Source organism: Nyctibius grandis, chromosome 8 (assembly GCF_013368605.1).
Source record: "Nyctibius grandis isolate bNycGra1 chromosome 8, bNycGra1.pri, whole genome shotgun sequence".
Lineage (NCBI taxonomy): Eukaryota > Metazoa > Chordata > Aves > Nyctibiiformes > Nyctibiidae > Nyctibius > Nyctibius grandis.
This window is the reverse complement of record NC_090665.1, coordinates 33,238,433-33,375,220: the sequence shown is the minus strand read 5'-3', so window position 1 is coordinate 33,375,220 and position 136,788 is coordinate 33,238,433. Positions and strand designations below refer to the sequence as shown.

At 38.0% G+C, this 136,788-nt stretch overlaps 2 protein-coding genes across 2 annotated transcripts; one reads left to right on the top strand and one right to left on the bottom strand.

Moving 5' to 3' along the window:
* Positions 1 to 20,145: 20,145 nt before the first annotated feature.
* SELENOF (selenoprotein F) lies at positions 20,146 to 47,559 on the bottom strand. The gene is made up of 5 exons (XM_068406301.1): positions 47,291 to 47,559; positions 44,852 to 45,019; positions 33,075 to 33,138; positions 23,597 to 23,646; positions 20,146 to 21,150 (listed from the first exon to the last, which is right to left on the bottom strand). Exons 1-5 carry the CDS (start codon positions 47,357 to 47,359, stop codon positions 21,019 to 21,021), a joined length of 483 nt encoding a protein of 160 aa, XP_068262402.1. The 5' UTR covers positions 47,360 to 47,559; the 3' UTR covers positions 20,146 to 21,018.
* A 627-nt stretch (positions 47,560 to 48,186) lies between these two features.
* On the top strand, positions 48,187 to 129,999 carry HS2ST1 (heparan sulfate 2-O-sulfotransferase 1). The gene is made up of 7 exons (XM_068406993.1): positions 48,187 to 48,443; positions 109,163 to 109,401; positions 115,761 to 115,846; positions 119,122 to 119,260; positions 122,810 to 122,907; positions 124,143 to 124,300; positions 125,380 to 129,999. Exons 1-7 carry the CDS (start codon positions 48,320 to 48,322, stop codon positions 125,604 to 125,606), a joined length of 1,071 nt encoding a protein of 356 aa, XP_068263094.1. The 5' UTR covers positions 48,187 to 48,319; the 3' UTR covers positions 125,607 to 129,999.
* The last annotated feature ends 6,789 nt before the right edge of the window (positions 130,000 to 136,788 follow it).

The window sequence follows — 136,788 nt, the reverse complement described above, 5'->3', positions numbered from 1 at the left end:
CCTTAGTCTAACAAAACTGCAAATCCATATTCTCAATTCTCCCTGTTTCTGTTTAATTTCAAACCAAAAGTAATTTTTCTCTTAAGTAAAGAAAGTTGTTACTGTTTTCTTAAAGTCATCTATCTTGAGGTTCTCTGTTGTATCGTTGAGAAGGGAAGCTAGTAGAAAAGTGCTCATTTAACACTAGTATTAAATTGAATAGAACTTTATTGCAGGTAGTCCCAAAACTCAACCTCTTTAAATGTCATTTTGTGGGGAACTTCAAACAAATGTTGACTGGACTTCTTCGGTTTTGCTTTCCGACTCAGTAAGTTTTGCAACAAATATGAAAGTAACTCAAGTTGGCTTTGGGTCTGTCATTTCTTCAGTTAATTCCCTGTTTCCTTAGAACAAACTTTATTGGTTGAAAGAAAGGAAAAAAGGTAAACCAGCCAGAAAAACCCTATAGGAAAGTTCCAGAGACTTGGGAAATCAGATTTCAAACATGGAAAAAAGCGCAGAATGTGCATTACCTTATAGTTAATAACTGGTTTGGCATGGTGAGTGCATTCTGAATTGATACCTAAGGATCTGTGTATGGAGGGGATAAATACTTCCATTGCTGTTCAGTGCATACCTTTTTTTCTATATTTACTAGCATTTTTCTTAATTTTTCTAATGAATGCTAAGATTTTGGACAATTTCAACCAGAATAGCCATCCCATGCATACTCCGTAACAAACCTGAGTGAGTTTTCATCAAAGGTTATGAGCTTTTGTGGCAGATGGGATAATATACGGCATCATTAGTGTAAGTAAATGAATGCTTTTAGAAAACTAAATACTAGCTTTAAATAGTTTCTACCATAATTGCTGTTTTTAATGCTTTCTTAGGCTAAGCTTGAAAAGTAACTCCTACTGATTTTTAACAGAAATCCTGTTTTGCACTTTTTGCAAACCATGAGACTTTTATAATTGGTATATTGCTTCTGTTTCTTCCTAGAGTAGTGTTGTATCTTGGAGCAGAATTCTCTACCATATGGAAATTTTGGCTACAGGTAAAACCATCAGTGTATAGTGTCTTAATTCAAGCAAATGTGTGTGGGAAGGTGGAGGAAGGAAGAGAATTACATCCGTGAAGTACATCACTGTGCAAAGATACCAAACTTAGCATAGGGCTCTGCCCAAAGTAATTAGTCTTCTGAAATGCGACCATAATTAGCCCGCAAACAGCACTGTGTTATTACAGCTCTACTGCCTCTGGGATTGGAGCTAGCATCTCTGGATCTCACATACTGTATGTGAATTAGTATGCGGCCATATTAATTTTTACGGTATCACTAGCTCGGGTACCTTTATAATGTGCAATTTATTGAACATTATGGAAATTGCAAGAAAGGATAGAGTTAAGCCTGTATATTCTATTTCTCAGGATATCCCATACTTTTAAGGAACACTGTAAGGAGCACATCTTTCTTGTTACAATGCAGACACTGTAGCAGTAGACTAAAGCAGTAATATGAAGATTTGAAAAATATGAAGTTTTATAACTGTAGGTGCTCTGCTAAAACAGAACTTGAGGGAATTACTTATAAGCTGCTTAGGCAATGACCATCAAGTCCATATCCCAACAGAAGCTTCCAAAAGATGGTGGTGATGTACTGGGGGAAGAGAAGCAAAATGGGAAATGCCCAAATGTGAAACCTAAAGATATTTTGACAAAACCACGCAAGTAATTGGAGTTTGTGTATATGCTTAGCATATGGCTTACAGTAACTGCTGAAAAAGTATAGATGTATTCTGGAACAAAACATTGCTAGAATACATGATAAGAGTAATTCAGATTAAATACTTACATATGGTAGTTGTAGCTTTAGTTTTTTGGATGTAGGTAGCTGTACGATTGGACCCTAAGTTTGGCCACAGGATGCGGCTTCATAATTGCAATTTGCTGTATTGTTCTCGGTAGCAGAGACATCCATGACAGTTCCACTTTTAAATCCGGCCCAGGGAAAAGGTAGCATTAAAACTGGTTTTGTTCTTCTATCAATAATATATTTAGAGTTTAATCTGGGAACTAATAATAAGGCATCAATAGATTAAATGAGATTAAATAGAAATCAATTCATTCCTGAGTGTTTGATTATCAACATTGAATAATTGCATCTTAGATCTCAACTTGGTGCTTTTTGGAAGGTTGTGCAAAAGTGACCTGAGGTGTATTCTGGGAGTCTAGGTGTGATAATATATGGAAATTTAGTTAATTTGCCTCTATAGCACTTACAAATAATTAGCAACAGAAAAACTTGATGTACTATATGCAACTTCAATGCATCTGTGTAGACTGTGGCTTTTCATATATTACATCTGGCCTTTCCAGTCTCTTCTTAAAAGAATGCTTTCTACCAAGCAGCTTTATTAAAGTTCATTCTGTTTGACAAATGTTTTCTGTCCATTCTTAATAGTTGCACTGATGCATCCATAGAGCCACTTTTAACACAAATTGTCATTTTAATATCCCATGACAATGCTTTTTACTGTTGTCTCAATCAGTCATGACAGAAAATAAGCATCAGAAGTACAATGTTTGTAGCTGCTTTTGCCGGAAGATTATGGTTATGATTGCTTGCATCCAGCGACAAGTTTCTGCTGTCAGGAGTCTGTCCATCCAGCTTTTAGACCTGGCAACAACACGGACATTATAATGCTGTTCTCTTTAAAGTACAGGCATTTAAGAATATATGCTGACTCCAACAAGTACCAGTAATTACACAGTACTATTAAATACAAGGTACTACACAGGGTACCCTAGCAGAATCCACTGAGGATATGAGTTGCTTCATAATGGTTCTGCTTTTTCTTCAGAAGTCATTATACCTTTAAATATTAAGATGTCCGTGTTAAAATTTAAGATTTAGTATGACAAGAAGTCTCCTTTGTGTAGAACTTTTGTAGCGTAATGCCAGTGATCACCGGAAAATATGTTTAAGACATAATATATTGAATAGAACCAAATTAGTGGTGTATTTTTAGATTAGTGTGCTCAAGGTCTGGGTTTCTAGGAATGCGTCTGGCCACACCATCTCCTCTGTCTTAGAATAATTCTCCTGTTTTTCTGTATATCTGGTGGTACTGAATATAGAGATGCCTTGAATTTATATTTTGCTTTGTCCTCCTTCCGTAGCTTACTACCAGGTCTGACTCTTGCTATGAAACTGGCCATCAAGGCTTTCAGAAGACTCCTCCCCCAAAACAAACTCAAGTATTTAGAAACAAATAAGCATCTCAAGAAGGCAGGAATTGCTAATTCCTAAAAACTGCAGTATTGCAAGAAAGCCTGAGTACAGACTTGTGGATTTTTTTACAGAGCAGTGAAGGAGGGGGGCACATATGCACCAGTCAGCAAGATATGTGAATGATAAATTTCTTCCTTAACAGTGTATAGTACAAAAAGTTCCTCTAGTGCAGGATATAGTCTCCTATATCCATACAGACCTGTAGGTTAAACCTAGAGGAAAACTATATTTAGGACTTACTTTGCTGTACATTAAAGGACTCCTATGAGCTTTGGTGAGGGCTGAACTGGTCTGATAGCTTACTGATAGTCTAACTGTGGTAGGCCTGATCTTTACGCATGCATGTAGCATCATAGCCACGGATTTATATATGATGGCTTAGGAATGCAAATTGGGCACGATTAGTCTCATCTGTATTTTGTACAGTGAAGATGTGGGTACTTCAGAATTTACAAGGAGCTGGCATGGGCTTCCTGAATGATAGAACATACCAAGGATATATTGCAATTTGGAAAACATAAGAACAAATATAAAACTTGTTAGGACTTAGGCTGGCTATGTCTGTACTGTTCAAATACCTTGTCTGGGATTTCAGAATCAAAACTATTATTCGCTGTAAAGAATTCTGGTACTGGTGTCCACATAATATCATCAGAATCAATTGGAACAGCTGCACTGTGCTTCATCCTACCTTGAAAGCTGGGAAGACTTAAAAACTGACATTGTGAAATAGATCATTGGTCTAGGGTTTAAGACAGGTACTGCAGTACTGTGGAATTGTATGGGAACAGCAACAGACTGCTGCTTCCTTTGTTTTCATTTTAAAAGCCACAGGAATTTGCCATTTCAGTGTTTTACACAGAAAGGCACTCATGACAACCCACAAAAACGAAAGGCTTATGAAACAAAGTTCTCCATTCAAAAGACATATTACTTAGTTGATGCAAATTTCTGGTGGGAGTCCCATTAGTAATTTTTATGCTGCCACCTGAAGGGAACAGGCAAAAATATTCCCATTTGTATTCAGCACAAAATACTTGAACATAAAGGGTAGCAAAGTTTCAGTTCCCCAAAAATGAAGACTGAAATTGTCAGTGGAAGGTAGTGAAGCCCTGTGAAATTCTGCAGTGCAACCTGGTATCTTTTAATCCATCTTTCAGCATTTGTGGAATGTCTCCACCTAGCCATGCAACTACACATTAAACTTAGAGCAAAAAGATTTAATGTTTAAATGTCTAATCAGTAGTTGATGATAATGTTCGTGGCTTGCCTTATCCCAATTCAAAGCTAGTCTTTTAAAAGGTCAGGTAGTCATCTAGTCTGAAGTAAATAGTTCTGGGAAAGGGAATAGGGTTATCAAAGCCCCATCAGCCATAAATAAACTAAATCTGGGAATCTTGTTTAACAAAAACTTCTGTGAGAGTTAGTAGATGATGTCTGTATGCAAGGTGATGGAAAGTTCGTCATTGCTTTCTGGCAGTATGGTTACAACTGCCAACTAAACAAGGACTGCAGAATTAGGCTGTCTTATTTTCCATGGACTGCCAAATATATGTATTTATTTAGGGTCAAGGTCTACTGGGTCCTGTGAGACTAGAGTTGAATCCCCATATCTCAGACCTATTTGAAACCAATTTAGTTTTTTTGCTCCATTTCATTCACCTTAAGAATTCACAAATTGCTGAAAACCCTTGCTAAACTTGGCCTGCAGCCCAATCCTGATCCTTTTCCTTTAAGTAGAATTCCTAATGGGGTATGTTCTAAAATAACGGGCTGTAACCAATTAATCACACAGCTATTAATGGAAGTACAAGGCAGTACATTGCAAGCTTGTTAGCTTCTCTTAGCCATGTGAATTTGTGTTTGGTGAAAATGCAAAGACATCAGTCAAGCTGGCAGACACAATCTCAGTCGTCTTCTCTGCTACTGCCCTTACCATTGTTCAGTGACATGGAGCATTGAGCGTGGCATCTGGCAGTGAGAAACCCCTCCAAACAAACCAGGTAGCCTGATGAACTCTCTACCTTAGCTGAGGGAATGGCAAGAAAATTGTCTTTGTTTAGCCTGCACCCGGGGCTAAACAATAAGCAGTTGTTCTACCACCCAATGTCCCTTCCCTGACCGAGAAAGGGAATTGGGAAAAGGAGGGAGACTCGTGGGTTAAAATTTAAACAGATTTAATAAAATAAGGAAACCAATATCAATGCTAATACAAAACACACAAAATTATACTTAGCCCCACAGAGTGGTGGCAAGTTGCTCCAGGGATAGCAATCGTTGAGAGGAAGGAGAAAGAGGGAGGAAAGAAGAAATCAGAGCAAAGAAGCCCCACCCCATCCCCAGCAGCTTTCCTGTTTATACAAGCTGATGTTAATGTTACAGAATATACCTGTGGGCCAGCCTGGGGCAGCTGCCCTGGATTTAACTGCTAATGGCCTCGATCACCACACCACAGCTGGCCACAAACTGAAACAAAATGTAACAGAAACTTGATTCTATAAATTTTATCCCCGTGAAACCAGGACAAAAATGTACCACGAATGCAAACACTGAATTACTGTATGAAATGTTCTGCATTTTATAAATAGTTTCCTGCCAGAAGTGAACGACAGGAAATGCGTTAGCATGGGGAGCTTGCATGCAGTTAATAACCTGAATGCTAAGAATTTTTTTCCTCCTGACAGCACAGAATTGTTTTATATATTTTTTTTAAAATGTGAAATAGGTGTTTGACATGAGTGATTAAGGGAAGCTATTTAGAATTGCAAAATGAATTAAAGCTTTAACATGTCTTTACGCAGTTATAGGCAGAAGCAAAAGTACTGGAATTGGAATAATGAGCTAGGAAATTGCTTCTTTGAAAGGAGAAACATTTGAAACAAGAAATAATCTTCCATTTTTATTTCTCTGACTTAAATTGCTTTTAATTCTAGATACTCAACACTGATGTTGATATACATCAGGAGTCTCACAAATAGGAGTTTTCTTCTATGTTAGAAGTTTTTGAAATGTTGAAATCCTCTTTTTGGAGATTTTAGGAGGTTATATTTTATGCATCTTTGGAAAAGGGAAAGGTCAATGGTACTGAGGCTTAATTTCACATTTCTGACATCAACCTTTACGCGCCATCCAGTGGAAGTAGCATTGGTGTTTCTCCATTGAGAATATTAAGCATCTGGGAGAGTTTCTAGGTTTCTAATCCTGTTCCCCCTGCAGAGAAACTATTAATTATTTTCAGTGTAATGCCTCCATATTGCTGATCATAAACATCCTTTGCAAAGGTGAGTGCCATTGTTTCTGTTTACCTGGGAGAAATTGCAGCACAGAAATGGGAGATGATTCATCCATGTTGTCCTAGTGATGTGATGACTGAGCCTAATGTTTCCTGATGCCTTGTGCATTAGTCATACCTTCCTGTAAAGGCTGGCTCAGAGATGACCTCTCAAGGGCTGTGCTCACATTTTGTATTAATAGCAAGAGGGGAAAAAAACCTTCAGATTGAATTCATTCTCACTCGTTGTCCTGCAAAGGGGGACTTTGACACTATTTTATAATTTTCCCAAACTTTCATTTTGCTCTGTTGCTTTGGTTCTTGGACAGCCTGTTTAAAAAAAAAAAAAAAAAAAAAAGAAAAAAAAATTGTTCAGCACTAGTTATGAGAAGGTCTGGCAGCCACTTGAGGAACATGGAAGTAGACAGGGTCCTACCTGGATCAGAATGGACATATTTAACCTGTACTAATAGAATAACTGCTAATGTCAACTGAATAGGGATTTTTTTTTTTCCCTGTCAATTCAAAGCTTTCTAGCTTTTTCAGATCTGTAGATTTTAATATTAAGATACTTCTAGAGACAAGAGTATTCCTCTCAAAAGCAGTATACAGTGACTCTAGTGCATCAGGTGAATATCTACAAGTTACCATGGCTACCCTAAGGCTTTTCCAAGTCACACTTGACTGAGTTCACACAGCTGGTAGCACTTGAGTTTGTGGCTGTGAATGACAGGAACCAAAAGGTGGGCTGGGTTCTGCCTCCACCAGACCTGCTCTGTTGCTGTACCACCAGAGTCTGAAGTTCCTTTGCACCATTTGTGCTGCAGGAGATGGCTTGTTGGAAGTGCAGATTCTTCCTCCCTCCAGCTTCCCAGACAGGCTCAAACCCTGCTGTTATTGGTGAGCAAGAATGTAAGAGGTTGTAGGGCTACAGATGGTGAGAAATGAATGATTAGAAAACCAAAACCCAAACCCCACCTGTCAGTGTCCAGTGGAAACCCTGTGGCTCCAGTTGCAATCCTAGTTGGGGTCATTAGGTAGCATGTGTTTGCTAATATGCTGAGAGGCTTAGAGAAAGCTGTGGTAACAAGGGAGGAACATAAAGGTTTTTTGGTAATTGTGTTAACCCTGTAAAAAAGTCTGTAGATCACACACTTCTTAAATTATTTTTTTAAAATTTAAGACATGCTTAAGCATAAATAGTGTTTAGCTAAATTTGGCATGGAATGGCTAACATAATAAATAAGGAAACTGGTTAAGATTAGAAATTCGTCTGGTTGAATGTGAGTTCATGGGTAGGGTGTGATGGACTAGAGTGGTAGCTTAATGTCTTTAAAGCATTATAGAATTTGACTGGAGAGGTATTTAAGCTCTGGCGCCAGATGAATATTGAGCAGGTGTGCAGGTAGTTCCATTTAATTCTCCTTGGAGACTTCAATCACTATGTATATGAGACTTGTATAGATGGTACCTCTTCCTAGACTGGACATTTCCAGATACTTTCTGTCCCAACAACCCCTGTAGGCTACTGCTTCTCTGACCACAGAGGACCAGAGCCAGTGGCATTAGATTGTCTTCCACTGAACTGCTCTCAGCTTATGCAAAATCCTGCGTATTTTGAATTTAACCTTTATTTGCTCTAGTTTAAAAAAATGCTGATGTGTGTGTTCTTTGCACTTGCAAGGTATAGCATACTTAGGATTCTGAGTCCAGCAAACCTTTTAAATGTGCCTGTATGAGTAGGATGCTTTGTACATTCAGATTATGTATATTTGTAAGGTCTTTTCTGTATGGAATCAAATATTAGCCGCTTTGCAGCGGTAACCATTTGGAAAAAAAAAAAAAGTGGAGAACAGTGTGTTATTTTAGCCCACTCTGTGGCACTCCTGCCAAACGCCGATTCTGTCTCAGTGGTCATTACTGTAGTTTTTTGTCATCCTGTCAGTTCTGCAGCAAAAATCAGTGTAACAAATATGCTAAATATAGTTTTTAAAACCACACTGTGGGATCACAAACAATGGTGACAAGGGTACAAGGTACACATCCCTAAATGTATATCTGCAGGGATCAGGTGCTGTTCTTTGTCGAATGGCTGTGCTCAGAGGAAGGGAGACAGTTTGATTGTCTGCATTAGTGTTTTGGTTCACAATGGGAGTGTGCTTTTGATGTGAACCTCCCAGTTGTCTTTGCTTGGTGTGCTTTGGTTCACATCATTGTGGTCTGGATTCCTTTAATGTGAAATGAAAGCAGGAGATGTTTCCTAGGAGCACACCTGGAATGTGCTATCATGTAGATGTTGGATTCTCAGCACCAGCTCTTTTGCTCTGTAATCCTCTCCTTCTGTGCCACGCTAACGTACTCAGAGGTGGTGAGTGGCACCGAAGATCAGTGAAAACTCACTTTTCTCCATCCCTGGTTGACACTGTTAATGCTTTCAACTTGGGGTGAGCTGATGATGAAGTGATGCTGTCCCTCTGATTTTGTAACCAAAGATGCAAAATTAAACTGAGGTAAAATTTCTCACCGAATACAGATTCACAGTGTGTAAAGCAATGTTCCTTGTGAGTACATTATAAAGTAATAATTACCTGCTAAAAGGGAAGAGGAATATGATTATGTGTATCTTAACTTAAAGCCAAGGAAACTCAGGCTCATGAAACCCATAAGGGGGAGAGCAGTCGCAGAGCCATGGCACTGTCTGCGCGTACAGAGCGGCAGGTAGCAGCCCGCGTTTTGCCAAGAGTAGGGTCGGTCCTTGTCACCATGCTCCCATCCCGAGCAGGACGCAGCTGGGGCCAGTCCCAGAAGAGGTGAGAAATGGGGGAACAAATGCTCCTAGTAGTATTAAATTTTGTGCCTTTCCAGTGCTTGTACATGCATGAATGGTGAAGAGCAGCAATGCTTATGTTAGGCTAAGGGTTGAGTTTCACAGAAATAATTTATGGCAATCTCCAGCTGTTACAATGATAAATGATGATAAATGTAATAGTTTTACGGTGAAGAATCTGTCAGTAAACTAGGAAAAGGGTGAGCCAGGGAGGCTGCATCTGGCTAGAGCTGAAGCTGTGCACAGCTCTGAAGCTTAGGACAAGCAAACTGCATGTCCCTTTAGACTTACTTTATTTCTTTTAAACAAAAAAAGGTGAGAAAAGCCTACTCTTACACCTGCTTGCTTACATGATTCTGGCTCCCAGATCACTTTAGGAAAAGGTGTCAGCATCAGCCTGACATTAATCACTGTCCTCAGTTGCTGTGGAGACCAGTCCCCGTTGTGGTGGCCAGCACTGCTGGCGGGAGGGAGGGGCAGCCAAGATGGCGCCAGGCGGCCTGCAGCGGGGCGAAAAAGAGCGCAGATAAAAGTCGCTCTCTCCCTTTATATATACACACACTGCATCGTGTGGGTGTCAAATGTCCTCTAATATTTGTTTCATGGCAATATGTGCTTTGCCTGATGGCAGGATCTGCCTTTTGTTCCAGTGATGCAGAAATGATCCGTAAGTCTTATTTCTTGGCCTGGCAAATCTGTTTGAGGACCAGTGACAGCTGCCATGCTTTTCTTTGGGAAATCCCAAATCTTTGCAGCCAGGATTAAGTAAAAGCTCTGCTTTGATTTAGTTTCTCTGTATTTGCCGTTCTGATGGGCCGTGGCCTCTGGTGTGACAGGAACGGGGTGTCAGTGCGGGCTCCAGAGGTTGCTGCTGCGGACAGCAACGGTCCAGACTGAGTCAGGAGGTCACGGGGAGGCTGTCCCACAGCCTCTGCCTGTTCCACACTACGGGGAAAATCACATTATGGATCTTCTTTGTCATAGACCCTTCAGTGACCTTTCGGCAAGACACAGGTGACACTTGGCCCTTCCCCCTGGGGACTGGCTGCATGTGGTGACCCTCCGTAGCAAAGCCAAGCGTCCCACGTGGGGAAAGCCTGGCTGGGCTCCCAGGGACACGTGTGGCATGGGGGGCGGTGGAGTTCAGAAGTGACAAGTCATAAAACTAGATACTCTGTGACTGATGCAGATAAGCTAATAAAAGCATTAGCGAGACTCCCCTCTGGAGACATGGCTGCTTAGTTTGGGGGATGCATGGCTGACTGACGCTGGAGTGTGAATGCGGACGTTTCCTTACTGCTGGAAGTGGAGGGAAGCTGCGGTTTGTCACCTTATTACAGCTCTGCTCTGTCAGACCCAGGAGGGGCAAAACCAAGCTGGCAGCATGAACAGTCATACAGTTTGACTGGAAACTCTGCAAGTTGGAGCCTGGCTGCACTGAGTAAGTAGAGAGGCTTTGCAGCGTTTCACCATGAGCCACCTAAACCTGCTAGTTAGATATGTCTGTCTGTTCTCAAGACCTCTCCTTATCAAAGATCAGTGCTTTCCAGAAACTGGTTCAGGTAGGCTAAAACGTAGGGTAACATTGGAGAAACCAACTCATTGATGGCAGAGGGAAAAGGCAGGGTAAAAAATTATGTTAACTATCCTGTTCCCTGCTTATCCTCCTGCACCAAAAATCTGTGTTTGGCCATGAAATTTACAGCCTAGTCATGAACTGCAGCCTAGAGACAGGTTTGACAGACATCCTGCCTTAAAATTACGTACATCCTACAACAGAGAACAGTGGAAATTTTTCGCTGCCGATATTTAAGGCGAGGAATGCTTTAGGGCATGGTTTGAGCCATTGTTCCACTGAAATGACTACATGAAGATAATACTGGGTTAAAAAGAATTAAACTATACCAAAACATGAATTGCCGTCCTAACCATAGCTTGGCCCCAAGTATGCAGACGCAAATACTAAATGATGTGCTTTCCTACCAGTCTTGCTTTAAACTTAGTGGGTGGGTCAGAAAGGCTCCTAGTTAACCAAATTAAATCCAACCTCAGATCATCATCAAGAGTCCAGTGTCTTTTCAGGATAGAAAACTTACAAATAATGGCATTGGGGGGATGGGGTTGTAGCTGGGCTTGCACCACTGGGGCAACGCTCTAGTACTGATGAAGACCAGGAGGCCTCCCATCCCCCTAGGGTGAAATCGGTGTGCTCAGCTCGCTCCCTGAAATGCCTGTACACCAATGCACGCAGCATGGGGAATAAGCAGGAGGAGTTAGAAATCCGTGTTCGGTCAGGGGGTTATGATCTAGTGGCAGTTACAGAGACTTGGTGGGACAACTCGCATGACTGGAATGTGGTCATGGATGGCTATGTCCTGTTCAGGAAAGACAGGCCAGTAAGGAGAGGTGGTGGAGTTGCTCTTTATGTGAGTGAGCAGCTAGAATGTATTGAGTTCAGGAGCGAGTTGAGAGTTTGCGGGTATGAATTAAGGGGCAGGCTGGCAGGGGTGATACTGTTGTGGGTGTCTATTACAGGCCACCGGATCAGGATGAGGACGGTGATGAGGCCTTCTACAGGCAGCTGAGAGCGGTCTCACAATTACAGGCCCTGGTTGTCGTGGGGGATTTCAACTACCCTGATATTTGCTGGGAGGCCTACTCAGCCAGCCATCCTCGGTCCAGGAGGTTCCTCCAGTGCATTGATGATAACTTTCTGATGCAAATGCTGGATGAGCCAACTAGGAGAGGAGCGCTGCTGGATCTTATTCTCACTAACAAGGAGGGTCTGGTTGAAGCGGTGAAGGTTGAGGGCAGCCTTGGTTGTAGCAACCATGAGATGGTGGAGTTCAGGATCTCATGTGGCAGGAACAGAGTATCTAGCAGAATCACAACCCTGGACTTCAGGAGGGCCAACTTTGGCCTTTTCAAGCAATTGCTAGGGGAAATCCCATGGGACAGGGTACTAGAAGGTAAGGGGGCTCAAGATAGTTGGTTAGCATTCAAGGACTGCTTCTTCTGAGCTCAAGATCAGAGCATCCCAACAGGTAGGAAGTCAAGAAAGGGTACCAGGAGACCTGCATGGTTAAACAGGGAACTGCTGGGCAAACTCAAGTGGAAGAAGAGGGTGTACAGATCATGGAAGGAGGGGCTGGCCACTTGGGAGGAATATAAGTCTGTTGTCAGAGGATGTAGGGAGGCAACTAGGAAAGCTAAGGCCTCCTTGGAATTAAACCTTGCAAGAGAGGTCAAGGACAACAGAAAGGGCTTCTTCAAATACATTGCAGGTAAAACCAACACTAGAGGCAATGTAGGCCCACTGATGAATGAGGTGGGGGCCCTGGAGACAGAGGATAAAAAGAAGGCAGAGTTACTGAATGCCTTCTTTGCCTCTGTCTATACTGCTGGAGGCTGTCCTGAGGAGCCCCGGACCCCTGAGGCCCCAGAGGAAGTCAGGATAGAGGAGGAATCTGTCTTGGTTGATGAGGGCTGGGTCAGGGACCAATTAAGCAATCTGGACATCCATAAATCCATGGACCCTGATGGGATGCACCCGTGGGTGCTGAGGGAGCTGGCGGAAATCATTGCTGGGCCACTCTCCATCATCTTTGCTAAGTCGTGGGGAACAGGAGAGGTGCCTGAGGACTGGAGGAAAGCGAATGTCACTCCAGTCTTCAAAAAGGGCAAGAAGGAGGACCCGGGTAACTATAGACCGGTCAGCCTCACCTCCATCCCCGGAAAGGTGATGGAACAACTTGTCCTTGGTGCTGTCTCTAGGCATATCAAGGATAAGACGATCATTAGGGGCAGTCAATATGGCTTCACCAAGGGGAAGTCATGCTTAACCAACTTGATAGCCTTTTATGAGGACATAACCCGGTGGATAGATGATGGTAAAGCTGTGGATGTGGTCTATCTCGATTTCAGTAAAGCGTTTGACACAGTCTCCCACAGCATCCTCGCAGCTAAACTGAGGAAGTGTGGTCTGGATGATCGGGTAGTGAGGTGGATTGTGAACTGGCTGAAGGAAAGAAGCCAGAGAGTGGTGGTCAATGGGACAGAGTCCAGTTGGAGGCCTGTGTCTAGCGGAGTCCCTCAAGGGTCGGTACTGGGACCAGTACTATTCAATATATTCATTAATGACTTGGATGAGGCAACAGAGTGCGCTGTCAGCAAGTTCGCTGATGACAGTAAACTGGGAGGAGTGGCTGACACACCGGAAGGCTGCGCAGCCATTCAGAGGGACCTAGACAGGCTGGAGAGTTGGGCGGGGAGAAATTTAATGAAATATAACAAGGGCAAGTGTAGAGTCCTGCATCTGGGCAAGAACAACCCCAGGTATGAGTACAAGTTGGGGACAGACCTGTTGGAGAGCAGCGTAGGGGAAAGGGACCTGGGGGTCCTAGTGGACAGCAGGATGACCATGAGCCAGCAGTGTGCCCTTGTGGCCAAGAAGGCCAATGGCATCCTGGGGTGTATTAGAAGGGGTGTGGTTAGTAGATCAAGAGAGGTTCTCCTCCCCCTCTACTTTGCCCTGTTGAGGCCGCATCTGGAATATTGTGTCCAGTTCTGGGCCCCTCAGTTCAAGAAGGACGGGGAACTGCTAGAGAGAGTCCAGCGCAGAGCCACGAAGATGATTAAGGGGGTGGAACATCTCCCTTATGAGGAGAGGCTGAGGGAGCTGGGTCTCTTTAGCCTGGAGAAGAGGAGACTGAGGGGTGACCTCATTAATGTTTATAAATATGTAAAGGGCAAGTGTCATGAGGATGGAGCCAGGCTCTTCTCAGTGACATCCATTGACAGAACAAGGGGCAATGGGTGCAAGCTGGAACACAGGAGGTTCCACATGAATATGAGGAAAAACTTCTTTACAGTGAGGGTAACTGAACACTGGAACAGGCTGCCCAGAGAGGTTGTGGAGTCTCCTTCTCTGGAGTCATTCAAAACCCGCCTGGACGCGTTCCTGTGTGATATGGTCTAGGTAATCCTGCCCCGGCAGGGGGATTGGACTAGATGATCTTTCGAGGTCCCTTCCAATCCCTAACATTCTGTGATTCTGTGATTAAAATTACTGAGGGATGCACCTCTAAGTACTTTTAAGGAAAAATTTGGAGCTGACCTTGAAGTTTATATCCCAGAAAACAAAAGCCAGAGGTCCCCTTACTTTTAGGTACCACTGAGATTCTCTTCTGATAAGGTTTTATCCGTCCATCGTCCTGATTTTGTGTTTCTTGGAGGCTGATTGAAGTTACCTGGCAGAGTCTGTTATGCTGCTCTAAGCCACAAAGCTGTGCAGTCCCAATGTCTTCCTGCTCCCTCCTTGTTTAGTGGGATTCACAAACAGTGGCTGCACCCTGGCATGCAGGTTCTGCTGCTGTCACCCATCTTGTAGAACATTTTTTCTACAGTTACTGAGACATACCATGAAGATTACCTTCCCACATACAGCTTCCTAAAAGAAATGATTTAGTATTCTTTTTGCCCTTCCTAACCAGGCATCTGCTTGGGCCCCATCCACCTGGTAGGTAGAACAGTGCTGTGGAATGTCTCCTTCCCCTGTTCAGCTGTGGCCTTTGCTGGCAACTTCAGAAATGGTTTCTTTTGTGCTTGATGCACTCAGCCCCCAGGGGATGTACTCCCAGCTTCAGGATATGTACTGTACTGCAGTGCCAGATGCTGGCTGAGAAGGTCAAGGTATAGAACTGCTCTAGTGAATAATTTTGGAAATGTTGACTTCTACATTGTAAATCCATTATCCAGTTATTCCTACATATCAAATACCAACAGCCACCTCTGAGGATTTCCATTATACAGAAACTAGGAAATATACTCTTAGACGAATTTGTGGTTTTACAGTATGACTAATTTACTCCTTCCCACTCCATCCAGCATGACTTATAGTGGGATTTCACCACAGTAAAATCTTGGGAAGAATACTGAGAACTTAAAAACTCTCATACTGTGCTGTACAATGTTGACTCACTAGAGTGTGTGCTTTCTGATGAGTAAATCAGGCACTTAAAACTAAGACAAAGAAGTATCCTAGTCTCTGGAGTCTGATTCTGCTAGTTTGATTGTTAACCCTTATTTTTTTGTGATATATTTTATATAGCACATGAATATACAACTACTTTTCTTTAAAAGAATTAACTTGTTGAAAGCCTATGTAATTAATATAGCAGTAAATTAAGCATGGCTTTTGAAATGGGAAATTAAGGTGCTCTATTATTTTGTGTACAAATCTTTGCTGTTTTATTGAGATCAAAACCCTGAGTTACTTATGGGAAAATACTATGTAGTTTCATAGCTTTGTAGTATTCATTGATTTTTACTAACCAGCTTAATTCTTACTCAAATTACTGCTCAGTTGTTACTGTCCTGCTTCCTTCAGTTTGTGCTCTTGTTCTTACTAAATATAAAACAGTTAAGGGTTCCTATGAAAATATGAAATTGTTTTCCCCTCCATTCCATTTCTAATATGTTCTTTTATTTGCTGTCACTTTTGGGAGATGTTCAGAGCAGAGTATCTTTGTATTCCAGAAATGGATAAGGACATAACTTTATGTCTAGACAAGTGACCTGATGTTAATCTCAGTCTGAAAGCAGTGAACAGGTAACCCTCAGGGAGACAAAGCAGCAGCACTGAAGGCACAACTACAGCACGCTGTAGCAAAGATGTGGTTTAAACGTCCATTATGTGTGCTTGGCAACTCTGGTACATACTCTAAGATCTCCTCACAGGATTTATAGCTTGTAAGGACACTCATACCAGTGTGTCTTCTTGTTTTATGTTTTTGAAGCTAGTCAGACTATAACTTTCCAAGGCACAACAACATGTGCTTTTACCTATCTTTGATGTGGTACAGACCTGCCCAAACTTATCACAAGCACCCGGCAGATATCTGCAACTCTCACTGAACTATGCACTAGGATCATTTCCCTTTCTACAAAATGTTTAAACTATATTAGGTATCATATATGGTCTCTGAAGGGTGTCAGGATAAAATACTAATATTGCTAGAAACTTCCAAAAGATAGGCAATTATCATTAATACAGCTTTGTACTGGGCCCCTGTAGAATATATTTATGGTGTGTATTTTAAAGGAAAACAATTACTGGTAGGAATATCCGTATGAGGGTATTATGTGTGGCACCACTGTCTACTTGAAGCTTACGCTTTAGGCTGTTGAGGTCAGCTGGGACCATTGTGTTGCTGTAAGTGCTTTGAAACAAATATGCTTGACAACACAGCCTGAGAGCAGATGAGATGAACTATGATTCAAAAGAAGTGCTTCCTCGATGCAAGGGTAAGTCATGGTCAGCTCTTTTGATCGTGGCTGCCTTAGCAGTGGGAAGTGTTGAGAGACATATTTAATTTCTCAGTGTTTAGAAGCTTTCTTTAGCTTGTATGTCAGTGGACACAAGTGCTGCTGTATGTATGTAAGGCTTTCAGTGTACAAAGGTGAAGCTGAAACCCATAGTTGGATACTTTGCTTCTCAGACAGCAACAAAGCTGACAGGCCTTGTCCCGCATCAGGAATCCATTTCACAACAACAGATAATCAGGTACTCTTTGAGACAGTCTGTGTTCACTGGTGCCATGGTTCCCATTTAAATCGATAAATGCAAGAATACTCTGACTGCTTCTGTAGTTTGTCTCCTGTCTGAGCTCACTAGGTGAGTAATTTCATAATGTGTTTCCTTCTGTCCATCCTTTATGACAAGTGATAAGGAAAAAAAAATACTGAAAATATTCTCCAGCTAGCCTCTGCTTAGACTTTTTATGAAAGTGCGTGTGGGAGGGAAGCTGGTGTTCTGAACCACAGGTGTTCAATAACATAACATGTCAGTGGGCTGTCTGTTCTTTGTCTCCTTGGCTATCTTGTCCCTTGGTCTCTTCCTCTTAGACATGACAGCAAATTTGTTTCAAAGTAATTGGATTGGACCTTAACAGTTAACAACTTAAGGAAACACAAAGTCAGAAGATAGTGGGGGTTTTAGCTGCTTTTGCTACAGCTGCTCTGTGTTTTAGCATTTGATGGACCCTTCTCAGGCATGCTTGACAAATTGCAAAGTCCATTTACTTTAAGTGGTCAAAGCATCCCCAGCAAATAAAATCTTGTGCTTTGTCTAACTTTCCTTACACACTGCACAAACCAGCAACTAATGTTGTTCCTTGCAATGCACTCTTGAAACTATCTCAAGTTAAATTTGAGCCTGTTTGCCTTTATGGGTAGAATGTAGAGAAGTTCTAGTGCAGCTCTAAAAATCCAGCTTTCATACTAATGAAGTAGAATGACAATAAAGCATTTTTTGGCTTTTTATCTTTTTTTTGGATTTTGGGAGGGGAAGGGTGTCTAATCTTCCTGGCTGAAGAGGAACAGCAGCAGATTTACTTTGCTTCTGAAACCTCAGGTTCAAAAAAAAGTGACATTCTCAACAGGAGCCGAGGTTTCTGAACACACATACTTTTTTTGTGTACATTCTTCATTAAGTGGGCCATCTCTTCTTCTTCTATTTATGTGATAAAACAATAAAACAAAGACTGGGTTGAATACTTATTTTCTTTCCATGACTTTAATGTCTGCTGGAAGGTTTCCCTTAGCTTTGAAACAGTTTTTTGCCTGCTACAATAATTTTGTTCTGGTTCACATTACAGGAATGTATGACTAAGCAGGTACCCAGGAAACCCTTCCACGTAGCTTGTACACTATGGTTCAAATTCATCTACATATCATATCTATGTACAAAATGGAATGTACAACACTTTTTTTTTTTTTAAGCACTGATACTCTCTCCTGCAAGATGAGTTGCCTGTTTTTCCTTCTAAAAAGATAGAGGGGATAGATGGATGCTTTGTGTTTCAACCCAGTCATGCATGCTTGCTGCTTTTATTCTTCCTTTCATTAACTCTCTCAAGATTTGGCACAACAAGAGCATTATATAAGACTAAACAATTCTTACATAAATCTGAGTGCCTTTCATGAAGTACTGGGTGCTTATCATGGCTATAAGTAAAAATGAATCACTTCCTTTTTAAGCAGGAGCTTTAAACCTTGTATTTTGTGTAGTTAATTACCACAAGCCAAAATAACCTTTTGAGCTCTATGAATTTTCACAGCTGCAAACCAGAGGAAAAAAAACCCCCAGTGATAAACAGAAACTTAAGAATTCCCAAAAGAAATTATTCCCCCCCTCCAACTGCCTCTTTTAGCAAAGCCCAGCTCATTTTTGCCAGAATGTTAAATGTTCCTAGCACGTGTCTGGAGAGCCAAGAACCTGCATATTATCTAAAGGACAGAATGAGAAAGAATAAAGCAAAGACAGTATAAATTTTATATTTCCAGAACAGCATGGAGAACAATCAACAGGTCAAGAAGCACAGGTAATTAAGCTTTTGCTGGAGGCTAAAGATCTAATAGGTTCAGGGCTCAGCAGCAATCATGAAGACTCTTGATGTGTTCCTATAGATAGGGAAACACAGGGATGTACCTTGTGCATGCTTTTAATAAATATCTGTATTACAAGGCAAGATTAGTATGTGGAATAGGAATTAGCAAATCAGGAACCTAAGAAGAAAACATCATTTCCAGTCTCCTTGATGAAAATAAGTGAGAATAAGTACTGGGAAAGGTCAGAGGCTGCAGAAGCAGTATTGAGACTGCAGTCATAAAACCCAGTTATGCTGGAGGAGAAATTCTTTGGCCTGTCATCCTCCTCCACTATGGGATGGTTATCTCCTGGTACAAGAAGGAGTTCCTTGCTTCAGTGAAAGCTAAGCAAGAGCAGGAGTGAAGGGCCTGCCCTTGGAAGAAGTTTGTATATGGCAGTAGTGGGCTGGCAGGAGGAAGGCATGGAAAGAAAAAGGAGGCTGAAGGTTAGAAACCCACTGGCCATCATGTTGAGGAAGAGGAGGAAGGAAATACTGAGAGAGAAGCAGAGAGAAATATTTGGTAAATATCAAATGAAGCAAACAATCTCTCCATTGAGTGGTAAAGAGGACCTAAAGCTGGGCAGAAGGACAAGGTTGAAATATTCTGCTAAAACAGCACAATAAATCACCAACACAGAAACTGAAATCCATTGCTGGCAAACAAAGGAATGAGAAGTATGGCATATAGTCAGTATACTAAAAGACCAGTGGATGGCAGCATATTTTTACTACCAAAATACTGGGTTGTCATGCCCCATGTTTTGCTTGTAGCTCATCTGCTGACTAATACATCACATGTCCCAAGAACAAATCCATGTTTGGTAAGTTAGCACAAGCTGCAAAGATTTGTGCTTTTTGTGTATAGTTCATATTTCTCTAAGACAGTGGTGACCACTATGGTAGCTGGGAGATGAGCAGCATGTTTTACAAGGATGCTTTCACAAGAAGTGAAAGGCATAGAACAAGAGTGAAAGAGAGAATGAAGATCACACCATGTGATCTAGCTGTATGCATCTTCTAAGAGTATAAGAATATTTCAGGAATAAAAACTCAGAAGGCTATGCCTCAAGAATCACCTTAGTGTATTACTTCTGATAATTCAGTGTGGTCTCAGTCCCAAGTTTATTGTTCTGCTATGAAGCTGATGATTTTTTCTCCAGAGTTGCGAATAAAATCAGTAAGTTGTAGAGAAATTTCTTGATATATAAAATTATATGTGAAGAGAAAAACTGAGTACCAATGCAGGCCATAGTATAACATCCATCCAACCAAAAACTATTGTGCATGAAGTAGTTAAAAGGAAGACTTATTTGCTAATTAGACTTCAGAAAAAAAACCCACATTATTCTTGCGTACCATATTTATTCACTCTTAAGTGGAAAAAAACTGAGAAGTCATAATGGATTTGACTAATTACCATACATACTGTCTATATTCCCTGTTGCAATAATTTCATCTGAGAAAGAAAAATGTACATTTTAAAAGAACAGTTTATAAATTCATTTTATAAACAGAATTCCAATAAACTTGTGAAAGTTAGAAGGAAAGGTTTTTCAAGACTTATCTCGTGTTTTCTGAAGTAAAACACTTAACGTAAAGCACACCTGACATCTGACTTCCATATACCTCAGAGGTTTTCTATGTAGTCTTCACTAAAGTGTACTTACTAAATGTTTCACAGCACCAGAGCATGAGTTCCTCCATCAGCTTGAAAACCTGTGAACTAGATACTCACTGTAAACAAAAGTGTCCTTCATAAAAAGGACAGTTCAAATACAGAAAAGAAGAGGGCATTAGCAGTCAAGTTTCTTTGGGAGATAGTACATTGCATTTGGTTCTGACTTTCTTATAAACAGCAGCAGATGCAAAGCATGGTAATCATTTCAATTATTTGAAGCTCTTCAGTTTTAAGAGCATTTGCAAAAATAGGTTGAATTATAACAAACTGATATTTGCATAATTAATTTTGAAACAAAGCATTTTGTTAGTGATATGCATTAAGAGCTGAAATATATTAAGACAAGCTATTCTGTTTGTCAGCTTGTCAGATATGTGTGCTGAAGCTTCCCCTTCTAATTACAAGATGTTTAGTACACCACGACAGATATTTTAAAATTAATACAGAAGCTGGAATGTTTCTTCAGTTGTAGCACACTACATCTGAGAAGATTACCATGACAAAACATGAAAAGGAAAGAGGACTGAACGCAATGATTTATAGACGTTCTAATTTTTCACTTAGAAATTCTTCCACACTATCTGTATTCCACTTGAGGATGCTCAGTTCTTCTGCAATGTTCCCACTGTCGTCCAGCAGCTTTAGTACAGGGTCAGAACCACGCACATACTGCAGGGGGGGAAAAAAAAAAAAAAGTCAGTTACCTTGGGCTGGGAAATGCATTCTCCATATTAACACTCCTCCTCCTCCAATTGATTTAAATCAGTTAAAAGATGTCAAAGCAAAAATAGTAAAAAGTCAAAAAAAGTGACACCATGAAGTATGAACACTTAAGAACAGAGCACTAAATTAAATCAGATTATTCTGGGCAAACTTTGGCAATACAATTTGTGCTAAGAAAGTCAGCCTAAGCTTTGACTTTTTAAAGCTTAGAATTCTTGAAAAACAGACAAGCTTAGTTGTTCCTGACAATGCTCAATGCTATAAATATTCCAGTGCCATGTATTTTGTTCTGATTTTATGAATTTCATTACTAGAGTGTTTAACAACAATGTATTCTACTTTTCTTGAAGAAAACAGATCTATAAAAGTCAAATTAAGCGTATGAGATCAGTCTTTCAGCTTGTTCTCCCCTATGATGCTACCCCTCTCCTCCAGTATTTTTTCACCTACTGTCCAGATTCAGAGGAGAAGTAGATGTTCCAGGCTAGAGTTTGTGTGCAGGTATGTATGCAAAGGAAGAACTGCTAAGAGGGGAGACACCGTATTGAAGCTTTAAAGACAGAGAGATACTGTAGGTTGCACACTCCACCAGCAGCAGTTGGCCAGTGTTTGTAGCTCTGGATTAGATGCTTTCCTGCCTAGTCCTAAGGAATGACGGTGGGAGGAAAGAAGGAAGCATAAGGGACAAAGAGGCCTCATTTCACAGGATATTTAAACACATTAAGAGCAGTAAATGTTTATCTTGAGATCCAGAACAGAGTTACTTGCCTTAAGTAAAACAAGTAGGAAACAGCTTCAGTTCAGACTTCTGACTTGCATTTAATGTCAAAGAGAGGAAAGGGGAGGAACAAGTCAAATGAAGGAGGTGTGTGTGTGAGAAACATCTATTGTTCTCCATGGCCCACTACACAAGCTAACGCATGTGCAGGGGAGCACTGCCATAAGCCTAGCTTTGAAAGATGGTATTCTTCAACTGTTTTAAGTTACCAAAGCTGGATTTTTAAATCAAACAGCTGAATGATTTTTCTCATATAATCAATAGCTGTTTTAACATGTTAGAAATTTCTGGTCACTTTAACAGCTCAAAGTTCTACTACCAATGTCTAACGTAATCACATTCTTTCCTCCTGTGTTGTATCTGTGCCTACTAGGCTTTGCTGGTAACGTAATACTTTAATGCTTCTGAGGACTCACTAAGTCACAAAATATGTAATGCAAATAAAAGCTTTTAACAGTATTAGAAGGCTCTAACTATTTAAGTTTACAGAAAGATTTCCCCAGCAGTATTTTACTTTACCCTACTGAGCTAACCTAGTTGGTTTCACTTAATGAAGCTAGTGGCATCTCTAATCCATTTTCCAAAAGTCTTGTAAAATAAATACCAGATCCATTTGCACTAATTTTTTTCTGGTAGTGCTCTGTACCAATTGTAGTCTAGACTGCTTTGATGTTCAATACAGCTACAAAGTTTAAAATAAAAATGAAACAGTCAGACATGCAGAAGGAGATAAAGCTTTTGAAAGAAATTGGAGCACACAGAGACACGAATGCACGAGACGGAGGAAATCTGTTTTAGATGGAATCTGCTGCTCAGAAGACAAATCACTTATTGCAGCCATGCATAGCTATGAAGTGATTCCAGATGGTGCCGTTTGGTGAATAGAAATGGGAGCACAAGATGTGAGAATCAAGATGTATATCTGTGAATTACACTGGAAGTTCACACAGGATTTTAAGAGAAGGTGAAGTCTTACACTAGATCTTGAAGCCAAATAATTGTTTGATGTTAAGGCAGTGCAGCTTATGCAGCTTTGCATATATACAAGTCGTAAGAAACACCATTCAGTATATACATTTCCATAAAGCTGGATGTTTGAAGACTATATAGAAAAACAGAATCATAGAACATAGCAAGGAAATTCTTAGAGGGAGGAGAAAAATCTGAGAATCACTGGATGTTTGGAAAGGGCAGCTCCATCAGAAAATGAGGGGAGAACAGAACAGAAGAAAAGGAAACTATGGCAGAATAAGCCTGAGTAAATCCAAGGTATCCACAGAGTAAGGACTGAATGCAAGCATTCCTCATATTCTTTTGCCATCTGCTATTACTTATGGGTTCCAATACATTTTTTTCTTGTCTTAAAAAGAAACAACAAGAAAACTTCCCAAAACCCCAACAACAACAAAGACCTGGTACCAAACAGTTACTGCGCAATAACCCAATTAATATTAGCAGCAGGAACTTGTAAAGATTTATACAGGCAATGCAAATATGTGTCCTCCGCTAAAGGATTACTTGATCAGCAAATAAGGAACAATCAACAGTAGGACTATCTCCACCAAGTTTAATTCTTCCTAACATACCAAATAAAAAAGTCAGGTTACTACTCACCTTGATTTGCAGTCCTCTGAAGAGTTTTGGCTTATCGCTCCTGACAAAAGCTACGGTTTGGAGAAAAGAAAGAAAGAAAATCAAACTCTTCTCCACTTGCATAAAGGACATTTACATTCAAGCTAGCATTCCCTGAACTATTTCTTTTGGAATGATGCTTTAGAAGGTATTTTAATGTTAGAATTCTTAATATCCTCACAAAATTAATAACACTAAACCTATTATGCCTAAGGAACACCTTATTTTTGCTAGTATTCCAAACAAGCTTCATATCTGCTTTGATTTTCTTCAAACACTAGTGCAACTGTCTAAGTCAGTTTATCTGCATGTACAACTGACAGTCTTCAGTAGACTGGCCCATATGCTGCTGCGATACGCAAATGTGAGGAAAAGCGTTAGAGTGATCAAAATCTGGCTGAAAATATGCTTTGTGAGGGAGGCTAAATACAAGACGCATCCCATCAGCATGCTCCACACAAGCTGCAGCAGTGCGGCTGAAAGAGCACAGAGGAAACTGTGGGTAGAGGTGTTATTCTTGCAAACCAGACAGACAATCTTGTCTTGCAGAGGTATCTGAGATTGCATGTCAAAAAACAGCACAAAAATAAGAACAGAAAACAAGAAGAGAAGCTGGTATCTCCTCTTCCCTTGACACTCCTGAAGGCAGTCAGCTTTAAGATGGACTCTATGGTGGTCTGTCATGTAGCTACACGGAGAGAAGTTCAGGTCTGAGGTGGGCTGCTGCTGAACAATTCTTCACTTGAAGCGCTAGTCAGCAAACAGCAAGCATTAACAGCACCATAGTCCCCGTAACCCTACAGCACAACCCAGGCCTTGTGTTAACATTAACTTTAAAAAGAAAAGACGACATGAACTATTTCAGGACAAAGTGTGAGCGTAATCCCCTACTTCCAAATACTTCAGCCTCCTGAATGCCTGAGTTCTAAAAGTATGTAAAATTTATTTAGAAAATAGCATAGTCTTCATTCCTCCTTCTTACATTCAGGTTATGCTAAAGGCTGAATTTAGTATCTGTACTGCCATTAAGTGGATTCAGGACACTCCTGTAGTATGTCAGTAGAGTCTCCCCAAGGATGAGCCCTGTCAGTATGGACCGACTCTTACAGAGATACTAGCTGCATGTTAAAGCTGCTTTTTCAAGGTTAGACAACAATAAATCTCTCACAAATTGCAGTGCATCCAGCTGCTGCATGGAGATGAGTGCAACCTGAGGACTAATGTTTCATACTGCCTCACAAAGTGTAGTGCTTTCCTCAGTAATTGTAAAGATGTCCCCTGGCATCTTTACACCTATCTTCATATTACCATAGATAGTCACCTTAACACTTTCTCAGTATGTATATACAGAGTGGCATTTATTTTCTTCCCTCTTCCACTGTGCTCCCGGTACAGAGCAAAATCATACACTCTGCCTGCTGCACCAACCACTGCACAGTATAAACAAGTTGAAAAGATACCAATGGCCCATGAGCTGCCAGACACACTAGACCCTGAAGAAAATAAGGCTTGTTTTCATTCTTTCTACAGAACTATACACTAATGTTGTATTGTAAGCTGTACTTGTATAACAATTTCAAATAGCACTGAATAACCAGTACTTGCCCACATACTGCAATTCAATTCTGATTTAAACTCAGACAATTTTCAACATCAGTGTTTCCCATGTCCTTGTGACCTGTTAATTGTCATGGCTGTCATCAACAGTAACATGCAAAAAAGTGGCAAAGATGTTTCTCGTTCTTTAAGTCCACAGCACGTTGAACTATTTCATGGGGAATTTTCTCCACATTTTTCCCAATTTAAATCTAAAGCTGAAATCAGTCTCTGGAGCTTTGTATGAAAAGGAGGCTGTAAGAAGCAGTCAGTACAGTGAGTAACTTTAATCGCAAAACTTAAAGAAAAACGGTAAAAGAGCATAGTAAAATGGATAAAGTTTCAGAAGCAAATCTGAACTGTGGAACTCCATTGTATTAAAGAATAGCCTTTGGGGGTTAACTCAGGTTACAGCACTTTAAGCTTGTAACAGGTGGAGAATTTGTTACTTGAGTGACAGATGAAAGCTCATTTGGACATGAGTGGCTGTTCTCTGGCTGCAGAGAACAAACCTGGACTGAACAAGCTTGCATAAAATGGGAATAAGGTGGAAGAAGAAAGTATTCTATAGGCAGTATTACATTTTGTCCCTTCAAAAGTAGCTATTACACACTTCTATCAATGTCAAATGTCTAAATCCTCTGCAAGCTGAAGCACTACAGAACATTTTTCCTGATATTTTAGACAGCTGGAACAAAATTGGTTTCTGTTAATGGCATATTTATTTCTAATGCTGATCACAGGGACCTTCTGTATTAGTCACTTGAATTTGCAATGCAACAAAAAAACATTCACTGTACAAATAACTTAATTTGTATGTTCTCAATTTTGGGAGCTAAAGTGAGAAACTAATACACTGACATGCATTAAAAATACAGATTAGCCCATCAAACACTTTTTTCTTTTCACAAAATCATGCCCTAAGTTGAATAAACAGTCTTTGAATGGAATTGATGGTGTTAGGCAGTCAGATGCAGCTACAGTGCACATTTTGGGACAAGTGGCTGTGGTGCACATGCTCCACCTTCAACACTGCCCCAACTGTTTCTCCTTTATACCCTGACATCAACATTGTTGCTTCCTATGATCTTATGTCTGAAGGCTACTTGCACACCTTTACATCACTATTTAATAGTTTGAGGTTGAATAGTGGTAGTCAGCGACAGGACGAGGGGCAACAGGCACAAACTGAAACATGGGAAGTTCCATCTAAATATGCGAAAAAACTTCTTTGAGGGTGGCAGAGCACTGGAACAGGCTGCCCAGGGAGGCTGTGGAGTCTCCTTCTCTGGAGATATTCAAAACCCACCCGGACACAACCCTGTGCAACATGCTCTAGGTGAACGTGCTTTGGCAGGGGGTTGGACTAGATGATCTCCAGAGGTCCCTTCCAACCTTAACCATTCTGTGATTCTGTGAATACTAAAATCCTACCTCTCTCCCCATTTTCCTTTCCCTGTAGCAGCTTTAGAAATTACACACTGCAGAGAAACAAGCATTTTTATAATCCAACATGGGTGAGCGAGGAAGGCATTTTCCACTTTGACTTCCATAAGATGAACTCTGAGCCTGGTGCCATGACACTATGTTTCAGTGAATTAAACACCAGACCAGAAGTCAGAGCTGTTCTACTGCCAGCTTTGCAACTGTCCTTTCATATAACGTTAAGAAAATCACTTCACCTTAATGCTCTTATAAAACATGTGCAATACCAAAGCATACGCTTTCCCTTTGAAGGCAACCCTGAGGTGAGCCTACTGAGCAGGCTTGATTGCCATGCAATCAACTACAACTAAAAGGTCAGAGAAAAGGATCAGGTGTGTATGGGCATTTTAAAGCCTGCCCAGTGCCAAACTGTTTTGTGAAGAGAGGTAATACTGAATGGTGCTTTTAAAGACCTAAGAGCAGCCTCTGCCTATGAACGCAGTAGACAGAGAAACTCACTGCTATCCTGGTAATGTCACTTTGTTTTGATATATAACACCTCTTTGTTTTGAGAAAGGCCGTGAAAACCAGTCTGTTGGAATTAAAGACTAGAGTCCTAACCAGAGATTACTAAGGAATTGAAGAATCACTCATGCCCAAACAGCAAGTCTATGTATATGTATGCACACACCTGTGCTATTCTCTGAGGTACAGTGGAATATACCATGAGAAAACTTCCTGACCCAAAATGGACATGACGCCACATCTCTCCATGTAGAGTTGCAGATCTATATGCTAGCCATAACTCCTGTGTAAGCATTAAGGGCATGATCCAGACTACCAAGGCTATCGACATTCAGGAATATTCACATGATTTAGATTCCTGCTTTAGGAGCAAAGATGTTCTGCTTGATCTGTAACTGAAAAAATACAAAATGATGTTGAGAAAAAATTAAACTTATCTCTTAATACTTCAATGAAAGCCAGTATACAATGGCAGTAAAATATCACACTAGTTTTAAAACTACTATGCACACAGACAAGCATTTTTAACCTTGTCTGTCTCTACACACATCAGAAGGATTATAATGGCCTCAAATCAAAGGCCTGGAGGAGATTAAAAAACCTTACTGTCTCTATTATTTCAGATTTTAATGGCAGAAAAGCACAAGTCAGAACTAGTCAAATCTTCAGCACAAGGTTGGCAGTAAGTTTTTACTGCACAATTTTTCCTCCTGGTGAGCTACAGCATGTCTTCTAGCACAAATCTGATGTGATTAAGTATCTGCCAGTAATGGGAAGTCCACTTGTTCAAACTTCTAATCCTTTTGTTATTTAAAAAGCTGTGCTTTTAGTTTAGATTTATTCCATTGCTTACTGTTGTAACACTTATGAGGACTATGTATGCCTATGGGGATTCACCCAGTTTTTTAAACTGGACATACCCTTCTCAGTTTATGCTATTTTTGTAGTAAAGAGAGCCCTTTAGCTTCTTCTAAACTCTTGATGCTGTGTACAGATACACAGCTTCATATTACAGATAAGTCTCATCAAAAATGCTGATTGTGCACTGAAAAGCAACAGCATACTTTTTTGATGAAGGTGACTATCCCTCCTGTCCCTCAGTATTACACTAAAAGAGCCCATGATCAGGGCAAAGAACTGTTAGTGCTCTGAGGGCAACATCAGAAAGGAATGCTTCCATCATCATTCATGAGTAAGGAGGAATGTTTCAAAATGAATATAAAGGATGATCTATTTTTAGAGAAATATTTAAAGTCTTTTTGTGATGCATTTAAATGTTTCATACATTGAATTAGCAATAGGAAGTACATGAGTTATTACTATCTTTCAAAAGACATTTTATCAGATAGTAGCATGGTACTTCATGCAACTCAATGCAGCATATATAACTGATTTTTAAAACTCAAAAGTAAGAAAGACTAAAGGTATACAAAATATGTTATAGGACATAACTGAAGTGATTTAGTACTAACACACAAGAGGATGATTAAAGTACATCTAAGATTATCTATAAATAGTTGTTCTGAGTTAATTTCAATATACAGAAAGTAAATGTAATATTACTCGGCATAAACCAATGAAATACGGGGTGGCTTGCTTAACTTGGCCCCAAATTATTACACACAAGCAGTTTGAAAGTAAAAAAAAAATTTACTAGAAACACAAGTTTGTCCAGAATGTCACAGATTTGTACATAAAAAAAAAAAGGCAAAAAGGACTTGACCGTTTTGTACCCAAAATGAACTCGAATGCAACTATGGTTTTATTGAGGCATTGATAATTATCAAGTGTTAAACCTTGATATTTTATGAAGACAGGAAAACCCAACATTTAATTGTGTCACAAATATCTAAACATTGCTAAGACAACTGGCAATATTTGCTAAAAATATGAATGTGTACATTACTGTGAATACAGGCAAACCAAAAGCATTAATTTCTTTTTTCCTCAGACTCTTAAGAATTTGCTTTGGGGACAAATACATGCTCTGCAGTTCTGAAGATCACATGAGCCTGCTTCAAAAAGATACCATGAGAGCCTAGCAAAACAGAACTATAGCAGACATCAAGCGCTCATTTACATTTTAATGGCTATAGCTCTTTACCTTTTGGGGACCTCAGTTTGAGATAAGAATTTAGATTTAAGAATTCATATGGCACATTAATAACTACTATTTGTAGTCTATCAATCAAGTTACAATGCAGTTGTTCATGATTATATACAAAGCACTTACATGCTTTCAAAAGCAAATCCAAGACAGAGCTCTGATTGAGCCTGAAGAAAAAACTTCACAAAGAACCAGACAGGGTACTTTGTAGCAGCAGTAGGGCAAGAGACATTTCTAAATCTGAAAAGAAGTATTGTTTTAGTTTGTGTATCATCTGTTTCCAAAAGATTATGATAAAACGACACGTCTCCCATTACAATATCCTACATTTTGAAGATCATATCAAAGAAGGTAGATTTAGATTAGATATTATGAAGAAACTCCTTACTGTGAGGGTGGTGAGGCACTGGAACAGGTTGCCCAGAGAAGCTGTGGATGCCCCCTCCCTGGAAGTGTTCAAGGCCAGGTTGGATGCAGTTTTGAGCAACCTGGTCTAGTGGAAGGTGTCCCTGCCCATGGCAGGGGGGTTGGAACTACATAATATTTAACATCCCTTCCAACCCAAACCTCTACGATTTCTTAACAAGAGTTTTACTAACATTTCTACCAATGCAAGATTTAAGGTTAATATAACTTCCTAACTTTCTTTAACCAGTATTTAAGAGTTACAGATTAAAATAACCAGGAAATAAGTGATCTTACCTAAAAACAGAATCCCATAACAAATTACATTTTAGCAGCTAAAAGAATTCCCCCTCACACTTGCACAACTTGGGCAATAGAGTCCTTACTGACTCTGAAGTCAGAGGATCTAATGTAGTTGTATACTGTGTGAGTTCAAGGATTAAGGACCTTGTTTCTGTAACAGATCTACTGGGAGCACATCCATTTCTTAACTAAGAAAGTCACACAGGGAGAGGTGAGATTTATTCTATGAATGAACAAAAAGAATACAGAGAAATATGAAAGAAATGTTCAATGAAAAACGCCAGCCTAATTCAGTTTTTGTTAAACTAACTGGAAAGAATGTAGGAGTCTAGACACTGTGATCTCCTATCTCATCAAGAACAGAACACGTCTGCCACTGAAAAGTCAACTTAAAACAAATATGCTAGATTAATCACTGACCCAGCTAATTTATTATTCTATTTCAGAGCCTTAGTTTTATGGATGTCAGCCAAAAACTGCCACATTTTCTGTGTTATATGGTATCATAAGATATCGCTTCATCTGTGAATCTTGTCACTTACGTTTTCAATGTTCTACTTTGGAGTGCTTTTAAATTATAAATATTTAAGAACAGTTTTCTACAGAACAATTTCAAAATATATGTAATATAGAAATTAATTTTACAGTACAGCATTTATAGTGGAGCAATTTATTTTTAAGGGCAACTTAACAAGAAAAATATTTCAGTACTGAACTTGCTAAAGAGACTTACGGAAATGTGGTCTGTTACCTGACTTATTAAAAGAAGCTGTATTTGAAAAACATAATAGACATCCTTGGCCATATTCACAAAAGCATTTAGTAGTTATGATATTACAAAGAGTAACATTCAGTTTAAGATTGAGATAATCTTGCTGACGACTAGATTTTTTTCATCACTTGTCACTTCTTTGCTTTACCAGTATCTATAAATATATTCCGTATGTAACGAGTCTTACATTTCAGGCACACAGGTGTATTCAGCAACTATTTGTAGCCAAAAATTATATAACCAGTAATTTTGATAGAAATTTTGATACAGGACCATAGAATATTGCATTTGGTAACCACAAGCAACACAAAGCTTTTTCCAACTGTGTAAGCTCCTTACTATGTAACTTTTACAAACCTTTATTAATTCAACAGATTTTAATCCTTAACTATTTTAAGATGTGAATCTCATTATAAAAAAAACACTGTTCATCCTTTGGCCAAATAAAATATAATCCAGAAGTAGTCCATGACAAATTAAGTCTGTGGGAGTAAGCCAAGTGACAGAACAATTTACACAGGTACTTAAAGGTGAAGACTTCACGGTCAGATACAGAAGTAACATATACTAATCCAAGTAATTCTAGCACATACACAGTCCTGCAATTAGAGGTGCTATTTTACGTATATTCTGAAAAAAAAAAAAAAACAAACCCAAACAAAATCCTAGCAGAAGTTATGGGAAAGGAATCAGAGTTATTTGCAATGAAACATTGCCAATGACAGGCTACACAGTTCAATGAAGCCTACAAAGACAATGCTTCAAAAGCAGCAGCATGACCTTCAGGCAACCTAACTTCCATAGAGAACATCCAAGTGAAAAGTTGAAATAAAAACACTTCTTGAATGTTAATGTCTTAAGATGGAGACATTAAATAGTGTTTCTGGTAGAAGTTAAAATCAAGGGGAAAATCTAAGTAAAAGTATTCTGAGATTAGTACTAATGTGAGGACAAATACCAGCTAATATGCTCTTAAAATTTATCCCATCTTCCAACCTGTTCTAATACCCTAGCAGTAAATTTGGTCAAGTTAAATTTAGATTCTGTAACTGCAGAAATTGATGATGAAAAGGCAAAAAGAGATTTTTAAGTGCACTAGTCAGTCCTTTTTTTCTTCTTACTGTACTCAAAAAAAGTGGTAGTCAAAACAGAGAACCTACTGAAAAACCACTGAAATTTATTCAGTCATTTTAAAAAGCAAGCTATATGATTAATGCAATATAAATCCGTGAGCAGGGTTAGATAACCAAGGATTGAAAGGAAAAAAAATTTTATAATTTTCAAGTTTTTCCTTTTGTATTGTAAGCTTTTGAAACATGTTTCATGGTGTGCACACAGCTGAAATTGAGGGCCATTCCCTTTTAGGACCTACACATGAAGATAACTGAGGAAATAAGGCAAGCTGGAGTTAGGCTAATAGGTTGACCTTTTCCTTCAAACCTATAGCTCACAAAAGCACTTAACTGCTACAGATTCACAACCGTAAAGAAGCTGAGTGAATGGGCAACAACAGTTGGGCATGTTTTTATGTCTGCTAAATTTGAGTGGTCATGGAAATAATATGGACTCCTGTGCTAACAAAGTTAATCTCCTCACGCCCCTGTAGTAGGACAAGTCATTTAAACAATTCTTGTTTTGGCATTTTAAACAGTGGAAAAGAGAAAATAGCTTTGCTCTGGTCTTGCAGTCAGTCAAGTAACTTAACTTTGTGTGCGCAGAGGTGGCAGGAGAGGGTCTAAAGCAGCAGAACTTATGTTAATTGTAACCTGTATTGAAATCCTTTTTTTCACTTGTCAGTCAGCCTTCAAACAGGGAGGTATTAATGCTGGCCATGGCAGATGGAGACATGCTGTTTGTGCAATTTTATGTCTAAAGCTAGATTAGTCTTTCTTCTCTAAGTCCAAAGTACAATATTAGGATCTTCATTACAGAAAAAAAAAAAAGTACTGCTATCACCTAAATTCTTCCTCCATTTTTGAGAAAATTCCAGTTTGAAATTTCTCACAGATGTTTTTCCTGCAGCTTCCTCCCACCACGCACTGATGGCACTGATTTTCCTTTTACACTACTCTATTCCATTCACTTCGGTTGACTGTCATTATCCACTGACAAAACAATTACACTGCAGGATCTGTGAAGAGAAAGTAGTTCCATAAGCACACAATATAATGTCATCTATCAGTTACTGAAGACCAGTACCATGAGTCTCAGGTTAATGCAACTTTCCTGATATAATATACAAAATTTATGACTACTTGTAGCAGTACTTTTGTCATTCAGCTGTGACAGTATTTCGTATTTGAAAGAACAATAGTGGCTTTACTCACCCTGGACTTGAGGGAACCTTCCCAATTTTCATCCACATACCTCTAGGACAGCTCCTGCATAAAGCTGTAATAATAAACAGAAGCTGTTAATGGTGTCAAAAATCTAAATTACTAGTTTATTTATGGTGTGTTATCTGTTGAACTATTTTTCTTTGAGGCAATAATAAGCTATTGTGTTGATGGTAACTACAGACAAATAAGATCCTAAATAGAATCGCAATTCCAGATCTGTCTCTGATTTATGCAACAACTGACTGTTCACTCAAGGCACATGATGATTTCCATTCATTTTATTAAAAATATAAAAACAGGAAAAAGAAGATCATTTGAGATATGCTGTTTGTAGAAGCAAAGCTTCATTTTAAAAAAACCCCGCAACTGGACACGTTACAATAGGAATTATGGACTAGGAATAGGAAAACTTATTTCTTCCGCCCCAAAGATGCTAAGAAAAGTCTCATTAAGTGAAGTTTTAGTTTCCATTTGAAACCTAGCTTGGACTTTGGACTTCGCATTTGGGCTAACTATTAGTAGTTTATCGTAATTAATTGTGATTGAAGAAGGAGGACAGATCACAATAACAGGACTTAGCTGAAGTAAAATATACAGGCTGGGCTAACTTTGGTGCTTGCACTTAGATGTCAATCACTTCTGTCAGCTATGCAAGATACTCAGATTCAATGTTCTTAAAATAAAAGTTCATTTCAATTTTATGTAGTATCTAAATAAAAAACCTATTGATCTTGTATACTGTCACATGTTTTTAAACTTTTTTTTGGTTTTTTTTTTAGCAACATGCAAATGATTCTATAGTTTGCTGAATCTTAAATAAAAATTAAAAACAGATTTTTCCAGCTACTAAAATAGAACTTCATACTGTAAAGTTAGGCATTTTAATCTTACACAGTTGTCAATCCTGTATACCAAATCACATCCTTCTCACCCTGAAACCCCACCATTTACAGAGAAGCTGACAAAATGAGCTTCAGTTAAAAATTTTTAATTCAATTCATTACCTTCCATAAACAATTAAGACCTTTGCTGTCATTTTCTTTTATAGACAGTGTTTTCATAACAAATGTGCAAGTCAGGACATGGAAAAATACCACCTTACTAAAATAAAGTAAATTCACACTTCACTTAAAATATGAACTGTGAATACATGTAATTAAAAATAATTCTTCACTACGAAATTTAATGAGTATAACCCCTCTGAAAAAGGAGTGACAAGTCATAAAAGCAAACCACACAAGATACAATAGAAATGTCAAAGACAACTTTATTAACACTTCATCACCTATCTATGTAGGCATTATGGACAGCCAGGAATACATCTTCATTTCAGAATATGAATCTTCTAAATTCAGATCCAACTCAATATTTGCCTAAATATTATGAATGAGAACATAAGAAATACTCTAATCATTTGCAGGGAAGTTACAACTGCTTTCCTGACATGAACTAATCAGTAATCATTACTTCCACAGGAAACAGAACTAAAAATGTTACATTGCATTATCTATTCAGAACAGCATCTCAGAAATTTGCTTAACTACATTTGCATTTTCAACTAGACATTAGATTTAAGATAAAAACTAAGATTTGACTGTTAAAACCCAGAACTGCTATGGAACAGTAATCGAGAGATCAAAAATACCACATTTTTTCGAAGCTTTTTTTCACTGTCCAAATAAAGATTTTAATTCAAAAAAGGCACTGATAAACAGCTCAGATACTAGCTTGCATAAGTAAAGTTCCTCTGGACTTAAAACATGAAGTAATTACAAAGATGGAGGAAATATGGAATAGTGAGATTATAAACTTCACTTATGTTGTCTCCATTCCTTAGTCTTTAAAAACATTCAACAACAATTATATCAGCAAACCTAGATTTAGATATTAGTGTATTAGTGAGTGTGCAAACTAAACATTTATACTGGTTCTCTGATACTGACAGTTATCTGCATTTTTCTATTAAGAAGTTAGTATAAAGAAGCAGCCAAAGGAATAAATAGCCGTTTTCTATCTAGCTAACCGATTATTTGATGTATGCATATAAAGAACTAAGTACACACAAATTTAAGACAACAGTACAATGAGAAATTTTCAATTCTCATTACTGCAAATAATTCTTACAGTTTATTTCTCCCTTTCAAACAAGGATTTGAACATTCCAACGATATGGAACAAGATCGCTGTAGGAATCTAAAATATGTAAGACATCTTGTAATTACAAACTACTCTCAAATTCTAACTCCTAGCCAATATCTGATAGAAGTAAAGTTTAACAAAGAAAACAGCTCAATCGTTAATGTCTATATTTTGAGCTTATAACTCTGCCATAACTGAAGCCCAACTGTGCTGGTACAAAAAAGTTCAGATTCATGCTGGGACAAACAGCTGCTCTCTAGATGGCTAGACAAGAAAAAAAAGAAAAATCTATTGGCTTCATTTATAACTCTAAACAAAGGTGTCTTTTGCAAGAAACACAGGTTTATTTGCATAATTTAGCCCATAACAAAAGCATACTTGTTAATATCTACTGCTACTACCATCCCATCATGTCCAGAGCAGATGTCCTCCAAACTTCCTTGTGAAGGCATTTACTGTGTTCAAATATTACTAAGAATGACATGTATCACTCAGCATGAAGGCACACAAACATGACAAGTCAGTTCATTACACAATGCTTAACTCATAAGTTAGTTAATTTTAAAATAATGCTTCTCTTGTTTTAGTGCTCACGAAAGTAACTTTAGTACAAGCAATGAAATACTCTCTAAACTATTACTAGTGTCCATTTTAACATCCACAACAAGTGCTGTTACGATTTCCAGGCTGATTCATGTCTGCATCTATAAAAATAACTTAGCTTTTTTTTAAAAACATTCTAATAGTATGCGTTCTAAGGGTACTGTGACAAAATCTGAACTTTTCCCTTATCTTTTACAAAGCATCAACTTGAGTTAAATTTCATTCAAATGCTTTTTGTAAGCACCCGAATGTCTTGTAATAGTTCACACTGATGTAATGAAGATGGCTCTTCACAACCGAGAGGAGGAAAACCACACTATCAGTCACATCTGCTTTAATGATGAAGGAAAGTGGTAATTAGAATACACCACCAATTACATAAGAATAGTGTTAGATAAAACAGATTTTGGTGCAAGTTTCTTAGGCTTTTTCCTAAATTCTTACAACTTCCAATTCATTTGTTACTTTTGCTGGAAAATTAGATTAGTTAAAATAAAAGAATATACACTGAGATATGAAGTATAAAATATTTTCTCTTCTATGGGGGCGGAGAATGCAGGGTATTTGTATGGACAAAAGTTTTCAAGATCACTCTTGTCTTCCCCTTTCCTGGAGACAGAAAATGGGCAAGAATCTGTGGGTTAACAGACAGCAGTCAGAAAGCCTCACTGCCAGGAACATTATGAATTACTGTTCTGTAATGCAGAAAGCCAATAAAGTCATTGCTACACACACACATCATTCAGAACTGATGTCATCAGTAAATTTAGCAACAAAGAAACTGCTCCCATTCAAACTCATTATCCTGTGAAGGGAGATGCCTCACTCTTAAGAGTTTGGAAACAAAGAGTCAGTCAAATAAGAGTTATTGCAATTAGTGCTGTTCCTGTGATTAGCGCTATGTATTACAGGGAAACTCCTCTGAACAAAGCTGAAGCAGAATCTAAGCTCCTATTTATTTGCAGGGAAGGAAATTCCAACTGAATATAAGGGTGGCAAAAAAAGTCACAATGAGGGTGTTTAAGCACTGAAATAATTCACTACAAAAGGTTGTAGAATCTGTATCTTTGGAAATCTTCAGAACTTTGAGTAGGAGATCAAACTTTTTTATTCTGTATGTACGTAACATAGTTGTGCATTACTATTACAATCTTCAGTATATAGAAAATATGTCATCCATCTAAGTGTATTATTTTTGGTGTTAAACAATCTCCTCCTTGCAGTATTATGTAAACATTTTTGCTCTTTAAATCCAACAACCACCAAAAAGCTCCAAAACAACTTCAGCTCCTGGCAGACTATTTTTTAACTTTGTTCTCTGAAATGGTTTGGTGCAAGGTCATGTGAGCAAGAGATCTGGCCCAAGGGAGAGAGGGAAAATGCAGAAGCTGAGCAGCTATCAACTTTAGACCTCTGGAGCTGTAGCACGGATTAGGTGGTGTGAATGCCCAATTTATTTGGGTGGGGGTAGGGGACAAAGTGGAATAGACGAGAATGGTGGCAGAAAAAGGGCTCCTATGTACAGGCTCTCACTTGAACCTAGTGAGCAGAATTATGTAAGCTAAAAAGTAGAGACAAAGTTAACAGTTTAAGCTCCAATTCTGGAATCTACTGTCCAATTAACTTCTCTAACCCTCTACTCAACTCTAGAAGTAGAATCCCTGAACATCTCTTACTCTCCAGAATCTGTGCTTTTATTAAAAAAGAAAGCATCTTACAACAGTTGCAAAGAAAACATCGAGAATGGAACTCATCAACTATTTATTTGACTTGTTGCATTTAAGTAACTTGGAGACTTTGTACTTTTTGAAGTTGCTTCAACAAATGTAGAGTCAAATGCCAGTATTTTATCTAGATGTCTATTGAGATGAAGGAGGTCAGACTTAATTAGCTCAACCTATTCCCTTCACCTGCACAGATGCACATCAATAACATTTAGCAAATTCACATTTATAATTTCCCTAACCTTTTATTTTTCACTGATAAGACTAGAAAGAGGTCTTCCATAAGTAAGGCTTGCCCTACTACAGACAGATAATGTATTTTATCTGACAGAGATGAGCCTTTGGTGAATCTGATCCAAACAAAAGATGGTAAATTTCTGTCTCAGGCATTGACTAGCTAGCTACATCTTCCTTATCTAGGACTACTGTTTGTCAACATTAATTTTCATTGCTGATAACATCATGTACAGAAGGAAGGGAAAGAGGGTACATGGCAAAGTTCTTGAGAAAGACATCCACTTCAGTACATTTTTAGTACAAGGATGGCTGTGCATAATATCTGAAGCAACAGTACTCTGATAAGAGACTTTCTCAATTAGAGAGAACACAATCATCTCAATTCCCCAACTTCCCTATCAATATTCCCCATAAAATTATTCCTCTGTGAACTGTATGGGACACTTTTTAGTTAAAAGCAACCTTTGAAGGGTGATAATTTGACATATTAGCCTTAATTACAGAGTTCTGATTATTTACTTGAGTGTTAAATAAAATATGCTGTCATTGAATTATGCTATTTTTAAAAGGTACACTTGGTAAAAACAATAAACATGAACCATTTTTATGTAGCATGTTAGAATTAAGAAGTACAGCTATGTAAAAGCACAATTTGATTTTTACAAAGCAGACAAAGGACTTCATAGAACACATCAAAAGACAGAAAAAGCTGGGGTTTTTGAGAAACAACTACAAGTAAACTAAAATTCTAATTAATTTATACAAGTATTGATATGACTTAGACTTACATTACACCATTGAGATGTCAATGAATTCTAAGTAGTTCTATTTTTACCCAAGTTAAAAGCCAAGAGATGAGACTGCTTCATTGGAACTATTCATATTAAGAGCCTCTGGCAGAACAAGCAGGCAGCCAACAGTAATTTTTGAGTGTAGCACTTTAATTAGTGAAATGAAAAGAAAAAACCCTGAAAAATGAAACTAAATTGGGTCACACAAAAGTAGCCTAAAGCATTAAAAGCATTTCAAGTTATTCTAGTTTCAGTAATTATTGTGAATTTTGTAAACCATTTTGAGTTTTAAAAAGTAAGTCTGAACAAGAATGTCACATTATTCCTCCTTGTAATTCATAACAGCACATTTATAAGGTCTGTACATGTAAAGAGGTGGCGTTTTAAGAGAGCTTTATATTTGATTTTTTATTAAAAGTAGCAGTCATAATTACAGTGGACATGTTTACTACTAATATAACACTAAATATTTATTTCATTTCCAGGAGGAGTCTAACACTAACTCCACCCAAAGAACTGGTTTTAAGTTACAGTCAAACTACATTATAAGGAGAATATAAGCATTATCCATTAAGATGAAAACAACCCGTTCTGAGGAACGGTTTCTGCATACATGCTCATCTCCTACCCTGTAATGTTTAAAGGCCTGAGTGACAATTTTGTTGTGAGTGACAGATAAGGTAGACTACAGAAAACTTAATTTGTATAGGCATATTTTTTACCTTTCAGTGAAAGTAAGAGTCATCTTTTCTTCAAAACAGACCAAGCTGAACACTAGCAGCTACTTGTTACATGGGCTAAATAGGCATAATTCACTCTTCTTTTGCATATCATCCCTCACCTTTGTATTTTTCAGCCACAAAAGTGTCTCATAAATTGTGAGATCCTATGCAGAAACAGGTGGCTGACGTGGAAGGAGTCGTCACAGCCCAGGCTTCACTTTCAACAGACTAGAAATTCTGTGGTTTCGCAGTGTTGAAACACGCTGAATCATTCATGTCTTAAAATGACTTCCCACAATTTTAAGTACTTGCAAGGAAAAGAATCTCAGCTTGATGCAGCAAAAACATGGTATGATCTTTCTGCAGAAATGCCAAAGAACCTGGTTAAGTACAGCACCAGGTACAAGGCAGCAACTAGAGAACAGGTCTGCAACATGCCTAGCTGCCACATGTTTTGATGAATCCAACTGCAATGAAGACATGCTTATCTGACTGGCTGGTGGAAATCTGTAACAGAACTCTAGGAAAGGTTCCTTTGCTGTGCTTTGACTTTTCTCCCCATTTTCCAGACTGTTTTAGTACGCATTCTTAGGATTTTCTCCCCAGTTGGTTCTCTGTTTTCAGCATTTTTCAAAATGTTGAGAAAACACAATACTTAAAGGTCACTAAATACCATTATTTTCTAAGTCTCATCCATTCTGTTTGACTGCAGCTAATGAGGTTATGTCCGTAGACTTGCGTTAACTTTCATCCAGCAGTCATAAATACCGAAAATAATTTTAGGTTCAGGTAGGACGTAGAATGGGAGTCTGAATGTAAAGCAACCTTAAGATGGGCTTTAAGATATTTTGGTAAAAGTAATAGCCAAAGTATAAGCTGCCCACATTTATTTCAGGTTAATATTTCACAATCCTTTCATGTCAAAATGAAAGGAAACATATTTACTCGTGTGGGAAGAACATCAAGTTGGAAACCTCCTCTCTTACAGCACAATAATCCATTTCAAGTTTCTGAAATATTTTAGTTATTTAGATTGTTACATCTAGTATATGTTTGGTGAAAAATAATTCTAGATTTCTCATTATCTTAGCAATGCAGTGGCCAGGTATTCCAATACATTATTAAACCATTCTTTGACAGCTTATCATTTTGACAACCATGAATATATGCACAAGGAAGTTGCTAAAAATCTCAGAATTTTAGATGTTTTTGCTTAAATTTGTAGAGCAGAGCAGTTATTACCCATCTCTGTGTAACTTTAAAAGTATGCATATAGACTTCTGTATTGTTTATGTTTGCCTTGTTTTACAGTAGAATCAAACTATTTAGAAATAGTGTATGATAGACACATGTGATGTTACCCATGACAACTTGCCATCTAAACCATCCATTTTCATGTCTCAAATTTCCTGGCCAAATTGTGCTTTCACATTATCTAATTCACCAAACACCATAACAACACAACATGACAAATACTTGACAACAGAAATTTAAAATACTGAAGTTCAACACATCTTAGTGAGCAAAATACACTTCAAAGCTCCATTTAGAAATATTGATGACTTTTAAGGGTTGTAGCAATACTGCACAGTGCAACTGTGAAATTTAATGTATTGCAAATCTCATCACAGAGTTGATTCTTAAAATCAATTTGGATTTTGACACGTATATATTGTTGAGATACATCTAAGATTATAATAGATAATTAATGGAATATGCTTATAGCTATGTCTGAAATGATCACACAGCATACGTGAAGCTGCAGATGGAGTACGGCTATTTTCAGCTACTGCAAAATATGGACAATCTCTCCTGCTACTACAATTTCACGCACAGTTAGCTTCACCTCCATTTCATCCTTCTATGTTTTACACACCAGCAGTACTCTGCATCTGACAGACTGAGGCTTAAAACTCACAGCTGTCTAAAGCAATACTGTTTAAGCTAGCTTCTGAATTAGTCTGAAAGTGAATACAAAGTCTCTAGAAGAGACAATAACCAAAATAATTTCTTCATTTTACCCACAGTACAATTATGAGGTAATTAAAGTATTTCACTGGACAGGTGTCAGCACCTACAAGAGCAAGAGTAAAGACTGGGTAACAAGAGTACCTCACAGCTATTTTCTGCAATGTCAATTCACAGAATACTGGACCAATAACAAGACCAGGATTAATAAATATCTTTCAAGGACATGAAACAGTTGAAATCTGTAAACATCTCATTTGAGGTTGCACTGATGCTATGCAGCACAAACTATTTTTAAAACTGGGCATATTTCACAGATCATTTGTGAAAAGTAGCAACGATACACAAAAATTCTCAGATACACATGCTATCACCTTACCTTTAATATTAAATTCTCATTTAAAACTCAGGCACAAGTCATGCAATAAACTGACTCTTGCTTTATCTATTTCTAACACTTGCCACAAGGAGAATTAACTTAAAATCCTGAAGTCTGTCCTGGAATTCTAATAGTTCGCAAGTCTGTCTGTAGCACAGACTACCAACATGCTGTGTCACATGATGGGAACAAGTATCTGCTCACATAATGAACAAGCCAGGTCATGTACTGGAATCATGGTTCAGAAAAATAAAAGATTCATGTACTTTGAGGATGGTCAAGCATGTAGTCAAAGCATTAGCAAAACCCAGAGCACCACTGCTCTGGAACTCAGCAACATATAAGGCTGCTGATCAGCAAGTCGGACATCTTGCATCCAGATGCAGGTTTTAAAAGCAAGATTAAAAAATTCTTCAAGCAAGAGAGTAAGGAAAAAACTTTTAAGACTTTCAACATCCATTCACTCTCAACTAGCAAATTTTCATTAGAAAGAAGGTTTCTATGGTAACCTGAAAAAAAAAAACCAACAGGAAAAGGGAAAAAAATATAGCAAAAGGTAGCATTCAGTTTTTCTATTCTGCATTCATATCATGAAAATAGTACTTTAGCAACAAGCTACTATAAATTAGATTGTTAAATTTTATGTAAGGGTAAAATCTTAAGCTCAATTACAGACACCTGTTACAACCAGCACTATGTGAAAACACAAGTCAATCCAAAATGCGATGATTCTGAATACAATCTGTTAAGATAATATTTGGTCATTTCTCCCAACACTAGCTTTCCACTGTCTAGTCTTCAAGTGAAGTTAGTCAGTACAAGCTTAAAAAAAAACAAAAATCAGCAAATCCAAAATACACATTTCCAAGCAGTGGTAACAGTATAAAAAAATTCCACCTTCTGAAACAGCATTCAAAAGAATATTAGAAACGATTCTATAATTTAGCACTCAACCGTATAACCATAATGTTAGAACAATCCAATATTTCTATACACACACACACAGTATGGTAAGTCTGCATTCAGACTGGATGTGAAAATGCTATCATAATCACTCCTATAATTCAAGTCAATACTTAACATGCTAGCTCCAAACCTTCAGTATCATTTGTATTAAATTTCTTCAAAAATGTCACAGAAGTAAGAAAAAAGAAAATAATAATCAAAATGTACATTGAATTGTGCCATAGCAGCAAATTGTTCATATTTACTGCAAAGCACAAGCAGAAAATGAAACTGGGTAAGCCAACACAAAGACTAAAAACCCAAGAATTTATAATCTACAATCTCCTGATTCCTATGAATATACAACAAATTCTGGTTCACTGTGAAGGGATTTGTCAAACAACCTTGAGTCCCTGTCCAGCCCTATGCTATTTGTTCTACTACATTCAACCTGACTAAAATAGAAAAAGTTTTGAGACTAAAAATATTTACAATGTAAAACCCTGACTACAAAATGGCATTTGATTAGTCTTACACAAGAAGTGTGATTATCCACATGGTAAAATCTAGGTCTGATTCGGGATAATCAGAAAAATATCTATTGATTTAAATGCTGCTGTTTGATCCAGTTTTTATTAATGCAGTGTTTACAATACAAACTAAGTTATGTCCTTGAGTAAGTTACTGATAAATTGATCAAGACAGGTTTTTTTCCCCCTCAGAAGTCACATTGACAGAAATGTTACATAACTCTAGTTTATTTTCCCAACAAATGACAACAGAAATTATCCTGCTCCACAAGTTCTTGTGCTACATCTTATGCACACTGAGGCAAAACTAAGAATATTACCTCAACAAATAAAAGCATCCACTCCTTACGTGAGGACAGGAAGCCTTGCTGGTGCCACCACAACTGTTAGTGGGTGTGGTACACAACAGCAGCACTGCTGGAGACCCTTTCCTATTTTTCCATTCCCTTTTAGTATATTTTATTAGATTTTATTCTGAAACTTTTCAGCTTTTGTGTGTGTGTGTATGTATATGTATAGATATGTGTGTGTGTGTGTGTGTGTATATATACATATATATATATATATATATGAAGTGGAGCATTTTCCAGAGACAAACTTTCCTTTATAAGATTCATATATCTAGCAAAAAAAAGTCTTAGATATCAAGTCGCATAAGGATTGTACTGAAATATTACTGCAAGCATTCTTTTGTCAGTATATGAAACAACACAGTGTACAGTCTTACCTCTTACCTTAATAATCTCTCAGTATTAAGGAACTACTCTTATTAATTCTCTGCAAATCTCAAACACTTGCTTCTTGATATTTAACATATTGTACCTAACAATAATCAGTGATTTTGTTAAAAATTATAGGCCGACTTTTTTTTTAATATTATGCTGAATTTAGTTGACAGGAGAAAACTACTAGATTTTGTCATTAATAACATATTGTCAGTTATTTAGCCATCTCCGAGCCATTAAAAGTAATTTCAGCATCTCTTCTTCTCCTTGAAATCTCTACTTTCCTGATAATTGATTGGTCTTCAATGTATTCTAGAATACTCATAAGCTACAACATATTTGAAAGCATGTATTCTTTTCAAGAATCTAAAAAATTCTTCCTGGCTGATGTACCTTAAGCAAGACAGATACTTACTACAGATAAAGGAAAGGTTTTGCCTTAGCCTAACTGATTGAAGCACAACATGGGCTCTGAGCAGGGTTATTCCCAATATTTCTAGCTTTTAGAACCTAGCTGTTCTCACCGCTGCAGAAGGGAGTTGAGCAGTCCCGCTTCTGTCAGGTTCGTGCTGCTTCAGAAGTAGACCTGACGGCTGCACCAGCCTTCTGTCCCTAGAGACTGAACTGAACTATCCTGTCCATTCCACCATGGGTCATGACCAAGCAACAGATGCGATCAAGAACACCAGTCTCTTTTTGCCTTCTTCAAATCCCATACTTCTTTCAATTTAAAGAAGCTGGACATAGCTCCCATTAATCACTTCACACTAGAGAAAGGCTGTCATAGAACCAAAGGTTCCTCCGCTCACACAGGGACATTATTTTAAAGCAGTATTGCAGGTCTGCAAATCTAGACCCTGTATATATTGGACTATCAAGAAATGTTGCATTTTCCTCTTGAAGATTATAATCCAGATTCTCACGTATTTTTAGAATGAAAAGTTTCATAAATATAACATAATGTGTTAAATTATTCCACAAAGGATTTGGCCCAAAACCCACCTTTCTGGTTTCCAATTGAGCTTCTTCTTGGCAGCACTGTCTGCAGAATGGATCCAACTGATTCAGATTGAACTGCCCAAGAAGGTTGCAAGAACTGCAAAGCAAGTTACTGGAGAAGCCCAGCTCTCTGCAAGCTTCTGATGACAACTGTGCTCCATATACACTTATCTGAAAAGCAATACAATGTTATGCTTTAATCTTAAATTAGTTGTTTAAAAAAGGAAGGCTTTAAATGCTTTAATGATCATGAAGAACAACTAAGTCTCTTGTGACCGTTTTACAGTAACACCTAACAGTCTGCCCATAAGTGCAAAACACCGCCTTATTTTGAGGAATGGTCTTAAATTAATAGCGAATTCTAGACACTCATAATATGGATATTTCATGGTAGGAGACCTGTCAAAATTAATTTATATACACTTCTGACAACTCTACTCTTTTCCTATTGCTAGCTCCAAATTAAGGAAAAAAACCAAACAAACGTAATGAACCAGCTGAAATGCACAAGGCAACAACTCTCTAAAGCCTGCTCTTACAAAACAATTTCAGTAAATTTCGTATCACCAAGAACACACTTGGAAAATAAGTATAACAGCTAAGCTTAGGAAAAGCACAACCAGGGAGTGATGTAACGGACCAAACTGCTCAAGAAGGCATACAAGTAGGATTTTAATTTCATGTCTGCATTAATGTTACAGGAAAAACGCATACTAAAAGTGGAAGTGTAGATAAAAACCTGCAATTCTGATTTACTAGTAATACATTAAAATAGGCAACTCAATTACATGGCTTCTGTGTTAACAGCAGTTCTGTTTTTAATGAGCAGTCAAAACAACCTTATTATCTATCCCAGCACTTAAATGATATTTGGTTTTTGTTTTCACATTCCCACTTCCCTACACAGGGATTTCTCACATCCTAGCTTAAAACCTTTCCTTCCAGCTGTGTGCTGGGCAGGGAAAAGCAAGAAAGGAAATTAAGAAAGGAGAGAAAGGAGAAAGTTTTCCCAGATGCTTCTCAGCCTGGGTGAAAGACCTCGGGCAAACTCCACCACATCTAAAACACCAACAAAACAATCAGCAAGCAGCTCTGTGTTCAGGGAAGAGTAAGAAGATACCAGCAAACTGGACCGGATAATAGCAGACCAAGATTCAGAAGAATTATGCTGGGCCAAACAGGCAAATAAAGTAGAAAAACTGAGTTTGTCCTTCAGCAAATCAGACTTCTCTTCATGTTTACCCATCATTTAATATATACAGCACACATGAGAAAAGTAGAGACAAAACCCATTTCCTCCCATGAAGTGGCCAACCTATAGCCAAAGAAAAGACACGTCACTGATGTGACAGATAGGAAATGTTACGGATTAGGAATTGGTAGAAAATACACATAGCAAGCTCAAAACAGCTTGAGAATAAAACCATAGGGAGGAGGGAAGGAAAAAAAAAATACAAACTGGCTCTCCCTAGCATTTTTCCTCAATTTTTAGTACCGTAACTATTGCACTATCCTGAAATAACAAGTATACTAATTATAATAAATATCTCTGTTTAAGATTAGAAAAGGACCCTCACATTTCAGAAGCTAACTTCCCATCAGAACAACATAACTTCAGCTACTTAGCTAGTGATATGTCTCATTTCAGCAGCATGCTCTCCTTTAAAGCTCTGACTACAATACATGTTACACAACTGCTTTGCTTTCATGTTAGATAATTTAATATTTTAATAAACTAAAGCAAATGCAGCATTGATAGAAATTGCTTTTAAAAGTACTTAATAGTTACTAGAGAAACATTTTAACAGGTCTTTCGTATAATCGCATGTGTCTGGAGCTCCGGTGGGCCAGACCTTTAAGTGCATCAGATGCAGTACAATAGACAAAGCTGACCTGTCTGGAAAACCTCGAGGGACAGCCTTTCACAGGACAACCTTCAGTTAAAAATCAAAAGCCACCTAGTTTCACCTCCCAAACCCATTCTTAACTTTGTTACTAAGGATAACCCAGCTCAGATTTATAACAACACACAAATCCCATTAAAAATGGCCAAGGAAGCAACTTGTTTCAAGAGTCACTGCAACACCGGCAGCGATCGCCACGTTTTCCGAGCTAACAGGGCTACCGGGGCCGAGGCGAGGGATAAGGCAGAGGGGTGTTCGGGTTTCACAACGCGGCTCTCGCAGTCTGGAGGTACGGAGGCAGAAGCAGAGAGCAGCTCCGACACAGAGAGCAAAAGAGGCAGCCACGGAGGCGGGAGAAGGACGAGGGCCGGGAAGAGGCCTCGGGGATGGGACGGACAGGGCAAGGCCTGCTGCCTCCGCCTCCTGCTATGGGACACGTCTCACTCCCGCCCCACCCCCCCCCCTTACACGCTCTCTCTCTCAGGAAATCGCAGTCGCACTCAGCCCCGAGCGCGAATAAACCGGAACAGCCTCTCACCGCCTGCAGCCCCACCAGCAGCCAAAACCAGCAACGCCTCAGGGCCGTTAGCTCGGCGGCCACCGCCATGTTGGTGCCGGAACGCTCCTGCCAGGGTCGCCGAAGGCCGCTGAAGGACCTCACCCATCGCGGATGCCCGACACACTGCCTGATGCGGGAGAGGATAGACTTGCTCCCAACCCCCGGCAGCACAAGCAGAAACAGCTCACTCAGAACTTCTGCGAGAAGTCTAGAGCAAAGCTATTCTAGTCTGTCCAAGTAGCACTTCGCGGCGAGGCTAGACAAGATGCCGTTCCCCAGCCTTGGTCAGGCATTGCGGGAACAACCCTGAGTAAGGTCCTTCCTCCTTCGGGAGAGGTCCTGCCAACCGGCAAACGGGCATATAGGCCCCTAGACCCGGCGATTGACAGCCGGTTTGAGCAATACTATTGTGCCTTTCTCCAGTGCTGCGGTGCCTGTGCCCAATGAGGGTGGGCAGGTGAGTGGGACCTCAAGAAGTGCCTCCCAATCACAAAGGGTCGCATGTAGGCGGGACATCGCCTCGGTCCGGCAGCTCAGAGCTGAGGGGGGGAGGAGGAGGAGTCACCGCTCTGTGGGCGGGGTCTCGCCTGAGCGGGGCCAATCCAGTTGCGGGAGAGGCGAGGTGGCGGTAGCACCGCCCAATGGCGGAGGGCGCGGGGGCGGGTCCCGCCACCGGCAATCGGCGGTGGCGGCGGGGGGCGGGCGCGCGGTTGGGCGTTCGGTTGCTGAGCAGCGCACGCAGGCGGGGGAAGGGCGTGCTGTAGCGGCCGTGCGGCGGCTGGTGACGGGCGCGGGGGGTGGCGGGGCCGGGCGGTCGGTCGGTCCGTCCGCGGGGCGATGTGAGAGCGGCGGCGGGCCCTGTCGCGTGCCCCCAGCCGCGCTCCCCTCGGCTCCCCTCGCTCGCGCCATCCCTGTGGCGGCTGCGGCGGCGGCGGCTCCCGCCGGCCTCCGCGGCCGGGCCCCGCGTTATGTCGTGATCCCGGGCGGGCGGCGCTGCTGCTGCTGCTCATGGGGCTGCTCAGGATTATGCTGCCGCCCAAGTTGCAGCTGCTGGCGGTGCTGGTCTTCGGGGTGGCCGTGCTCTTCCTGGAGAACCAGATCCAGAAGCTGGAGGAGTCCCGCGGCAAGCTGGGTGAGCGGCGGCGGGGCGCGGCCGGGGGCCGGGGCAGGGCGCGGGGAGGCAGCGGGGACGGCAGCGCGGGCAGCCGGCCCGGCGGCGGGAGCGCGAAGGGGTGGCAGCCAGGCTCGCCGGGCCGGGGGTGGGGGGACACGCACCGCTACTTTTCCCGTGTGGAGGCTTGTGTTTGCATGCCCGAAGTGATAAAGGACCGGATCAACACGGTGTGGGGACTTTGCAGAGGGGCTGTCAACAGCAGAGGCAGCAGCCTTGGCCTTTGAGTTCATTTGTATGTGTGTTTTGCGAGATCATGAGACCTAGGAGGGATCGGTGTGGGAAAGATAAATATTTCTTTACTGTGTCTAAATGGGTTTTCTTAAAAGAGCAGCGGTGTTCAAAGCTATTAGGAGCAGGGGCTGGCCTGCCTGTGCCTTCTGCAGGCACCTGGGAAGGGAGAAGAGGAGCAGCAGTGGTGCCGAGAGTGAGTCTAGTTCTGGTGCCTGCTGCTGCAACGCGTTGTCGTCTTCACGTTTAATTTCTACTTCAAACATTTCACTAAGGCTTGGCATTGCAAAGCAAAGCACAGTGAAAAAAAAAAAAAAGAAAAGCTATAGACGTTGTTCTTCATGACAAATGGGTCATTTGTTTTACTGTCATTGAATGTAAGATGTTATTTTCTGCAGTTTGCTGAGTAGTTAGTGATCTCCTAGACTGTCGCTGAGCTGTAGTTAAACAGAATAATGATGAACTTGAAAACTCTCCTTTAAGATTTATTTTGCTTTTCCTGCCTTAAAAAGACCTTTTTAGAGTAATATCTGTCTGGTAGGTACCATCTTATTAGTTTGTCTGTTGTACATAAAAGGCTGCAGAACTTGCATAGATTTTACATTTCTTAATTAAGGGTCTCAAGGATGTGAAAAAATACCATTCTGAACCTAGTTTGTGGTGCCTAGGAGTTGTAAAAACAGAGCACTGAGACTTCTAGTGTATACAAGTGCAGGGGTTGGTTTAAAAGCATTGTTGATTTGTTTTCTCTTACTATTTCACTGCACTAAGATGTTTAGACTACAAACACTTCAAGTTTGTAGGAAGAAAAGTGCACGTCGTGTTCCTACTGGTGTTAAAACTACAAGTGGACTTTGAGTGACATGGGAAGTTTAACAGTGAGCTTCTAACAGAGCCAGAGTCAGTATAGCTTAATGTTGAGCTGTATGAATGCCATTGGGATTTTACTTCTCAGCATTTCTTTTCCACCTTGCTCTCTCTGAACTGAATTAGAGATTAGGACCCTGGAAATGGCAGTGATTGACTGCTTGAATTATGGGACATTCTTACTCTGCATATTTTTCAACTGAAATTTTGTACCAGTTATCGAGGTATAACTTTTGCAGGGTCTCAATAACTGTAAACAAAAATTTGAAGAAGAAAATGAATGAAATTGGAAGATAATTCAAGCGGGTGTTAAGATAGCGCTCAAGGTTCAGTGGAATTTTTTATCTGTCTGTTTTAAACTGGTTGGTTGGTACCAGTGGCTTCCGTGCCTCTGTTGATGACAGTGTATGTTACATCAATCCTGTGATTAGGGAAATCTACCTCCTGGCATGGAAAGATTAACATAATGCATGTGAGAATAAAGAATTTTGCTGGTAAAACTTCTTCTTCCTCCTTAATATATATGCAGTGGCGTGATTAAGATATATTTTTATAGGATTAAAATACACAGCTCATACTGCTTTGGGAAAAGAATCTAATTACTATGTTCTGCTGATTTTATTTCTTAAGGAGAAGAGAAAACTATTGTAAAGTTTATTAAAAGTATGATGGAAAGATTTGCTTTGTGAGCAACTTACTGGTGATTGTCTAAAACCTGTGTAAGGAGGGGAAAAAGGGCTTTCTGCAATAGCTGTGACCTCGGTCGGGTTCTGTTTTTTTAACGTGAGAGTGTGCTTTCTTAAAAAGCTTCCACCTGTCTGAATGTCTCCCTTTTTACATGTTTGGTATATATTTTATGACTAGCAAATGTTAAGGTTTCATTACAGAATTTTTTTTACCATCATAGTCAGTGATATTTCTACTGAGCTGTAATATGGAGAATGGTTTTCTCCAAACAAACTAATTAGTTGGCCTAATGCACTTGAATTCCAATCTTTCTCCCTGCCCCCCAAAAGAACGGGGTGTGTGTGAGTGTGTGTGTGTGAAGAGGCAGCGATACTATGATTGGATGATAATGACAAAGTAGTTCTTTTGGTCCTTCAGTTGTCTTTCAGTGAGTGCTTTGTGTTAGAAGTCACATTGCGTATTATTTGGGTATTGGGTTTTGAACTATGCTGTGGTTTGCGTTGATATGTCAGATGATAAACTGTCATCTTGGAAAGTAATTGTAAGAATTAGGCTATGACTAGGAAAACCAAATGACTTCAGATTTGATAACAAATAAAATAATTCCCCAATCTTACTGGCAGTTCTAATCATATTCAGTCATACTTTCTGGTAGAAAATGTTTTATCCAGTTGCTTTGCATATGAGCAACTCTTGTTTCTGTACTGAACGACTTGGGAGGAGCTGAATTTCAGTTCAACATCTTAAAATACCTTGCCTATAACATGAAATTGGAGCATGTTTCTGGGCGAAAAAAGAATGGGAACCTCTTTCTTCCTTTAGGCCTTTATGTACGTAAAACTCAGTCACCCTGGCAAACTTTTTTTTTTAAGTTGAGAAGTACAGGAGATAGAAGCAAGCAACCATCACAAATGCTGATGTTGCTTTTTTTCCTCTGTGACGAGATTATTATGATCCTAATATCGTTTAAAAAGGATGTGTAAACCTGTGGGCTTCTTCATCATATGAAAGATAACTCTCTAATTAAAAAAATAAAGAAAATTAAAATATTCATTGTAACGTCTCTGCAGCTGTTAGACTTCTTAAGATCTTTACAAATAGTTTGTAGCAGTGAGATCACAAGCAGAGCCCAGTCAGAACCCAGTTTCAAGTACTTTTTTGGTGAGATCTGTACATACAGCTATTAATCTTTAGTATTATTTTAAAGTTTACCTGTAAGGGCAGCTAAATCAGCATTCTCTCCAGACTAAGCTGTCCCTAGTTGCCAGTGAGAACTTTAATGTTGTTATTTAAGGCTGGTGTAGGTACTTGCCCATTAGCTCCAGGAATGCACAGCCCTAACAGAGAACACTGCATGTGAAAGGCAAATGTTGAGGTTTGCACTGTCATTCCTGGAACAGAAATAATGCCTGACCATCCCCTTGGAATGGCATGGCATTAAACATGTGCCATGACATCTCCTGCATTGCCATTAGTGATCGTGGTGAGTTGGATCAAAAAAATGATCCAGCTGGGAGTAACGCAGCCATCTCTTCTCTTTCCTCCGCAACATTTTGTAATGCATTGGTGGGGAGAAGGAAGAGAAGAGGGAAGTTTGTATGTGTTCTAGTTCTTCTGTTAAATTAATTTTATTCTACAATAGCAAGTACTAGAAGCACTTCAAGGTTGGGCAGAGGGGTAGGGGAAGACCATGCCTGATTCACAAAAGAGTCTGTAGGATTGATCAGAGAAGGTGAGGATAGCAGACGGGGAAGGATTACTCTTCAGTGGGGTGAAAATGAAGTAATACTGCTACTTTCTAGCTGTTTAGTGATACTTATATATTCGATTTTGAAAACAGTCTATGTCTGAGTAACATAATATACCATAACAGGGAGAGCAAGGATTGAACGGCTTTATTACTGTTTCAGATTATTGCTTCAGGTCATGTTGAACCACTGGTTAGCTGTATTGTGGGAGTGCTTCTTCTGCTAAGTGATAAACTTCTGGCTCATATCTGTTAATTCAGCACCTTGATTTCTGTCATTTGAAAGAAATTCTTAATATTTTAGTTTTTTAAACTTTTTTTTTTTAAATACGTGAACAATTTGAAAGGCTAAGGCTCTTTTCCTAAGCTCAGGGAAGAAAATGGAATCGATGATTAATTGATTATTTTTTTAAGGTAGTTTCCTAGCACCTGTAGCCCTTGCTGAGCTAATATCCTTCTAAGCACTGCGCAAGTACCTACCAAACCACTGTTCCTTTGAAGTTAAATGATTTATCCTCCCAATGATTAAATCTTATTTCTAGAAATATAACAGTTTATACTTTTTTGAGGATGTTGAAATAATAGGCATCTTATGTTTCCTTCATTCGGGGGGAAAAAAAAATCTCCTGTCAGTAGGCCTGCCAGTTGCATGTGTTTGGGAAATCCCTCACAAAACTACTTAAGTTGTCCCTCATAATAGAGCATGCATGGTTCATTAGTATATTATTTATACTTGAACTTCATTTGTGAAAAGTAGTTTGTGACTGTTGGCAGTTCTGGCTGCACACGGCTATGCAAATAATTTACTAGCATTTCTTTTAAATATAGCTCTGTTGCCCAATAGTTATTATTTTCTGCTGAGTAGCCCGAGGCATTCTTTCAGAAGCTGTTTTCTTGTGTACCGGGTTTCCTGAAATAAGAGTTTTAATGCTGCTTCCTCGGTATATCTCCAGCCAGTGAAACATTTTTACACTTTGCCTTGCTGGCTCTATCATACTTTTTCATTTAGTTCCCGCTTACCATTCCCTTTCACCATGCCCACAGTCATTCCAGACACTTCCAGAATAAATTTTAAACTACTCCCATACTACACTTGTACTTAACATTAAAAAGTGTGATATAGAGCAATTGTATGAATTTTATTTATTTATTATGTTATTGTTTGTGATTTTATATTTATTTATAACTTTTTGGGCAATAAGTGTTGCAGCTGCTGCTGTTGCATTTTCAATGAAATTGGTAATGTCTGAATTTTGACTAATACAGAACTGTGCACGTTCCCGAGTGCATACCAAGACAGTTCAGACTTGCTAATGGACTCTGAGGCTTGATCTCACCCCTTTTCACTGGCACTCCGACATCTGTTTCTAACAGTGGAAATAAGAGGCAAAACTTTTGAAAAATTTCTTTCCTCTTCTGGAAGGCTGCACATGAGAATCTTCAATATTGTAGTACCTAGTTTGCAGTCCTCGTGCTTTTGGTGAAATAGGTTTGAGAATTAGTGATGTGGTGAGATCTGTGCCTTTGCTTCTAATAGCAGGTGCTGTTCTGAAAAGTCATCTGGCAAGGGGATATTTTTGTTAGAGGTATTTTGGGGTTAGTTCTGAGAGATGAAACGGCTTGAGAGGTCAGATGAAGCATCTACCTCCAGTCCCTTCAGCCACGGACTGCAGTGGGGGAGGTAATCACCAGGTAAGGCACTGCATCCTTCTACGTTCTCTGTTGGAAAAGGTCAGGTTTGGGACAGTACATATCTATGTGTGTCACTTTTTAACACACAAATTTAAGTTGAAGAGCACAAAGACTTAAAATACCATCCTCCAGGGAAATCCTGAAAGAGAGCCACGATTACAATCAGCTGTGTAGGATAGAAACGGCTTGTTGGACAGCCAAAGAAATGCAAGTGCCGTGATAGTCGTCTTTGTGAATTAATGCAATATTACAGATTTGGTAATGGTAGGTATGAGGTAGGGAATTAGTTCAAGGCTGAGAAACTTAGGAGAAAGTCTTTAAAGGGGTTCTAGGCCCTGTTCTTCCATATAATTGCTTTTCTACAAAGGAAGGGAAATGAGATTATTTCAATAATGAAATACCTAGCAGGTTTCAGTGATGTGCTTGGCACTGTAAAAGGAAAAGTGGTAGTACTACTGGAAATCAGAAAGAGCTACTTTTAATGCCTTTATTTACTCTGTGATAAAGCAGCTAAAACATTTACATTACGGTGTAATGCTGTGCCAATGCTCCCTTTGTTTTTCTTGTCCGTTTTCTACTTCTGGTCATGGAGAAAGTAACTAAAATTTTCATGTCTACTATGTGCCTTTGAAATTGAATAGTTGGAAGTTACTATGTCTTTTTTTTAGTTCTGACTGGAGATTATTATCAAAGGAACTGGTTTAAAACACAGCAAATCCCTAACAAAACCAGAGACCCCTAAATACTCCACTAAATTAAAATTGACTGACATATGTATATGTTTGTATTTATGTATACAAACACATATAAAATGTATCTATATTAAAAAAAAAAAAGAAGCCCAAAACAGCCCTTGCTAAATGACTTAAACTTTGGAGTTGGTTGAACGAGTTAAACCATTGCTTTCCAGTTTATCATGTACATCTGAAGTGAAATAGATCTTAGGAATTTTTTCTTCCTTATTTCAGAAAACTGACATATTTGCAGCTGGATTCTTTTTTTGCACAGCTTTGTATTGCCCCTGGCTGTTGAAGTTAGGGATGTTTGAACAGTTCATGAACAAGTCATTTCCAGATCTACTGAGTGGCAACCATGAGTCACTCACTGTTAGACTTTTTCTGGCCAGACTTGTCTTGTCTTCTAATAATCATAGAATTGTTTTGGTTGGAAAAGACCTTTAAGATCAAGTCCAGCCGTTAATCCAGCACTGCCAAGTCCACCACTAAACCATGTCCCTAAACACCACATCTGCACGTCTTTTAAATAGCTCCAGGGATGGTGACTCCACCACTTCCCTGGGCAGCCTGTTCCAATTCTTGAAAACCCTTTTGGTGAAGAAATTTTTCCTGATGTCCAATCTAAACCTCCCCTGGTACAACTTGAGGCTGTTTCCTCTTGTCCTATTACTTGTTACCTGGGAGAAGAGACTAACACCCACCTCGCTACAACCTCCTTTCAGGTAGTTGTAGAGAGGAATAAGACCTCCCCTGAGCCTCCTTTTCTCCAGGCTAAACAACCTCAGTTCCCTCAGCTACTCCTCATGAGACTTGTGCTGTAGACCCTTCACCAGCTTCATTGCCCTTCTTTGGACTCTCTCCAGCACCTCAATGTCTTTCTTGCAGTGAGGGGCCCAAAACTGAACACAGTATTGAAGGTGCGGCCTCACCAGTGCCACGCGCGGGGGAAAATGATGAATTATAATAATGAATGCCTTCCCTCGAATTCTTGCTCCTCTTCAGGAAATGAGATGCTTTTGCATATGGAATCCTCCATGTATTATCAATTAGTTGTGTCAAAAGACAACCTTTTTGTGTAACTGTGTGCAATCTGTAGTTTTTGTCACTTATCTGAAGTGTATTTAAACCTTGTCAAAGCCATATTAAAATAATGGTAAGTGCTTTGCTTGAAATGTGGTGCTATTTATCTGTTTATATATCTGAAATACTAGCCTAGCAAGCATAATGAAAGTGCCATGCTGTAGAAAAATAGCTGAACTGTTACGTGTATTTGCATTATATTTTCAACCAGAAAGAAAAGATAAATGACTGAGTGAAAGGAGTCCAGTGTTGAGAGAGGCATCTGAAATTTGGCCAGCTGGCTGCAGCCTCTCATAAATATGTACAGACTCTTAACTGCATTCTGTCCTACTCGCTATCTAGATGGGGGGCAGGCACTATCTTATTTAAACCCTTAGCTTCGCATCGTGCTCAAGCCCATCAATTCTATTGGATTTGCCTACTCTCCTAAAAACTTGTGGCCCTGTAAAGCTGTTGTGTTCAAAGCCCAGCATCTTGAGAAAGGCAGCATTCAGAGAAGTCTTCAGTCGCTTAGGAGAGAGAAGCCACCCTCTTTCCTTCCTGGAATTGGGTCAGTTGGTTCTTTATTCCCCCCCCCCAACTCCCCTCCACTTGACCTTTTCAGTTTTGGAGAACCGAAGTCCCTCCATTTGGCATTCCTATCAGTAATTACCTGTATTAGAAATACTGCTAGTGCTGGTAATAGTTGGTATGCCCAGGCACTTCACTAAAGGTATAAATTCTCAGTACTTGTAGAAGCATTCATGTTGCACATGTATGTATGGTTTTGTGTCAGGAATATGCTGACAATCAGGACATCAGTGTTGTTGCGGGATGTGCCCTTGAGTGTCAGGGTCTGGCTTTGTATTTTCTGCATGTTCCCAAGTAATGAATTCATTGCTGTAGTTTAGCTTTTTATGGCTAAAAATTAAGAGCATTTTTTTAGCATAGAGGTATTATTTGCAAACGTGTCTGCAGGAAGCCCGGCTACGTATGCATTTCTTTTTATTGTCTCTACTATTCAGTGTGTTATTGTTGTCCTTACTTTGCAATATCCTTGTGTCATCACGGTTCCAGTAACATTACTGCTATGATAATTATTATTCAAGCTTTCTGGTAGTGACAAAATTCATCATGAGTAGCTAGGAGTCTAGGGCAGTCAGAGAATTAATAAGATAATTAAATTACAAAAAGTATTTGGAAAGAAGCTATCTATCACTTTGCCCAGTCTTTGTCTGCCTTCCTTTACATCTGTTCTCTCTCTCTATCCGGTTAGAGTTTAAAATGACAGCTGACTTTTCTTTTTTTGTCTACTTGCTGTTTAATTCTGAATACTAATTTGTGTTGAAACATATGTAAAACTTAAGTGCTGTTTTGATAAAACAGCTTTTGATGATTTTGAAGTGTTTATGCAAACCTTGTGCATAATTGCTGTAAAACTGTAGAGAGTGTGGGGATGGGATCTTAGGTTCCTTAAATTAAAATGCATATCTTCCCGTTTACTTCTGTAGTGGTTTTCTCTGAGAAGCTCTTATTTTATTCTGTTTTTTTTAATATATATTAAAAAATACACACACAAGGGAGATTAAGGAATATATACATTTATAATGTATATAGTCGTAATAAATATAATATTATATGTATATATATTCTTCATCCCCATTGTATGTATTTTCCAGTGTTGTAGTGTAGGACTGATCTTTCTGGGACAAGAGATTCAAAGGCAGTAGCATTTTCTTTCACTTTGAAAAAGGTGCGAAAAGGCTGTTAAGAACATGAAGGAACTTGGAGATAGGAGAGCAATTGACCAGAGACTATGCGTGTTCCTCTTGCATTCTGCAAATTGGAGAGGGAAATCCAGCTAATTTAATTTTAATTATTTTTTTTCCTCCTGAATCTTCCCTGTGTATCTTTCCATTTTCAGTATTTCTGTTGTCTTCTTTTCTGGGTATGTTGTTGTTGACCATATTCAGAAAGATTGCATAAATAGCATATCTGTGTTTTCTTTGAAATATTTGCATTTCTTTCTGCTGATTTTGTGGGGGGCTTTGAAGGAGGTTTTGCAGTAGTAGAAGTCTCTTTTTGCAACATGTGTCATTTGCAGTGGGTTTTAATATACAAAACGTTAATCACTTGTATTACATTGGAGTTGATTTTGATCATTCATTCTGATCAAAGGATTTCTGTAATTTGAGAAGGATTTACAAATTTAGAGTAAAAGGCAATGAAATCAAAAAGTAGGACGTGAAAGTTATAGAATCTGACACGTTAAATAGACCAACCATCTCCAGAACAAAACAAAGCAGTCTAAGATTTTGACTTCTCTAGCATTTGAATGACAGATGTAAATTGAGGAGGAGAAAATAACTTTTTGCAAGATCTAATTTCAAATTTTTTATTGCCTTAAAAAATGGGGATTAGTTTTTACAAAAGCTAAGTCCAGCCATGTCCTTCCATTGTCTATAGTAAAAGTTTTATTCCCATGCTGAAAGGACAAAAATACTACATCTTGTCTATTGACCAAAATGCTCTTGAGCACAGGGTGTTTATAAACACACTCTGATCCCTTTCTGAAGATGTGATTTTGTACCCAGTACACAAAATATCTTATATGAGGATCCATGTTTTCAGAAACAAAGTCATAATGTCAGATTTTTTTGTATCTTGGTGTTGAATGAAGTGTTTCATAGGTAGAATCCTATTTCAGCTGCACTCCCACTGACAACTTTGAAGCCAAGATTTTTCAGCATCTCATTTGTCAGTAATACTTCAGCAGTGTGTACTCTTAAAAGTGAGAAAAAATATTTTCCTGGCAAAATATGTATAGTTGCATGCTATTCTTGATACATTATCCTGTGAACTGTGCTGGGATGACCATAGCACTAAAATGCTTTCCCTTAGTCAAGTTTAGTGCCTTTGGTAATATTGAATGTCTTATAGTTTACCCCTCTTATTTTTTATTTCTTTTTTTAAAAAGCCAAACAAAAGAATCTTACAAAGTCCTTGTGCTTATCTGAGAATAATTTAGTCTGTTTTAATAGGTTTTTAGGCAAATTAACTGTTTTATATTAGCTTGGGTGATGCTGCCAACGAGGCAAGCTTTTGAAGATAAGTACCTAATAAATAGTCTGCTGTCTTATGATGAAGCAATTAGATCTTGCTGTCCAATTTGATAACTTCAAAGTGCGTAAAGTGGGATTGGACAGAGTATGTGTTTGAACTCCATTTCACTTACAAAGATGGCATTTCATAGTAGAAGTGTATTTGCTTTTTGGAGAATGTTCTTGTCTACAAAATGACCTTTTGGAGTATCATCATTTAGTAGGGATACTTCTGGGCTTCCCTCCCTTTGCTCTCTAAGTTGTTAATCCTAACGTGCTACTTGTGCAGCTGCTCTTGGTTTGAGTGAAGACAAAACTTGCAGTAGCTCCAGTGGTTTAGCAGGACCTGTTTAAGGTTTAAACTTATCTTCAACAGGAGTGTACTTCATGTTTCTGTTTGATCAAGCTGTAAAAAAAAAAACCCTGGAAAATTTCTGGTATACTGCTTGATTTGTACTTCTAAATTAGGGTTATAGTCTGTGTTTAATATGTATGTGGTAGTCTAGGTGTTTTCTGCTATGAGAAGTACCAGAAGACCTTACTTTCTAGTAGGCTAGTGGTATTTATTCTAGTCCTTGAACTGCCTCACAAACATGCTTTCTGAGCCAAAAGCAAAGGCTGAATGACCAGAAATACCAGTCTAAGCTTACATTTAAACATAGCAGTGTTCATAACCTGTCATGTCTGGTACAGACTTGAATTTTGTCTTTGAAACTATTCAGTGGCCAAAGTAGTTAGTGTTACGTAAAAACTTTTCCACGGAATTCAGTTGGAGCAACGTTTATTCCAAAGTTTTGAATTTTGAGGTGAGATTTTGGAGTGGTTAATGAAGTAAAATTGCTGTCAGTCATGGAGGTGCATAAGAGGGCTTGAGAAGTCACAAGACCGACAGATGAGCTGTCAAAGTTAGCAGTGGGCACATAAAATGTTGTTCGCCCAGCAGTGTGCCTGGCACTTTTGCAGGAGAGTATCACCCCATTGCTGGCCAGGGTGGTAACCACAGGTGTGCCCAGCTCCTCTGCCAGCAGACATCAGAGCATGGAGCATGAAGTTAAAGCACTCTTGATTTCTGTTTAGCTTAATGCTTAGGGCTTTGAGCTGCAGAGATGGCATATGTTTGCTTCTGTGCAGGAAAGGACAGCCACCCCTTCATCCAACCCAGAAAAAATTGGTAGAGGATATTTGTCAGGCTGCTTGGTTATTCATGAAGCATGTTAAATGCGTTTGGCCTAAAGGCAAATTTATCTTGTAAGCACGTGGTCAAGCTTAGAGGAGAATATTAAAGATGAACTTTCAAAGAGGGGAAATGAGGAGTAGAAAGGATGTGTATGTGAGGATCAGTGCAACTTTTGTATGTGAGAGCTACCCACAGTCTGTCTGATCCCAACAAAAAGGCAGAGAGTATTGGGGAATACGCTTATTTTCAAGGCTGGCTTTGCTCTAAACAATCTGAAAATGTACTTGCTTCTGATTCCTATTGCTTTGTCATTTACCCTCTACAATACTGTTAAACCCTCCTCTCCTTTCTGATGTGAAAAAGCAACACAAAACTGAGGTGGTGGTTTAAAAGCAGAAAGAAACAATAAATCAAACAGTAAAACATTTATATGTATCCTCTTCTGGTTTTCCTGTCTGTGCTTACCAAACCATACTCTGAAAAACATGGTCTTGCTAACATGTTTGTGGGAGCATTTTTCTAAACATTTGTGGTCATTGGAGCAACCCAAAGCATTGTTTCTAGTGATTTTTATGTGCCTACTTATGTGTGATTGCATAGTGCAGATGGCAAGGCAGTCTTAAGATGAGAATTAGGCAAGAGAAATAGATGATAAATTATTCACATATCAAGTTTAAAGAAAAGGAGGAATGAAGATATTGAAAGAGGTTTTTTCTTTTTTTTTTTTCCCTTGTTCTATGCCATAGAAAAAAGCCCCTAGAAACTGAATGACCATTTTTATATTTTCCAGGAGCATTAGTGGTGATTGTGTGTAAGTTTTAAATACATGCACTCTCTGAGTGGTGGAAGCTTGTGTCAAGGTTGCAGTTAAAAGCACATATTGTTTTGTGGTAAGTAACGGGCTGTAATAACTTACATTTCTTAAACTGGTGCTATAAAATTTACATACAGAATATTTTTTTTTGCTGGAGATGATGAGAAAAGGTTTTAAATGTTAACAGATTGAAATACTAGTTTTCAAGAATGAATGTTGGAAAACAGGGTAAACTTTTTATAGTCTTGCTTCCTCTCATTGTTATGCCATCTTAAAACAATATGGAAATAAAAATAGCACTTACATCATGTGCTTTTTAAGTATAAAGAAACCTACTAAATGTCTAACAACATGACACTTAAGCAACAAAATCTGTCAAGGATTCATGTAGCAGCAGGAACGTGAAATAACAGGGATACAATCTACATCTGTTTTACTTTACTTAATATATATTAGTAAGTGCATGTGAATGTAAACATGAGATGGCACTCTAGAGATAACTAGTGTGCAAGAGAAACCTATATGAAAATCCTCTCAGATATCCAGGAATTGATTTGGATTACTTTTCTGCCCTTGATGGAATCGTGTATCTACAAACTCTCTGCAAATTTGGTTAATCCTTCAACCTTTGCTGTATCAGGTTCCACAATTAAATAGTGACCTAAATTGGCAAGAATATTTGGCTTCTCTCTAGAAAAATGTCTAGACCTTACAAATACATATTGGGCAGAACTACCAGGTAGTTTAAAGCTTTACCAATTGATAAGGGTTAACCAAGTACAGACATAAAACCGTAAAAAGGGATTGTTCTTTTTCATTTGTTCAGAACCTTTGTTACAAGGAATTTGAGGAGCTAAAAAACCTGTGGTATTTAAGGATCAGAAGTGCATTGATTTCGAACCTGACTAAACTTGTTGTCTTGTGTAATTTCAGTAGCACCCTTCATAATTTTCCTGTGGTATTTAATATACGGCGTTTTGTGGTGACAAGATTTAAGCAATTGCATGCTGCACAAGATGGAATCTTGGAACATAGTGTATGCTGACGGGTTGTGTGCATGTCCTTGTCTTGTCCCAGGGAGACCCTCATACAGGTTTGGAGTGTTTGGTTTGCTTTCAGAGCAAAGAATCCTTGATTTAGGCAGTTTGTAGACGGAAAGAACATAATGATTTGAGGATAATTGTTTTCTTAAGTTTATCGCTGCTTCCTGTTTGATCGAAATGCAAGGTCAAAATTAGGTAAAAATATCCCAACATTCCTTGAAAAGTATGACACTTAAATTATTACCAAATGCAAAGTTTCTAGGAGGTGTATGGTTCAAGAACTGTTAGCATATGTCAAAAAGCATATAAATTAGTTGCCAAAAGTATTCTTGGATAATGGTGGCTGTTTTTCTCTAACATTATTTAGAAAATAAGTATCAGTTGGCACTTTTCCAAACTATGACTGAGGCTTACTGCAATAATTACACATTTTAGTGCTATTGTTTTATTGTACTCTGCTGCCTTGACAGAAGTACTGATTTACAAATGTAAAAATTAGTTATGCTTGATTGCTTTTTTTCTGAATAAAAGATAGTCTGATCTAAAGCAAACTTCCTAAATTGCAGTTTAGAACTTATTAATCATTCTGTGACTGTAACCCTCCAGCAGCATCACAGAATGCTTGTTAAATGAAGTAGTTGTGTTTCCAAACTAGAACCAGACCTGATTTTGTGTAGGGTAGTAGTTAAAGCATTAACTAGATGCTTAGCATTCTAAATTTGATTTTTGGGTTTTTTGTTTGTTTGTTTTAACTGCAGGCTTATTTCAGGTGAATTTAGAGTGCTTTGGATTTTTTTTTAATAAAGGGATTGCTTTGACCAGAAAATTTCAGTGTAACTTGTAATGGAGAATGTTAATGTGATAGACTCGCATATTAACAATTCTGGTGGCAGTCTTATGACTAGTAGTTTTTATTTTGTAATAGTTGGAATAAAAACTATGCAGTGACACTGTCTTTCATGATTGGTTGCTAAAAAGCTAAACTTTGTTTTGGCATAGAAGTAACTATTGGGTTTGGTGTTTTGTTTGTTTGTTTATTTGTTTTTCCAGGGGATGTGTGTGTGTGTTTGTTTTTTTTAAAGTGAACATCCAAGAAGAACATTTACTAATGCCAACTGCTGGAGTGGCGTTTTCTAATGAAAATTTAAGATCTCTTGCGTTGAGTGGTCTAGCCAGTGGATCAACAAAATGCATATGACTTTTCTTGTTTGTGTGTTTTGTGGAAATGTTCCCTTTTATGCTCTGTGAGCTTTGGCTACGATGTTAGAATGAAGAACATTTTTTATTGAGCTTTTTGCCATTTTACAGGTTAATTTGTGAACCACTGACTGAACAGAACAACTTTTACAGACTATAAAGTACAGCCTTGTAACATGGAGTAACAATCAAATAAAACAGAGTCTGTTGGGGAAAGTAATTTTCCCACATCTTTTAAAGAGTCCGTAGTTGAAGCAGGGGGAAGGTTGGGGCTGTAGGGTCTTGTGATGATTCCTAGCAATACCAGAGATGACAGGATCAGAGAAGGTTAGTACTAATGGTGTGGGCCACTAATGGCCATCAAGCATGGAAATGTTCAGTAACACATCTGCCTCTGCTCCCCCTGTCTGTGGAGTCCTAAGGATATAGATTATTGGTTTATATGAGGGGGAAAAATATAAATGAAAAAGTCTTCATATTTCATATGGAAAGTAATTTTAAAAATATCCGTAGGGACCACCCTGATACAGAAATGATACAGTCTATCTGTTTTATCGATGTCCTTCACAGGTATATTACAGGTATGTGACATTATAAACTTGTGTATGTTCAAAAAGCCACTGTTTGTATTTATACTCGAGTTTAAACTTGATATTTCTTCATACAAATTACAGAAATATTGCTATGGATAGAAGACCTTATTGGTATCCTTGTGTCGCCTGTCAGAGAACTGCTAAGTCTCCCTTACCCTGTTTAAAGCTACATGAGTTAGGTTTGGATGAGCTAGTACATTTACTCAGGCTACTGCAGCCTCTCTTGCAGATATGAACTTGGCTTCTCTAAGCATGCTTCTGCCTAGGTATTTGTTCCACAGTTCACTTGCATGTTTCTGAAGTGCTGCATTATGATGTAGATTTAAGCATCAGTCTGTTCATGATGTGTGTTGCCCTGAAGTTACTACAAAATAGAGGTTTACGGGTCTTCTCTTCTTTCTGTGCCATTTGTTTGGTTGTACATCACACGGAATATAGAGCAATTTCTTCCCTTGGAGTCCTGCACCCATCTTAGTGCTGGGAGAATCTTTATAGTTGGGGTTAAAGGATTTCCTGAAATATTTTTAGTTATTAGTCCATTTAGAATGCTAATTATTTAAATAACTATGTTCAGTAGGCATTGAAATAAAACCTTTATAGATTAGTTAGTTAGTTTTTAGATTAATTGGAATTAAGCTCATTAAACTAATGTTTCAGAGGAGAGAGCGTACGTTTAGAAGACTGATGACTGTTTCAGGACAGTATATAACTTCTGCACAGTACCTCATAATAAAATCATACTATTAAAGACTATCGTATGTTTAATGTGTATATGGACGAATGTGTTATGCTTATTATTCTGTTCCTTAAATAAGCAGTAGTCTGTTGGCCTTGGGAGCTCACTGGCTATTTCAAGAATTTAACCTGCTTTGACACTTCCATGGTTTCTTCCTGTGAGCAGCTTGAATACCACTTACTCAGCAGTAAGTTAAATAAAATCAGCTAAGGAGAACAGTGTACTGTAAATGATGCTGTTAACAGAAAAGACGTGTAAAATTGCTTGTAAGATGATAACATTTCATAACATTCTGGAAAACAACCTCTCATGTATTGATGGTTTTTTTTTCTTATTTTTTTACCCCCTGCCCCCCCCGGGTCTGCAAAGATGAAATGTAGTCTTTCAAGGAGTCTTATTCGTTCCGTGAAGACTTTCTATATTGATCTGAAACCACAGAGCTGAAATTGGTCATATTTTAACAGTGTTCCTTCTCTAATGACAATATATGGCTCTACTGTTTTAAGTGGAAAACTTGCTGCAGTATTTCTGTTACTGGAATTTGTGGAACAGTCACTGAGGGACTTCTTTAAAAATCCCTTATGAGATACTGCAAATGGAATACTTCACTGACATCTGTGTGAATGGACAGCAGACCTCTGCAGACGTGATTCCTTAGTCGTGCTTCAGGAAGCATACCACCAACTTGCTCCAGAATAAAGTCATGGGAGAGAAGAGATGTTGAGTAATCTCTGTATGAATACAGATTTTTTCTGGTTTTTTTTTGGCCTGCTGTTCCTCTTATCACAGGCCAGGTAATCAACACACGTTCTTGTTAGTGCAACTTTAGGTTTCTCAGTTAGCGATAAATATAGGAAAACTTATCATCTCCCTCAGAACAAGGGACAAGACAATTTCTTGTTCTTTCCTACCCCCTTTGCCAGACGATGAATTTAAAAGCTGCTGCATATTAATTATTCCCCACTATAACTGTGTTAGCTGTTATTGCAAAGCCTTGTTGTTACTCTAAAAAACATGGTAACTTTAAAAAAGTATAGGACACCATTAATGAGAGAGCTTTTCCCTCTCTCTGGAAGAAAAGGGAAAAAAATTCATAAGAAAACATACACAAAGGCTTGTGGTGATTTTTTTGAAGTCTGGTTCTAGAAACAAAGGAAGTACAGAAGGTCAGACTAACAGTGTAGAATTTTTTGTGCTTTCCAGCCTCACATGTTATTTACCTTCACTGTCATAAGCATGTGTTTCAGAACACGGCACTGTGTTTTGTAGTCTCTCAGTGGAACTAAAGATGATTTATGTAAGTTTGAGAGTAACAAAGTATCATCTTAAGCTAATTTAGCCTGGCCGTTCAAATTCACGGCACTGTATATGCAATAATAGAATTACTGTATTTTTAGACATAACAATCTGCAAGGTGAGGATAGGCAACTGAAGGATCTCAAGAGTCTGGGCAAACCTGGCTTTGGGGAAGAACAGGAACCCAGTACGTCTCAATAACTTAGACTGAGCCAGTTAAAATTACAGGCTCTGAACAGATTTTTCTATTTTGGAAACCACACAATAGAAATTAAATATTAAATCCACAAATAATTTAACTGTAGACATGTCTGCATGAACCACGTTTTTAAATCCTACTGTAGTGAAATTTATGCCAGGAAAATGGGCCTCAAATGAAACAAACAAACAAAAACATTATAAAAACACACAGTTTGAAGTTTTGACAAACTGTATATGTCCAAAAATGTTTGTTTCTTATCCAATGCACAGGAAAACCAGTTGGTTAATAATGTCACAAATGGTTGGGAACAAGATGAATTCAGGATAATGCACTCTGGTGTAATACAAACTCTTGCAGAAAGTGGTGTTATCGAGAGAACATGGAACACTAAGCACATGTATTGTTGCACAGAAATTATAAAGGCCATGTTAGGCACAGATTTACTGAAATGAGGTAGGAGCTTCTCCCCTTCCCTTTTTGCCATTGTGCTGTTCTCATGTTCATCACATGAGAAATTGTTATTGTATGGTTTTTCATGGCACTTTCACTTAAGGGAGGACAGTGTTACTTCAGTGCTAACTGAAACTGAATGATCTCAACATTGTAACATCACTTTGCATATTAAAATAGTACAAGTTTTTTGAAGCTAAAGTTTCAACAGTAAAAAAACCCAATTGCCCTGCACAGTCTTCAATAAAGCCACATAGTAGGGTTGGTTTAAATCTGAGGTTTGGTGTCTTGTGAGGAGTAGATAGTTGTTAATAGTAAAATTGGTTGATGTGAAGTGTCCTTCTGCAATTAGATTTCTTAAATTTTAATCCAGTCACACTGGATACAGTAGTACCCAGGGAATGCTTTTGCATTTATTTAGATTGTATATGCATATGTATCTTAAAACTTAAATTCTGAAGAAGTCTGTTTAAAAAAACAAAAATAAAAAAAAGCTCTGTTGCTTGGAAACTGCTTTAATGTATTTTGGAATAGTGGAGTTTAAGTCATTGAGTGTTGGGCCTGTGTGGGCTTTTAAAATATAACCACATGGTGTGACCTCCGCAGGTATCTCCTCCTTTATGTCTAATTCCTGCTCCTTCTAATGCTTTAGAGAGAGGGCTGAATGGTAGCTCGATGAGATTTGTAATGTTTTTTAAAAGCCTTTCTGTCCTGTTAATTAGCTGAAAAAAATGTCTGAATCTTTTGAGGATTGTGATTAGAATTGTTACTTGTAGTTTTTACTGAGCATTAATTCATGGTTTGAACTTGTGATATGCACTTTTCTGTTTGTTTTAGGGATTATTGTGCATTGTGGGATGACAGTTTGATGATAAGGAGCTATTCAGGGGAAGAATGTCTCAACACCAGGTGACTGGGTAATGGCAGGTGAAACTCAATTTTGTCATATCTAAATGTATTTCGAAAAAACAACCCCAAATTTACATATGTTAGATTATGAATTGACTGTCCTCACTGAGGAAGGAGATCTTGGGGTCACAGAAGTTAGCTCTATGAAAACATTAGATCAATTCTCAACAGTGGTCAAAAATGCATGTAGCATGCTGGAAGCCATTAAAAACAAATGAAGAACCAATGAGAATTTTTTTTTCCATTGGATTCAGCAATTCTGCTGTGTTGTCCTTTCTTGCCCTTCATCTTGGGAAAGGTTATAGCAGAGTTGGAAAAGATATATGACTGGTGAGGATAATCAAAGGAACAAAGCATCTCTCATATAGGGAATGATTAAGTAGACTAAGGCTCATCAGACTTGGGAAAACATGTTAGGAAATGAAAGATAGGAGCCTGTAAAACCATGAGTAGTATGGAAAAAGTGAGCAAGGGACGCTTACTACACAATTGTAGGATATGATCAAAAATAAACTATTGGTTGATAGCTTCAAAAATACTGAAGCAAACTGGTGAACTGTAGAACACAGTGCCACAGCACAAAATGATTATTGAAATTCTTAGACAAACTAGGGGTGAAAAAATCGTTGATCTAAAAATTCATTAATCTACTAAGTTGCAGGTAGGTGGACGATGGCAAATACATCAGGAAGACATGACCATGTGCCTTACCTGGTTTTATGTCTTCTCTAGACATCTATTAGCCTTTGTCAGAAACAGGACATTGGAGCTTTGGTCTGAACCAGTAAAGCCCGTTAGGTAATGTATGCACCAGGCCACTTCCCTTAAATACCGTGTGTCCCTTAATGCATCCTATTCCTCCTTTTCATGCGAGGGCTTGCCTGACAGTTCTTCAGCATTGTGTTGATTCATAGCTTTTGCGTGTTCAGAAGGCAATTAAACACTTAGACTGACCTTTTGTTTGCCATTAGTCACTTAAATTTCAGGTGGTACCTAGCAAAGGTTTTGCTAATCCATTTCTTCCAGGAGGGGATCCAATCTTGCTTTGAAAATATCATCAAGAAATGGCACATTTTGTTTGCTCGTTTATGAATGACCTTTGGAGCCTTTCAGTATTTTGAAATAAGGCCTCAATTTCTTAAAATCTGGACATGTCTTGTCTCATGTTGCAGCTACTGGATCTTGTTACTGTGTTCTCTGTACTCCCCTCCTCTCCACCCTGTGGTATTTTTCCCTGTGAAAGTACTTATATCCTATAATAATCTCCATTCTCAATCTCTCTGAAAAACTAAACACATTGAATTCCCCAAGCCTCCCATGGTAAGGTAGCTTTCTGATCTTTGAGTCATTTTTATGACACTTATGCGCCCTCTCTAGTTTTCCACCAGCCACTTTGCAATGTGGACAAAAATACTGTGCAGTGTTTCAGTAGCAGCGTCCTCTCTGCCCTGTGCTTTATTGTTTTTCTCTGCTCTGCCCTCCTGACCCATCTGGGGATGCTGTTGGTGTGTGTGGTTGATTGGCAGCATTACTCAGCTGCAGATATGGCTTAAGTGACTGATTGTGTTGACCAGTTGCCATGCTCTGATATTTCTCAGTTTTTACTGAAATCAAATAGTAGATAAAACTCTGATAAAAGCAGCATTATATGGAATTGAAAGAAGAGAATTTATCATATTATCTCCAAACTAAAAATGCCAACAAATATTCAGTTTCAATTTATTTGCTAGATACTAGCAACTTAGTTTGTAAATCAAAATACAGAGCTTTTATAGTATGGAGATGAAAGTATAGCTAAAACTTCCCAAACTCATTTGAAGAGTTGATACTTGCAGTATTTACTGATTTATTTTGCTGATATGAAAATCTGTCATCTACCATCTATCAAATACTGTGAATAGATGTAACGTGGAGTTTCTAGTTCCAGTCCAAAAACACTACAGTTCAGCTTGCGTGGAGCCATATTTGTGCAACTGTGCTGCTTTTATTTTTGAGCTGGTTTCACATTTGTCCACATGATACTCAGGGATTCAATAGGATTTCTTTATAGAAAGCAAATCAGAAAAAATCACCCAGATCCTAATTTTAAAGGTCTAAGTAGCATTTGGAGAGTGTTTAAATGTGTGTGAATTTAGTATTTATTTGAAACACTGCATAGATTTTCTGTGTTATAACAGTATGAAACATGATAGAACACGTTTAAAGATGAGTGATGGATTACATTCTGAGTGTGTTGGTGGAATAAATAACAGATCTTAAGATAGCATGTTTCTTTATTACTTGTAATAGTACAGTGAAAGAGAAAGCAGCTCACTTACACTTTTCTCTCTCAGGTATTTTTTTGTTTGTATTTCTTTAAGGAAAACTGTTTCCCTGTTTTTTCCTTGAGAAAGTAGTTAGGCTTTTTGGATTTCATAATTGATATGTGGTACTTCTGCTGTTCGACTGCCTTAAATGTCTGAAAATTAATATCTTCTGCTTGAGAGGAGAGCAGTGGTTACTTTCCTGCCTGACTGTTCTAATTTCTTTGTGATGTGCTTAAGCTGGAGATAAATTGGTTTGTAGCTTGTATTTCTGTTCAGTAGCTGATATTGTTACACATTAGAGGTTGGAAACCCTTGTGGTAGTAGCTCTACACTGAGAACATGTCATTCATCGCAGCAGCTGCTTTACACTGCATTTGTGTTTAAATAGGAGAAAGTGATCTATTTTGAATTTTAAGAGTTGTTCCCATGGCAAAGTAACTTGCTGTCTTGTTTTTTTCTTCATCATTGATTGATCCATTTACTTACTTATCCCCAGGAGTGGGGAGGAGGAAGTCTACAGTGAAAAAGCCTTCATTTAGGAGTATGCTGAATGCTTCCTCATAGCATTTGAGTTCAATCAACCAGAATCCTCTGGGTCTGGTTTATTGATATAGTTTTAATTAGAACTGAGCCTCATTAATGAAAATGTGCAAAACAAAACAAGTGCGTCTCTTTAAAGTTCAAATATATACATTGTGAGCATGGGATTTGTGTTTAATCTAGGAAGCTGTGAGTTAGCTGCAGTACTGTGTTCAACTGTTGCAAAGGATTTTACCCATACTGACCTTTAGTATTCACCTGGTTCTCAGTTTTCCTAAAGTAATTATTGTTTCTTCCGATGTAAACTTTTAGAATCATTGGTCAGGTATCTATGTTCCTGGCTACTGAAGTGAAGAGTTTGAATGTAGCTGAGAAAATGATTGCCAGCTTGTTATAAAGAGATCTCTGTTTTATGAAGAAATATTGTTGAGTGCTCTTTGCTCTGACTGAGGTTGGGACTCTGTATTGAGCACCCTGAGTGATATAGGAGTGGGCACTCTTTGTCTCTCTGGTTGCCTACCCAGATTTTTTGGATGATGAAGGAATAGAGCAGTTGTTATAGTCCTGTTCATTTTTTTTTTAACTGAAAATATGGAAACAAATCATGGTTGTAATGCCACAAGTGTGAGCGGTTGCATGGCTTTATTTATTCAATTGGTTTTTAAAAGTTAAGCAGTAGTTTGCTATCTTTGTTTTTCTGGAATCAAGACCATAGCTCAATCTTGTATGTCACCAGATATTGGGGATATTTTTAGAAGAGCACGTGTATATGATGCTTACTATAACATCAGCATGCTCTCAGGCCAAGACTCTTATTTACTGTGCCTCCTAAGGCGCTGTAAAGTACCGTGCTGGTCCCAGTTTGGAGAGAGACAGACAAACTGATTGGGATATTGGAGCGCTTGTTTTCTGCCCAGCAATACCCCTTGTGTGATCAGTATTGGAACCTCTCTCAGACATTGTTAATGCAGGAGTAATATGCAACAAGCAGTTTGCTATGTTAAGAAGCAAGCTTAAGCCCATCTCATGGCTTTATCAGAAAAACAGAGACTTAGTTTTTCAAGTGCAGTCTTGTCACAAATGGAACTGTTTGGGACAGAGGAAAAAACACAGATCAAGTATGCTTGTAGTAGCTTAAATTTGTGATTGTTCTGGATTGCAAGCATGTTTCTCCACATTGAGAAGCACATTGCTTGCATTTACTTGAACTTTGGAATCATTCAGTTTCTCTTACTTCCCTGGGTTTTAAAGAGGAGAAGTGTGCAGAGAACTGAAATGCACACAACATATGGCTGAAATATCACGTATACCAAAGATGTAAAAATCAAAGTTGCTGTTTCCATGACAACTGTAGCTGAGCCAAAGAGTGCTTTTCGTAAAGACAGCAGCCGTGCATAGCGAAAGTTCAGAGTCTGGGAACCTGATTCCTAGGATGCTTTAGGGTCCATATATAGATCTCCAGGGAGGTGCTATTTATGTTTGTATCCACTTGTAACTTAGAGTGTCACTTGTTCCCAGCTACTGCCTACAAAACACACTGATGGGAGTAGAGTGTTTTTATATCTAATTGATATGTCTGACATGTTGCAGATGGGAATAGCAAACTAAGAAGTAATACTACCTTGGCAAAGAAGAGTTTTAAATGGAAAATAGGAGCATTTCTAGCTTTAATTTTGTGAGCGGGGGACGATGAGGGCTTTGATCTGCAGCTTTTGCTAATCTGAATTGTTTATATGAATACCCATAACCAGATTCTGTACAAAGGCTCTCTGATCTTGATTACAGGAAAAATCAGGCTATTGAACTTTTCTGCTGTAGAGCCACTATATTTCAGTCATGTCAGGTGGAAATTTAATTTTTTTTCCCTCTGATGCTAATTGTTCATATCTTCACAAAATAGGAAAAGTGAGTCTTGGCCACAGTTAATCAAGATAGTGAAGTGAATGAACCAATATCCTAAGTATGGCCAGTTCTGTGTAACCGTAGGTTGCACTGGTGTATTTATCATGCTTAACTCCAATTTAATTTGAATTTCAGATTGATACTGGAACAGAAATTTTATGAGATTAGTTACTATTTACCCTTTTTTTTAGTATCCAGACATAGAGATAAATCAAAGATGGATTAACCAAATCTGTCTGCAAGTCATTTTCCTTCATCCAGGCCACCCAGCAGAGAAGCTTTATTTTACTCTACTGAAGCAAATATTTCAAGTCATTTTTTTGGCTAGTCTCCAATTTCATCTAAACATCTTTAGTATAAAATTATAAAATGGGTAATCTAGACTTCTTAATTCTGGTGAACAAAAGCCCTGTTACTTAAAAAGGGAGGAAATAATAATAATAATATACTGTATTTTTTTCCCAATTAAGAAGTAACACTTTTAATTAATGAAAACACTTAAAAATGTAATTGAATTTTCAATAACCCCATTACTGTAACTGGTTGACATTACTTTGATTTGAAGGGTTCAAGCCTTTTCTACTGGGACAGCCTGTATAATAATAGAATTGTTCCTTTTTTTTCTGCTCTGGCTCCTCTATATCAACGTATCTCAGTGGCAGTAATAGAGTTTGATCATCATGTTTCTGGAATACTAATTCAAGAATATTTAATCCCCTGGTGATATGAGTTAGCCTTTCCAAATGTGCTGTTATAAATCCATGTGAGAACTGAGCTGATGGTGGTTGGCAATCAATGTTAGCACAGTAGATTGAAGCTAAGTGTTTAGAAATCCGGCGCCCCTCCTTCATAAAAGAGCTCTGATTCATATTCCCAGATGGATTTTGCTGTCTTGGTTTAAGTGATTCTCTGCGTCACGTGCCCGACCTTCCCAGCTGCCAAAGGTAGTGCTCCGTGGCAGAGATGGCAGAAGGGGTTTTGTGCCAGCTCATGCACCCATTTACACTGATAGCCCTCAAGGTTTGACCTGAACTCTAGGCTAGACCAGAAGCAGAGTCCTTGGCTGAAGGAACAGCACAGTTAATGCGCACTGGGCCTTGGACTGGGTGCTCAGATACAGTCAGGCAATTTTATCGCTAACTACTTATTTGAGGGAACTGGGGATGAGGGCAGAGAAAGGCTTCACAGTCAGGGCATGGGCATGTGAAGCATCTGACTAGATCCACTGGTCATAAATTTCCAAATACAATATGAATTCATGAATAAAGCTCTATTAATAAATAACAGGAAAAGCATAAAAAAAAAATTAGCAAATGCCTAGCAATAGATTTTCTCCTGCTTTCCACAATTTGGAAACGGTTTGTGACCAATGCCACTTACCCTTGTTCTCCTGAAGTCAGTGCTTTGTGTTACCAGTGAGGGCACTTTCTTGATTTAATGTTATAGATGAAGATTGCAATACAGGTTTAAGTTGGCTTTTTAAGTTACACTGATTTTTGGGGACATATTTAGAAATGAAGCTGTGTTTCCTGACAAATGGTTTTATGGTTAAATTTTTTGTTATTACTTGAAATAACTGAATGTACTTCTGTCGTTGACATCTTGGCTCATGCATCAGGTTTTGAAATTGAATTTGTAGATGGGATTCTTGGAAAAAGGGCCACCCAAATGAAACATTTTTCTTCTGGTTCTTTAAAGCGCTACAGATGTATCACAGACTGAACATGGATGTCACTGAACCAAAATTCTTAAATGCTGTTTTCAGAACCAGTACACTGGAAAATATGACCTTTCATTTCAATTTTTCTTTACCTCCAATCTCAGGTGATATTCCTCAATTTCTATAAAATACATGAGACCACATCACAGCAAAGTTGCAGATTTTCTGAAAAACGTAGTGTTTTAGACTGTGCAGGCTCTGTCATCTGTCACGATTCTGCAGATACTTCTATAGAAGAGCATCATTTTTTTCTCTTCTTTGTTTTCATTTAATAGCAAAAAATCATTACATTTTGCTAGATTTCAAAATGGACTTTTCATGACTGGTTTCCCAGGCTCCATTTTGTTGATCGGAAGAGATCTTTTGAGAATAGCTTATGATCTTTTGCTTTAGCCAAGTATATGTAATTGATAAGCTTCCTTTGAAAGTAATCTTTAAATATAGAATTCAAGTTTCTCTGTTAAAATGGTTAAACATTGATTAGCAAGAGACAAATCCTCTTACCCAGCATAATTGACAAGTGAGGAGGGTTGATGAAACAGAAGTAATTGCCATTGACAAGACTGTTAGCATTATCTTTGAGTACTGGAAGCATAGATGGGATTGAGTTACTATATTGGGTTGAACCTTCTATCTCTGCAGTTCTGTACACACAGCATTTTCTCTTTTCTGAGGTCTTTCTTAACAAACTGCTACTCTGGCATATCAGATTTTCTCCCCTGAGAACATTTTTCTGTATGTATCCCATGCCCCTTTGTACCTTTAAGGCTTCCATATACTACTATTATTTTTGGTTTGTTTTTTAATTACGGAAATACAACTGTTTAACAACTCCAGTGTTCAATTACAGTTGCTTTCAGGCGTTTCCTGAAGTGTGTTTTTTGCCTGGGGGAGAATGTAAATGAGAATGGTTTTTAAACCTTGCACATCCTCATTCAGGGTGTTACTAAACACATGAGGAATCATTTTACAATTCAGATTCCATATCTTTCTAAGAAGTGTTAGTGAAGTCTGGCGAAAATACTTGAAATCAAGCTATATTTTTGCTTGTTAGAGGTTTCAGCGTGCATGATGTCTGGATTCCAAACTTCTATTCCACATTACAAACTCAAAGATAAGTAGAATACAAAAGCTTTCTCTTCCATAGTTTTACGTTGTAACACAAACATATTTGTTGGTTAGCTAAGTAGTTGCAACTTAAAATTTTATTTAGAACTGATATTTACACAGCAAGTTGCTGGTATTGACATAGTTCTGCCGACCAGAATATTATACAGTGGGATCACGGTGCCTGGTGGTTTACTACTAGGAAGAGAAATTTTTTTATATTTACAAGAGTTCTTTCAATAAAGTTCATTGAGCTTCAGTCCTGAGCAGGAATCTGGTGATAATGTGATTCATTATTTTTAAAGCAAATCAAGGTTAGGTGAATCATTGAAAAATAAATTACTAAAACACAGACTTAAATAGTGAACGCTACATGTTGATACAAGTTGGTGGAAAAAAATAAATGGATGTAATCTTTGGCGTTTTGCTAAATAAAATTCTTTGTACAGACGTAGGTTAACTGCTTCGTTATTGTCTAGTATAATCGTTATAAGCTTGCCAGTTGTATTTTGGAATTTCGAAGTCTGCATGGGACAGATACTTGGAAATATCTCAGAATACTTGTGATCTAATGTTGGTTTTAAATAGCAATTTGATCTTGGCAAGATTAGCCTGTGACTTCCTCTAGCTGGGGTTGAATAATGAATATTTAATGCAGTGACAAGTTGTGAGGTTTCTAATAATGGTCTGGGTCTATCAAGATCAACTTTATGCTTTGTGAGTTGTTTTTTAATGGTGATCACCATCTAAATAATGCATTAACTTGACAGTACCCTTAGCCCATCTGAGCTTCTATCCCCAGGGAGGATACTGAATGAAGCTTCCTACTTTCTAGGCAAAGACTCAAACTACTAGTTAAATCATTTTAACTAATTGCTCTATGTGTTATGTTAGGATCATCTAAGAACACTTTGTACTGTGACTTAGGATCTCCTTTATAAAAAACTTAATGCTTCATAGCTCTAGTATTGTGTTGTATCAGTTTAAATAATGATTGTCCAAGGAAAGGGATGAAATGAAGATGATCACAATTCAGCTGAAAAGTGTTTAAGCATTCCCTGACTAGTCTAGAAAGTGGTTTTAGTTAGTACAGGAAAGAAAGACTTGTGAGCAAAGAACGAATATTTATTACTGGTATTTGGAAAGGAGGATAGTGCAAAATAGTTATCCTGAAAACTCTCTGCCAGATTGTTTTCCCCTTTCTTTTAAGAGCAGAAATTGAAAATGTGAAGTGTGCTTTTCAGATCTTTGAAATGACTATATTTCATACTGTTCTGTGGTGTCTGACTTTGTGTTTTATCTCTCTCTTATTTCTGTTTTAGGACTTTACAAATCTGTGCTTTTAGAAGCGAAGAGATGAGGAAAATAGGCATTTAAGTCTGCCTGCAGACCAGACAGGCTTATTAACAAAAACAATTTTGTGTGTTTCTTAGTAGTAAAAAAAAAAAACAACCAACCCAACAACCAACTCATCGTCTCACCTCCACTTTTGTGGTCTTCCTTTGTTGTTACATTTCTGACTATTAAGTTTACAGCAGACTTGTGAATTTCAGCTTTTTATGTACCACACACATAAATTAAAACAAGCATGAATTTACTAAGATGTAATAGTAATGATCTAGACAATTTATCCCTTCTCACAGTCATGTATATTTGAAATAATCTGGTATAGTAGGTCATTAAATGTGCACTCGTGACTCCTGTTTTCTTGGTGATACTTCCACTAAAGATATTAAAAAAGCGTAACTTGCATTACCTGTGGAATATTGCTTAACATTTGCATAAACTTACACTTACCAAATTGTACCAAGAGGGAAAACGCAACATAATCATATCATAATTGCATAATCAATTCACTGTGATTATATTTTCTCCCTTGAAGCAATTTAGTAAACGGGAGTTCGGGTGTATATGAAAGAGAGTTTCCTGCTTACTGCGATTTGTTGAGTTACTTTTGGGTGGCTTTTTTACTTTAGAAATAGTAAGAAATACCTTTTTAACGTAATTCATTTCAGAATGTATTTTTCTAATGACCTTTTCAGATTGCACAGGTGTTTTCATGGAGGTTAGATCTGTTTCTTATGGTTTAAGTGTCTAGATTCTGTATATGGAAGACAGTTCCTTAACATAAAACTGTCTTGCCATTAGTATTAGTTTGATTATTCAACATTTGTAACATAACCTTACAGTAGCTAGGGATATAGCAAGTGAGCAAAAAAGGTGACGAAATAAAAGGAATTTGAGATCTGGAAGTTACTTCTAGTGTGTGTAGGAGAAACTATTTCCTAGTTAATACAGAATAAATACAGGAAAATAGCTTAAATATTGGGAGTGTTAGTGTAACGTAAAGGCACTTGTCAGGTAGGCTTTGTAAGTCTAGTTTAAAGCTTAGTGTAATTTTCTTAGTTGTGCATGACATGACTCAATGGTAAGCGACATGTGGAGTATCACTGACTATAATGTTGATTCATACACACTGTACTGTATTTAAGACTTCATGGTGTGTTTGTAGAAGACAGAGCGTATATTCCAGTTGCAGTTGCTAACACAGGAATAGATGTCCTTATGTGGGCAACTAGTCAAAAGAGCTACAACCCTGTCATGAAAGTGGTTTTCATATTTCAATGAGGTGTAATGATGTGGAGGCAGAGGAAAGGAAGTAATAGGAGGTATATAAGTATGTGGTCCTCACGAGTGCCTTATGCATGTAAGTTTACCAGATGCATTTACTTTCAACTGTATCGCTGTTTTAAATTTTCATTGTTTTCACACAGGTTAAGAGTCCAGGGCTTTGTTTATGTCAGTAGGTGCCACTGAGCAGCTCTACCATTAAAAGTAGAATACAGAGTCTGCTGGAATATGGAGTAAATCACAAGGCAGTCATAGCTTTATAGCTCTGATGTAGAAAAAAGGGAATGTAAGCTCTGCCCTGAGAAAGGTAGTAGCTAAATACATATGATCAATAGCAATGCTCAGGAGGAATGGATGAGTACTGAAAAGATGCAGTCTTCTTTAAGCAAGGACGCACATTGCTTCTCTTCATGCACTTTGGCAACTTTTCAAACTTTTTTATCAGACTGAGACTCCCAACCAGGACTTTTTGCACTGTAAACTAAACACTCTTGGGTGCTTATGTAGCTAAAAGAGAAGATGCCTAAGGCCTGGGATAGAGGTCTTTCTCTGCATCTAGCTGTGCTTGTAGAAGATGTTGCTGCTGCCCAGCTGGAGGTTGCTGCCCTCACTGTTTCGCTGAAAAAAAAAGGTATTATGTGCATGCTTCCTCATCTACGTTAGGTTAGTAGTTTAAAGAGATAATACAGGCTGGTATGAGCTAACTCACCTGACCCTTGCCAGAGGTTGTGTTAGGAGAGCTCATGTAATTCTTAAACATGATTTTTCCAGAGGAAAAGAAATGAGTAATGGCTGATAGTGGTCAAGAATTGTAAGGTACAGGGTATTTTAGGTCAACATCAGTCTGCGACCCGAGGAAAACAACCCTAAGAAATTTCTATAGACATAAGTGCTTGCATTTTAGGATTGTGCAGGTATAACTTGATGATTTCCTTAATTAGATAGGAGTTAAGTTACATGATTTCTCAAGTCTAGGATTGTTTTAACTTCAGTGAGTCAGTAGGTGCTGGCCTGCATGTTTAATAGACAAAGGCATAGCACTTCTGGGCTTTATGTTTATGAATTCTGGCCTTGCTCTTTACATAAGCAATATTTTTGACAGCAAATTGATGGTTTGGTTTGTTTTGAACAAACACATCAAACATCAGTCTCTGCTTTGGTAGTGATGGACAAAATGATACTGATTTTACAGTCAAAGTGTTTGACTATTATACAGTGTATTCATAGAGATGCCTTAAAACATTTTGGGTGTTATTATGAACACTTCTTTGATGCACACGATATGTGAATATCTCCATCATACAAGAATTAAAAAAAAAAAAATAGTGCCCCCTGAATAAATGAAAAAGAAAGCTCCAGAAACCTAAGATTTCTGATAACAAATAATTTTTAAATGTGGCTAGTCCTGTACAAGTGAGTGGAAGTACTCATATGCTTAATTATCTTGTTGAACTGGAAACTGACCTATTAACAGTATCTTCAACCAGTACAGGATTAGATGTTTATCTCACATGCAGAGGTCCAAGAATTAAATTCCTGGGGCATTTTGTTGGTGAATGTGCTGTCTAACTGGGCTCTTCTCCAGTTCTGGAACACTGAGCAGAGCTTTTTTTCTATTAGGATAAGTAAGTGTAGCTTGCAAAATTGCTTTAGCTATACGTTACTGGTTTAGAATTTCTAATTTTAGGAAGTAATACTACAAGCATCTTGAAATACACAACTTAAATGTGCTTACTTTTTCATTAAAATGTTTGTCACTTATGTCATGAAATAGTTGTTAGTTTTTGGTAAGGCTTTTTCCTGAAAGCTGAGTCGTATTACACTGAAATGTGGAAGATCATGTTGGGAAATCATGTGGTTTTGTTTTTTTGTTTTTGTTATTTGTTTGGGTTTTTTTTAAATTAGCATTTAAAAGACATCTTAACTGTTGTTATGTTCTGTATCCTGTATGTTAGATTTAATACTACACTGAGGGCAAAGAGGCTTTGAGAAGAGTGTTCCTTTTCTGAAAGGCAGTCTAGGATCCAAACATATTATTTATTCATTCCTCAGTGTTCTAGATGTATTAGGGATGTACTTTGACATACATTATTTCTAGCAGCAATGCTGACTTAGGCATACGGCACACCTCCCTTCGCTTGCTGCTTGTTCCAAATTCTGTATAATCTTTGTGGCATACAGAGTTAAACTGAATCAGAGACTTGGTTTACCATGTAGCAAAAGTGGTACTGGGAGGCATAAGAACAGAAAGAGCAGTGGAGAATGTGGATATTGCTTAAATATCTGTATATTGGTGGGGATTTTTTCTGTTTCTGTCCTTAATTTCTGTGAAAATAGATACTTGGACATAGAGAGAAGCTACCTTCTGAGGTATGGCTGCCAGACGCTGGAACAGGCAATTACAAAGTTGGTCTCGCAGTAGGGGTAGCAGGAAAAAGATGAAAAAATATACCCTGAAAGTAACTTAGTTTAAGTATGTATGTTCCGTGAGATTAGATTCCCCCTCACCGCTGTGTACAATTAAACTATTAATGAAAGCGTGGTTGAAAGTGTGTTTTATCCCATTGTGTAGGAGCCCTGATGAAGATTAAAGAATGGTAGGTAAAGGGGACAGAAAAGTAACAAGAATTGATGTTTATTTCCAGTTTTAATTTGTCTTAAGTTGTCATGTTGGAAGTCACTGGAATCAAGACTTCATAAAAGATGGAAGATTGCAGTTCAGGACTCAAGAAAGAGTCTTAATTGTTCTATTACATTTTCACTTCAGCATTAGATGCAGGTTATTCCATAGTCCCTGTTTCATCCACATCTTCCGTGGTAACTGTTCCTTGGGAAGTCAGTAGAGCTGCTGTACTAATACTTCCTTCTCAGAATCACAGAATCAACCAGGTTGGAAGAGACCTCAGGGATCATCGAGTCCAACCGTTGCCCTGACACCACCCTGTTGACTAGACAGGTCTTGTCTTAAACACATCCAGAGAAGGTGACTCCACCACCTCCCTGGGCAGCCCATTCCAATGTCTAATAACCCTTTCTGAAAAGAAATTCTTCCTAATGTCCAACCTGAACCTCCCCTGGCGAAGCTTGAGGCTGTGTCCTCTTGTCCTATCGCTAGTTGCCCGGGAGAAGAGGCCGACTCCCACTTTACTACAACCTCCCTTCAGGTAGTTATAGACGGCAGTAAGGTCACCTCTGAGCCTCCTCTTCTCCAGGCTAAACAACCCCAGCTCCCTCAGCCATTCCTCATAGGTCAGACCCTCCAGACCCTTCACCAGCTTGGTTGCCCTTCTCTGGAATCGCTCCAACACCTCAACATCTTTCTTGAAGTGCGGGGCCCAGAACTGGACACACTACTCAAGGTGCGGCCTCACCAGTGCCGAGTAGAGAGGGACGATCACTTCCCTAGACCGGCTGGCTACACTATTCCTAATAGAGGCCAGGATGCCATTGGCCTTCATGGCCACCTGGGCACACTGCTGGCTCATGTTTAGCCGGCTGTCGATCAGCACCCCCAGGTCTCTTTCCGCTGGGCTGCTTTCTAACCACTCTTCCCCCAGCCTGTAGCGCTGCATGGGGTTGTTGTTGCCAAAGTGTAAGACCAGCACTTGTTCTTGTTGAACCTCATGCCGTTGGTCTCGGCCCATCTATCTAACCTGTCCAGATCCCTCTGTAGGGCCTTCCTACCCTCCAGCAGATCGACACTCCCACCTAGCTTGGTGTCATCTGCAAATTTACTCTCCATCTATTCGTTGAACATTCTTTGTTTTCCCAGTACCTAAAAAAGATGGGGAGCCAGAAAGCTGGCTGATGTGCACTTTAGTTTCGCTAAAGACGATGGTTTTGGGCAGAAGGTGCAGCGGTTTTGGAAATTAGCTGGATTGGTAAGTGCGGTTTGATTTGAAAGCATAAGGCCTTCACTTGTGAAGGTGAACTGCTGTCTGAGCTGCGAGAGATTTACTGCTTGTTCTTTGGATAGCCTGGGTAGCCAGGACAATATATTTGTCTCCAGCTGGCCAAGTGATTGCAGCTTTTCTTTGAGGATTTGAACAAAACTGCAGGTATCCATCTTTGTCATCTTTAGACTTGATTACTATAGCACACATTTTCTTTATGTACTTTATGCCTGACATTTGCTCTAATCAGCATTTCCAAGTGAAACTGCTTGTAATTGGGCTTCCTAGCCTAACATGCTCTATATTTTGCATTATTTACAAGTTTACTCTTGGAATTGCTTAGTATTTGATTATCTGACATTTCATATACCCAAAGACTGACTTTATGAGGCATATATTGATACATATCTGGACACACTAAGAGCCTGCTCAGTTAAGACCATTATGGTTTTCAAGAGAGCCTGAATCTTACCATTTCCAAGTCTTGATACATTGATCTGAGCTGTCTATGTGGATTAGTAAATTTTTAGCCTCCTTCCTTACTGAGATCCCTCCCATCTTACATTTTTCTAGCTTGAACAGATTTTCCTCGGTTCTTGTTTTTTGCATCATGCTACTGGTAGTGTCTCTTGCAGTTACTTATGATTAGAATTGTACTATTTTTAAGCCTCTGAAAATCTTTGAAATTCTGCACTTATTAATAAATAAGGCTTCAGTTATGACAGTAGTAAAAATAGAAGAGTATTGGGATTGTATCTGGAATTTGCAGCTGCTGAAAATGGTATTCATGGGTTCTTGATGCCGACTTGTTATCACAACCCCCCCTCCCAAGACCCTCAAAACCAAGCAGCAATCTTTTTCAGGCTTTAAAACTTCCAAAGGTCTATGAATACTGTGACTGCCATTAAAAGCCAATTTAACTGTTGATACTTTGAGTAGTACTTCCTTATATACATAACCTGAAATACCTTTACAGATACAGCACTTTAAAAGGAAATGCAACACTATAAACAGTGTATGAGGAAATAAATAAATAGCTTGCCAAATAGTCTGCTTTATTTATGGCCTGACATCTTACTTGTGCAGTTGGACATACAGACTTAGACAAGCGTATTTGAGAAGGTACTTTAGAAATGTTTCTCAGCACTAGCTCTATAGAAAACCCATTGACCTGTAAAAGTATGCTGCTGAGTGCTGTATGTTCATCTGGATAGTAAATGCATTTTGTTATTCATTACTGGTGCTAGTGATCCTGAAGATGTTCTAATGCATACTTTACTTACTCTGTTTTCATCTGATTTAACATAACGATAGCAAAGAATGGCCCTCAACATTTGGTTACAAGAATAAAGATAAAAAGATTCTGGAAATAGCCCGATGCAAATGTTGTCTGCATTTGTAGGACAACGCTTTTGTTTTCATCTTCACCTTTAATATATTAGTAATGGGAATGTCCCTGACCTCGGGACACTTTACCTCCCTTGCTAAATTTTTAAAATTATTTCTCTGCATTTCCTTTAGATATCACATTACTGACTATTGTTTTTAATATCGTATGAACTGATTCCCTCAGTCTCCAGGGAAAGTATTTTGAAAGAAGTCCCCCATCCCATCTTGTAACACAGGAACATCTCTGATGCATCTATTGGTAAAAAGCAATATGACACAAGTGAAACAAAAAAACTCTTGAAAGAAATCATTAATGTTATCTCTGAAAAAAAAAAAAAAACCAAACAAAAAGAAAATGTAATGGAAAATAAGGAAGAGAGAAACAACTCCAATTTATGGCCATAAATACTGTTTTATTGCAATGGTGAACAGGAAATCCCTGTTAGGGAACTGCTTGGTCAGTGACTAAGTGCTTGTGTTTGAACGTATTTATGAAACAGATACTCTGGATATTTGCTGCCAATAGATGAGCAGCCTATTACCCCTGACTCCTATTGCAACTTTCTCTTATTTTTTTTCTGGGACTTATATAAAATCTAGAATTCCTTTCAATTTAAGAGGTAGAATGTCAGCTTTTCTTGCTGACACATTCACAATTTCTTTGCCCAGGAAAAGTGCAGAAAATTAAAGTTCTTTTAAAAATGTATTATAGAATATAAATGGAAATATTTACCCTTATTTCTATTCACATGAGGGAAGAAGAAATGAGTAAGAACATGCAGATCATATTTGGTACGTAGTAACACTTAAATTCTTAATAGAGTTTTGGATTATAAAGTTAAATTAGGTGGCTATCTTTGCACAAAACGAGGTGAGAAGAGAGACCTTTTGTTTTACTGTAAATTTTAATGAAATTCCTGAATACATTGACAGGCTCTTCAGTGCATCAATAGGATTGCACTAAAATGCTTGCTGTTTTCCTTGGGGTATCTTCTGTTACTTTAAAATGTACAGCAAACTAGTCATAACAATATTTTCTCATGAGAATAGCGGTGAATTAAGTAAGGCCTGGTTTTCACATTGACATGACCAGCTCAGCTTCTTTTTGCTGCCAGAAAAATTCAGTGCAGTTTATGGTGGTATTTCCAACTATATTAGTTGTGCTGGTTTGTTGGTATAGTGCATTATAAATACAATTAAATCCTTAATAAAAAAATTATTGTAAATAATGTGTCTATAGTATGTAGAAGTCAACTGGGGCTGAGTTGCATAGACAGAGGTTGCCTGCTGATTGATGACATCCATTACAGTAAGGCTGTATCTTTTTTAAAACAAACAAATGGGTATTATGTGCGGACTGCGAGGTATAGAAGGTAATTTGCAGGTAGATAAATTATAGTTCTTGATCTCATTGATTGGTCTGCTGTGGGACTATTGATTCCTATTTGTAAATGTTCCTTATCAAGATTGTAGAAAAAACTGAAAATAGGGCAACCTGTCATAAACTTCTACGTTCCTCTAAATACTTCGGAGAAAAATCCATGTAGTTTCAAAACAGTAATTTAGGTTATCAAGCTCTTAAAGCACTAATTGTTCTAGGGAGCTGTAAGAGTTACACAGCTCTTCAGGCATTGAAGTGAACGTGGAAGCTGGGAACAGGTGGAGTGAGTTATCTTCCTGAGTTTTGTCTCCAGACTTTGACGTATCTTGAATGATAAAATGTATAGTTTGAGAGAGAGCATGTGTTTCCAGAACCGTAAATGTCTATGATTTCATTTTCTAAAACTCTGATTAGTTAATATTGTGTAATTCATTGGATAGATTAGATTATGGATTGATGGTTTCTTATTCTAGCCAGCAAGTGAAACCTACTGATTGATGATAAACTGTGGTCAGTATTAGATATGTTTTAAAATTTTTATTAAAGCTCTTAATTTGGTTTTTAATTCAGTGAAGGGTGAATGTACAATGGTATGTATTTTTTTTTTAATGAATCTAATGCTTAATGCTTAGAATATGAGTTTACCCAATGCCTCCAAGATAAAAAATCACAATGTGTATGTGATTAGAAGGACAGATACTAATATTGGTCATGGAAACTGCAAGATGCAAAAAGAATTGTTTTAATCTCCAGAAGCACAAAGTAGTGATTGAACTATTTTTAAGATCATTTTGAGTATCAAAGTGGAAAAAAACAAAGCGGGTCATGAGCTCAGTGAAGTGAGATGCTTACAATGGCCAGCACACCTACCTCTGCAAAACTAGCTGCCATCCACAAAGCAAGCTGAGGAATATAACAAGGTAGCACTGCATCTATTTTTGAGGCTAACGCTGCTGACATTTTCCTTTGTAATTTGGCATGGCTTTCACTTAGCAGTACTTCTTTTAGGGAAATACAAGTCTCTCTTTTTTAACAAGCTAAATAAACATTGTGTACAAATTTACTATCAAAGAGAAAGATGCCCTTTTCCCAAATATTCATCTTTAATAGTCACATAGTCCCTAATTAATAATCTCTACAAAAAATCATTACACAATTACTTGCTTGTATTGGGGGGGAGGGGGAACACGTATCTTGAATGAATCTGCCAGAACTTCTTTCACCTAGCATTCAAACAGCTCGACCGCTCTACTAAATCATTACTGATAGAGAGCAAGAAACATCACATGGTACCAGACCTTGCTAGAGCAATAACCGTAAAGCTTGCAAGTCTTGAGGGACACTCAGAAAAATACATAAAGTACCTGAATTTTGTGTTAGTCTGATACTCTGTTTGTCCACGTGGAAACCATGTTAGTGGAACTAAAATACAAGGACGAATTCTCAAATAATTTACTGGTAAACATCTAATTGCAATGTGGTACTGTATCACTGGTATCTTGGGCCATATTCTCAGGGAAAGCTACAAGATGTCTAGGTAAGATAACTGATAACTGAAATTTAAAATTTGGTTGAATAAACCTTGTACTCGATAGACACAGACACTGATTTTTATTGCTTTTTTTTTTCCCCTGCTAACCCTTCACTAACAGGTATGCAGCAATCTTTCTGTCTCTTTATACAGGTACTAGCAACTTGGTCCCACGCTAATAAACTCTTTGAAAGCCAGCTATCCTTTTTCTCTCAAGGGGCCTAATTAGTATAGTTAAGTTTAACTAAGCACAATTTGCAAAAACTGTAATTAGTTCAGAAAGTGTCACTTCTTGTCAGACCTGACGCTTCAGGGACTGAACACTTTCCCATCTGGTTTCTTTTTTTTCCTCCCTCAGGTATACAATTTTGTGTAATTTGAAGTACACCAGAGAAATGAGTAGGGAAAGGTAAACTTTTGATGACAAAACTTTTTTTCTGATAGTTGTGTGTTATCTATTGTCACCCTTAAAGGACCCCAGTGACTTAACCGATTTTGATAAGATGGTGCGCTTCATGCAATAATGTAATTGAATAATCAGCACTAAGTGTCAGCTTCATTGCTGTCTTGACTCTCTGCAGTACATGAGTTTCAAACCTAGCACAATATGTCCTTTTAATCCAGCTACTTCAGTGTCAAGTGCACAAACACGTAATGTTAAGTGTATTAGAGAACTGCATAGTAGCAAAATAGGGCGTAAGGTAATACTGCAGCAAAATAAATCCTGTCTAGCTATTCAACAAAAATTCTGGTGAAGAAGTAGAAAAAAACCCCGTGCATTCTGATGTGCAGCTGAAGTTTTTCTTCTCAGAAACAAGCTTGAATAAGATTTCAGGATGCCCTTCTTGAAATATCAGATGCTCTTCTGGATCAGTCAGGGCTACAGAGAGCTGTGACAAGTCAAGCTGATACTATGATTAAGGTCTGAGCCCAGGATTTATGCAATCTGGCTTTATGTTCTGGTGTGTGTTTGTGCGCGCATGCGCAAATGGCTTCTTTGTGCTATTCTTCCTTGTTTATAAAATGGAAAGATACATCTTCCAGTCTCAAAGGAGTTTTGGGAGATTAAATCCATAAATTTTGGAGGCATGCAGATTTCATGGCAGTTGTGGCCATTGTGATCCTTCCAGAAACTCCTAAGGTACAAGAAAGCACGAAAACACTCTAGACGCAATGGTCAAGTTAAGGAGCATTGTATACTAGTTAGATTCCTTTTAGAAATCTTCCCCCTTTTTTCTCTACTTTAAAAAATCTTTTGTACAGAAAAGCTTTCATTTTAGGAGTATACCAGCTTGGAATCAAATAGCTATGGATAAATGCAATGAAATTTTCTTGGCATCAGCTGTGTTATTCTTTCTCACTACTTCTATGAAACAGTCCCTGTTCAACATTAAAAACACTCTCCTTGCTAGGAATTAAAGCTTTGAGGCCAATATTCATTCAGTAAATAGTTGCACTCATTTCTAAATTTGGTAATTACATGATGGTGGATTGTTTCCTTCTCACCAGAAGTGAAAGAGAAGAAACTAGAGCAGATTCGAGGGAGGAAAGAGCAGCTCCATTGCAGCATTCCAGCCCTTTGTGGTCCTCCAAAGGGGGGAAAAAAATCACTGTAGATTTGGAGAGATGTTTTCAGGAGCAGAGTTGGGCAATCAAGCGCTGTGAGCTCTCAGAAACTGAGATGAGAATTAGTTTTGCAAGGAATAAAGTTCTTGCCAAGTACATTCCCTCTGACTGCTCTCCCGGTCGTGGACTCTGGGAGGGCAGCTGGAGAAAGGAGCGGGGAAGGAATCAGTTCTGTGCGTTGAGTTGATACGAGGCTCGGACAAACATGTGCCATCCTTGTGGATCTGCTTTTAAAAGTATAGATTCCTTTGATGTGGTAAATGGCTTCTCTGATCACACCTATGAAGATTTTTACAAGAAAAAACTTTGAACCAGAAACTGTATTAATTTTTCTATTACTTTGAAGTACCTGTTCTGTGACTGGCATTTATTCTCTTCTTTTAATGTTCATTTAAAGCTATGAAAAAGCACATTGTCTATTTAATCTTTATAAGCTTATTCACTAATTTTGATTTCTATTTTCCAGTGCAGTGTAAACAACAGACCAAAACTCCGACTATAGCAGTAGTAGTTCTATTGTTTATTGTATAAAATTTGTAAATATGCAGCAGTTTTTATCAAAATATGGTTTACAAACTTTTGACTAAATTAATAGCACTCCTGGGGAAGAGCCAAAAATTCTGTATATCTAATATGCTGTTTTGCAAAATGTAAATCAGACTATCACCAGTTGTGAAACTTTATGTAGCAGTATATTAAAGTGGGTCTCAAAATGCGTGTGTTCCCATCATTTCATCCCGCATTAAGCTTCAGATCTATGTATATTTCTTGTCGTAGAGATTTAATTGTGTTAATGTAGTGCCTGACTCCTAATGAATAATTTGCAAAAGTGGACTGACACTTTCTCAGCATATTGTGTTTGCATCTTAATGAACATTTTCTGCTTGGTCATGATCAAAATAGGAATACATTTACATAATGTTAATCAGGCACTTGTTCTTAGCATTTGGAAAAGGGCAGGACTTAATTTTTAGTGTGTGCATGTCTAACAAATTTAACAACTAGTTTAAACTACAAGTTGCTTGTCACAGTGAAAACTGATATTAACTATGCCTTCTACAAGCTCTATATTAAATGTTCTTTTAAGATATTTTATAGATTGATATTTTGTAACTCGTTCTTATTGCTAGCTCTCTAGGCATAAATCTTATCTGAACTTACCTGAACTTTCCTTAATCTTTCTTACCTTTTTAATTTAGATGATCACTTTCCATTTTTAGCTATTCATGCGGTGATAATTCTTTTCTGCTAGTTTGGTACCACTTCATCTTTGGAACCAGAGAATAACAAGTGCTTAAAAACATCTTTACAGATTTTTGTCTCGAAGCTTAAAGGAAGCAGTCTTTTTTTTTTTTCTTTTTTCTTTTTTTTTTTTTCTTCCTTTCTCCAATTTTAAAGTAGTAAGCTAATCAGCTTAAATTTAAGAGAAACAGAGAAATATATATAGGGTTAGAAATAGTTACTTTTAGACAAGGTATTGCCTGTTCTCGTTTGTTTGCTTCTTCTGGTCCTGGTAATAGTATTTTGTATAAAAAATGTTGAAAAGAAGCATAAGAAAATAATTTGTGACAATTTAGTTAAAAAAGAAAATGGCAGTCATATGCAACCTGTTTTGACTGTGTAAGTTTTTTTTACTTCTGTTTGGTTTTTGTTTGGTTTTTGTGGTGGTGTTTTTTTTTTCTTTTGCTTCCTATTCAAAGAGCGTCATGTATTTCATGTTTTATTAATTGACAACCCAAAAGTTAGCATTCAACCTTCCTGGAATCAGGGGGAAAAGCTTCTACCAGGGGGAGATTTTGAGGCAAGAGAAACGTGTGTTGGCTCCCATTGTGAGAATGGAATCTTTTGGCCAAAAGATGATGTGGCAGTGCACAGGGAAGTGGAATGGAAAGGGGAAAAATATGAAGAATGAGAATATAGGAAAAAGAAGTGAGACCAAAAAATAAGGCCACTTTGCTCCTTTGCTTTCTCCAGTACTGTTTATTTAAAAAAGAGCAAAGCATACTATGGATCTCTCTCATGCCCTGTGCCCCTTCAGAAGCAGCTAAAGTGTGCTTTTGTCATTTTTCAGTGGCAAACAGAGCAAGACTACAGGGACTTGTATACTTTTAGGCATATTGTAAGAATCGGATTATGAGGGAAATAATCAGCAGTACAAATACGCTGTGTAATCTGTTGGATTCCTGAATGGTGTTTAGCAAGTCATTTGCAGCACAGGCTTGTGGTGGTAGTGCTTCTGTGACAGCAACTTTCATCCATTATCACTAATTGTGCCCATAACAGTTCTTTTGGGCCTGCTTTGAAATTTCAGTGCAGTTCCAATATGATGAGAATCAGGTATCAGTTGATGTAGTAGTCCAACTGCCTCCCAGTGTTTAATTATCATAAAAATCATATGCAGACTGCATGAAGCAATTCTGTCCCTGATCTTGGTTCTCACAGGTAGAAACCACTGTTTTCTCTCGGCTCCTCACTGAGATAAATCATCCATTATCAGTGTTAAAACATAGAGCTTCAGGCTGCACCTTTTGCTCTCTGGTAAGCTCACACAACTTGTTTTCTTTTGGAAAAATAGCATGTCTGTGTGTACAGGTGTAAGACAGTGGCTGGAAAAAAGAGGCACTAATACTAGTAATAGCAAAACAAAGACGATTTACTTTCTTTTGATAATATTCATCTATATATGGTGACTTTATTCTTGTGAATTGTTTGATTAGAGCCCATGGATTTACTGAGAAAACTTCGTTTTCTCTTGATTGCCTTTATGCAAAACAAACAGTGATCTGGCTTTTGCCATAGTCCGAATGGCTATGGCATTTCCTTAGCGCCAGGCAGTTTTGACAAAATGCCTTTCTCTCAGAACTTCCTCTTCACCCCTACTGTTGCTTCCCAGATGAAGCAGAAATCATAAGAGGATCAAACTGAGAATCGTTCTTTGGTCCTGGTAGATGAATTTTGCTATATTTTGATGCAGCTGTTGAAAAAGTGCATCTGTCCTCAGTTTCCTTCAGCTCTTTGCTTGCTGTGTCTTCATTGAAAGTTATGTAGCTTGTGTGTGGTTTGCCATACTGGCTTAAGCCACCGATGGAGATAGGCTTGTGGTAAGAGGCCAAGATGGGAGACACATGGCCCATTCCTCATCTCCTGGTATGGAATGGTACTTCCCAGCCTCTGCTGTGTCTATCTGAGCTCTTCTGTACAATAATTGAGACTCCAAAGGAGCTGACAAATACTGCACTGACATCTGGAATTTTAGAAAAGCCAAACAAAAGCGCATGACATCTGCCATCACCTTTATTACAGATACTTTGATAGAAACAGACACTCTGGTAGTAAAGCAGAAGTTTAATGACCAGCCTCATAAAGACCATTACTGGTTTTGATTTTACAGAGCGTTTGACTGGTTTATGAAGTGTACATAGTAGCTGCAGCTGTATAATGAGAATATGATGGTGTGTAATGTGAAGGTTTTGTTTCGAGGAGGAACTGCAATGTTTTGATAGTCCAGGTTCCTTCTGAAAGGAAATGAATTAGCAGTTCACTGTTGTGAACCTTTGAAGGGTCTGAGTAATCTTTAAATTCGTTCAGTGCTGGGAAGAGCATTGCAAGCTGATGCGTAATAGCTGCTTCCAAAATAGGTATTGACAGTGGACTATCCTTGTGAGAGAAGGAAGAGTGATTGAGTATTTTCACTTTGAAATCAGAAGTCTGGTGTCTTTAACTGATTCTTTCAAATATATACATGAGCACTATTTAATTTTTTTACTGGCAAAATTTTTTCCACTCAGAGGAAGTTCTGATTTTGGTGTCATTAGATATCCCACTGGGTCTCTGCACTTCAAGGATGGAGAAATTGATCCCTTAGCGTAAGTTTCATTTGCATAAGTATGCTATATCTGTGCTGCATAATTATAGACCACCAGTAGGAGCAGCAGAATATTGCATGTCTGGAACTTGAAAAATTCTTTTAATTTGACATTTTTGTATTTTTTTGTCAGTCAAGGGTTGGTTTCATTTTACGGAATAGCTGAGTACGGAAACTATGATTGAAGTACCAGTTTCAAGCATCTAGTCTGTATATTAGTCATCAGCATGCTTGTTATATCAATGTTTTATTCTGTGTAAGAATTTTACGTTGTTTTTTTTTTTGGTTGTTTGTTTTTTGGGTTTTGTTTTGTTTTGTTTTTTTTTTTAGCAAAATATAGGCATAAAAATGCATATGGCTAACTTGGACTGGGAGATAAATCTCTAAAAATATATCATGGAGCAGAAAACAAAAACAACTGAAAAAAACCCCAAATAATTCCATTTGTCACAGTGTAGTGATTATCCAGATCTTGACATATGTAAGAGAGCTTAAGAATAAACATTTCCAAGTGATTATTGTTTGTTTAGTGTTCATAGCTTCTTCAGAGTGAAGGTGAAATCTTTCCAGGAAGCATCCGTGTATTACCAAAGATAAATATCTAATGAAACTTCGAAAAATTAAAGTTGCGGTAGCAAATGTTGGCTATGGGATCAAATTTGTGAAATGCGAGGTAGAACAAACCTCTTCTTTTAACTGAAAAAAAGCATGATTTTGTTTATTTTCTGTAGGTTTGTTTGTCCTGGGGGGGGAGCTATCTTAAAACTGCTGTTATCTTAATCTGGGGACTGCTTCTGCATCAATAGATGAAGTGGGGATTTTCTTAGATAAGAAGAATAATGTTTTTATCCATAAGTGTTTAGCTTCTTTATTACTGTTGCTTTGTTTTTAGTTGTAAATGGAAACTAGGCAACAGCAACTCGATGCTGGCTTCTTAACATTTGGGAGTATATGAGGCAGAGGAGTAGGAACTTTAGTGGGGTGAATATGAAGCAGGAGAGTTTAGGGAATACTGGGGAGATTCGACACTGGAAGCTGAAGAGCTGGAGGCTTGGTGCTTAAAATGAAGCCATTGAAGGGTGGCAAGGTGTGTTAGAGAAGACACTAATAGCTATGAACAGAACACAAATAGGGCCGTAGTAGCTGAAAACTCACAATTATGGACTTTATTGCAAACTACTTGGCGTAATTGTGTACTGGTAAGCAGTTTTTGATGGTGACAGGGAATTATTTTGGATTTTTTTTGTTTTGTTCTGTTTTTTATTTTTAGGAGGTACTATAATTGAGTACTACATCTTTTTTTCCCCAAAAAGAAGTAAATGCTCTGTCTTCCCACTGGCAGAGCTTTGAGAAGAAAGGAGTTGGATGATATATTCCTCCCCTTTAGTTTATGGGTCTGCAATCAAAAAACTTGTTTACTTTGGTCTGCCAGCACAAATACCAAGTGTATTGAAAGATCCTCTGGTTCCTCACTTTGATATATTGCTGAATACTAGTATACTGTCTCTGAACGGACCAGTGGCTCTGTATACTTGGTTCTTTTTTGAGTCTCTAATAAATGGGCAAAGAAATGTCTTGATTATTTTTATAGAAATAGGTACATTCGGTAGAGCAGAAGTTTGTGCTTGGAGGGAGTTTAAGGGGAGCTAAGTGATGTCCCCAGTGTTTTCAGCCTGCTTCACGAGCCTTTTGTATGTCATGTTATATTACCTCTGAGTTGGAAGATACTAAAACAAAATCCATTAAGACAAGACCTAATGCTATCTCAACTGCCTTACGTATAAAAAGATAGATGAAGACTATCATTCTTCTGTATAGAGAAAGCCAAATGTCCATTCCCCCTCAAATTCCCGAGGCTTTATAAACAAGCATTTGTGTTCGTTCTTTGATAAAGCAACCACAGAAAAAAGGCTGAGGCAGTTGATTGCGTAAGCCTGATGGTTGGAAGATGGGATCCTCAGGCCTCGCACTGCTTCCTGGCCTCTGACTGTTCTCATTCAAGTCTATTAAAAGCTATCTAAAAAACTTTAAAAGCTTCTGAAACTGCTGGTTTTTTTTTTTTGCATGGAACTAGCACTATTTCTTTACCTCCAGTGCACCTGGTTAGACCTCAATGGTGTCAGGTGTTCTTTCGTTGTACTATACTGGGGTATATTTTTCTGCTCTCTGAGGTGATTTCTCATCTTTTTTGGTGGTTTTCTGGCTGTTTTTCTGTGACTTTACTTGCTAGAACTACAGTTGTGTTTTAATGGCGGTTTTCAATAAAGCGTAAGACTCCTTCTCTCTGGTTTGGGTTAACAGGAGAGTTGTTACTCAGCTGCATAATGTAAAATAAAAATGATAAATTACTAGCCTTATTAACTGTGTCCAGACATACATTGCAGAATTCTGATGCCCTTCCTAAGGGTAAGCTTGAGATAGCTGTGAGCTGCCAGGTTTACTTTCTGTATAGACTCTATTCTCACCTCTCACCAAAATAACCTGGACTTTTTGAACTTTTATGCAACTGTATGTGTCTGTATGTACGAATAAGAAATTCTGGATACAAAGTTTGCTCTTCAGTGGAGTGTGGAATAATACAGCGTATTCTAATTGATAGCCAACTTCTACGTTATTTTTTCTAACTCCTTTCCTTCCTCCCCATGTTTAATGTACTTTGACTTCCTGAATTCACCACATTGTTTGGGGAGTTAAGAATGTCTTGGATGTGCTTGAAGCCCTAACTGTTGTTAGCTTGGAGTAATTAATATTAAGGCCCTCCATTATTTAAATCCTTTTGGAGGTCATCGGTGATCTTGAAGGAAGTCTGTATGTTCCTTTGCTTGTATTGCATTTATGCAGAAAGGGAAGTGCAATGAAAGAAGCTGAATGTATGGAAAAATGTTAGAAGCTTTCATTGGTGAGTCTACGAAGAAAATAGCAGACTCAGTCTATGTACAGACTAAAAATTTGTGCTACTATTGACTTACATGCTAAAGGAAATATTCATGTAATACTTAATGTGTTCTGAAGTCTTGATGAAATATTTTGGAGATTTGCTAGTTTTCGGGTAGCTTGCTTTATCAATTTATCAGTTGTGAAATACAACTTTGACTGATTTATATTGAACAATAAACTGAACATAATCTATTTAATAAGGTATGCTAAGTATTTCAAGGAGTGCCTTACCCTTCACAGCTGTATCTTACCTCCCTTACCTCCATGCAACTGTTATTCTGACACTGGGTTTTTCCTATAACCTTTCTATAATGATTTCTGTATTGTGCTTTAATAGCATTAATACTTACTTTTTTTTTAAGTCCTGGCAATGAAGCAAAAGGTTCTGATTAAGTGTAATCCGAGACAAGACTGTATTTCAAAATAGTTGCATTGATTGCAACAGCTGATAATACTTTGCCTTTAAACTAAGGGAGCAGTTTATTTTCCTACGAAGTTGATGTTACGCACCTTGATCTTTGCAACTGAGTAACTTTCATATCTCAATGAAATAAACAATGGGCTTGCTATTCTAGCCAAGATGGCTTATTACAGCTTATAACGGGAAAAATTTAATATGTTTCTGGGCCATGATTCCATAATCAGCTCTTCTGACAACTCTGTGAAGCTTTGTAGAACTTCCCTTACTTCCACTGATGTTCAGCCAAAAGAAAGAATTCAAACCTGAGAAGTCTTAATTTTTCACTGTAACTGAAATATATTTTCATGTGTGTTCTTTGGTGGGTAGTTTACTGGTTTTGATCCTATACTGTGTGCCTAAAAAAAATACGGATTAAAAATAGGTTGCTGTGTCATAGGCATTACATGGATTCCTCTGATCTTTTTCAGTGATTTGATGTTGGCTAATGGAAAATGTTGAGCATATTTCCCCCCCTTCTTTTTATATAAATTTCTGACAGGAAATCTGTAGCTAAATATCATTTTATGATTTCCATCTGTTCATGTATAATAATGTTTTATAATGCAGTCCAGATTGCGGCCCAATAGAAATGTCCTATAGCAGGAGATAGGCTTTCTAGTGATTGTTGAACATACTAATTATTTTTTTAATGAGTGCTGTGTTTAATTTTGAAGGAAAGTGACTCATTTTAAAGACAACTTCCTTGATGCAAAGATTTCCACTAATTAACTAAGATAGTGCCTCCTTTTTCTAGTGCAGTATTTTTTAAAAGAAAGGTTTGAATAGTTGTACTGCCACAGTAAAATAAGAAAATAAAAGGCATCCTTAGATTCAGAGGGAAAGAAAAAGTAGGCAGCAGAAACAGAAGACTGTTGCTGAAATGTTTCTTAGTAGACTTTTGTGATCTCTGCAGTGTGTTTCCCAGCTAGTGAGGACTAGATTAGAGCATTTATGGTAACAGATACCATTTTAATTTTGACAACTCAGGTGATTTCCTCAAGTATTAAGAGTAATTGATAAAACTGTTAAAGCACTAGCTCTTGAAAGATGTATGCCAGCATATGTTTTAAAATGAAAGTTTCCATCCTTCACAGCTGGGAAGAAAGGCTGGTAATGAGAACCAGGTGTATCCGTATGGTGGGAAAACAAGAAGGCAAATAAAAAAACTTAGCTGTGTTATTCATGCTCTTCACATGTACAAAAATCTTGATTTTTGTACAACTGACTGTAAATCTTTGAATACTTGGGATTGGCAGTGCTGTGATAAATGGTAAATTATCATTGCTTTTCTTTATAAGCTTCACAATCAAGTTGCCTTTAAGTATCTTTACTGCCTGGGAGTTTCCATCTTTCACATTTAATGATAATCTGTAAAATGAAATTAACATGAAAATAATTTTAATATTTATCTGATTAGGACTAACTTAGGGGCAACTGTATTGTGAGTTAAATGAGCCAGGATGCTGTCTGTGACTTCCAAATTGAGCTGCAAGTGCCTCTGAGAGGGAGAGCTGTGCTCCCTCCAGTGGGGTGACCTCCGTGATAGCCTAAACAATTCTTTAAAAAGAGCTCTCACTTCATGAACAGAAATGTGTTATGTATCCATGTTGGATTTCTTTTCACCAAGACAGTTTGTAGCAGACATTTTAATGACGCGAACATGAATTTTTGTGGAGTTTGCAGCTCGGTTGTTATCAATTCAAAAATGTTCTCTATAGATAAGCTAATTTCCTGTGGTTGGTTTCCTGTGGCTGTATGCTTTGCACCGAGCGGCCCTTTGCGGAGGAGGAGGTAGTAATCCATCTGAAGTTCAGAAGTTGGAACTACTCATGTATGTAGTCATGAGGGAGTATGGATCTATCGTTTTGTAAAATGAAAGCTGTTGGATTCAACTGCTTTTTTGATGAATATGTTGAATGAGTTAGTATCTGGGCTGAAAGCAGAGATTGTTCTCAAATGCTTATATCCACAACAGATGTGCAGAGACGGCTAGTCTGACTCCCACGGCTCTGTTGGGCTAGACAGCGCCATTAAACTTCTGTCAATTACCCCATTGCCAGTCACATCACAGTGGCTCGCGACATCTTTCCTCTGATGTCAGGAGAGACGTCTGTTGTGTTCTGATGCAGAGTCATGTTTTCCTCCTTGGAGAGAAGCAGCGTGAAACTCCTTTGCTTCAAAGATGTTGAGAGCCGTGATTTAAAAACAAAACCAAAACCCCACAACACTTAAAACAACTTTTTGCCGCCTCTGAGCAGCTGGAAGACACAAAAGCAGAACAGAGCTGTGGCAGCTCAGCTTGTTTTGTTCAACAGGAAACTGCCATTTGGAAACATGTTATATTTTGAAATAAACCTTACTTATGTACATTTGGAAATACAGTTTTTAGAAGTTAAAATATTGCAGAAATTGTACCCCAGTTGAGGAACAGGTTAAGAACAGTTTATGGGACAAAAATTACTGAAGTTCCAGATATTTTTTTAAGTGGCACATGTAAAGTCGAGCAAAATTTCCGCTACCTGTTGAATTTGCAGGCTTGTAACATTGACTACAGAGGGGGCCCTTTTCTATAGTCTCTGAAAGAAACGGCTACTGTTTTAACCAAATTATCATTGGGATAATTTGTCCACATTTGGGAACATAGAGGGGAGGCCACTTGGACAGAATAACCTCTTCTGAATTTAACATACTTTTGCTGAAAAAAACCAGATATACATATGTACCGAAGTGAAGCTCTGTATCTTGCTCGAGAGTTCTCTTATCTTCTCAGTTGGCCATAGGCTAGTTGCATACAGAGATGTGAAGTCCTGATCTATAACAGTTTTAATACAGAATTTTCTTTTGATGAAAAGTGACCCATTTTCTCATTGTTATGGTGATGTTTGAAACATAGTGAGAATTTTTACTCTGAGTCAACTTTAATTGTGCAAATTGTCAGCCCATGATATCCTCTCCTTCCTGAGAAGAAGATAGCATGGTATGAACTAGGTGTCAAAAGAGGTGTGAAAACATTTTGAGGAGGCTTATCAGAAACCATGAGAAGTTACTTTTATCTGGGAAAGTAAAAGTAGTAAGACTTCATAAGTTATTTTATTATGAGCAAGGGAGGTACTCATTTACAGCTTACATGCACCCAAAGTCTTTCCTCCTTTTGAAGGATAAATTGTGTGTTGAAAAAAAAACAAAACAAAACAAAACCCCCCAAAAAACTAACAGCCAAAAAACCCCATACTTGAATCAAAAGGCCAAGTGACTTTGCACTTTAAAAATGTGCAGTAGCATTGTGGTTTTTCTGTATGTCTTTAAAAAGCGTTTATAGGTGTCAGGATTTGGGAAAAGTGCATTAACACTAGCCTGCCAAGGAGGCAGTAGAAATGTGATCCTTGCTGTATCCTAACAAGTCATTGTAAGTCTCAGTGATTCATGGGAAACCATGAGCAGAGGTGTATGATTATTAGCAGGGTGCCAGGAGCGTACGAGGAGAGGCTATAGCTATCTGAAAGATTCAGAGGAAGAAGATGTGGCAAAAAAATGAAAGGTTTAAGAAGACATGAGATAATGCAATTGAAGGAGACTAGTATGCAGATGCTATTCTGTAATGGGCATACTGTACTGCTAAATTATTTGTTACCAAACAGTATCAGTTTGTCTGTTATTTATTTCTAAGTACCAATTTACTGAACTCCTTGTGTGGGAGCTTTCATTCTTTTTTCCCTACGCAGCTGCTTGGTTCCTTTGTATTCCCGTTTTAGAAAGGATGTTGTTGTTGCTCCTTTAAGAAAAGTCCAGTGAAGAGAACAGGGCATGAACAGATCAAGATAAACTTAAAACTTGACAAGAATTGTAGATGGGGTGGATCTAGAGCAGTGACTTTGAGGAGGTGAAGAGTGGGTGTACACACATTCTCACTACTACTTATGCTGCAGCTTCCCTTGAACCACGTGCTACTGTAAAGGACTATTGCCTCTTGGCTTCTCCCTCTCTTTCCTCAAAAAGTCAAAGTTCATTTTATTTTATTTTATTTATTTTATTTTGTTTATTTATTTTATTTTATACCTTATGTAACAATGTTGCCAGAGAGTCTGTGTCATGGCAAAGAAGTCCTTTTCATGTTTTCATCTGCTCACACAGTCTGCAGAATAACTTCAGTGTGTGACATGTTTCTGGAAGGTAATATGTCATCTCCCTAGAAACAGAATTCACCAGTGGTATTTTTTGCTTTGAAGTATCCCAGATAAATAAGCTATTTCTTACAAAAAACTGTATCAATTGGTATCTTCTCCCACAGAAGTTTATAATAGTCCCACCCCCCACAGAGTAATGGCTTGGATTAAAATATCTTTCTGACTTAACGGGCCAAAGAAATAACTTCCACTTCATATAGCAAAAAGGAAGGCTTGTGTGTTTTTCCATACATGCTTTATTTGAGGTACCAACAGATATTAAAATATATCTATATCTCCTTACATGGTTACAGCTTGTTAACATAAAAATGAACTTTTCGACCTTACTATTCACATACACAAAAATAGTAATTGAGACTAATGGAATTTGAGGATGGTGACTTAATGCAACAGCAAGGCAAATTTAAATTATATATATGGAAACCATCTGTGGTCACTGGAGACTTAAACCAAAAGCAACGCAGGAAATTTGGGGTTCATATATGGAGATGTGAAGAACAGAGAGTAAAAGCTTGTTTTAGATGACTTCAGTAGCTTTAATACTGGCATAGAAAGGAAGTGTAATGGCTGTACAGCTTCTCTTGGGAAAGCTGAGCTGAGACCAATACGTGCCTCTCTGGCGAGAGCGTGTGGTTCTCAACATCACATACCTGCTCTCTTTGGGAACATGGGCCATGAAGTTTCAATAAATCTTTGCTTCAAAATATAGTTTTAGCATTGCTACTCTTACCTGTGCTGACCATGTAATATAGTCTTTAAATAAAGTTAAAATATCTTAAGTGGCTCAGTATTGATAGCTCAAAACACTTTCTCTGAATGACAGCAAAAGGATTATTCCCTTACAGAGATCTACAGGTTTCAGCCATGTTAGAAACGGGTTAATGTTGGATTTTAGGCTATTGACTATTGTTGGAAGCAGATTACTTTGCTCGTATAAAATAAAATCTGACAATTTAAAGTCTTCATGTCTGCAAAAGATAATCTGAGCAAATACATGGGTATTTCTGGTGGTTGGTTTGGGTTTTTTTTTTTCAAGACCAGTCAGCTCTTTATATACTGTGCAATTCTACATCAACTGCCAACAAAATGATATGTAAAGCTAAATTAACTTTGTCATTGTTCCAGGGGCCTTCATAAAATTAATGTTTTAACGAATTTGAAATACTAAATAAGAGAATCTTGATTCCTTTTTCCTCTGGGCTTACTGGGGGGTATCTGTAGGAATTCTTATTTCAGTGGCATTGCATTATCCAGTATAACTTTCTGCAGTTCTGACTTTTAGTAAGTTCTGTGATGATGTACCTTCTGATAATGAATAATTATGGTGTATTGTAGTCAGGAAGGATTGTTACCGATTGATGAATACAACTCTATTGTATCCCTTGCTGCTGTGGGACCAAAGGTCTGAGCAAGGGGCTGGAGTTGTTTTCACCTTTTTGCAACAGTTACCTAAGATGCAATGAGGGAATTGTCTGCCCTTTTGTTCCAGTCAAATTTTCATCACTTAATCCTCCTTGTTCAAAAAAGGACCGATCTGTTGGAAAACAAAGTATTTCTCATGCATCTAGGAAAATAATTCTTTTTAATTAAAAGTCTTAATCCAATCTAAATCAGGATGAACACCCGGAGGCTTTCAGTGAGCAGCTGGCTCTGCTACCAGTGGGAAGTTTTTTGTACAAAACCACTGTACTGCACATCTCACCAGTCCTGGACTGTTTCTGTCTTTACCAAGGGACAGGGAGCTCTGTATCATACTGACGTGAAACTAGGTAAAGCTCTTGTTTGTGCAGTTTTCGTTTTGCTAGTCACTGTCTGCTGCAAAGAGTTTTTATAGTAGTGGTGTTGGTATGCAAGTGTATTTGAACTGGGTGTGACTGCCACTGTTTCTTGGCATGGAGAGAACGAACATGGAAGGTTTGCATTAGCTGGCTAGGTGTGCCACAAGTGTTCTCTAATGCATGATTTCAAACTAACCCCGAGGATTTCATCTGGGCTGCTGTCATGAATGCCCAACTGAGCTTCCAGGGTAGGACCAGGAGGGTACACGTTGCAAGGACTCGCAAGCTTTCTGTTGTAATATTCCCTCTATTGAGTCCTTGAATCTGCTGGACCACTGCTCCTTTTAATCCTCTGAAAGTCGGAGAGGAAGGGCTGCCTTCAAAGCGGGTGATTATTTTATTCAGAAAGGAACCAGGTCAATGCTGCATGTATTTGTTTTCCTAGTTCTGCCTGAGTGTAGCTTGGACCCCCAGGTATGAAGAGGTGTAGGATATAGCAAGAAGAGTTTTCCAGAGGTAGTTTAAAAACTATTTAATTTAGTGTTTATTGTAGTCTAGTATTTAATTAAAAAAGAGTTTTTCTTGTACTTTCATTTTCTTAAAATGGCTTTGAGGTTCCTGAAATGTAATTTTTGAGTGGTCTGTGTGTTGTTAGAGCTTATCTTTATTCATGCTCATCTTTTTCATCTCCATCTCAGATGAGGTCTTTAGGCTGCAAGCCTAAGATTGGAATAAAAGATAAGGCAGTATTTTTTTTTTATTTGTTGATATTTGAGCTACATGAGCTAGCAAATCTCTTGATTAACAATTTGCAGGTTTTTGGGAAAAATAAGACATACTTTTGATTTGTATATAAAGCAACCAGGGTATAGAATTAAATTGAAGTTCTTAAAATGAAGCTAAGCGCAAGATAAATGGTTTTCACAAAGAAAACAAAAAATATAATCAAGATCTTATCTAGTCAGTATTTAAAAAAAGTAATTAAAATTAATTCTGTTATAACTTAACAACAGTGGGGCTCATTCAGCATGCAGGCTCATTTCTGTTTTTTCAAAGGACTTTACACAAACTCCTATAACTCCATTAAGGTTAGAAATTATGTTTATCACTGTAAATGCTTAGTCTGTACACAGACAATCTTAATTAAGCAAATATCGTGCTATATCTCTTGGTACTACATAGAGTTATGACAAGCTTATTCTTGGTACTCTAACTTCCTAAGATTCCTAACAAAATATTTACGTCTTCTGCCTTAACCATGTCAGTTGCCATGCTGATCAGAAGGCAATGCTGTTTGCTGTTTCCCTTTTTTTGGCTGCTAGACCAACTGGCAATAGTTTGTTTTCCAGATTAGTTAGTTTAGCCAAGAAGTGTGAAGACAAGCTGGGGTATAAGTGTAATGTGTTGGAAATAACAGTGTATTTTACCAATTAGTTTTATTAAATCTGATGGTGACTTCCTGTAATGTAGCATTGTCCATACATGTAGGTCTTTCAGTTATTTTAACAGTTTGGTGATCCTTTTTGCGTTTATGCTAGCCAGTACCCTTTTAGAAAAAGTAAATGATTGTATGTCTGGAGAAAGCTTGTATAAAATAACAAAACAGTCTCCAGGCTGCCTTACTAAACGGAGTCCGATGATCTATATTGATCTTGCTTTCTTTAGTTACTTGAATTGGATTTTGCTTGAAGGAGTGACATGCACATTTGTATAGTGAAACGCTTGTGACAACTGTATCCATGTATAAAACAGTTCCATTAACTTTTCTTGCTAACGCTGAAGACCTGCATTACAATATTAAGGCACTATAAATAAGAGCAAGCCCTGCTGTTACATACTCAGCTGCAGTTTATTATTTAGAGAATAAATCCCTGATTTGCAAGTGTTTTTCATTGCCGTTTTCATAGTCATGGTGCTGCTTAACAGTTTACTGACAGTTTTGGGGTTCTGAAAAGCAACAAACCTTTTCCTCGTTCAGTTACATCCTTCTCTTGACTGCTGTTATTCAAGTTTCCTTGTCCTGAAGAAACCTGAAATTGCAAGTGACTGAGAGGAAAAAAAGATGAATGGTGTTTATTGTGTTTGCTCTCATGCTAATTCACTAACTTCAATTCAACACTTGTGTCAAGCACAAGGTTTGCGCTCTGTCTCCGTCCTTGTGTGTGCTTTGCACATGATCGTCACTTGCTGTAGGTCAGAACTGGGCTCAGAGCACACATGTGCTGAGGCTGTCCTAGTATTTGAGGACTTTTTAAAGACAAACTTTAAATTAAAGGTTTTAGTAGATATTTCATAGGCTGAATAAAGATAGCTAGATTTGCAAATGAGACCGACAGTCTCTTTTGTCTAAAATGCAAATAGCTAAAATATTTGTGCTGCTTTTGGCGGGGGTAGGGTTCATTTTCTTCACAGTAGGTGGTATGTGGCTGTTTTGGATTTGTTCTGGAAACAGTGTTGATAATGCAGGGATGTTTTCCTTATTGCTGAGCAGCACTTACACAGAGTAAAGGCCTTTTCTGCTCCACACACTGTCCCGCCAGTGAGTGGGCTGGGGGTGCACAAGAAGTTGGGAGGGAACACAGCGGGGACAGCTGACCCCAACTGACCCAAGGGATATCTCAGACCATATGACATCTGCTCAGCAGTAAACCAGGGGGCAGGTTGGTGGGGGGGCCGCTGCTCGGGCACTGGCTGGGCATCGGTCGGTTGGTGCTGAGCAATTGTTTTCATTTGCATCACTTGTCTTTCTTGCGTTTTATTTCTCTCTGTTATTTTCCTTTTCATTACAAATTATTATTATTATTATTATTATTATTACTACTACTACTACTATTACTATTTCATTTTATTTCAATTATTAAACTGTTCTTATCTCAACCCATGAGTTTTCTCCCTTTTACCCTTTCAATTCTCTTCCCCTCATCCTGCTTGAGGTGAGTGAGCGAGCGGCTGTGTGGTGCCTAGTTTTTGGCTGGGGTTAAACCACAACAATCATTTTTGGTGACTAACATGGGGCTCGAAGGGTTTGAGATAATAACAGATTGACCAGAGTGTATTAGAAGAGATTTATATCTGTTAACGGTTGCGGATCACGATACTGATTCATCTGTTCTCAATATTAGTTTGTCTGATCTGTGCCATGCTCTTTTTTTACTGTAAATGTTAAAGATTATTGTTGGCTTTTGCAGTTTGCTGTGTTCTGTAGTGATTGTCTGGGAGATTTGTTATTAAAACACTGACCTTGAGCTTAATCTGGCATTTGGGCTCAATACTGAAGCCATTGCTGTACTTCAGGTACAATCCCATGGGGACAATTAACGTCTGAGAGGTTTTTTGTGGAGGAAATACAGAATGGCACCTTTGCTACCACCTTCTGTGATGTTTTCTCTGTCATTACAGTAACTTCTCAGTATCTTGAACATCCTTGGGTAGTTAAAATACTTCTATTGGTATTTCTTAGGAATATTGCTTTGGTTTTGTCTAAGGTTAACAAGCAATTTAGGAATATTGTTTCACACTTAAGTTGTAGTTGCTTTACCAGTGGAAGGCCACTCAGCTCTGATAAACAGAGATATTGCAAGACTGGCAGTTTGTACTTCTATCAAATAGCCAGCATTTTGCCTTCCTTGTTTCTTAAACATACATATTACAATCAACATTACATATGCTAATGGAGAAACAGAATAGTTAAGTATGATTTTAAGGATGGTCACTTAGAGATAGTTGTAAGGAGTCACACTTGAGAGAATTTCAAGTCCCCTGGACTGGTTTTAAGAGCACTGTGGTTACAGAGCAGTAAGGCAGGGCCTTCTGCACTTTACTGACACCCTCCCCAACCCCGCCAATGGCTCATCCAGAATTGCCTTTGAGAGTAATAAACATTCATTAATCAACAATAAAGAGACAGCAGTCTTCCTGGAATGCTTTTACAGAGGAAAAGAAAGTAGGAAAACCCAAAGGATTGTCCAAAATACATGTTGGTCTTTAAGTCATGACGTTGCTAAAGAACCAATGTAGTAGTTCTGCTGTTAGTAAGGCTTGAAACTAGAGCAGGACAGAGTTTTTATTCTTCAAGGTCTTTGAAAGAGTTGGTATGTTAATGCTGATACCTTGAACAAATTTAACTTCAGACATTTTTTATTAATTCAATCTGTATTTTTCCTGCAGTTTTAATTGGGTATAGTGACACAAATCCTCCATGGCCATAAATTGTCATATCACCATTGATTCTTTCTCTCCTCCTCTCCATCCCTGAAGTATTGATAGCCACATAGAGCAGTACTGCTCTGGTTTATAAGTAGTATGCTGCTAAACAGCTCCCAGAGGAGGCCGCATTTCAGTGAAGGATGAGGGCTATGTGTATGTGGTAGGTGTATATAATTTGAAAATGAATCAGGACATTAACTTTGCTACATAATTATGGTTCATTTTTAAGCTGCTGTTCATTTTTCATTCTTCATCAGAGGAGAATGGAGTCTATAGTGAGCGGTTTTCGCTCCTGCTCTGGTTCAGTGTTTAGGCCAATCGTGGTTAATGCAGCTTTTGGGCAGGGAAACAGCTTGAGAGCTGCTCAGTGCCTCGTGCTACCAGCTGCTTGCCTAATTGGCCTGGGAGCACAGTGGAAAGCAAGCTGAGACACCAAGTCAGCTGCCTTCAATGTTGTTCCCAACTGGAAGAAACCTGCTTGTTGGTTTGAAGTGGCATCCAGTATCGTAGATATACAGCAACTGTTTGCTCAGGGATGGTGCTATCAATACTAGTTGTCCAGTTCCTTTGCAAAGTCAGTGTGAGTGAAGTTTGAATCCACATCTTTTTCTTCTGTTGGGTAGCACTGGAAGGCTGCTGAGCTAAAATTTATTTTAAGACTGAGCCTTTCCTCATCTGAGTGGGAGGTTTCACAAGGAAGCATGGCAGGCACATAAGACACATTGAAGAGAGAGCCTAAATAATATCCATAGATACATACAGAAGGAAAATAGATGTAGAGGACAAAGAGCATAGCTTGGGGAAGCAGAACAATATGCTCTGAATTATTCTTCCAGATTCTCAGTTAACTTGACTTTGACTGCCAGCGAGGCTCAAAATGTATCCTTCAGTAAGTGCTAAGCTATAGGGGAAAGCAGAGTTTCTGGTTTAGATAGATTTTTCTTGTTAAGAAATCTCAGGAGGTTCTTGTGCTTTTGTGAAAAATATGAGGAATTTGAAATGTTTGGTTTTGTTAACCTTTAAGTTGTTAAAATCCATGCCACACTTATTTTGTTTGGAATATTTTGTGTGCAGTTAACACTTGGATTTGAAGTAAATGCTGATAAACTTGTTTTATGTAAGACATTCATCTGTTTGAATGTGCAAGGAATGTAGACAAACAACTGCTTATGGTCACAGTGGTTTGTTTCTATGATTATGTAAATATTGTTAAGTTGAATGATTTTTTTCTATATTTATGTAAATATTGTTCAGTTGGGTTTTCAAATATTTTTATAGGTATGTATGGTTCCAGTGCATTTTCGCAGGTGATTTTATTAGTTGAGATCCTTACAAAATAGGGAAGCAATCAAACTTCAGTCTGTCCATTTCTCTCCAAGTGTTACTTTTTCCTGTTAAAATAACTTTTAAACTTGTTGACAAACTGCTTTGACTTGAAAGGGCAGCGATTCTGAAGATAAATAATTTTGAATTTTTCCATAATCAGTGGTGAATCAGATTGAATATTGCTATTCGTGCTTCTGCTGAAGGAGAAGACATAACTTGTCCACTATATGTTATTTACTGGTAGCATCTGACTGGCAAACCAACTTGTTGCTAGCCGTGATATTTCCTGGTTTATTGCTACAAGAGGATGGCTCAAGAAATGTAAGTCATGGGATGATGCTGACAGTTACAGAAATGGGATAAAGGAGGATTTTGAAGAACATGTAGAAAAATAGGTGAGAAAATAAGCTTGTTTTGTTGTTTACAAAACAGGTACTTCTACCAACTGAAGACTTCCTGCAAGTAATTCATCTGCTGGTAAATAACCAGTGGAGCAATGTTTACTGCCTGTGTGCAAACTGTCTTTTCAGTTGATGAAAGTTTGCACTTAGGACAACTGCAGGTGACAGAACAGCATTTTTCCTGACTGTATTAGTCAGTAGTTATATTAGTTATTACAGTGAGCCTAAATAGGATGTAATAAAAAACTGTGAGACAGGATATTTTATGCCTTAAAATTATCCTGTATTATATTACTATGAAAATCTGTCTTGTATTCAAAGTACCACTTGCTTAAATGCTGCTTATCTTTTTAAATTGGTGTAGGTGTCAAACTTCATGTGGACAGTGTTAACCCAGTTTAGACATTTGGTTCTTAATAATTTTGCCTAGATATTTTTCTTACAAAATCAAGTTTAAATAGAATGCAATGAAAGCAATGAGACTGTAGGACATCATTTTGTCCAGAGGATCTCTGATAGGAGAGAAGTGACTGAACCTGATTATTTTTTGAAATTTATTTCAGTGAAACCAATCCAACCTTACTTGACAAGTTCTCATAATCAAAGTTAAATTTGCAGGGCTGTCAGCTAAGGAGATTTTTGGTAAACAAAATGATTAATAAATACCTAGCATCTTCTTCCTCCCTATCTTCCACATGTAAAAAGTCATTAAAGCAGACATTGCATTTTCTACCGTACTTCTAAAAACATATAAGCAATGCTCATTTTTCAACCATTACAGGACTTACTTCCACGATTTTCCTTCTTGTGTTATTAATAGACTACAATGAAATAGGCCATTAGGATGGCTGACCAGGTTAGACACTTTCAGGTGCTTCATCTGCTTCTTGCTAGCTTTAGCTTCCCTTGCCCTTCAGCAGTTTATATCCTGCACTTCATCTCAGCTTTTGGTTTTAAACTACTGCAGTTATTTCAAAAAGGTGATTTCAGTTCTTCATCATAAATCTTATGCATAGTCTTTAAAGGACACTTATCATGCTAATTCTTAAATCGTCATGGATTCAAATACCTCATCAGAGGAACAATTCTCATCACTCCTCTTGCAAATCATGTCTTTCTCACAAATGTTTACTTCGTACGTGTAAAAAGGGAGGCTTTCCCTCTGCACCAGCCAGCCTCATCAGCCCTGGAGTTCTGTACAGTTCAAATCTAGCTGAGATCTACTACTCTGCTGTAGAAAATACAAATTAAATTTGTTTCGTTTCAGCCTCTCTAGGTGATATTCAGTATCCATGTAGCCTTGGGCAGCCATGTGGTTAACTATGTCCCCTACCAAATGCTTCCTCTAATCTGTTACTGGCAGGAAGAGGAGAGTTGCCAGTGCCTTTTTGTTGTAGCCATCTTCAGACAGATGAAACCCGAGTCTGTTGCCTCATCTCTCTCCAAAATAGGACGTTTGCCAGCAGTGATGGGAGAGGTAGCAAATGAGAAAGGAAGGAGCAAAAACTGTGACTGATGTAGTGGGGAGCAACAGATGTCATGTGGAAAATTGAGATATACTCAATAACCATTTTCTACAAACATTTTCCTACTGATGTAACTTAGTTATGGGGTGTGAGATACGAGCATATGAGAGAGTGAGTGACTTTAAGCTTTGAAGCATTTCAGACAGATGGAAGTTTGTGGTTGAAGACAGTTTATGTGGAATTACAGGCTAGCGGTGTTCACAGCTTAATGATTCTGCTTTAAAAGTGATTTTGTGTTATAATTAAAGAGATATGGTGAAAGAGAATAGAAAGAGCTGGGTTACAGGAAGCAAGGGAAGTAAAGGCCAAGAGCTGCTGCTGTTCAAAGCGTGTAATCCAGAAAGAGCTATACCCTGTGTAAGAACATAATACAGAGAATTACAGGTTACTTTTGTGGTATTGACTTCAGCTTGCACTGTTGGCCAACTCAGATTTCTTTGAATACATTATTAAAGGCAATATCACAATAAATGAATCAGAAAAGATGCTTTGACATCTGTATTACAAATCGTATTAAAGTATATACTTATCTAGAACAGAACAAAGCTGTGTCTGAATCAGCACAAAGTATTTGAAATTCAGCAGCAGAAGAGAAAAATGCTGTAATACTGTGGGGTTTATTTTCCAAATAGGCTTTTAGCACTTGAAACAGAGTTCAGTTACTCAGAGTATTGCCCTTTGTGTAAAAGGAAAAATGGTTTATTTGCAATGTACTCACCTTGCCAAAATGTCTTGTTCATAGCTTGCTTTTCCATGTTTCTTTCTTTTTGATGTATTTCAGTACTCAGAGAGCACTCTTCAACTTAAACTGTTTCGTAAGCATCTCTTGCTTCTATTCTTGTCAAATTTGAAACTAATAAATCTAACTGATTTTTTGCAAACCCATTTATTGTAATGCTTTACACTTCGGCCTTGTATCAAGTGAAATAACAAAACAATTGTTTCATCTGAATTCCAGTGCCTCTATACAGTTAATTGACTAAATCTCTAGTGTGAGTATTTCTACTGTTTTCAGAAAATTCATGTTCTCAAAATTGCTTGAGTTATTCTTTCTATTATGATTTTTAAATAGGTGTTTTATAGAAATTATTTGGGATATTTTGGGGATGTCACCATTTTGATAGTGCATTATAGACATTTTTCTCTAGAGATGATGGCTTTCAGTAACATTTTTGTGAGTCATAGAATACGGTATGTGTTCCCTAAGCATATTGTTTTCTAGTCTTTGTGTTCTGTGTCACACTAACTAACCTTTTCTCATTCATACATTTTATAGATTAAGTTTTGTTTCAGATGTGTCAGAAATATATATGACAGCGTTTCCTTTATTGCTGAAGAGTTACTGCTTTTCACCAGGTTATTTGCATTCTGTGGTTTGAACTTCAAAATTGGTGATACTTATACAGAAATTTTGTACTTGTCGTCCTTAACAGAAAGGGCTATTGCAAGACATGAAGTCAGAGAAATAGAACAACGTCATACAGTAGATGGCCCCCGGCAAGATGTGACACTGGATGAAGAAGATGATGTGGTGATTATTTACAACAGAGTACCTAAGACTGCCAGCACATCCTTCACAAATATTGCCTATGATCTTTGTGCAAAAAACAAATATCATGTTCTACATATCAATACAACCAAAAATAATCCTGTTATGTCTCTGCAAGATCAGGTAAGCTGCTGCATTCGGGATGTCTTTATTAAACAAAGGGAAAGTATGGAAAACTTTTTTGCTATTGCAAACTTATATGGTCTGATGGAATTGGCTTTTATATCACATTTTCCAATATAAATGAATTCTAATATGTTTATGTTTTCTTTGTAGAGAATTAATATTATTTATTAAATAATAGGTTTAGGTTTTTGCTGGGCTACTGGAGGTTGTAACTATCTGTTTATCAGACAAAAACAAAACTACAAAGGGAGACAGCTAGGGCAGAAATGACCTTTGTTATAACTGTAAAAGTTTATTTTATTGTCAACTGTCTGCCTTTTGGCTGTGTAATAATACTTGCCTGTCATCTGTGTCTGCAGTGAATGCAGTTTTATGTGATTTCCTCTCTGAGTAGTGCAGGCACTGTGCCATGCTGTCAGGGCTATACTTCTGTCTTTGGTACTAGGTCTGGTCAGGTCTCACAGGTGATAAAAAACAGGTAGAAAGACATGGTTGTAAATAGCTTGCACTCTAAAGGATCGGTCACTTTGCATCCGCTTAAAGCTCTCACTGAAATCAGTGTAGTCCCAGGCTAGAAGTTATCATGGCTACCACTGCATCAGATGATGATGGATCAATAGTCTGTTTTTCTTGGAGTGGGGTGTGGTAGAGAGAGTAGATTTTTTTTATTTTTTAAAAATAATATTTCTTTGCTCGTCCTGAGTGCACACGTACAGAACGCAGGTCAGAGGTCTGAAACATCACTATGTCATCATCCCCGTCTGTAAAACAAATGTTTCCAAACTCTTGGGTATGTACTACTGGTTGTATGCTGATCATCTTAAGTTGATATGCAGCAGAGGCAGGAGCTGTTGTGCATTGCAGCATGTCAGCACTGGGGCTTCCAGCTCCTTTAAGTGCATGCCTCCAGGCAGAAGCAGCTCTGCACAGCTGCTGGAGTGGGGCGAGGGGAAGCAGATGGTAACGGGCCCTCCACTTTCATTTCTGTATGTGGGAGAAAGACTGAGGTAGGGATCTCAGTGCGGGGAACATGGAGTGTACTTGGGGTGGGACTGGGAACCTGTTCTGTGGTGGAGGGGTTGTGTTACTATTGGGTTTTTACTGTTGTGAAATATTTTCCTAAATATGAAGGTGATATTGTCATACATGATTACTGAGATTACTAAGAGTAAATCTGGTAGCCATCCCTATAGTCCTGTCCACTGTGTAGAACAAGTACTAAAGACCTGTGCAGCAACAGCAGAGTGATTTTTCAAAAGATTTAACAAGCGTATATCTGTTAATTAAAAATACTGCTCAAGTCAGTCATACATAGTACTGCGCTTCCTACCACAGATTCTGTTTCTGTCAAGGTGTCTCTTTGAATTGTGGTGGTCTGTCCTGAAGGATAGGAGAGCTAGTCACTGATGGTGTAAATTAAACATAGGCAACCTTGCCTTAAATTTCTACTTTTGTTTGAATTTCACTTAAATCAAATTTGTTCTTTAGTGGCTTAGTTTTGTCCAAGAGAACCTCTCTTCCTCATCTTCCCTCTAATAATTACCTGTTGAAAAAAGAAAATCCATCAATGCTGGGCATGTATACAATACTGGCAGTCCTAGCTTTATTTGGTACTATGCTGTTGTCCAAGGTGGTAAATTACGTTGTTTAATTAGACAGTTGATACTCCTCTTCTTCAGTGGCCGTTAACTGGGAGATGCTCACAATGAAAAACTTTATATATTGCATAGTTGTTCAAAGAAGAAGAAACAAATACTTATCTTTAGTATATTGAGATAGCAACTTGCTATTATTGTAAGTCGTAACACATAATTTTGGAGATGGCAAGGGTGCAGTGTAGTAGCTGATGTAGGTTTACTCTTCGTGGGCTTGGATGTGCATGAAATATTCACATGCCACCTTCATCTGTATAGCTGACATGAGTGCATTGGGTGTATATGCACCAGTAGTAAAATATATGAACACATCATAGAGGCAAAATTGTTCTACCAGTGATACTGTTTGTTAAAACATCTCCCTAAGCAACGTGAAGATTGTCTTGGGCCTGACATAAATTTGTACAATAGTGAGTCCTCTGTTACGCACTACTTCTGCTGTACTTCTTCCAAACTATTCTAATTCTATAACAGATTTTAAGTTCTGTGCCCATATGTGAAACTTTACTTGTTGAATGCAATATGAAAAAAAAACTATTTAAAATCCACTCCAAATGTAATCTGTATCTGGTTTGAGATAATCCGATCAGACACCCTAACACATACATTTTAGTTGCAGATGAAACTTGTCCCAGCAGCCCTCCTCTCTTTTGTAGCTTCTCTCACAGCAGGATCCTGGGAAATTCCCCTTTTTCCACAGGTTGGGCCTTTTCTTTGCAGCAAGCTGAGTGCCGTGTTGCCCATGTTGCATTTCTGACCTGTGTGGTCTGTAACAAAAACAGCTGCTTTCATTAAATCAGAGTAGTTGTTTGGTTGGATTTTATTTGTTGCTTGCATGTTTCAGTACTGATACTTTTTGTCCCTACAAGTATGCCTTTGTTGTGGCTAGTTGGATGGCATACCAGCCACACAAACTTTAGCTTTTTTGTTACATGGTGAAATTGTCATGTAAAACATTTAAAACAAAATTACTGTTCTGTCTTGCAGCATGTATTATTATTAGAAAAGAGGGTAGAGATCATGTTCTCTGTACTGTTATTGTGAACATAGAAAAGCCATGGTAAAATTATCCAGCATTTCAGTCCCTCAGCTTGCTGTTTTCTGTTGCATGTTCTTTTTTTCTCCCACAGTTTCTCTCTCCATTTTTCTCAAAAGAACAACCTGAAAATATATAATTGTGCTTTGAAGTGTATTCTGAAATAGTGGCCTCTCAGAGGATAGCACACTCATACTGACTTTAGCAGTACTTACTTCCTCTGCTGGTGAAGGTTTCAATGGCTGTCAGCAGTGGAACAAGTAAAAGGTTGCAGCGACTCTGTTAGAAGTGGAAGTACTGTCATGTGCTCCTGAACATTTAAGAATTTTTCTCTCGGCTTTAGATGGCCTAGTGAGTACTGGTGTCCACTGCTGTACATGTGCCAATTGTATTTTTCCTTCTGAGAGAGAACTGTTCGTGTGAGGCGGGTATCCTGGCTGTACCGTAGCTAAACTGGTGAACTCTTGTCTTTTCACCATCTTACAAAACTGCTTTTCAGCTGCCCTTGCCTTGAGCTTGCTTGTGGTTTCTCATGGCATGCAGCCAAAAGTGTGCTGCTAGCCTATTTCCAGCACTCCGGACCCTCTGATTTAGAGCTAACTATAAGTTATTAGCTTGTATGACAATTTGGATAGCTAAGCTACCAGTGCCTTCCTGCAGAGGGATTCTGATTCGGTCATCCCATCATGCTTGGTCTTTAAATCTGAGTCTGAGATTTCCTTTAATGGGGACACTGTGTTGGTCTTCAGTCTTACTTGAGAGTCCTTTTTTTGTATTTCAAATAGAAAATCCTCATGTGGCTGGGCTTGTGATATTCATCCCCCCAGTTATTTGTAATTTTAAGTCAGTTATTCAGCAATTGACAAACAAAACTAGAATATAATGATGTGAAAAGCTGGGGCTTTTTTGGTATCCAAAAGTCCATGCGATACCAGGCCAGAGTAATGACCATACCACCTTTTGGGGGCAGAGGGTGTGTACGTGTTGTGTTCAGACTGTAGAGAAGAGGGATTGATGGAAGCAGTTAGTGGACAGAGGTCACAGTTTACAACATCACTTTGGTTTGCATGCACAGATTTCCCAGGGCTTTTTGCTCAGACCAAGTATGCTGGTTTGGGTTTTTTTCCCTTTTGGCTCACTGGGACTTGGTTTAAATTCTTATTGTCCTAGAAACTGAATGTACTTAACTTACCTTTCAGGACATCTTATGCCCCCAGAGTACGTTTGATCTGGCTTTTTAATTCAGTGAAGCTCAGCTGATTTCTCACTTACTAAAGGCTGCAAAGCAACTTTGTAGCTGATTATATAAAAGCACCATGAAACAACTTCACAGGAATTCTATTCACATCTATCTGAACTTCTAAAGTAACCTCAAATTTTATTCAGTTGAGTTCAGATGGAGAAGCTTGCTCAGTCTCTTGAAAGCTCCACTAACTGCTAAACCCTGAAAAGAAAGGTAAAATTGATCATATTTAACAATATAAAGCAGCAAGTAATATTCATCTCTGCCCTAAAATGTGTGAATCCAGAATAATCTCTTGCCTGCAGGCTAGTTATAGGTGTCAAAAACTTGAATTCTCAGGGGCGCACTGTGTTGTTGGTCCATCTTAAAGATGAAAATGTCACAGCTGTCTTATAAAACCTTCCTAGCCTTTTCTTAGCTTGCCTGATGTTAAAGTTAATAAAAGGCTAGAACATCCATCCTATGTTCATAAAAATTATTTCCTTAGCAGACAATGGCACTGCAAGACAAAGACAATACAGGATTTTTTAACTATTATTGGAACATCTAAGGTTTGATGCCAGATGGTGGCATGGGGATCTAAGACAGAACTGACCCTTGGGATTTTTCACTTAACATTTCCCAGTGTCTAGTCCTAATCTCTTAGAAACCGAAATCTAGCTTGTTCGTGGAAACGTAACTGAAACATACGCTTTAATATGCATACTCCACTACACACAATAGGGAGCATAACTGATTTACTTGTGGAGTTGTATCAACCAACCGTGACATTTTGGGGTTTGGGGGTGAGGGAAGGGAGGATAATATATACTTTGCATTTAGGAAACTTTTTACCCAGGTAGAGAAATATTCAGAGCTGAGGCTTCCCACTGAAAATATCTTGTCATTAATCTTTGAAAGGTACAGTCAATGAAAATGTGGTTTGTTTCAGTAGTTCAACTGGATTCAGAGTCTCATAGATATATTACCGGGTTGTACTGTGGACAAAACCAGACAGAAAGCCAATGCAGTTTATGAAACATGATTGTATAACATTGTGCAGTGCTTTTCAGCTAGAATTGCTGAATTTTCATGTGCAATATATGGTTTAAATTGTGAAATGCCACAGACTCTGAAACTTGTACACTGAAAAAATGAATGCTGCCTATTATTAAAAAGTAATATCCACTTCTTTTACCTGAGAGTCCAAGAGACAGTGTTTGAAGAAATAAGTAAAGATCATCAACCTCTTAAATCCTAGACTGCGAGTTCTGCACATTTGAAGCCACAGCAGCAGGCCAGCCTTGCCTCTTAAAATCCCCAATTAGTTGGTTATAATAAATAATAAATACCATGTTTCAGGACACTCTCAATCCATTAGACCTTACAGAATGTTAGTTTATTCTCTTGAGCTCTCACACTTTCCTCAGTATCTTCGTGATTATCTATGTCACTGTGTAACAGAAAAGAGATTGTAGATGTGCAGGGAACGCTATCTTCTAATTCTCAGCTTCAGAAATGGCATATCATTGTCAGACAGCTCAGGCAGTACAAATTTATCATCTCTTCTTTATTATCCAATTCACCAGTTTTGAAATAACTTTCAGAGTTAAATGCTTTGATGTTAAAATATTCTGTTCATCTAATAAAGCCAAGCTATATCAGGATTTGCATGTCCCACTTAATTTGATGATACTTTCTGGTTTGGGGCGTGTTCTTGTTTTGTTTTTATCTTTGAAATGTAAAGCTATTCCTATATTTGTGAAGTTTGCCGATAACTGCTTTATCAGCCCTTGTTTAAGGGCTACTTCATGCTTTAACGTGGAAGTTTCACTGAAATGTTGGGCTTAAGGTAACTATTCAAAATGGTAAACTGTAGATCTAATTTGCACTGTATACATTTATAAAATTTCTGGATTACTCATGCATTGCATTTTGGGATGGGGGAGCAAATGAACCATCAGATTTGTTTCTTATGTCCCAGTAAAACAGGCCTAAGAACATGCTTGTAAATCTGGTACACTTTTATTTGAGGGACTAAATACAGATCAGAGAATTCCATCCAAGCTGTACTTGCATTTCTACTTATTTATGAGGGAATTCTGCATTCCGTTCAAATTACAAATACTATGGACTCACAAAAATTTAAATGTTTTTCTTGCTAATGTTTTTGTGATAGCTTTTTCCCTGAATTGCCCTTCTGATTGCTGTATTCTGCTTTTGTTTTGTTTCTGATGATTAAATTGTGATGATCTAAAATGAGTCATCTGTATGCTTGCAGAAAAGTGTATTTTAGCTGGCACAAATTCTTTGGTTATACTCTAAAATAGACTTTTTTCCTAATGCATTATAAGATTTTACTTACAACCAGAAAACACCATGTATGGGGAAGCTTAATGTGTTCCAGATGTACAGAAACACTTCTTGCTGTCTACTTTTACAGGTCCGATTTGTGAAGAATGTGACTTCCTGGAAGGAAATGAAGCCAGGATTTTACCATGGACATATATCTTATCTGGACTTTGCAAAGTATGTTACCCTTGGATTTATCTGTTGAGTTGTGCAGTAGTTTTAAGTTGCTTGTTCCAGCTGGGATATTTGTGCCCTCTAGTGATGAGAGTCTGACAACTGCAGTTTTGAAAAATTCACACCGGAATTCTGATGATGAGCAGTATTTGGTTTTGATTTTCACAGTTTTCTCTTGTCTTTTTGCATGATAAAATGTAGCCGAGTCTCATTTCAAAACTATTTATATGCTAGTTTTAGTATTCCTTGTCTGAATTATAAGCCTGTTATACTGAAAATTCTGGGTTTTCTCTGGAACACTGGCAGTTCTGCCTTAGGATTGGCTTCCCATTCTGGGAAGTTTAAGATACCTGTTCTCAAATATGTTTCATATAACAAGTAATATCACGTGCCTCTTAAGTTATGTAGTTCTTCTCTATCAGATTATGCCTTTACGCTTTATCAAAATTTTAAAAGTTATATTTTAAAGCAGTTTTCTGGCCTATAGTAATTTGACTTGCTGTAAAAAGCATTGAAATAATCCTTGTGGAGTTAAATCCTTCTACTTCTAAAATTAATTTAAAATAAAATGAGGTAAAAATCCTCTCAGAGACTTCAAAGGTTCAGGATCATATCTGTATTCCCACTTCCCTGTGTTTCCTTCCCCTTTCCCCTTTCCCCTTTCCCCCTTTCCCCCTTTCCCCCTTTTCCCCCTTTCCCCCTTTCCCCCTTTCCCCCTTTCCCCCTTTCCCCCTTTCCCCCTTTCCCCCTTTCCCCCTTTCCCCCTTTCCCCCTTTCCCCCTTTCCCTTCCTTCTTTTCTTTTCTTATTTTTGCTTCTGAATCTAAAGCAGTGATCCTCAGTAGCTCAGTCTTGTGAAACCTCCCCTTGAGCTGGCAAGTCAGTTTTGCTTAAGATGCTTACTAGGCAGTGCTTCGTCTTGCACTTGCAGTGTGTGGAAAATGGTTTAAAATTGGAAGTGGATTTTTCAGATCTCAGCATATTCGACTGCACAAACAATAATAACCACTACTTTTACCTCTTGCTGCTGGCCAATCCTCAGTAATGTTCTGTTTCTGTGTATTAAAACATTTATTTAACAAAATGAGGTTTTTGCATGTAAGAATTTCTTTTGTTTAGTCATTGCTTTTAATTATTCATTCTGTTACGTACACTGATTTTTAATTCTAGCTTTTTATTATGAAGAATGAGAAGGGGAAGTAAGAGCTTCATAGATTCCCAGTACAGTACATTATTCAATAGAAAGTGCTAAAAGCTGCAGTAGTAGCTGGAAATTACTAATGGCACCCAGTAAAAGCTTGAAGTTTACAAAAGTAACAGGCAAGAAGTCTTAATTGCAAATCAATAAATAAAGTAAAATGTATCAAATTTCATTAGCTTCCTTTCTGCCTTTTTAAAGTTAAAATGCTGCAACATTAGTAAACCCTTGAACTGAATAACAGCTTTCTGGAACAGCAAAGGTGAATGTTATTTTATACATTACTCACTTCATAAAGCTGAAAACGTTTATACTGGAACTTTTTTAACTAAAATAATTGTTTTACATCTAGAAAGTATCTAAGCAATCTCACAGATTTATTTCATCTGCATCTTCCCTCCAGGACTGTGTTATCCTTGTGTTTGTTGTTTGTTAGCCTTTCACCTAAATGATTTATTTTTTCCCCCACAACAGCTTTCTTTTTCATACTTCGGGTTTTCATTATTAAAATAATATCTTGAATACTCTGGTTGTGCTTGGCAAGTCCCACACTTTTAAGGCTGTATCTTCTTGTAGTGAACGTTCTTGTAGTTGAGAAGTGTGAAATATTTCAAAAAAGTCTACGTCTGTTTATACTCAGACATCAGACTTCGGTCCACTGTCAAATATCAGAAGTACCTCTTAAATTATGCTGAAGCTTAAAGTACTGGATTCAGTTGATGACTTACAGTATTGAGAACAGGTTAACATAACCCATCCATGTAGAAATTACAGTAATAAAAGTTAAATTTTTCTATTCCCTCTTTTTTTAAAATTTCTGATCCACCCTTATTCCCTATTTTCTCTGGTAAATGGTTGGAAAAAAAGTTCTTTGATAATGCAATTTCCAAATCATTATCATTATTAATAAAGTTACAATAGTAAGTGGCTTGTGTTATCGTAACTGAAGCTAGTTTTGTGAGGTCATGTGCAAATCCATATGAATGTACAATCCAGCACAAACGTTTCCAAGGGCTTTGACACCTTAGTTTAACCCACAGATAACTTCCTATTTTCTGCTGCTTATTCTATGTTTCTGTTCTTCAGCTTTTCAACCTAAGATTCCTCATATGAGCAATATCTGGTATTATAATGTAGAGAGTCCCACTTTAACAATAATGGTACTGCATTTTAAAACTACAAGCGCTCTCTGTTTTAGCCGAGCAAGAAGGCTTGAATGTCCCTCTGTCAATGCAGAACACTTTCGCAGTTTGCACGGGAAGAATATTTTTCCCAGCTCCTAGCTTTACTTCCAGGCACTCGACACACTTGCAATTTCCATTGTGATATAACCTCTTTAATGTTTGGATACCATATTTATTTGCCACAGTAATGTCTAAAATGGAAAAGAAAATAAAACTGAGAAATGTGTCATAAAAGCTGTCTTGAATATAGATCATTGAAAGGTAGCATTTGCACAAAACAGTTTTAGTGGTTTAAATCTTTCTCATGTGTCCCATGAGCTTACCACCTCATTTCATCAAGCTTCCTGTTTGTACCACAGTAAATCAAAATTTGCTTAGGGTAAATGTCTAAGGAAAAATTTTATATCTTCAGATAGAGAAGTTAATATGGATACAGATACTATCCACCCAGGTAATGGATGGGCTCTGAGCTCTGTCCTCCTTCTGTTCGAGTTCATGTCTCTGACAACTGGAGACCTGCCAGGAAAGCCACTTGCAGCATTGCACAGCACAGTTTGGGAGGGCAGGAACTCAATATCAAACTTCCTTGTACTTACTATGAACACATACGTGGCTGCTAGACATGTTTTTAGTATCTATTGTGTGAGAATATTTCAGTTTTGTTTGTCTACTAAAAAAAAATAAAACCACAATCCTAGGAAAACTGAAATTGAACTGACTTTCACATCCACATAACGCGCTGGATATGAGGATGAGAGAAAGTGATCACTAAACTTCTTCTCACCATCATCTTCTCTGTATATAGATTTCAGTTGTATCAATAGAGACAGGCTTTTAAGTATTAGATGAGGAGTTTTGAGTTTTCCTCTCTTTAAAAGACATTTTTTCCTCTTTTAGATTTGGTGTTAAAAAGAAACCAATTTACATAAATGTCATAAGAGATCCTATAGAACGACTAGTTTCTTATTATTACTTTCTGCGCTTTGGAGATGATTACAGACCAGGGCTACGGAGGCGAAAACAGGGGGATAAAAAGGTAAAGTACACTTTATTATATATGTTGTTCTTACTGAAGTTAATGTGAAAATAATTTTTAAAAATGTCCTGATAAAAGCTGAATAGTTCTTGGATCAGCCTTGGTGATGATGCTGGTTTTGTAAGTTACATTCTCTCCTTTGTGTCCATACTGGATCGGAGTGTAACATTAAGTATGTTCTTTGTAACCTTATAAATTTACTTTCTGTTCCAATTTTTTAAAAAAATTAAATACAACAAAAAAATTTTTTTGGGTATTCGGAGTTGTATCTAGTTACGCTTATCCTACTGTGTAAGAATTCTACATCTCTTCTTGTTGAAAACGGAGAGATATATTTTTCACCAAAAGCTGTACAAATGCTGATGCTTTGGCTTTGATGTTTTTTTTTTTTTTTATAATCAGCAAAACGACTTTTTAAAATGTAAATATTGCAATGGAATTTTGTATAAAGAGTCTGATTGAAAACTATGAAGTATGAATCATACATTTCTATACTTGCTCCATCTGTCTTAGGTGGCTATAGGAGTAGTTCAGGTTAGTGTATTCAAACCTTGATTACTGACATAGTTTCAGAATGGCAAAATCATTTAGGCTCCATAATATATGTATTCCAGAAAGAATTTATACATCCACTGTCATGGTTTGCAGTAAGGCATTTGTTGGAGCATGTTGCTTTGGTCTTTTCTTACATCAGGAAGAAAAGTAGGGTATTAAGTATATGAATATAGTTTATAAAACTGCAGTTAGAACAGTGTGGAAGCTTTTATAAAATGTAAGGAGGTTTTGTACTTTACAGAGCCAAACACTTTTTAAAATTTCAGTTGCAATATTTTCTTAAACTGATGAAATTTTTCTGTAATGTTGACAATTTAGTGTAGCACTGTGCGAATACCAAGAGACATTGAAAAAATAACTAAACAAAAATCACACTGAATACAGCTTAGTCTATAAACGTTGTAACAACTAATAAATATGACTAATCATTTTGTGTGCTCCCCCCTATCCAAATAGTGTTTTTAAATATTAGGAACAAACCATTCCTCTTTTCTTTCCAGTTGATAACTCACTGCTCCTCTGTTATTGAGGTTTTGGCGCCATCTTCTGCTACTGCATTTCAGTTTCTCCAGGCATACTACAGCATAGGTAGAGGAAAGCTTCAAGCAGAACAAATTGAAATTAAGCTTAAAAAAATGTATCTTCATAGAACTGGCTACAGAGATGATTTGGTGATATGGTATCATAAAGGCATTTTTAAAAAGAGAGATAGGATCTCATCTTTTGTAACCTTCTCCATCCCTTTCATGAGGAGCATGATTTGGCCAGTGGAATTCCTTCCTGGTGGAGATCAGTGAGTTGGAAAGCTGATCATGCTACTAAGTCCAAGCTGTTTATAGGACTTAATACTTATTAAAAAGAGTGAAATTTTAACCGTGTTGTTTAGTTTTGAATTATAATCCGAACACTTGTTAGGTAATCAATCGGAAACATCAAGCCAAAATCCCTAGTGCTACTGCTTGGCAGACTGCACTGTAAGCTCTGATTTACTGGAATAAGTTGAAATGCATTCCTATTTATAATGTTTGTAATGCATTGCATTAATAATTTTATGTTTTCCTATTAAAGATGCTTTTTTTCATTTTGTCACTATCATGCCACTTTATTTAGGTCTGAGACTTAGCTGTTGCCATACAGATTTAACTTGTCCTGTAAGCATTTCTAGTTCATTTGAAGTGAAATTGATTTGCTATGCTGAGTTTTAGGGTTTCTTTCATTTAAATCAGGTAATACTGTTTTTCCATGGTGTTTCCAAGAAAACTGTAAGTATATAGATGGTGTCAGTTTTACATACATTAGATATAAAATTCAGTAAGCTCAGCAATGGATTGATCCAAATGCAGTGTCTATAACACTGATATCTGTTCTAATCTGTGTTATAGTAGATTCACTAAGAGGTCTTCAAATAAAAAGTAGGGAAGGTCAAAAATGCAATCTTTCTAATGGAAGTCAATTGTGCCTTTATTAAGTGGAAAGGAATCTCAACATACTTTACACCCTCGGCCCCTCCCAGTCCATACCACAGCATTTATATGGAAGAGTTCTTCATTCATTTTCTTTCTATATCCCTGTGCTTCCAAAGTTATGGATAGCTTGGCTCCAAGAATGGAGTCTGTAAAGACAAGTGTTTCTTATAATAAAATCTCTGGATGGAGTAGTCAAGGTAAGTATATAAGAGGAAGTAGGGAGGGAGGCCTGTCCTATTTCGTCTTACTTATATTACTTGCTTGCTTTTGTGTATTAACTATAAAATAACCTGCAGGTATAAGCAAAGAAGTCTTTCTTTTGACAGATGCCAGTTCATATTTAGTGTATACATTAATAAGTTAGGAGGTGCATTTAAAGAATTTAGTTCTTAGGTAATGTTGATGTTATAAAACACTCAGATCAGCGCAGAATTTCTCTAGAGAACTATGCTAGAGAAAGCATACCAGTGTCTTGTTTTCCTAGTTAAGCTGCATTTTTATCTCTGATATGTGATGTGTACAAGCTGTTCTAAACTCAAAGTGCAATGTGGACCAAGACACCACCGGTTAATCACTGCTTTGGTCTGATGTCAGTAAATTTTTCAGATTATCTCAGGAACTTCACCTCAAAATAGAGGCAAAGGACATTGTCCTTGTTATAACACCAAATAATTAAGCAAATGTATTTTTACATAGTTGTTTTGAACAGAAACTTGTAATTATACTGAAGAAGGTCTAAAGTTGTCTCTGTGATCACTTATTTGTTAGTAAATAATTTTAAAAAATCTATCCTAGATACATGGCTTATATCTTGATTAGAAATATCATAAATACTGACTTTATGGTGACTGGGTAAAATATTTACAAATTCTTTCCAATGCTAATGAAGTTCTTACTGTAACTGTGTTACTGCAGTTGAAACTCCGTGTTGCCATGGCTGTCTATCCACATAGAGCTATGTTGTATGGAATATTCTGTTATGCATTGAACAACTTGCTTTCACTTCTTCTGATTGCCAAAAGCAAATTAGCCTCTGAAATGGCAGTTATTTGTCACAATATTTAAAATTTAATAGAACATTGTTTAATCTAAAACAGAAAATGCAGTGTTCTATGGTATAAAGATCCAGCTGTTCCAGTATCACACAAATCCTAATGGCATTTGACACTGTATCTTTAGTGACTTTTTTGTAAGTGAAAAATAATGATACCAACACTTATTGACTGTTTTTGCTTGTTTTGACATAGAGCCTTTATCAAGATTATATCAAAGGTGTATCAAGTGTATCAGGCAAGATTAAATTGTTCATTAGTTCTAGTCATAAAACACTGTCCAAGTACTATGTTAATTGAGACAAATAGGTCCTCCTAATAACACTGCGAAAGCAAGGCTTGAAAAAATTACTTTTTTTTTTTCACATAATATCTTGTGTTTTTCTGTCCCCACTACATTTAGCAACTAACCAGGTTGAGCTGTTTGATACGTATATTAGATTTTAAAGCTCAGTTTAATTTTGTCTTTGTTCCAGACCTTTGATGAATGTGTGGCAGCTGGAGGTTCAGACTGTGCTCCAGAGAAACTTTGGCTTCAAATTCCGTTCTTCTGTGGCCACAGCTCCGAATGCTGGTAGGGAGATAAATTAGCTTAAGTTGTTAGTCAAGTATATCAGCGCTGAAACCTAAACTTAACAAATTTGAATATGTAGCACAGCTGGGGAAAGTGTGAGGGACCGGACAGAGTAAAGCAGCAGGTACTTTAGTAATGTATTTTCTTTTGAAGATGCATTTTAGTGAAACAGTCTTGCAGTTTTTAAACAAGCAATATGTTAGGATATTGTGTCAGCAGTGCTATGGGGGAAAACAGATACTTTCAATTTTAAAAATAATTTTTGTAGATTTGGAGTCTTGACATTTTTCTCTTATGTTACGCTACAATATCCATCTTTCTGAATGGAGGTATTTTGTTCAAGCTCCTAGAATTTCTGGGGAGAGTAAAATAATTGAGACCAGGATAAATGTATCTTCTTAAACCTTTACCAGACATCCAGTAGTCAATGCTACTTGGTAGAAACTGAAACAAAAGCAAATAGTGTCTATCTGTCAATGCAGCATGTTTTATAACAACAGCACAGACTTTAAAAAACTCTTTAGCAAACAAAAAAAAAAAAAAGAAAAAGAAAACAAAAAGGGCATGGATGATTTGAAGGATCCTGAATCAAATCAAGGGCAATTATTTGTCAAAGGTACTGTTCATCCAAAAATAAGCAAAGTAAATGGCCACTTGGGAGCTCCTCTTTTCAGTGCCCGTTGGTCAGACCTATCTACACCTGCGCCAGGTGGAGAAGCAGAGAAAGAATGAACTCTGAACCTATCTTTTCACGCTGTCTAGAGCTATAAAAAGGAGGAAAAAATGTCGGTTTAATTTCTGTCTGTCGTTCAGTAGGGAAGTCCTTCCATTAAGTGCAATGACTTTCTAGTTCAGAATTAGCTTGTAGGATGCAAAAGGGAAGTTGTGTTCTTACCAGAACCATTTCTGGTATCTAATGTGAAAGTGGAGACTGAGTATTGACATTGAGATAATGTAAATCCTCAAAAAATTGCATTAATAGAGACAGTAACCATATACACATGTGGTGTTTTTTTTGTGGCCGTGTTATTAGTCAAAATAACTAGAGGAGTCAAATTTTCAGATAAGAACACATGAGAGAAACTGGAAAGGGAAAGGAAGTCAGGAACGGTTATAACTTGAAATGAGTCTTGCCTTTCCTATACAAATGTCCTGTTATGAAGTAATCTCCATCTAGGGACCAAGGATTGTTGGCTGACATCAGAACTTGCTGTAATTGTTCTCTGTCATTTTAGGAATGTGGGAAGCAGATGGGCTTTGGAACAAGCCAAATACAATCTGATTAATGAATACTTCCTAGTGGGAGTTACTGAAGAGCTTGAAGACTTTATCATGTTGTTGGAGGCAGCTTTGCCCCGGTTCTTCAGGGGTGCCACAGAACTGTACCGGACAGGTATTTAAATGGTTGATTTCCATGGATTCCATGGATTTTTCATCCTCTTATCACTTTTTTTAATGTGAATTCTTTAGACCTAGATGAATAGTTTTGAGTCTCTGCCCAGTTTGCCTCTCAGTTGGCTGATGTTCCTACAGAAGAGACAAACTCTTTAAATCACTGTCAGTACAAATTTTTGAGGGCAGCCCAAGTATCTTCCTGCCTTACACAAATTGTAAATATTTAAGGTTGGGATAAAGGCAGTTGTGCAGGTATACCACACTTAAAAAGTTGTGACAGGTGTTTATCAGAACATTTTTGAAAGGTCTTGCAGGGGCTTCAGTTTTGTAAAATGGCTGGTAGTGGCAGATTTCCATTTCCTCAGAAGCCCTGCTGAAGTTAACTGTGCTTGATGCAACCTGGTTGGCTGTGCAAAAAAGCCCAAGGGATACAAAGGCCCAAGTACATGTTTATCTTCCTGGGGTCGTAATAAGACATTTGTTAAATAGTGAGTAGCTCAGTTTCTAGGAGCTGGCCATGTGACTTATGATGAAGAAAAGGTCCTTCTTAGCAGGGCTTCTGTCTGCAAATAGAGGGAGAAAAGGGTCTGATGAGCTTAGATGTGTCGTGTTAACAAGTTTATTATAAAGCAACAGATAGCACTTCTTAGGGAAAATGCTGTCATCATTTTGGTCATCTTTGTCTCATGAAAGAAGTCTCTTGCTCTGCAGTTTTTAAAATTCTTAACATTTGATACCAGATTAACATCTAAATAATTAATTTTGAAAGACCAGTCTTGCTCTAAGTACATTATGTGGAGTAATCTTGTTCCTTAAATGAAGTGTTCATTCCCTGGGTTTATTAGAGTAAGGAGGAAGAATTGAAAGAACTGATGCAAAATTCATTAACATTTAGTGAGAGAGACTGCAATTTTCCAACCCTGCATGTTATGTTAATAAATTCTGGATTAAATTCTGTCACTTCTAATGCAGTTTATCAACATGCTGAGGGTATAAAACTCTGTACATAAAAGGACTGTAACATTTTTTAATCACATGAACTTTAAAGTGAAGTCACTGCTTTCATTTTGCATTTAGGAAAGAAGTCTCATCTTAGGAAAACAACTGAGAAAAAACTTCCCACAAAAGAAACTATTGCCAAGCTACAACAGTCTGAAATCTGGAAAATGGAGAATGAGTTTTATGAATTTGCACTGGAGCAATTTCAGTTTGTCAGAGCACATGCAGTTCGGGAAAAAGATGGAGAATTGTATATTCTGGCTCAAAACTTTTTCTATGAAAAGATTTATCCTAAATCAAACTAAGAACACTATATGGTTAGATTTGTGGACCTAAATCTTTGGTCACATTGTCATCTTAGTCCTCAGCCATGGAAACTAGATTGCTTGTAGAACTCTAAGACGTTTCTTTATAGATCTGAGAAAAGTGGGCTGTGGATCACCTCCAGGGCATTGAATACTGGCTAACTATGTTGGTAATCCAGAAGCAAAGGCTTAATTTCTTTTATCTAACTAATACTTTCAGTGGGAGTTAATATCCTTTACCTGAAGAAATCTACACTTTAATTCGGAGCAATTAATACACAGCAGTTCTAGTGGAAAATATAAACAAACAAAAAATGCTTCTGTTGGTGCTCTCCCTTAATTTTTAGAGCAATTTATTTTCATTTATACTTCTGTGAAGAGGAAATCATTTTTCCCAGCTTTCAACATGGAAATTTTGGTTGTATACAATATGAGCAGTGTTAATAACTGGTTGACATCTGTGCTTTGTTTTTGTGAATCATGTCACATGATATTAATTGAGGTGGTTAATCATGTTCTGCTGAGAAGTGCTACTGCTGCTGGAATTGCCCATATTTATATATGTGGTTTTATTAAAAAATTACAACTAATCATTAGTGTTAAAACATCATTTCCACGTTAATACTGTAAAAAGTTAAAGAATCAGAGCAGTGGGGGTTTTGTTCTGTTTTTTATCCCCACTACCACTGACTGAGGTTGGGAAAACTACGAAGAGAGTTGGTATTGTCTGCAGTTCTAGTTGATCCTTACACAGTGGTACAAAAATCGTAAATTCAGTATTAAGTTTCTCCATGGATTCTTTGTAATAACTGTAAACTGAGGTATTGGTGAATCCATATTATGACTCCATTAGTGAGCTGTGGTATGGTTAGGGTTTTCCTACTACTTCAATACTTTTACCTGTAGAATATTTTTACTAAGGTGCTTTATAATGTGTTTTAAAGCATTGCATTTACAAAAGAAGTAAAATGCTGTAAATACTGCTTATTTTATGTATTTGGACCAAAAGGTTTAAAGTAACTAGTTTAAAGTGGGTTTTTTGCACCAGTTCTGTTACGTGTGAAGTGAAAAACATCACATCTACTTCCTAGTTGAGTTAACTGTTGGACATTGCTGAAATGCACTTCGGTGACCTCTCTGAATTCAAAACCAGAATGCTGTCCAGGGATTTTCTTTACAGAAATGTAGTCTTCATCCTTTATTATGGTAAGAGGAAAAAAAGAAAAATGTCATGTGTAGTCTGGTTGAGAAAGATGCAGTGAACTTGATGGACATAATTGTATTTATGTAACTGACTTATGTGACTATTGTAAATTTGTGAGTTGCCGTTATTAACAATGTGAAACACCTGGTAGATGAAGTAAATTGAAATTTGAGAACAGATGTTTGGGGCCACTGCGTTATAGCAAATGGCAGTGGAGAGCTACAAGAATTTGTTTCCTATTGAATTTTCTTAAAGATCTGAGTATTTATACATCTTACACCTGCCTTTTCTTTAAGTGCTTTTCACAGGGTTTGATGGGGGAAGGCACTGAGGAGATGAAGTAAGAAATGGTGGTAAAGGTTTAAATTCCTAAGGGATGATGCTGAAGGCTTAGTTTAAAATTACCGAGTGGAGTTTCTTTAACCAGCTTGTTCTTGTAATGAAAACAAAGGAAATGGAAAATGGTCTGTGAACTGGATGTCTGCAGCCAAAAGCAACAGCCCAATTACAGAGAGAATAATGAGAGACTATCAAGTACATCTTGCATTTTCTTTGTTTTCTTGGATTTTTCCCTTTGAATTTTAAAAATAGATCTCTCTCTGTTCTTCCCAAGTAATCAGGGAAGTTCCTTCTGATAGCTTACCATTTATATAGCATGAACCATGCATAAGATTTCCTGTTCTAGCTCTTGTCTATTGACATCATTAATAATGCCAACATGTTTGGGAATAGGATGTGTTATTCACACATGAAGACATGTTTCCTAGCTAAAGAAATGAACTGAGGAGTCATACACAAGAAGTAGCTAATGGAGATCTAAAAATGTCCATAACAAAGCAGTAACTTTTTTTAAATAAAATGAATATTTAGAATCCCAGGAAAGATTATCCACTCAGTGGTAGTTTTAAGTTAGATATATTTTGACTATGTTGTTTTCCTTCAGAATAACTCGGATTAGTTTACCTTCATGAGTCTCCTTCAGAACTTTCAGAAGAGCACCTCTAAGAGAGCAGAAGAGTTTACTAAGTGAAAACATACAATATTCATCTAAGTAATGAAATAGGTATGTAGACAAGTGCTTCTGTATTGACAAGAAAAAAATAGGCAAAACTTGTACTGATTTCAGTAGAGTCTACAGAAACCTCTTATATTCTGTAAGTAATTTTAGAAGTTGTGTTTCTTTTTTTTTTTCTTCCAGGATTTAGAATTTCTTAATTATGAGTCTTCAGTAACAAAAATAATAGAACAATGCAAATTTTTTTACTTTTAAGAGAGCAATATATTTTTCATAGTTCATGTAAGAAAACACATTTTATTTAATCAGATATCACTTCCTGTTCTTTGCTGTGAACTGGCAGGGTTGAGACAAACAAGAATTTTAGGAATATTTTTTTAAAATGCTAGCTACAATTGGAGAGGTATTCATTCCAGATGTACTCTGAAAATGTTATTATCTGTGGAACACAGAAGGAATCAACTGTCTACTTTTATATCTAGTGCAACCACTAAAGTCAACTGTGAACTTTTTAGAATCCTTTGAATTCACAACTATCAAACTTGGATTTCGTAAAAGACACTTTAGGAAAAGGAGCTTTACAGATTTTTAATAACCTGCTCTATTCATCTTCTATTCAGAAATGGAAACAATCCAAATTGTTGGTATTAAAAATATTTTACAGTATATAAACAGAATGTATCTTGTGTATTTTCCCTTGATGACTTATAGTGAAAAGCAGCAATACATGGGTTTTTGTTGTTCCAGGTTCTACGATCAGTAAACTTACTATGCAGCCTCCTGAACATGGATCTTTTAACTGTAGTCTCTGCACAGGGGTGAGATTGGCTTTTTGCAGGGCTAAGTTCGTTTGAAAGGTGCTGAAATGCTCATGTATATATAGTTGAGAGTAGGTTTTGTTACACTGTTCTGTACGTTTTGTACAAAACGAACGCCCAGATTTTGTGCAAAACTGTAGCCCTGTTGAAACTCCTGATGTCAGCATCGTGGCGCTAGGTCCAGCTGCGCTGGTAACAGCACAGCCACAGCCACAGCACGCCTGTAGCTGGTGATACACTGGGCAGTGCTGGCAGGAGAGCAACGGTGTTTCTAGCTCCTTCCCGTGATAATTCTGCAGCCACGCAACAAGAATTTCACTCTTATTTTGTTCGTGCATCTGTAAGCAAAGACAAGGCTAGGGTACAGAATGTCCTGTGTGCACATTCCCGCTTGCTCTGATTTTCAGCAGTGTCTCTATTAATGGTACGCTGATCATGGCTTCGTTTTCAAACAAGCATGAAGATTTATATCTATACAATACGGGAGAGGAAGAAACAGCCCATCCTAGTAATTTGAAATGCCTTTTCTGGGTATTTAGTTTTTCTGAAGATATGTAGCTATTTTTACTTTCCAGGAATAAACATTTGCTTATATATGTTCTCAGAGATGTTCTATTTTATATCAGGGAAAATTCATTTATTTTCTGCTATAATTCTGTTAAAATTTTCCATTAAGCTTACCTGGCATTGCTAAACGTGTATATGACAAAAAGGTATATGGATGACGCTGTCTGAACTGTGCTGCTTAAGCAGTTGGTGGAAAAGCCTGATTCAAGTGCACTGCCAATTTGGCTCTTCAAAATTAGAGCATATTTTATGACTACTAGAGATTAAACTTAGGCAAACTGTAAGGCTGCTTAGTTGCATGGATGCTTCCTTTACTGTAAGCATATTCAACGATGTAACCTTTGCAGCAGTATTTATAGAAAGAGCCCTCTTCCTGAGACTTTTCTGGAGCATAATTACAAATGTTCATACACTTGTACTGTCTGATATTTACATCAGCAGCTTTCTGTAGCTTCTGTAAAAAGAGACAGGTTTGTGAGCATTTCTAAAGCAGCACTGAATGTAATTTTGAAAAACATGGATTGTGCTTCATGACTTTTTTCTTTTTAAACACACACACAGCTAAATAGTGCCTTTTTTCCTCACAATCCATGTTGAAGATGCTCGCTCCCACTCACCCTCCGTAAATTGATTTGTTTGTGCAATACTATTCCAACTTGAAACCATTTTGTCACAGCTGTTTGAGAAATAATCTCCATTTTTCCTTGCTATGCTGCCAGCTTTCTGTTGTTGAAGTGTTTCAGTTGATTACCTAATGCAAATGCTATAAAAATAAAACACCCAGTGGGAAGGGGAAAGAAAAGAAGTCTGGTGTCCTGTCTTAATATTTGCATGTCACATTCACATTAAATGCTTTTTTCCTAGAAGATGTTGTTATGCAGTATTGTGAACTTTGATTTTGGAGGGGAGGGGCACGCTGCAGTGCAGCTCGTCTGTAATAATTTCATATAGCTATAATTAAATATATTTATAGGCCTCTAGAATTTGCATTGGGCTTTCTGGCCAGAAATGTAATAGATTTGCAGAGGGTATATACTGTGCTGGAAGCGTCAATGAAAAGTTGTTAATATTAACACCGAGATTTGTAAGAATAGAAAACTGGTGTTAAAACAACGCATTGATACATACGTGGTTCTCTGTCTGAGGGAACAAATGACCTGACCGATTACTGTGGTACTGGAAGACACTCAGTTACTGCAGTGGTGAGTATGGTATAAGAGCTTGAGCAGAATAGAAATGTCATTTGCATTTGTAAGCAAGCACTCAAAGCAAGAAAATACAGTGAGCATGGGCATGCTACTCTGTTTAGGATTTCTGACGTGTTCTGTAACCATTGCCCTATAAACATCGCTAGCTGCGTGCACTGTGGAGCTCAACAGGCATCTGACCCAGCCAAGTTTCTTAATGTGATAGTTCCTAAATATTTAGTTGTCAGCCTTGATGATTAAGAACCATCATGCAGTTACTCAGCAACTTCCACTGGAAGATTTTGATGGCTTTTAAACCCCCCATTTCGTTGCAAGTAGGCTTTTCCTTATTTCCATCAGTGGAAGTGATAGGTGTAATTGTGCACAGGAAACAAAGTCTCTCTGCTTATATCAGCCAGGGGGAAGTGGAGGAAAAAATTGCCTATATAAAGGTACAGGATTTCCTAAGGTCACTGCACCTCTGTCTGAAATGATGTAGTAAACAAAATGGCAGGCAAAAAAAGTTACAATGCAAAAAATGCTTTATTTAAAATGACAGTAGCTTCTCCTGTGAATGAGTGTAGTGTTAGATATGTGTTAAATACTGGTTGAACATTTTTTTTTTTTTTAAACTGGTGCTGCCATTTGCACAGGTAATTAATCTCATCAGTTGGAATTCATGGGAGGGGAGTGAAAGAAGGGAAAGGGTTTTTCTTGTTCAAAGCTAGTTTTTTTTTCCAGGTCCTATATTTTCTTTTTATTTATTGTTTGAATCTTGCATTTGATTTCAGTATAATTTCCTTACTTCTTAATAAAATACAAGAAGTTGCTAGTGAATGTCAAAGTAATGTCCAGATGTTTTCTTCAAGCACAAGTCCCCTGCTATGACCTCCCCCTGGCTTCATTACCACATAGCGCAGATGTGGTAACTTTCAATAAGAGCTAATTTAAAGGACTAATAATACTCTTTATTAAAAAAAAAACTCTACAAAGAACACCTGTGGCCTAAAAATGAAGGCTTTGAGACCTTTCACCTTGTCATAATAACCAACTGCATCCTCATAAAAATGGAAAATACTCTGATAAACATTCTCTGCCCATTTTCTGCATGTTTACAAGGCTGATCCTGAATCCACTCTCAGATTTGCTGCACACAGACATTAACTTCTAATCATAAACATGACTGTCAAAATAATTGCACAAAGAACGACTACCCACCTTCCTATTGAAAAAAAATATATATCGGAACAAAATAGATTAAAATGGTGATTCATGGGAATTGTGGTTATAGTTCAACTACACAGGTATTGCATTCCTCTGATGCTTTAAGAAATGGTTCACTACCTTGCTGTATACAGGCATGTGTTGTTTCACTCTGCTATTGATATGAACTCATCTGTGATTTTCAACTAAAAAAGCATTGTATTTCAAACATAAATTCAGTATTAATAAGAAAAAACACTGTTCTGTTTTGAGAGAGAAACATACCTAATTTGGTATGATAATTTAAATGCTTTAACTCGAACAGAACTCTGGGTTTGATGCAGCAGTTACTGGAAAATATTATGAACTGTCTCTTTACCAAAAAAAGAAAAAAAAAACAGTCTAGAGAATAACGGCCTTCTGGCCCTAAAGACATTATTGTCTTGACAAATATTGATTGCCATTTTTAGCACAGAATAGAATTTGGCATCCTTAATCTCCTTTATTTAGAGTTTAATAACTTTCAAAATGTTGCGTGACTTGGAGAATTGGCAAGGGGAGAAGGAATGCTTAACTGCTAGAGACTTGTGCAGTTACAGGCTGTCTTTGTCATGACTGCCTCAGCGCAGTGTGTAACCGGGAGCGGGTATAAGGGCAAACGTTGCGTAAAGCAGTTGATACGGTAATAAAGCGTCTATATGCATCTGTGAAGACAGTATGTAAAGAACACAGAGGAAAGTGCAGGCAGAAATATAAACCACTATACGAGAGTGCCGTAATTCCTTAAGTTAACAGCTACGATGGCTGTCTTTGGCCTAATTATCTGCTTTGGATCTTCAGTGCCTTCCCTTGACTGAGTTAATGAATTCAAAGTTGCAGCCATCAAGGCTGCTGCTATTATAAGCAAGGCCTGTACACCGACAGATGAAATCCCTCCTATTTATAACCCCAGACCAAATACCTACTTGCAGCACTTTGTTCCAGTACTACTTATAGCTAAGCTATAGATCTGGAAAAGCAGATTACATGGACTAGGAGGCTTGTCTGCTCTGCATTCGAGATCCTTGCTTCTTGAAGATCAAATAGTCAGTAACTGTGTGATAGAAGTCATACCCAGGAGGTGTGGGAGAAAGCATCTTATGCTCAGATTCTGTGGAGCAAACATTGTGCACTTTTGTTGGTGTCCACTCAGAATGAGTTCACTGGCTCAGGCAGATTCCAACCAGACATCTGTTAATACTAAAGGCTACTTCAGAGAGATAGCTGGAAACCTGAGGTTTACTTTTAGTATAAATTGCCGTAAACATTGTTTTTCCACAAAACTTTTCAACAAAGGTTTTGTTTTTTTTTTTCTTAAGACAAATGGGGATTTTTTTTCCCCTAAAACAGAGCAAAATAGGAAAACGTCAGTGCTCCCCTGCCCCCAGCAAACACTCTTTGTCAGTGCCCCTTTTTTTTTCCCCTAAGTGGATGGAAAAATGTGTGAGTGTATGTCTGTGTTCAGCCTCTCCCTTTTCTCAGCTGGCTCTGTGAGATAGTGTAATAGGTTTCATTCCTTCACAAGCCTTCCAAAGGACAAGTCTTATCTTGCAGGTATTGTTGTAGGACATGAGATCATGCTCCAGTACAGAGTTTATCAAATGTGCTGTTTACTCAGGATCACCTTTGAGAGTCTGGTGGCAATAGAGGTCCCTGTCCTGTGTGTTGGAGGTAGTGCTCCCATGTTGTGCTGAATTAGCTTGTGCACGCTAGTGACTGTGCATACAACAGTTTGGATACATCTACCCGATGTATCTGACAAATTACCTAATCCAGCAAGGATATTTAACTTGTGTATTTTTTTTTAAATCTTTATGCAGGACAAGGCTGCAATCAACAGGTTTTATTAGCAAAAGCTTTGCAGACTGCTCATGTGTAACTTTGATTCCATACTCCCTCCTCTCCAACTCGCCCATCCAGGAATGTCCTCTGACATATATATGTGTGTGTGTGTGTCTACACATATATAGTCATAGTTCTCATCACTTGATCATACTGAGATAAATGGAGAGTGAATTACAAAGCTAAGAAGTCAGATTCAAAGACAGCTTTGGAAAACAAGTTTGAAAAACTTGTCGGTAGTCAGAGGGAGCAAAGCGTGCCCAGGCACACACTCAAATGCACTTTCAAAACCCAGTTTCTTTGTGTATCTGAAACAGCCTCTCAGCATCTGTTGAGCAGTCCAGTTTGGGTTTTATTCGGGTCTAGCATCTAGGAAACAAATTTAAAAGAGCTTTCTGCGGTGAAAGATCCTGGTATTAAAGCTTATTGCTCCTTTATCAGCAGTGTTTTCCAAGACAATCATGTACCTTGTGACTGAGGGAGGAGGGAGAAACCCCGATGTCATGGTTTATCATAGACATTGAGATGGTTATTCAAATGTATTTCACCATTTTATGTGCTGCTTATGCATGTTGATTTAAAATCATTCTTTTTCTTGTGTTTTCTCATATGCATGGAAAACTGTTCGATATGCAAAAGAATGTGCTTTTCTCCGTATGCTGTGTTGCTGGACTCTCCCCCATGCCAATCTCATTTTGTTTATCCAAATTCAAATCATGATTGAGAACTGGAAGTCTTACCATCTAGTTCCAAAGATACTGGAAAAGACTAGGAAATAGTAACCTGGGTATCACAGCCATACAGGATATTCTAAAATTTCTTGGAGGCTGTGATATTCCATAGCTAAAAGCAAAGCAAAATTAGTGTTGTGATAACACTGTTAGTTTTTCAAATGTGGAGCCTGAATTTAGGTAGTTATGTTAATATGTAGTTATCAGATAAATTGTTCATGGGTTGTTTTTTTTCAGGTTGAGCAAGTATCAGAAACTTTCTAGGAAAGCAAATATCTAGTTTGGATGCCAAAGTATTAACATCTGTCAACAGTTTGGCATCTGAGTTTGTAATTGTTGACTTTATCATTTTAAAACCTCCCAGAAAATTGTTTTCTGTTGCTCCTTGTTATGAAAATACATTTCTAACAATTTTTTAAAAATAATTTCCTCTTCATATTCTCTTCTGTAATCACATCTGCAAGAAAAATGTGAGTTAGGAACATTAATCATTTGGGAGTCTTGTGTCTAAGTCTTTGAAGACAAAGTGCTGCTTCTGCTGACTGTAGACTTTTTGCCCAGGGTGGTTTCCTCTTTCCATATAAATCAAAAAACCCCCATACTGCTGTTCTGCCCAAATCGGGCACGGGGAGGGGGAACCCTCAAGGAATAAATAGCTGTTTTTCATCTGATGTCACCACCATTAAAAACAGGACAGGAACAAAATCTTAAAAGATTTTTGAGAAACTATGTTTAAGCAACATAAGTTAAAAACAAAGGCAAATTCTCCACCTGCCCAAAGCTGGGGCAAAATCCACCCACATCACTTCAAAACTGATAGGATTCCACTCTCGGAACTTCCCTTCAGATTAGGAGTGTTTCTTAGGGTTCTGCAGAGGGGTTTCTAGGCTTCTACTGCCAATACATTAGCTGTCTATAAATGCATCAAATAATAAGATTTATTAGCAACATTTGTTCATGTCTCAAATTTCTGTGAAGAATATGCAGGAGATGGGCAAAACTGGCTGCAGAGCAAAGACTTGCCTATTGAAAGGCAGGAGGAAGGTTAGCTGTGGAACATTGGTGTTCAGTTTTAGGAATGATGATTTTCCAGTCTGTCAGATGACATAGAGCATAACTGAGATGTTTAAGTAACTTCCTCCCAGTTACTCATCAGAGACCGGTGTTTCACCCTGCACGTGCAAAGCAAGTAGGCTAACGTAGATGGAGGAGGTCAATTCCTGCATCCTGCACTTCTTGTCGTTCTACTCATCTGTGGGCACCTGTCGTTGTCATCATCTATCCAGTAGAGAAAAGTCTCTCCATCAGGTAAGAGCTTTCTTTTCCTACTTGGGAGCAGTACAGATGCTTGTTCTTTGTAGATAACTTGGTGTAAGAGCTATGTTAGTATTATTGCACGTAAATATTTTTATTGACACATAATAGTGCTGCAGATCAAAAGGAAGCCTGTGTTGGTAAGCAGTATTGGCATGTGGCTGCCGTAATACCTGATTATTATGAAAGAATATTGAATAGAGTCCTCTTTGCAATGTTTTTGCTAGAAAATCTGGGACTGTTAGCCTGTATCAGAGGTAAGGCACTGAAACACAGGTGGGATTTAGCTGTCCTGAGAAACTGCATCTTCTGATCCTTCCTGCTGCCTGTGCGCAGGCTCACCCCTCGCTCAGCTACGGCATGGACCCGCTGGCTCTTCGGCAGGGATGCCCCGTGCGGGGGAGGGAATGGCCCAGCTGGATTCCTATTGCTGCTGGCAGTGAGAACGCTGCTGCCAGCCATCGGGTACAGCAACAGGAACAATTTTGAGGAAGGGGGCCTTGACCTGGTGGGTATGCCCACTGAGGTGTTTTGATATTGATTCACGCCGAGATAACAGCAAGACTGGGCTTTTCATTGCACTCCTAAGCCAGGAGCGTGGTGCCTGAAAATATAGCAGGGATGTTGGTGCAGGTGAATTGCCTACAGCTATGCAAGAGCGTTGTGGAGGAGCCAGGAATTCAGCTGAGACCTCCTGAACCCTGCAAGGGCTCCTCCTATGTCTCTTCACTAATCTTCTTCCCATATAACTTTCTGTCTTGGCATGACTAATGGTCCCAATTAATGTGTACTAACCTCTAGCATTTTAATATAATCAAATAATAATTTATGTCTTAATATGGAATTTAATTTTTGTACTTGCCTGTCATGTTTCAGGCACCAGGAAGGGTCAAAGAACAGGTGTGGGTGTCTGGGGAGCACTGTATTTGCAGTGCTGGTCATGAGTTATGAATCCCTTGAACTTGCTGTTGTTGGCTGAAGACATATCAGGGTGCAAGATGTTGTTCTCTGAGACTCCAAACTGAACCCTAGCCCCTGAAGTGGGAAATAAAGCAACATACAGGAACTTTCTGAAAGTTGGAACTAACTCCTTTGACTCATTTGGAAAAAACGTCAGAACAGGAACAGCTGTCTGTGCTGGCAGCGTTAGGGGATTAGAGTGCAGCAATTGTGCCTGCTTTTCTCCCCCCAAGTCTGATTCTTGCTTCTGAGGTTTTGTGTGATTGGAGGAAAGAAATGCCACAATTACCTTCTTCATTTGT

Bases quoted from the DNA above. Each gene is read 5' to 3' on its own strand.
- HS2ST1 (XM_068406993.1), top strand. From the start codon at position 48,320: ATGGGGCTGCTCAGGATTATGCTGCCGCCCAAGTTGCAGCTGCTGGCG. The intron at 48,444-109,162 runs GTGAGCGGCGGC...CGTCCTTAACAG, and splicing joins GGAGTCCCGCGGCAAGCTGG to AAAGGGCTATTGCAAGACAT. The intron at 109,402-115,760 runs GTAAGCTGCTGC...CTACTTTTACAG, and splicing joins TTATGTCTCTGCAAGATCAG to GTCCGATTTGTGAAGAATGT.